The sequence below is a fragment of the Chenopodium quinoa genome, unplaced genomic scaffold (genome assembly GCF_001683475.1).
Source record: "Chenopodium quinoa cultivar QQ74 unplaced genomic scaffold, ASM168347v1, whole genome shotgun sequence".
Classification (NCBI taxonomy): Eukaryota; Viridiplantae; Streptophyta; class Magnoliopsida; order Caryophyllales; family Amaranthaceae; genus Chenopodium; species Chenopodium quinoa.
In genome coordinates this window covers 2,061,916-2,203,247 of record NW_018742541.1, presented here as the reverse complement: position 1 = coordinate 2,203,247, position 141,332 = coordinate 2,061,916, and the positions used below count along the sequence as shown (strand labels likewise).

The 141,332-nt window shown below is 36.6% G+C and overlaps 6 protein-coding genes and 3 long non-coding RNA genes across 9 annotated transcripts; 3 read left to right on the top strand and 6 right to left on the bottom strand.

Moving 5' to 3' along the window:
• The first annotated feature begins 60,412 nt into the window (after window positions 1–60,412).
• LOC110720173 lies at window positions 60,413–61,946 on the top strand. Its single transcript, XM_021899188.1, has one exon. The coding sequence runs from the start codon at window positions 61,034–61,036 to the stop codon at window positions 61,466–61,468; it is 435 nt and encodes a 144-aa protein (XP_021754880.1). The 5' UTR covers window positions 60,413–61,033; the 3' UTR covers window positions 61,469–61,946.
• A 3,894-nt stretch (window positions 61,947–65,840) lies between these two features.
• LOC110720087 lies at window positions 65,841–66,991 on the top strand. The gene is made up of 2 exons (XR_002511263.1): window positions 65,841–65,995; window positions 66,445–66,991. It is a non-coding gene; the product is annotated as an uncharacterized LOC110720087 (long non-coding RNA).
• Window positions 66,992–69,434: 2,443 nt separating this feature from the next.
• Window positions 69,435–70,118, bottom strand: LOC110720172. Its single transcript, XR_002511292.1, has 3 exons — window positions 69,981–70,118; window positions 69,846–69,887; window positions 69,435–69,760 (listed from the first exon to the last, which is right to left on the bottom strand). It is a non-coding gene; the product is annotated as an uncharacterized LOC110720172 (long non-coding RNA).
• Window positions 70,119–72,701: 2,583 nt separating this feature from the next.
• Window positions 72,702–73,824, bottom strand: LOC110720171. Its single transcript, XR_002511291.1, has 3 exons — window positions 73,670–73,824; window positions 73,244–73,291; window positions 72,702–73,011 (listed from the first exon to the last, which is right to left on the bottom strand). It is a non-coding gene; the product is annotated as an uncharacterized LOC110720171 (long non-coding RNA).
• A 7,442-nt stretch (window positions 73,825–81,266) lies between these two features.
• LOC110720232 (F-box/kelch-repeat protein At3g23880-like) lies at window positions 81,267–82,658 on the bottom strand. The gene is made up of 3 exons (XM_021899238.1): window positions 81,623–82,658; window positions 81,441–81,508; window positions 81,267–81,350 (listed from the first exon to the last, which is right to left on the bottom strand). Exons 1-3 carry the CDS (start codon window positions 82,656–82,658, stop codon window positions 81,267–81,269), a joined length of 1,188 nt encoding a protein of 395 aa, XP_021754930.1.
• Window positions 82,659–85,698: 3,040 nt separating this feature from the next.
• On the bottom strand, window positions 85,699–88,429 carry LOC110720170 (F-box/kelch-repeat protein At3g23880-like; the record flags this gene model as incomplete). Its single annotated transcript, XM_021899186.1, has 1 exon — window positions 85,699–88,429. A coding segment is annotated over one exon (1,020 nt), but the record flags the coding sequence as incomplete, so codon positions are not given.
• A 1,937-nt stretch (window positions 88,430–90,366) lies between these two features.
• LOC110720169 (vesicle-fusing ATPase-like) lies at window positions 90,367–109,318 on the bottom strand. The gene is made up of 21 exons (XM_021899185.1): window positions 109,015–109,318; window positions 108,021–108,116; window positions 107,847–107,931; window positions 107,541–107,591; window positions 105,787–105,954; window positions 105,454–105,608; window positions 105,260–105,368; window positions 103,463–103,562; window positions 103,211–103,266; window positions 98,961–99,026; window positions 98,800–98,882; window positions 98,570–98,703; window positions 97,082–97,292; window positions 96,768–96,899; window positions 96,626–96,686; window positions 96,477–96,536; window positions 95,997–96,055; window positions 95,822–95,909; window positions 92,139–92,261; window positions 91,096–91,161; window positions 90,367–90,918 (listed from the first exon to the last, which is right to left on the bottom strand). Exons 1-21 carry the CDS (start codon window positions 109,170–109,172, stop codon window positions 90,775–90,777), a joined length of 2,205 nt encoding a protein of 734 aa, XP_021754877.1. The 5' UTR covers window positions 109,173–109,318; the 3' UTR covers window positions 90,367–90,774.
• A 4,171-nt stretch (window positions 109,319–113,489) lies between these two features.
• LOC110720168 (probable ubiquitin-conjugating enzyme E2 26) lies at window positions 113,490–119,223 on the top strand. Its single transcript, XM_021899184.1, has 8 exons — window positions 113,490–113,728; window positions 113,853–113,967; window positions 115,971–116,063; window positions 116,229–116,966; window positions 117,071–117,131; window positions 117,343–117,482; window positions 117,562–117,873; window positions 118,557–119,223. The coding sequence occupies exons 1-8, from the start codon at window positions 113,685–113,687 to the stop codon at window positions 118,821–118,823; spliced, it is 1,770 nt and encodes a 589-aa protein (XP_021754876.1). The 5' UTR covers window positions 113,490–113,684; the 3' UTR covers window positions 118,824–119,223.
• A 1,466-nt stretch (window positions 119,224–120,689) lies between these two features.
• LOC110720231 (RING-H2 finger protein ATL1-like) lies at window positions 120,690–121,136 on the bottom strand. Its single transcript, XM_021899237.1, has one exon. The coding sequence runs from the start codon at window positions 121,134–121,136 to the stop codon at window positions 120,690–120,692; it is 447 nt and encodes a 148-aa protein (XP_021754929.1).
• Between the last annotated feature and the right edge of the window lie 20,196 nt (window positions 121,137–141,332).

Below are 141,332 nucleotides of genomic sequence, written 5' to 3'. Positions count from 1 at the left end.
CCTCTACAATGAAGCCGATGTCTCAATGTTCTACAAACACCATAATGTCCCTAAGTACCAAATTTTCGCTTTCTGCAATAGTCCTGCAATACATTCTTATCACCTGGGTACCTTCCACTGTTGTTTCAAATGATGGCTTGCACTGCTTTCTCTTCTATGGTTTCGGACATCAAGTGCTGCTAGCTTAACCTAACTGTCAAGCTCACGTCGGACAAAGGTTGGACTATTACTTACCCTCCATGCTCAAGGTGACGTGCAACCACATTGAGGTCCGTCGTCTTCTGGCTAGGCTTGGTGCTTCCATCCCTTGCGAAGTCAATTGGAAAGTCCTTGAATTTAAAGAGTATTTGTTTGATTCAATTTTTCTGCTTCTCTTTTTTGCCAAATTAAGCCACTTGTTTTGTGAGGATATGTGGTTAGTTTTATGGATGGATTGATGAAGTTTAAACAGGGTGCAATCTAATTGTTCAAGCAGGATCCATTTAGGTCTATTATTATTAACTAGCATAGTGTCCGTGCGATGCACGATTTATAAATCAAATTATTAAACCCGTAGGAAAAATAAAAATAAAAAAAAGGTAATTCATTTACTATTAAAGGACTTAGTTACTAATTGTCAATAAAAAAAAAGTTAAAGGAACGTTATTTGAATAGTATTTTATGTTATTTGAATTTCTTTTAATTTTTTATAATGTTATTTTATTAATTGAAAAATAATTGAATAATACTCCACATAGCTATATAAGAAGTGGACTAATTTATTTATATCTCCCGTTGAGAAAAAACTAAAATTTACTTATCATACCATTCGCATCAGTAACTACATCTAATATATACATGTTTTATTTACCCGTCGCACTCATTTAATCTATAAACACAATAATAACCTTATATTTGACCTACCAGAACATATATTTTCCTAAGTTAAGCATTGTGCCAAAAACTATATATTATGTAATAGTCATATATATAACCAACAACTGATTAAATATAGTATACAACACAAATACTTCATATATAGGTATGGATACTGATAATTTTATATAAATAAAATATACAGAGTATATATTACTAAGATTTATCCCTACCTTAATTATAAAATGGTTAAGAAAACTCTTATAATAGTACATGGACATTTATATATATCTAAAAATGTTCTTTTTACATATATTTTCCCCCATTTGATTTTAGAAGCCTTAAAATTGTCTCTTGAATTCGCTAAATTGATTTAAAAGGTTATGTTTATTTCAATATTTATAGCCATTTACTATTTTCATTTTCTTTTGTTTTAATTTTTCTATTTAGAATTTATTAGACTATTAGGTTTCAAGATCGAAGTCAATATCTTTTTACCGTACAATCACTAAATCAAAGTCACTGAACTAAAGTTTTGGACATTGCATAGCTACACAACATCCAACACATTTAATGATTACATGCAAATAATTTTAATAAAACTACGCATTCGATATAGTTATTAAACAATTTAACTATAGATACATTTTGATAGGTTTATATCTTTCATATTAACAAAAATTTACAAATGTTATTATTATATTTTGAAAAAAAAATTAGACTTTGGAGTTTTGTATAAGATAGATTTTGGATAAGTTAATTCCCGTCATATATGCTTTGAGTTTTGGGTGTTCTATCCGCTTCACCCTTTGGGCTAATCCAGATTTGAGGATCTGTTCTAGGCTATTAGGTTCCAATCCCCTTCCGATTGTTGTTGCAGGGAAGCAAACACAGATCCTCCCTACCAAGTGTAGTCACAATCACCACTACACCAACAAACAAACACTTGGTATGGAGGACACGTGTTATAAAATATTATACTATATACATATACTTTTTTATATTATAAAAAATATTATATTATATACACATACTATTATAGTTAAAAGTATTATTATGTACAAAACAACATAAATTATTGCACATGATTGTTGTATATCTGGTATAGTACATGAGCAATGCACTATTTTTAAATCAAAATGTTAGTTTTTCTAAAAAAAAAATTCATAAGTAATAGCACTGTTAATACGAATATTACAATTTAAAACACGAGTAATAGTTATAATACATTTTATATCTATCCTTTTTCTGTCAAATGTCTAATTCAATTTAACTTTTATTCTTCTTGTTTAGATTGGTTATTGGTTCAGGATTTTTTTTTTAATGCAAGAAAAACAAAAAGGTCATTGTAAAAGACATTGTATAGAAAATGAAAGGCCGATTAAAATTAAATTTTTGTTCAAGATTATGTATTTTATTCCAAGACAACATTTCGGCTCAGCATTCAGTATTTGTCAAGGTGTACAACAAACGATAAAAGTAATTTTTACACTATTTTGTATCTTTATCAAAAACTTTTGTATTCAACCGATCACTTGAATTCAATTTAGGATAACTTGTAGACTATTTTGGGTAACTTTTATCAATAAAGCATAAGTAACTTTCATTCATTACAGGGTAGCTTTTATAATAGGTGCACAATATTTTATTGTACATCTGATTTTTTTTAAATGTTTGTATTGATTTCATAATTGACGTCAAACTTAGTTCTATCGATTTTATTTAATTTTCATAAAAAAAAATATTAGCCTTTCAAAATACGAAATATTTATTTCCCTAATTATGCCACTTTAATCATATTGCTTCAAATTAGTTATTATTCTTTAACTTGACTATAAATTTAATTTTCATAAAAAAAACAATATTAGTCTTTCAAAATACGAAATATTTGGTTCCTTAATTATGCCACTTTAATCATATTGCTTCAAATTAGTTATTATTCTTTAATTTGACTATAAATAAAGATTGGAAAGACTTTATGGATTATTTGTAGTATTGGAAAGTATATATTTATTATAAAAAAATTAAATCAATATTTATGTTAAGAAATTATGAAAATCTTATACATGTATAGAAACTTGCTTTTATTGTTTGAAGTTTAACAAAAATAACTATGCTTGAACATGTAAACAGTAATTATATAGATATATTTTATGTTTAAGATAAGCCAAAGAGAGTGACATTTGTCATCCTCACATTGAGGCGCTTGTCTTTTAGTATAATATATAGATAGATTGTGAGTGAAACACTTTAAAGTTTTCAATGCATCTAATTTCAAAGCAAGTCTATTCAAGGCTGTTCATTTTCATGTAGGAGTTGGACCTTTCAAATAGGTTCATTTTGTTAAGATTATATGTAAGACTCAATTTCTTTGAGTTAATCCCTCTTTGAGTTCAAGTCCATTTAGTTAAAAAAATCTTTCTCTTCCATCTCTTTATCCCGCTATATGAGTTCACTTGGATAAACTCAATTTGGGCAATACGAGTAGTGATAGACCACTATCAGATATGGGCTCGTTGGGCCCATACTAGGAGCAAAAATATAATTTCACGTATTACTTACCCATGTTGTAAAAATGCAGTCACTCTCCTCTCAATAACAGTATATAAATTAAGAATAACAGTATAAAAATCAACAATTGGTCTTAAGATAGGTACAACAAGGGAAGGCCCAAAACGCACGACCCAAATTAATAACCCAAACAACATATCTGCGATCCGCCAAAATCAACACTACGCTCTACAAAATGAACATTTAGTAAAAAATATTAACATGAAAAAAATGAACATTTAATAATAAAAAATGAACACGTAAAAAAAATGAACATTTAATACTTATAATGCATATGTTTTTTTCTTCAATATGTTTCTTTTAGCCAGGTCACGAAATAGCGACACTTGGCATTCCAACTTTTGGCCAAGTGTTGCGCCACCTTGGATATATTTAAATAAACTTCATAAGATAAAAAAAAACGTTAGTTAAAAATTCCATTTTCAATCAAATTAGGATATAATTTTAGAATAAGATGGTTAATTTAGAGTTTTATTTTCAATAAAATACCAAATAATAAATTTATAATTAGGCCACAAGACAATATCATATAGCGTTTTAACTTTTTACTAAGTGTCGTACCACGTTGGATAAATATAGATAGACTTTGTAGCAAAAAAAAGTTAATTTAGAATTCTATTTTCAATCCAATTAAATTATAATATCACTTTATCTTAAAAGTCCATAAACAACCCGGGCATCGCACGGGGCACAAAACTAGTATGTATATGTGTGTGTGTGTTTCATAATCATATTATTTTTTATTTCTTCACATTTTTATGTTCATAATTAAATGCATTATATTCATAATAATATTTTATATGTTCATATATAATTTCAAATATTCATAATGTAAATATGTGTTTTTCATGAAATATTAATTAAATTTGTTTTTCTTCAAAAATAAAATAATATAAATAAATAAAATATGTTTATGTATATGTTGTCTTTCTTAAATGTTTATGTTCATATGTTTTTACGTATATGTTCACCTTTTAAATGCTTATATTCACTTTAAGAGAACCAATGCTTACGTTCATATTTTGAAATGTTATGTTCACATTTTGAAATGCATAAGTTCATATTTTTTATGCCTATGTTCAATTTCTGAAAAGCTAATGTTCACATTTAAGAGAACCTATACATATGTTCATATTTTGCATGATTATGTTCATTGATAAAAAAAATGCGGAAAATCAGATAAACTTCAATTCATTAGAATTAAGAAAATCATATACTACCTCCGTTATCATTTAGTTGCAACTTTGGAATATTTTATGTCTCTCAAATAAAATCTCAAAGTTGCAACTAAATGTTAACAGAGGTAGTATAACCTAATCAATCGAAGTTAATTACAAAGTCACCACATAAAAAAATCGAAAATCACATATTTTTATGCCTATATTCACTTTCTGAAAAGCTAATGTTCATATTTTTTATGCCTATATTCACTTTCTAAAAGGCTAATGTTCATATTGTGTTGTTGTTACACCTATTTGTAGGTGCATGAGTGTGCAACTAAGAATATGCGAAAAATCAAGATTAACAGTACACAAACCAATAATAACAGTATAGAAATTAATAATAACTAAGCACCGACAAAAAATTTCTGACGTCAATTTCGACCGAACTCAGCGATTTCCAGTATAGAACTCACCGTTTTTAATGGCTAGAGCCATAAGTTTGTATCTCTTGTTTTTGGGTTATATTTTTTGGGTGGTTTTCGGTGATTTATAATGGAGGTAGTTGCTTATTTTTGAATTTCGACCGAGGTAGTAGCTGGTGGGGTGGGCTTCTTTGTAACACCCCAATAATTCTCTCTTAAAAACCTTTGAGAAACCTGTATATAACCTGAACAATTTCAAGAGAATTACTGGCGTGCTACCTTCACATGTTCAAACGTTAAGGCTATCTTAGAAATTAGCAGCGAAAAACCAAAACAGTTATAAATAAACTTCAAAACAAAAGAATTAAATCAAAATAAGCGTTACAAGTTGGAACCATTAAGGCCCTTATTCAAAACCCAATAAAAGTAGTAAGTGATTAAATCCAGTGTTCGAATAAATTTCAAACCCAAAAGAAATAGTGTCAAATAAAATCGAATTAAAATAAATTCAAACTTGCAAAAGAAATAAAATGCAAACAACCAACTCTCTACTCAAGATCCCATAACCCTGATGAATGCTGCATGTGTAAGAACTTGTGGTTATTTTGCTTCCCAATATTACAAGTGTAAAAATTGGATCGTCACAGGGTCATTGAAAGGCGAAAGCCATGACCAAAGAAAGACACACACTAAAGCAAGCAGTCAGCAAAGCTGAGTACATACAAGCTGCGAAATAAATTAAGAGAATATATAACATGCTACTAATAATCAAGCACAAGCATCGTTAAATACAGACTCAATTCATGACTCGATTATAAAATATATTAAGACCTCACTAATTGATATTAATTGACTCATGTATTTATTTCATTGGATTTACAATAGACAAGGTTGTCCAACCCATGTCCCATTTGGAACATCAATAAAAGAAACGCCCCATGCCTCCTTTCGGAAACATCAATAAACATCCAACGACCACGGGCGCGACTCCGTGACCGTAGTTAGTATGAGATCTCACCTAACTCCTAGTTTTAGAAAAATAATATTTGAAATAGGAGGCTTGTAGATCAGACGACCTCGATAAAAGTACACGGCTAATACCCCATGTACCCCATTCCCTGATTGTCATTACTCCAGATGTGCACCATTCCAGAGTTTTATTGCTCATCCATCTTGCACTTTACGTGATTTACAGGTTTAGACTTGGTGATGACTCATACACATTACAATACAAACATCCCATACACAATTCAATCAAACATGGCAAATTCTCAATTTAAATTCTTGATTTATTAGTGACAAACAATATTTATTAATTATTCCTTTACTACCTCGGTGTATAAACACCTTGAGTGCGTAAGGCACCCCAAAACCTTAACCTCGTCTTACAAGACGTGAATTCCTCCTTTACTCATCCTGTTTGCATAATCATGAATGAGTAATAATTTAATCTTTACACAAATCACATACCCTTTTGCATAATCATGAATGAGTAATAATTTAATCTTTACACCAATCACATACCTTTGCCTTTAAGCGCACCTTGCATAGTTAGAGCACAAATAATACTTGCATTATAAACTAGTGCACATCATTTGAAATTCACAATGTATAACCAGACAATTTAACCCAGTCAATCCTATACATGATACTAAGTTCTCGATCCGTCCTTAAACATGCACCTACAAGCAAGGTTTCGTAACTTGTACGTACCTTGTGTAAACAATCCGGTTGGCCACTTTAAAACTAGAAGTCGCCTTCTACAAAGTCCACTCCTAAACCAAACAATTAGAAATAAATCAATACCAAAACAATTAAATTTACAGCAATACTAAACTACTTTAAAACCTCTCAAATCATCAAAATAAAGCCTTTAAATTGTCCCCAATAATCAAAGTTAATAATATAACATCCCAACTTTAAGTTTATATGTTAGAATTATGAAAATATAGTGTTTTATAACAAATTACAGCAACTTTAAAGTAAGTAAATAAATCTGGAAATTTGTTTTAAGTATATAAAATAACCCCATAAGCATAATTACTTGAAATAATCATTATATGGCAAGTTAGTGTGTTAAAAACCCAAGAATATATCAATTCAATGCAATTAGAGGCTTCAAAATAAAAAGTATGAAATCTGAAAATTATTTTTAAAGTTAGAATTTAAAGTTCAAAGCTTTTTCAATCACAAAATACTCACAATAATTATTTTATAAGACTAGAAGCATAAAAATATGAAATTAACACAACTTGTTCATAAAAATTGAAACTTTAATAAATCTGAAAATTTATATATGATTAAAATAGTTATATTTTAACGTAATTTAAACATAGTATGATTAGATAACTTGATTAACACGTTTTCAAGCCCTAAAACATGAAAAATCAATGTTTAAACCCTTATTTTCTTAATTAAACAAATTTGAAATTTTCTATAGTAATTTAAACATGTCAAAACTCATAAATTCATAATCTTTTACAACCTAAGTATAATATCAACCCATAATAACAATCATTTAGCATAAAAATTAAACAAAGATTACAACTTTAAATCAATTAAATAAAATAAAAAGAAGTAAAGAAAAGGGAAGAAGAAGGGGTGCGAACTACTGCAGGGTGGCTGGGCGGAGGTCGATGGCGAGCAGAGGTGGCCGGAGTGGTGGTGCGTCGACCTGGGGCAGCGGCAACAGCTTCAGTTTTTTTCTTTTTTTTTTTTTTTTTTTTTTTTTTTGTGTGTGCTGTTCGTGAAAGCAGGGAGAAGAAGAAGAGGAGTGAATGCTTTCTTTTTTTTCTTTTCTTTTTACGTGAGAGAGAGGAGAAGTGTGAGGGTTTTATTTGGGCCTTGGGTTTCCTAATTAGATTAGGAGTAAAATTTGAAGTTTTGGGCTATTAAGTTAAAATTGTTTGTAAGTTAGTCAAAAACATATTAGTTTACTTAAATCTTTTTCTAAAAAATAATTTATTCAATGAAATTGACATAAAAATATTTGTAAAAATAATATATAAATAAATTATAATTAAGTTGAAAATATGGGGGATTACATTCTTGCTGTCGGAGGTGAAGGTGTGGTGGGCGGAGGTTTGGCCGGCAATGGGAGCTATCCATGGAGGTGGGGAAGAGGGTTTAAGAAAGGAAGAAGATGAAGAGGAAAGGGAAAAAAATGTGGTATTGGGTAGTATTACCCATACCATGGTAGTGGGTAATACTTACTCGGCAATATCTCTACCTACAATGCCTTATTATTATTTTTTAAAGAAAAATACAGCAAATTCAATTTATTAAGTTAAGGATTGTCAAAGTTTGAAAATTTTAAGGGAACGGATTCATACAATTATGTTCTTAATTTTTATCCATATTCTACAAAAGCTTTATTTGTTTCTCTTGATAATTTTAGAAAAATTGTTATGGTGAGTTTTTCTAAATAGGTAAAATATATTGAAAGAATGCAATGAGAAGCTAAAAATAATAATGTTCGAGAAGCAATACAATATTAGATGGACCAATAATACCAAAATAGAAAATTGGTAAATCTACCCTCAACCTTGAAGACTATATCATAAATATGTGAGACAGAGGAAATGATACACATGTTTTTAAAGTTACAACTTTATCATTCCCAAAAAAGACTAATAAAATATCTACCATCATCATATATACTAATATATTTATGAAAAATTTAAAGTGAAGTCGCTTGTACCTTGTTTGGTACAGACAAAAAACACGAAAGAACATGTAGTTGTCTTGTAAAGAACATATAGATGTTTTTTAAGAACAAATAATTGTTTGGATAATTTGAAAAGAATAATTCCACATTTGGCACATCTGCTTAAATTAATTCTACATTTGCGTATTCAAGAAATAATCCTACCTTGTACCCCCATTTTTCCAAAATGGTCCTTTTTACTTTCAACCTATAAAAAATGTTAGATTATTTTTAAATTTTTTTTTTCCTTTAATCCCTCCTCTCTCACCTTACCCCTTCCATCACTGTCAACCACCTCTACACCACCACCCACATTATTCTTAATTCGACAGCACCACCACCACACACCAACTCCCACGCAGTCACTGCACAACCACTTGTCCTTGCTCCACCCTTCACGTACAACAACAAAAAAACCACAAATCACTGCTAATCCCCACCTTCTGCAGCCCCCATACGACCATACTCAACCCCAACGCAGAATTCCAACTCCAACACCCGGAGGCCTGCCTTCTCTTACCAACGTGCACTACTTGCGAGCTCAGCCACCACCAAAAGCTTACCCCCTGGGCGAGCCGTTTAAGTCCGGCGATGAAGGGTGTGGTCATACACGGGTTGGGAGTTTTTTTTAATTATTTTGTTTTTTTATTTATTTAAAAGTAGGACCAATTAAAAGGTGATAAGTATCAAGTCACTTTCTAAAATAGGTTACTAATTTCATAAACCGGTAAAAGAACCATTTTGGAAAGATGGAGGTATAAGGTGGGATTATTTCTTGAATATGCAAAGGTGGGATTATTTTGAGCAGATATGCCAAAGGTGGAATTATTATTTTCAAATTTTTCCTAATTATTTTGTAAAAAAATCTAATTTTATGTTTTTTATATTATTTTTTATATCTAAAGAACATTTGCAATATTAATAAAGAACATGATATATATATATATATATATATATATATATATATATATATATATATATCACATATTAAATAAGTAATGAACATTATAACAGAAATAAAAGTACATTACACTGACAATCAAAGAATATGGACATATGTTCTTTTCACTACATTTGTATGTTCTTTACATTTGTATAATATGTTCTTTCCACGAAGCGTCTGTACGATGCAAGGTACAGACGCCTGTAGGAACCACACACTAGAATTCCATTGCTATTGTTAGGAATTAAACATGTGACTATGCCAACAATATTTTTTACAGTTATAAATTTTCTTATGTGTTTGACTATATCGTGTGACTAGGTGTAATCCCCCGTATTTTTTAATATTTTATAAATGAAATTTTATTTTATTTATAATATTTATTTGTACTTTTCTGGAATTTAATTACAAAAATTTCAAATTATTAATATTGGTCAAAAATTATTTTAGTACAAACTATTTTATGAACCTATGTGCTACAATTCATGATCATACAAACAAAGCCTAGTTCATTTCATTTACCTAATTGGCCCAATAATTTTATGAGGCCCAATCTTCTTACTTACCCTACAACATTCTCTGCTATAAATACCCCATTAATCCCCAAAAATTTCCCACACAAAAAGCTTAGTCTTATTTTCTCTCTCCTTTGTTTTATTAATTTGTATAATTATAATTATTGATTTATGGATTTTGATTTTACTGTTTGAAAGTAATTTAATTAGTATCAAGTTGTATTTTGATGATTAAACTTTATAATTTCAGATTTTATAAGTGTCATAATCTTTAGATTTTGTAAATTTTATAACCTAGGGTTTTTAATTATTGAAAATCATGATTTTAGGGTTTTTATGAACAATTGATTTAGGGCTTTTATATTAATGATGTTTTGAAATTTTGGTGATTATAACTAATGATTAGTTTAACTTAATCCCAGATTATTTTGAACATGTAAATTCGTGTTTTAATTTTAGATTTTCGTTCGTTAATATTAATCCCGTTTAAATCCCGGTCAGGTTCTGAAATCATCCGATATTGATAAAAAAGTAGTGTTTTTCATGTGGAAACAACGTGGCCAAATTCAGCCTCTAAATATGATTTTCGGACAGTTTTTGATTTTCACGAAGTTTTTTTATACTTAAAATATTATCCTTGAGTTTGATTCATAAAATTAGTTATGTTTAAAGTTAATTAAGCATAAATATATGTTTTATTGAAGTTTTAAGTGCTGAAAATAGTTTCTAAGTACTACTTTTGATGTTTTATAAAGAGGGTTTAATCACCCATTAAAAAGGGAGATTATTAGGGGTTTTTATATAATTTTCAGATTTTTATTAGACTTTGAACTTGCTGTAATTTCATGTATAAGAGTGTATTTTAAGGTTTTTATGAAGAAAATTTAAAGAACTATATATAAGCCTTTAATTTTAACTAAAGTGAAGGTTTTAAAGTGTTGTTTGATTTGGATTTTGAAGGTTTTAAAGTAAGTTAGTATTGCTGTAAATTTGATTGATTGGGTATTGATTGAGATGTAATTGTTTGGTTTAGGAGAGGAGTTTATTGAAGGTGATTTCTAGATAGTAAAGCGGCATACCAATTCGTTTATTCAAGGTATGTATGAGTTACGAAACCTTGCCTTTAGAAGCATGTTTAGGAACGTAATGAGAACCTAGTATCATGTATAGAGAAGACTGGGAATGATTGTTTGGTTATACATTGTGAATTTCATATGATGTGCACTATTTTATTTTGCAAGTATTATTTGTGCTCTAATTATGCAAGGTGCGCTTAGAGGCAAAGGTATGTGATTGGTGAAAATATTAATTTATTACTCATTCATGATTATGCAAACAGGATGAGTAAAGGAAGAATTTAAGTCTTATAAGACGAGGTTAAGGTTTTTGGGGTGCCTTATGCACTCAAGGTGTTTATACACCGAGGTAGTTAAAGGAATATATATATATATATATATATATATATATATATATATATATATATAATGTTGCTTGTCACTAATAAATCAAGAATTGAAATTGGAAATTTTGTTTTACTTGATTGAATTAATATTGGATTGATTGTATTGTTTGCATATGAGTCATCACCAAGTCTAAACCTGTAAATCACGTAAAGAGCAAGATGGATGAGCAATAAAACTTTGGATTGGTGCACTTCTGGAGTAATGACAATCAGGGGTTGGGGTACACGGGGTATTAGCCGTGTACTTTTATCGAGGCCGTCTGATCTACGAGTCTCCTATTTCAAATATTTTTTTTAAAACTAGGATTTAGGTGAGATCTCATACTAACTACGGTCACGGAGTCGCGGCCGTGGTCGTTGGATGTTTATTGATGTTTCCGAAAGGAGGCATGGGGTTTTTCTTTTATTGATGTTCCAAATGGAGCATGGGTTGGACAACCTTATCTATTGCGTAATCCAATGAATAAAAATAATGATTTACCTATTATTAATTAATGGAGTCATAGTGATGTAAATAGTTGAGTCATGTGTCGAGTCTACAAACTAATGATGCGTGATGATTGATTATTAGTAGCATGATAGGGATTTCTTATTATGTTTTGCAGCTTGTATGTACTCAGCTTTGCTGATTGCGTGCTTTATGTGTCTTTCTTTGGTCATGGCCTTCGCCTTTCAATGACCCTGTGACGATCCAATTTTTACACTTGTAACATTGGGGAGCAGATTACCCACAGGTTCTTACATACGCAACATTCACATGTGGGATTTTGAGTAGAGAGTTGGTTATTATTCGCAGTTTATTTCTTTTCATAAGTTTGAATTTATTTAAACTATGGTTTTATTTATTTATTTCTTTTGTGGGGTTTTGAATAAGGGCCTTAAGGGTTCCAAGATGTAAGATTTAATTTGGTTTTGGTTATTGGTTTTGAAACTTATTTATAACTGAATTAGTTTTTCCGCTGCTATTTTCTGATAAAGCCTTAACGTTTGAACACGTGGTGGTAGCACGCCAGTAATTCTCTTGGAATTATTCAGGTTATTCACAGGTTTTTAAGAGAGAATTATTGGGGTGTTACCCTAGGGTTACTTATTCAGGGTTAATTTCATGACCGACTGAGCAACCCCTGACTAAATAAATACCTGACCGACCTAGTAACCCTTGAATAAGCAACTCAAGTCACAAATAAACTGAAGTAGGGATTAATTTTGACGGATGGAGCAAAGTTAGGATTAATGGTGACTATTTTTCCAATAAATAAATAGGGTTTAGGAAACCTAAAAAATCCATTTTTAGTTTAGCTCAAAAATCCGCTATTTTACAAGTTTGGGCACAATTTTCCAGCCCAGAGCCTATTTTTACTTCAGCCGACCTAGCCTGTAATCACCTCTAAATAACATAAAAAGAAATGGAATAACATCATACTAGTATTGTTTCGGGTGAAAATAATGGGACCTTGCCGAAGGTCCTAAGATGTGGCTGAAGACTGACTCGGTCCAAGTGATGCTGGGCCGAGGGTTTCCTGCACAACAAACACACGTAAACTGGCCTCGGGGGTTGTGCCTAGGAAGGCCCCTCTGATGCCAAAGTCAAACAATGTTTAGAGAGAGAAAACTATGCAAGAGTATTAATTGCTGGAGGCTATATGTGTATGAATGATAAATGGTGTAATTGAAGGCTTTTATACCTTAGCATGACAAGGAGGAGAAATGGGCTTAGAGTCATATGGGCTGACCATAATGACTTGGGCCGTTGACTGGAGCTTGACTTGGCATGATAGGAGGCTTGGGCCTTGACCTTGACTTGGATTGAATCATTTATGGACCAGGCCCAATTAGGCTTAATTGGACCCAAACAACTTGCCCCCCAGACCCGATTTAGAAGAATGACGGGTCGGGTTTGGATTTAATAAAAATGGAGGGAAGTAAATGATTTAATTAAGTCTAAAAGATTTAAATTTTAAAACAGTCATTAATGAAATAACTGTAGTTTGGATAATTAGTGGAGAAGTTGGACGGATAATAGGCGGTTAATTGGAGAGGAGTGTGTTTAACGGTTACTTAGTGAGGTATTTAAGAGAAATTAAGCGCACTGACCCTTAAACTTCCCAAATCTAGAAATATAAGGTCGATTTTGCACTCCCTCTCCTCACATCTTCGCAAATTCACACTCGAACTTCCTTAAGAACCGTTGATTTCGCTTCAAAACTCCACTTGAAACCCCGAAATTAAGGCTTGAAGTCGATATTCGTTGCTCCGACTTGATAAACCGACGAATTTCGCTTCAGATTAAGGTAATTTTCTTTGAATTTAGTTTGGTTTTCTTGAATTTTGAAATTACTCTCCCTCTTTTTTCGACTTTTCTCTCGAAAATCCGACAATGTCTAGAGGAAGAGGACGTCAACCCCGACAACTAGGTCAGGCTCGGGATCCGAGGGATCGAGCCGATACTTGGAACGGGGAAAGAGTTAGGGCTTACCCAGAAGAGGGTATCCGGGAAACCCCTCTGAGTTCGGCGGCCCCCCAAGAAGAGGCCGAGGATGGTGATGCAGAGCAGGAGGAAGTTCTGCCCGCCGCGCCTTGGAATCTGCTCCCTGGGCATGTTGAGTGGCAGATTGCTGAAGCCATTTCAGCTATGATGAGAAATGCGCCCTATTCTTGGTGGGTTAGGAACGCTGAGGCCTATCGCTTCGCCAAACAGATAGAGTTGCACTATGTCATCTTTGAGGCGGATAGGTACTGGTGCCGAATGCCTACGCCCACCGATAGGATTCATCGTCCACCCCCTGGATATGTGGGGGTGTACACTCGGCAACTAAAATATGGGATTCAGTTCCCTTTGAATCCCTTCATCAGGGACATTTTAATAAAGCACAGGATCTCCTTATGCCAGTTGACGCCCGTCAGCATCCGAAGGGTGATGACATACCTCTGGGTGTGCCGGTTCTTTGCTGTTGAGCCGAACTTGCACTGCTTCAAAAAGCTGCATAAGCTCGTGTCAAACGCCCAGACCCGATATGGTCAGCATGGCTCTGGCTGGTGGCGGATCGAAGGCCACACACAATACTTGACAATGTGGCCGAATGATTCTTCGGACAAGGACTGGATAGGCCAGTGGATCTGGGTTAGGGCACCAGCGGATCCGGATCACCCCTACTTCTTCGGGGCTCCCCGTTATCTCTCTAGACCCGACCCAAATATGACGGACTTGGTTCCTGAAGACCCTGATGCCACCAGCCATCCCAGCTACGAACATATGCATTTTTTCGGGAAGCAGGAAAATCCCGGGGGACTGGCTGAATGAAGCACATCCTGACGAGATGGCTTCCAGACACCCACTATGCCTTCCAATAGAAAATGTTGGCGGTTGTCGACCACAGCCGAAAGTTCAGAGATGGTAAGTACCTTCGGCTGGGGCCGAGGACTTGCACTTTATTTCTTTTTCGTTTCGCAACTACTTCAGAATTTTTAAATGTCTGATTCACTAAGCTAACTCCTTTATTTTTCTTTTTTCAGAGCTAAACGAGGCCAACTCAGGGATTGACTATGAATGGCTTGGAATAAATGCTGAAAGGGTCATCTTAGATCGTGCCCCAGCGATCACTGATCCGAAGGACCGTCCGTTGCATCTACATTCGACGGCCTTCAGATTGAGGTTGCTACAGATTATCTAAAGCAAAAGCCTTGGTGGGAAAAACGGTATCCCCTGAGGCGTTTACTGCCTGAGGAAGAGCAAGCTTCTCGGACAGATGAATAGATTACTATGGCAATTGAGGCCTTTGATATATTCCTTTTATATAGTGTTTTACCCCCGTCCCACGGTCATAATTAGTAGTGTTTTTGGCTCTTTAGAGCCACTTTTATTACTAATTTGTGTTTTCTAGTGTTTTCGTAGTTTTAGTTGTATTTTACAGGAAATTGCACTTTTGGAGCATTTTCCCGGGTTTTCATGGATCAACTACGGAAGCTAGAAGGACACGACCACTCTTGAAGACCAGAATCGGTGAGAGCCGGTGATTAAGGGCTCGGTATGAGATACCGGGGCTATTGGATCGATTAATCAAGACCCGATGAGGAAACTTATATTGGGCCGAGGAATTGAGCCCAATCGAAATCCAAGCCTCGAAGAAGAAGACCGGGCCCGATCGGGCGGCTGCTCGCATAAGAACTCTCAAGGAAGAGGCGCGCCCGATCGGGTGAGCGTAAGCTCGATCGGGCGCGACACACCAGCAGCGGGCAAGGCAAAAAGGCGGGCCCGATCGGGCGCGTGTTTTTCTCAGAGCTGATTAGATTAGTTTTAATTTTTGTTTTTAGGAATGGTTTAAGTACGAATTATGTACGTAATTGGGGATTACCTTCTTCTTTAGATTTTCTCTCTCTACTTAGGATATTTCTCTCTCTTAAATTCTCTCTCAACTTTTGTTCTTAATTACTTTCATTAATCCAGATTTCTTTTGGTAACAATTTCCTCTCTTTTAATTTCAGCTATTTTATTTACTTCTTTGACTATGCTTTGCTTTATTTATTTGATTAGTTTAGTTATGATGATGCTTGAGAAGTTTTATTTCTAGGGTTTATGGGGATCTAATAAATGATATGAAGGGGTAATTTTGTGATTGTTAATTATCAATGCTTGGTTAATTTCCTATTGATTGATTGAATGTTATGCAATTAGGTTTGCCCAGATTTAATTGTATGAGTTTAGCAATATTAATTCGAGATTCGACAGATGAGAATTGATGTTTAGGCTTAATTTCAATAGGCGGACTAATTTATAAATGGTTAAGTCGAGATTCGACAGATGAGATTTAATACCGGTAAATTAACTCTGTGATTATAATACGTAGCGAAAGCCCTTTATAATCTGTTTAATCAATGCTTGATGATTGCTTATTATGATTTGCCCTGGAATATTGTTTATTAGTGAACCTACGCCCTAGGTCTTTTAATATTTGATTTTCCCCTACTTTATTTCTTTCGACCTTATTCTTCGTAGTATAGAATTTATTCACAATAATATTGGTTACTTAGATAATTTAGATTATAATAGTTAATTAGGAGTAGAAAGACTTGTTTCCTTGTGGAGTTCGACCCTACTTCCCTATCTACATTAGTTAGAGGACTTAGGTAAAGACTTGTTGCCGGGGAAACAGTTTTATTTTTATTTTCTGATTATTTTTTGTAGTCTAGATTATCCCCTTTTGTCTCAGAGAACGTTAGTTCTTTAAGGCAATTCTCATATTTGTCTTTTAGTTCCTTGTTTATGCCCAGGTGTTCCAGATCAGGTTACATCCCATTCGATCCTGAGATTGAGCGCTCTTTTCATAGGCAAAGGAAAATCTATAGACAAATTCTGGCGGGTTCCGAGGAGGACAACAGTCGAAGAGATCCTCCCTCTAATTCTAGTGACACAGATATTTCTTCAGATTCCGAATCAGAGATGTCGGCCCAGAAGAAACTCAGTGACTACTCGCAGCCGAAGCTCACAGATTTCCCGCACCTTACTCCCACTTCGGCACTAGATGGAGTTCAGTTCGAAATCAAGCCCCAATTTATCATTATGATAGAGAGGAAGCAATTCAGCGGAGCTAAGGGTGAAGATCCTAATCTTCATATCGCAAATTTCTGCCAGTATTGTAACACCATTAGACAAGCCGAGGTCACACAGGACCAAATTAGGGAGATTCTTTTTCCTTTTTCATTATGTGGCAAAGCTAAATTATGGTTTAATGGTTTGAATAGAACTGCACTTGGTATTACTGACTGGTAAACTCTTGCTTTGAATTTCTATAACAAACACTATCCTGCAGAGAGAACAACGGTACTAAGGAGTGCTATTCAGAACTTCGCTCAAGAGGCCGACGAAACGCTATATGAGGCTTGGGAGAGGTTCAAGGATCTACAGAGAGAGTGCCCCCACCACAATCTAGCACAATGGCAATTGATCCAAGCATTCTACAATGGACTTGGAAATTCTTCTAGATCAGTGCTAGATTCTGCAGCCAATGGGAGGTTCATGAATTTAAATGTGGACGACGCAGGACAGATTATCGAAGACATGGCAATACACAATTCTCAATATGGGAATCCGAGAGGGTTTGTAAATAAAGGAAAACACAATGTCGATTATGTATCCTTTTTGCAAGCTCAATTAACATCTATTTGTCAAAAATTAGATAATCTTATTGTTGCTCCTAACTCTGTAGCTAATGTTTCTGCTGTTGCTAACAATGAAGTTTTTTCTGAAAATTGTGGAATTATAGGGCATTAGGAGTAAGATTGTAGGAGCTCTATGGAACAAGTTAATGCCTTCCAAACCTATAGGCAGAATAACCCATATTCCAATTCCTACAATGCCGGTTATAGGAACCATCCATATCTTTCATACCGGAGCACCAATGTACAAAACCCTCCACCTCCACAACAACAAACCCCACCACAGCAAAAATATTATCATCCTAATTCCGGCCAGAAAAGCCAAGCATCACCCTCATCATCTTCCGACCCTACCATGACAGAAATTAGAGCAATGCTTGCTAATATGCAAAATCATATGGAGAGTAGGGATGCGCAAATTGATTTCATTTTAGCCCATAATAAAATCATGGACAATCAAATTGCACAACTTTCATCTACCCTACAATCCCGTCGTCTGGGAGCTCTACCATCACAACTTATCCATCCTACAGATCATGCTAATGCAATCACTCTAAGGAGTGGTTCACATTATGATGGACCTCCTATGCCAAAGGAAGATAGACCAGTTCCTGATCTAGATTCCTCTATACCAAACGCTAATCCTGCTAGCCCTGTAGGGCTACAAATAGATACTAACTCTACTAATATTTCTGTGCAGGGTAAATTGCAGGATAAGGGAGGAGATGTGCAGAGCCCGGTTATCAAACTTCCATTCCCTAATAGACAACTGAAGAGTAAGTTTGATAAACAATTCGGTAAGTTTTTAGAGGTTGTGAAAAACCTACAGGTAACAGTTCCTTTTACTGACTTAATCACTCAAGTTCCTGCTTATGCTAAATTTATGAAAGACATTCTGACTAGGAAAAGGGCCTTTAATGAAGTAGAAACTGTAGCTTTCACAGAGGAGTGTAGCGCTTTATTGCAAAACAAATCCCCTCCTAAATTAAAAGAATCCCGGTAGTTTTTCTATCCCTTGTCATATACGGAATGTTTTTATTGATAAAGCTTTGTGTGATTTTGGCGCTAGTGTCAGTGTCATGCCATCGTCTGTCTGTGCTAAACTTAATATGGGTGAATTAAAAGTTACTAATATAACTTTGCAAATGGCAGATCGTTCAGTATAATACCCCTTAGGTATTTTAGAGGACGTCCCTGTCAGAGTTGGTAAATTTTTTATTCCTGTTGATTTTGTTGTATTAGACATGGTAGAGGATACGCAAATACCCATTATATTAGGTAGGCCTTTTCTCCATAATGCAGGAGCAATTATAGATGTTAAAAATGGTAAACTAACCCTTTCTGTAGGTGACGACAATGTTACTTTTAATTTAGGGAAAGTTTTGAAAGGGCCTATGCTAGAGGAAAATTGTTGTTATATTGATATAATGGACGATATTTGTGATGATTGCTTGCCACAGGTTCTTGCGAGGGATCCCCTAAAGGAAGTTCTCTGCGGGAATTTATCTAGAGACAATGCAAGCGTTTGGGGTAATGAGGTACAAGATATTGAAAAGGCTCTTTCCTTAAAAGAGTTAAGCCCCAAGGAAACAATGAAGGTAGTAAATTTAATTCAGGTTTCAAAACCTGCAGAGGTCAAGAAACCTGAGTTAAAACCTCTCCCTTCTCATTTAAAATATATTTTTCTTGATGAACAGGAACTATACCCCGTGATCATCAGTACTGCACTTATTGACCTACAAACTTCCCAACTTCTTGGGGTTCTCAAAACCCATAATAAAGCTATTGGGTACAGTATTGATGATCTCAAGGGTAATAGCCCTGATTTTTGTATGCACAGGATACATCTAGAGGACAACTATAAGCCCTGCATTCAACCCCAACGAAGATTAAATCCCAACATGCAGGAAGTAGTCAAGAAGGAGGTTATGAAATTACTTGATGCAGGTATTATCTATCTTATTTCTGACTCCAAATGGGTAAGTCCTGTGCAGGTAGTGCCAAAAAAGGGTGGGATGACTGTGATAACCAATGAAAAAAATGAATTAATTCCCACTAGAACTGTAACAGGGTGGTGTATGTGCATTGATTATCGTAGATTAAATATCGCCACTAAAAAGGACCACTTCCCTCTTCCCTTTATAGATCAAATGCTTGAGAGGTTAGCTAACCATAAATTATTTTGCTATTTGGATGGGTATTCGGGATTTTTCCAAATTCCAATTCACCCTGAAGATTAGGAAAAGACAACTTTTACATGCCCTTATGGCACTTTTGCATATCGTAGAATGCCCTTTGGTTTATGTAATGCACCCACAACCTTTCAACGTTGTATGATGAGCATTTTTTCTGTTTTCATATAGTCTATAATGGAAGTCTTTATGGATGATTTTAGAGTATATGGTTCTTCATTTATTCATGTTTAATTAATCTCGCCAAAATTTTGAAACGATGTGAAGAGTGCAATTTAGTTCTTAATTGGGAAAAATGTCACTTTATGGTGACAAAGGGAGTAGTTCTAGGTCACATTGTTTCTGATAAGGGCATACAAGTAGACAAAGCTAAGATATCAGTGATTGAGCAATTACCTCCCCCAGTTAATGTTAAGGGAGTTAGAAGTTTCATGGGTCATGTAGGGAATAATTTCAAGCTTTAAATCCCACTAGCTTGAACCCCACTGTGATCATACACTAAAGTACGGTGGCATCCAAAAGGGAAGATGATAGAGCAAAAGAATCGCCAACAAGTTTTAGGAACTTGTAAACCGTTCACAGGGTGAAGGTTACACCCCTTAACGATCCAAGAGATCGTCAACTCCATAAGGTCTAGAACCAAATAAGGGTTCGGGGATGAAGGTATAAATCCAACCTAAAAGAGATTGAACCTGCCCTAATAATAGGCCTCTACTTTATTCTGATCGTATTCATGTGCGCTTTCTAATTAACATGCAATCAATATATTAACCCTAAACTTGTTTATCTATGTTAGTTGAATATTAATGCACAAATAAACTATTATTGGTGACCACTTGAAATTATAATCAAATTAACCCTAAACAAGATTATTAAATATCTTATTAAGCGTGATTACAAGTACGAATTCCCTTTAAACATGCATAAAAAGGTGTGATCAAGCAATAACAATGAATAACAAGCAACATAATAAATAATAAATAAATATGATAATAAAAATATAATCATCAAAATAATAATAACAATAATAATCATAAAACCATAATCATGTTAATATTAAAGCATAATAATAGCAAGATCCTAGGCATGATACTAACAAGATTAATAACAAACCCTAGCATGTCACTAAGCAATAAAAATCAAAGCGTTAACCCTAACATGATACTAACAATCATGAATATTAGGAAGAACATAGGAAGCATCATAACAATCATATTTAATATTAAAATTACCCTAGACATGATACTAGGAATATCATAATAACAATGTAAACATGATTTCTACATCATAACATCAATTAATCAATTAAAGTACTTACTTTGATGCCTCATACCTCTTTCTAATAACAAAATACACACGTTAGTAACTTCAAGGAAAATAATAATCAAACAATTAAATCACATAATTGAAATAGAGATTTGGGACCAAACCCTCATAAATTAAACCTTTCACGTCTAGGGAGAAGGCAACTTCGAATATGGCTAGGTGTATCTAAGACTTGTGAATGCGAAATTTTGTATTTGAAAAGCAAGGTTTAGAAAAAGAGAAAGAGATTAAGAGAGAATTGATGATGAAAGATTGCAAATGAAAACTGATTGTAGATGAATATTCGTGAGAATTGGTGAATGATGAGAATTGGTGAATGGTGAATGTAGATGAATGAAAACGGAGTTTTTAATACGTTATTTATAGAGAAAATCAGCCAAAAAGATAAAATAAACAAAACAGAGTCCGACGCACAAAAAACAGAGTTGGCGCAAACCCTGGCTAACTGGCGCTAGGTCTGGTTTTAGGCGCCAAAGCCTGGGGTCAGGCGCCAAGCCTGGTTTTAACGCGTTTTCGAAATTAGATAAATTTTCCGTACTGGAGGATAAAATCATATAATTTCCTCGAAAATGCTATTTGATTTTAATTAAAACTCTGAAAAGTCAACAAAAAGTCAATTTATCAATGCTAATTGAATTAGGATTGAAAAGAACCTTCTAGAAGATTCTAGAAGACTAAAACCATTCCTAATTGCATTAGGAATGATAAATCATATTAGGCCCTCCTCTAGATCATTGGGCCGCACATAAAGCTCAAACCGGGCCCAGTTTAGTAAATTGGCCATAACTTCCTCAATATTCATCGGAATTGGGCTTATAATATATCGTTGGAAAGCTCTTTGCAAGCCCCATCCAACTACACTACTATTGGACCCATATCATGGACCAACCAACTGGATTGGCTGTTTTCTTAAAATAAGTTTTCAAAAACAGAGAGAAGAGAAAAGAAATTAAAACTATCCGCAACACTAAACTTTCCACACTTTCGCTTCATTCAATTATAATTCGACGCAAAAGGTACTCATCACTGGGTTTTGTTTTGGGGAGACACAAATGGGTGTCTACAGGTCATGCAGGGTTTTATCGCCGTTTTTCAAAGATTTTTTTAAAATTGCTAAACCACTGACTCAGCTTTTGCTCAAGGATGCTCCTTTTATTTTTACTGACGAGTGTCTTGAGGCTTTCAACAGGATTAAGAAGGCTTTGATATCGGCACCAATCATATGTGCTCCCGATTGGAATCTTCCTTTTGAGATCATGTGTGATGCAAGTGACTTTGCACTAGGAGCCGCGCTTGGACAGAGAAAGAACAAGGTTTTGAATGCTATTTATTATGCAAGCAAAACTTTGGATGAGGCCCAAGTCAACTATGCCACTGCGGAAAAGGAGTTTCTTGCTGTTATTTATGCTTTAGAAAAATTTATATCATATCTTGTTGGTTCTAAAGTCATTGTTTTTACTGACCATGCATCATTGCAGTACTTGATAGCTAAGGTGGAATCAAAGCCAAGGCTACTCCGATGGGTTCTCTTACTCCAAGACTTCAACATCAAAATCAAAGATAAAACGGGAGCAGAGAACGTAGTGGCAGACCACTTGTCACGTATCAGGTATGATGAGGGTAAGGATTCTCTACCTATAGATGATTCTTTCCCTGATGACAACCTCTATGCAGTTGTAGAGCGACACCCATGGTATGCGGATTTTGCTAATTATTTAGTGGGCGGTACTCTACCTCTTGACTTGTCCTACCAACAGAAAACGAAATTCCTTTCTGATGTTAAACATTATTTTTGGGATGATCCTTTTTTGTTTCGTGAGTGTGCAGATGGATTGTTTCGCAGGTGTGTTCCCGAATGGAAAGTCCACGGTGTGCTTAATAGTTTCCACACCTCACCATATGGAGGACATCACGACCCCACTAAAACGGTGGCCAAGATTAATGAGTCAGGTTTTTATTGGCCTACGATGTTTAAGGATGCTAACATTTTTGTGCAGGCTTGTGACTCTTGCCAGAGGACTGGCAACATCTCGCGGAGGCATGAGATGCCCCAAACAGGAATTTTAGAAGTTGAAATTTTTGACGTTTGGGGTGTTGACTACATGGGACCGTTCCCTTCTTCAAAAGAGAACCGTTATATTCTTGTCGCCGTCGACTATGTATCGAAGTGGGTTGAGGCCATCGCCACTCCTACCAATGATGCCAAGGTGGTCCACAGACTTTTCAAGAAGACCATCTTTCCAAGATTTGGCATACCTAGAGCAATAATAAGTGACGGAGGATCTCACTTTCATGAACAGAAGTTAGACACCCTCCTCAAAAAGTATGGTGTCTACCATAGGACAGGTTTAGTCTACCACCCCCAAACTAGTGGCCAAGTTGAGGTTTCTAACCGTGAGATCAAGGCCATTCTAGAGAAGGTGGTGGCAAAGTCAAGGAAAGATTGGAGCGACAAGTTGGACGACACCCTTTGGGCGTACAAAACTGCATTCAAGACCCCTATAGGTACTACTCCGTTTAGACTCGTGTATGGTAAAGCATGCCATCTCCCGGTTGAATTGGAATATAAGACATATTGGGCTATTAAGGAGCTCAATTTAGATGCCAAACTAGCGGGAGAAAAGAGGTTACTTTAACTTAACCAACTTGATGAGTTTAGGTTGACGACCTATGATAGTGCTCGAGTCTATAAGGAGAAGACAAAGAGGTGGCACGACAAGATGATCCTTCCTAAAGAATTCAAGGAGGGTGATAAAGTGTTACTATTCAACTCTCGACTTAAACTTTTCCTAGGAAAGTTAAGGTCAAGGTGGTCGGGTCCTTTTATTGTAAAAAGGGCCAATAAATTCGATTCTGTAGAGGTTTTCGACGAACAAGGTAAGGAGTTTAAGGTTAATGGCCAAAGACTCAAGCTATATCATGAGGGGGCCTACAATTGGTGCAGTTGAATTACTTCACCTAAGAGGTTCCGATTCACTCTGAGTTTCACTATGGTAAAAGGGTCGTGCGGGACCTAGATAAACCGGCGCTTTGCGGGAGGCAACCCGTATTTCTTGCTTTCTAGACTAAAATTTTCATTTATTTTTATTTCTACTTTTTCTTAGAGAGGTGAGGAGAGTGAATTTTACCTTTCATGAGTGTTTTGTACAGGTTTTAGATCACAAAGTACGGAGGTTTCAAGAGAAAAAGAATAGGCGAAGAAAGAGAAGCTCCAGGCCTGGGTACGGGCCCGATCGGGCGCGCACCTAAGGTTAGAATTGCAGAAAAATTCGCCCGATCGGGCAACGACGCCCGATCGGGCGCGCAATATTGATTTTATCGGAGCTTAATTTCGCTTGATCGGGCAAGGAGTCCCGATCGGGCGCGCAAGTTAGGGAAGAAATCAAGGGAAATTTCGCCCGATCGGGCGAATTTTGGAGAAATCGAGTGCCACAAAAAGAAATGTCGGGCGAGCAAAGGAAGAATTCCCAAGTTTGAGTTCGCGCCCGATCGGGCGGAGATCGCCGATATGGCGTGCACTTTACAAATCCCCCTGCACCACCTTCGCCCGATCGGGCGAGGCTAGCCCGATCGGGCGCGCCTTGTTAATCCGGGGTTTTAAACCCCCTTCTCCCTTTCTCTTTTCTTTTTCTTTCTAATTCTTCTTTCTCCTTCACACTTTCTCTCTCTAAAACCTCCATTTTCAAACCTTCAACTCCACCTTCAATCCAAGATCTCCTCAAATTCACCCATCAAAACCTCAAATTTCTTACATATTCTTAATCTTCACACCTTCCTCTATATTTTTCACCCATTTTCTCCCACTTTCTCTGATACTTCATTCAAACCCTTAAAGAGAGAAAGCTCCAAATACCCAATTTTCCACATACAATGGCTTCAAAGCGTTCAAGGACACAAAGGGGTGAAAGTTTGAGGGCACAACAACCAACGGTCAACCCGGAGCTTCAAGTGTCGGGATGGGAGGAGGTTGTTATCACCTCAGAGGAGCAACGGGCTAGGATGCTAAACCTCATTGTTCGACAGGTAATCTCAACCCGTTTTGTTCATTACCCACGCTAGCTAGATTAGGTCTAGATAAATATGTGGAAAAATTGTTTAAAGGTATTGGCATGAGTAGTTTCTTTCAAATGTGTCATGATACATATGACTATTTAACATTAGAATATAATTTATCTCAAGTTTTAATGTTATTAAAATGAATGCATTAATCACTCATGTGCAATTCCGATTATTGAACAACGATGTGAGATTAACTCTTAAAGAATTTGGAAAATTGTTTGATTTGAAATCGGATAAACCAATCGAACCCTCTTGTAGACACCCAAATGTGTCTCCCCAAAACCAAACCCAGTGATGAGTACCTTTCATGTCGAATCATAATCGAATGAAGCGAAAGTGTGGAAAGTTTAGTGTTGGATAATTTTAATTTCTTTTCTCTTCTCTCTGTTTTTGAAAACTTATTTTAAGAAAACAGCCAATCCAGTTTGGTTGGTCCATGATATGGGTCCAATAGTAGTGTAGTTGGATGGGGATTACCAAGAGCTTTCCAATGATATATTATAAGCCTAATTCCGATGAATATTGAGGAAGTTATGACCAATTTACTAAACTGGGCCCGGTTTGAGCCTTATATGCGGCTCAATGATCTAGGAGAGGGCCTAATATGGTTTTAGTCTTCTAGATTCTTCTAGAAGGTTCTTTTCATTCCTAATTCAATTAGCATTGATAAATTGACTTTTGTTGACTTTTCAGAGTTTTAATTAAAATCAAAGAGTATTTTTGAGGAAAATACGATTTTATCCTCCTGTACGACAATTTTTATCTGATTTTGATAAAACGCGTAATTTTCGAAATCAGCACCAAACGCCAGATGTAGCGCATGGCGCTACGCTTGGCGCTAGTGTTTTTCTCTGTTTTGATATTTTATCTTTTTGGCTGATTTTCTCTATAAATAACGTATTAAAAACTCCATTTTCGATAACCAGTTTTCACCAATTCTCTTTTTCACCAACTCTCATTAATAATCTCTCTCTCTCTCTCTCTTTTCTAAACTGGCTTTTTACATACAAAATTCCGCATTCATTAGATCTAGAAACACTTAGCTATATTCGAAGTTGCCTTCACCCTAGACGTGAAAGGTTTAATTTCTGAGGGTTTGGTCCCAAATCTCTCTTTCAATTATTTAATTTAATTGTTTGTTTATTATTTTCCTTGAAGTTACTAACGTGTGTATTTTGTTATTTGAAAGAGGTACGAGGCAACAAAGTAAGTACTCTAATGGTTTTTATTGATGTTATGATATAGAATTCATGCTTAGATTGTTATTTTGATTCCTAGTATCATGTCTAGGGTATTTTTAATATCAAGTATGATTAAAAGTATGATGCCTTTTATGTTCTTCCTAATATTGATGATTATTAGTATCATGTTAGGGCTAAAGATTTGATTTTTATTGCTTAGTAACATGCTAGGGTTTGTTATTAATCTTGTTAGTATCATGTTTAGGATCTTGCTATTTTTATTATGCTTTAACATGATTTATGATTATTTTTATAATTGTTTCGATTATGATTATAATTTTATTATTGCTATAATTAATATTATTATGATCAACATAATAATTATCATTATTAATATGATTGTTATTATGATGATTATTGTTATAATTTTATTTTGATGATCATAATTTTTATTTATTATTATTATGTTGATTGATGCTTATTTATTGTTATTGCTTGATTACACCTTTTATTGCATGTTTAAAGGGAATTGGTACTTGTAATCACGCTTAATAAGACAATTAATAATTTTGTTAGGGTTAATGTGATTATTATTCAAGTGATTGCCAATAATAGTTTTATTTGTGCATTAATATTCAACCAATATAGATAAACAGGTTTAGGGTTAATCCTATTGATTGCATGTTAGTTAGAAAACGCACATGAGTACGATCGGAATAAAGTAGAGGCCTATTATTAGGGCAGGTTCAATCTCTTTTAGGTTGGATTTGTACCTTCATCCCCGAACCCTTATTTGGTTCTAGACCTTATGGAGTTGACGATCTCTTGGATCGTTAATGGGTGTAACCTTCACCCTGTGAACGGTTTACAAGTTCCTAAAACTTGTTAGCGACTCTTTTACTCTGTCTTCTTCCCTTTTGGACGCCACCGTACTTAAGTGTATGATCACAGTGGGGTTCAAGCAAAGGGGTTAACGCTTGAAAAATATTCCCTACAGTTTTTGGCGACTCCGCTGGGGACGATTTCTATTTTAATTCCTAAATTTGTTTCGGCAATGATTTAGAATGACTGGATGAGACTCGAAATGTTCTAAGTGTTTCATGTGCGTAATTTTGATTAACATTATTGTCATATGCATAAAAAAGATCTCATTGGAAAGACCATCCGTAATGAGTTAAAAACATAGGATTTTATACGTAGGAAATTTGAGAAATTTCTTTCACAACTAGGACCGAAATAACACCGCGCGAAATTGGAAAATTTTATCGAGCACAGAAAGCTGCTGAGGCATGTGGGAAGTAGCGCCAGGGGCCAGAGCATTGGCGCCAGTATTTTAATTGTAGTGCCAAACGTCAGCATTGGCGCCAGGCACTACAGCTAAAAGCTGGCGCCAGTCTCTATTTGCTGGCGCCAACTTCCCCCAATACCGAGCCAGAAATATGCGTTCTAATTTCGACCGATTTTTCGTATTGTTTGCTCGATTCTACTTCCTGATTGAATTTTTTCTCACTTTTCTGAAACCCATATGTGTTCTACATATGGACATAACCCTCTGGGAATTCATGCTCCATCTACCTGATTGAACGCTCCGTGCAACAAAGGGTACATCCGAGAATGTTGAATTCACCAAACCATGGAAGCGAGTTTTTCCTAAAGCTCGCGGTGTCCCATCCACTCGCGCCAACCCTTCACGGTTAGGCTTCCGCGCGGTGCATTCGGACAATTAACCATGGACCCTCTATTGACTAAACCATATCCCGAACTTTAGAGAACTAGGGCCATGGTTAGGTTGCAAACTCATTGCATCATATTATGCCTACTTGACTAATTATGCATTATTTGTTGTGCATATATTCTATGTTTCTCTTAACTGTTTGTTTGACTTGTGTTAAAATTTAATAAATTAATGACTTAAAGAACTTTGCCTAATTAATTAATTAATTTGAGTCAATAAAGTCTAATATTTTAATCAGAATTGACCTAGTACGACTTTAGGCATACCCCTTTTGATTAATAACACCGAAAACAGTCCTAGATTGAAGCTCCGGTACTGACGCCAAAATTTGGACTGTAGCGCCACCCTGTGGAGTGTGGCGCCTGGCAACAGCTCTGTCGTCTGGCACCAAGCTACACAGTGCGGCGCCAGTTCTGTCGTTTGGCTGACAGCTCGGATTATTGTTCGAGTCATCACTAGGGTCTAATTAACTAGTTTGCTAATTAATTCGGTTAATTTTCGCTGTCAATAATACTTTGTCAAGTCGTTAATTAAGTCTAGTCACATAGTATAGCCACATGGTCATGACACGATTCTTAACATGTCACCTACACTCATTAGTCCTAGCACACACTTTGAGTATATGTCACCATGACCATGTCTTAGGGTCACCATGACCATGTCTTAGGTTCATGCATGAGTCGGTCTTTTCCGTCATTTGAGTTGGGGGTACATTCTATTCCTAATTCTTTATATCCCTCCATCTAAATCTTCCTTCACATTCTATTCCAATCTTTCTTCACTTCCTCCTTTCATTGCATGTTGAATAAAGTTTGAGTCAAATAATTAACAATAAGTATCCCCAAATTCCTTTTCCACAGTACTTGGTCGAGGAGAGAAGGGCGATTAATCAAGGACAACATCTTTATTCAAGTCTCACTTTTTGATAAACCAATTCGTCAAAAGAGGAAGGCTAAAAAGATAATGGCAACTCAAGAAGAAGTCAATGAGCTTAGGAACCAATTGGTTACCGTGACTGAGACACTGAAGCTAATCACACTCAAGATCGATGATCCTGTGAAGCAACAACAAATGAACCTCATGCAAGAAAGTTTGAGAAAGCTATCTAGTGACTATAAATTTCAGGGCACGAGTTCACAAGGGTTCTCGCTGGACAAAGAACTTCTTCCGCATAATTTCAACGCCACTAACATCCCTAAATTCAAGGCAACAGATAACCCTTACTTCCATCTAAAAGCTTTTGTAACTATAATGAACGTTAAGGTTATCGATAAGAAGGTTTTCCCCTCTCTGTTCCCACTATCTCTCGAAACCGTTTGTCAACAATGGTTCTTTTCCCTCGAGAAAGAGAAAACCTCTTCTTGGGAGTCGATAACGAAAGCTTTCATAGATAGATATAAGTGCAACATCCAAGACGAAACAGACCACAGACAACTTGAGATGTTAAAACAAAAAGAAAACGAAGGGTTCACGTCTTTCTTCAATAAATGGAGGGAAACTTCTGCTAATATGGTCAAGGCTCCTACCGAAAAAGAATCTGTGAGGATGTTTATCAAGAATCTCCAAGGGAAGTATTCAAGGCACTTAAAGTACCAACACAATTTAAATACTTTCAAGGCTGTCTATAATATAGGCATTGACATTGAAGATGACCTTCTGAAAGATAATGGTGGAAGAGGGCAGAAGAACGACCATCCTTCTTCTTCCTCTCCCATTAATGAGGTACATGCCACAAACGCCTCTAAATCACGAATCCAAAGATAAAAAAGGGTGTTCACTCCACTTGGTATGAGTTATGAAACAGCTTTCGAGAAGCTACATCACAAAGGACTAGTCATGCACATAGGGCCTATCAAAGATCATGTTCCAAAAGTCAGGCCACCTAAGTGGGACCCTAATAAGCATTGCAAATATCACCAAGGAAAGGGTCACGACACTGAGGAGTGTTGGAAACTCAAAGAAGCTATTCAAGATCTGATTGATAACAATGAAACTTCCGAAATTCTAGCCATCAAAGAAGATCAAACACCCTTCGATCCATCACTTCTTATCACACCTGTAGGAGAGCCCATAATCGAGACAGCTTATATGACCTCTCTCGATGAAGTGGCCATAATTGAGGAGGATGAAAGTCTTTTCTTAGATAATACCAAGGAAGACTCGTCAAGTCTAAAAGAGGACGTTCGAAAACTGCAAGATGTCATTGCCATGCTCTTAAATGTGGTAGAAGGATTAGCAAATCGGGTGATGACCATTGAACAAAATTCTCGCCAAGAGTTTAATGAAGAACTCAATTCTCCTAAGCCACAGGCAAAACGGACCATTGAAGAATACACACCAATAAGAATGACCTGCAATGAAGCTTTCGACTGTCTTCACGATCATGGTCTTATTCACCCCATTGGTCCCAGTCAAGACCCTCCGCCTGAAAAAACGGTTTCCCAATTGGGATCCAAATTCTTATTGTCGATACCATAGAGGTTGTGGTCACACCACCGAAGTATGTCTCACCCTCAAAGATCGTGTTCAAGACTTCATTGATTCAAATCTCCTTCATGTTCCTCCGCGCGACAAGAAGGCCAAGATTGGTGACAAAAGTAACAGTGGTTGTAAAGGGAAAAAGAACGACTATCCTTCTTCTTTTGGAAACACCTACTCTAGTAATAGTGTTGGTAATTTTGACCTTAGTGAGATCCTAGCCATGGGTAATCGAAAGCAATCAAAAAGGGAATTCACCCCTATTGGAATTAGCTACGATGATGCTTTCGATCAACTCCATGCCAAGGGAATCATTACTCCTATTGGACTTCTTCAAGATCCGCCGCCTAGGAAGAGAGTGCCTAGTTGAAATCCAAACGAACACTGCAAGTACCATCAAGGTAGGGGTCATGCTACTGAGAGCTGTTGGAAGCTAAAGGAGGATATCCAACATTTGATTGATAATAACAAGCTTCCCATACCTCCAGTTAACAAGAAGAGCGAGTGATGATAAGGCAAACAATACAAGACAAGAGGCGAGCTTCAACGACAAGATTTCGTGACCTTTTTTTTTCTATTTCTTTCTTATTTACCCTTTCCCCAATAAGTCTAGCATAGGCACCTTTTGATTCTCCTTAGATTTATTTTGTAGGATCATTATTTATTTTCCTTTAATAAAATGAGCATTTATTTTCTTACATATGATCATTTCATTATATTGCATTAAAAAAAAAAAAAAAACCATGTCGAATTTAGCACAAGGTATACCAATGATTTGAGGCACCCCTTGTAGCCACATCATATCTCCTTTTACCTTTCAAATTTACAATCCTTTCTTCATAAACCACTTTGAGCCTCGTCTAACGATAGACCTTTCTTTTTTCAACCTACATCTACCTAACCTTGGGATGGGATGGTGTGCAACTTATGCAATTCTAAAAAGGCTTGAGTGATTTCAAAAGATCAAAATAAAAATAAAAGCAAAAAAATAATCATAAAAGTGTACAAAAGGGCAAGTGTTCCAATGTCTTTGATATGAAAATATCTTTGATAAGAACACGTCTCAGATTGCGTCTCTTATCGAGTGCTCAGTACCGTGCCGGAGAAACATGAATGCCAAGTGAGTGATAGATCGCATGATCGGGATTGCCCACACTTATAAAAATAAAATAGGTGCTAAACCAAAAGATAAAGTGAGCTAAAAAAGAGTAAAAACTCAAGCATAAAAATATAAAGATTCAAAAGCAAGGTTGCACACCTTGGGGGCTTATCTAGGGTCTTGAGCCTTTATCCCCTTCTTCTTCAATCCTTTAGCCTAACCACGTTACAACCCTTAAAAAGACCTTTTTGAGGTATACACATACTTGTGCGAGGTTCGGCTAGAGCTACGTTCGGCCTAATTCCTAACGGATACGTAGGCAACCTCACATCGAGGTGCAGCCGTAATAAAAATACATTCATATTCAAATTCACACACTTACACCATGATCATATCAAGGGATCTCCTATGCTCATCCCTATTTACTTAGAGCTAGACTTGGGGGCTTGATCCCTATATCATTAGCTTACCTAGCCTAAGAGTCACCACCAATTGACTCTTTTCAATATATTTTTCCATACACTTAGCTCTTGCGGCCTAACTTTAGTATCACTTTCACACACCGCACAGATACATGACCAAATATACTTCCCTTAGGAACCCTTTGTCATGAAATCTTAACATAACGATGAAGCATGCCTTGTCATATCAAAATCACTCATCAATCATAATTTTCATTGCATCACGAAGTATGAAGTACTTAGCCTCCATGCCTAAGTTACCCAAATACTTTCATTATGGAGTCAACAGTTGAGATAGCCTAGGATGAATTAATCCTTGCACCTTGACAGATGGTATCAAACGACATTTTACTAAGCTCATTCAACATGTATCTTCAAACCTTCAATTCTTTTTTCGCGTCTTTATTTCTCGGGAGAAAGTCGGTAACCTCCACAAAAATGACGGAAAATTTTTGCTTTTTTGCATTTTTCGAGTCGCACGATCACATTACAATGCACACACGAGTCATGTACACATTGAGTCATGTCGTGTCATATCACTTTGATTTGAGTCTAACACATGTGTCATTTCACTTCGAGTCGAGTCAACCTCGAGTCATTCAATCATATCGAGTCAAGTTTATACCTTGAGTCGTGTCAAGTTAATGAGTCAAGCGACGTTAAACCTTAGGTCAACCCTAAGATATTTAAAGAGATTGGCAAAGTTCTATAGTCAAATATAAATACAGGTGCAGCAGAATAGGGAAGATCCTACTCCAATTCCTGACGCCGGAGATATCTCAGCAATGACAGAGCTCGAAGCCTCTCAGAAAGGTGATTTCGACCTTATACGACAATTTCGGGTTCCTTGGTACGCCAGTTAGCCCCTATAAGCACTTTGACATGATTAAGTAGTCAGTTTGATTATAATCACTATAAGTGGTCGACCTGATGAAAGATCGTCTCACTTAGCTTAAAGCGCCTAATCACGGAGACACCGACATACTGGTTTTAGCGGAAGCAAAGTTCAGGCGAGCTTTAGAGATCGACAAACTTTGGTCTTCGGAAATTTTTCTTCAGAATATTATCGCAACAAACGTTCAAGTACCGAAGCTCTATTGTCCAGAGACGTGTGGGCATATCATCAAAGCTCTTTTGTTCAGAGACGCGTGGACATTTCTTTCAAGCTCTTTGCTCCAGAGACGCGTGGGCATATTATTCAAGCTATTTTGTTCAGAGACGCGTGAACATTTCCATCAAGCTCTTTTGCTCCAGAGACGTGTGGGCATATCATTCAAAAGCTCTTTTGTTCGGAGACGCGTAGACATATCATCAAAGATCTCCTATCTACAAGCTCTTTTGCTCAGAGACGCGTGGGCATCCTATTATCAAGCCTTTAAAAATCCCACTAGCTTGAACCCCACTGTGATCATACACTAAAGTACGGTGGCGTCCAAAAGGGAAGAAGATAGAGCAAAAGAGTCGCCAACAAGTTTTTAAGGAACTTGTAAACCGTTCACGAGGTGAAGGTTACACCCCTTAACGATCCAAGAATCGTCAACTCCATAAGGTCATGAACCAAATAAGGGTTCGGGGATGAAGGTACAAATCCAACCTAAAAGAGATTGAACCTTCCCTAATAATAGGCCTCTACTTTATTCTGCTCGTATTCATGTGCGCTTTCTGATTAACATACAATCAATAGGATTAACCCTAAACCTGTTTAATCTATGTTGGTTGAATTTAATGCACAAATAAATTACTATTGGCGATCACTTGAATTATAATCACAATTAACCTAACAAGATTATTAATTATCTTATTAAGCGTGATTGCAAATACCAATTCCCTTTAACCTGCAATAAAAGGTGATCAAGCAATAACAATATAAAATATATATGCATATCAAGCAACATAATAAATAATCATAATAATAAATCATGATCATAATCATAAATATTAGAAAGAACATAGGAAGCATCATACTTTATCATACTTAAAATTAAAGATACCCTAGACATGATACTAGGAATCATAAATAACAATCTAAGCATGATTTCTACATCATGAAATCACTTAAACCATTAAAGTACTTACTTGGATGCCTCGTACCTCTTTCTAATTACAAATTACACGCGTTAGTAACTTCAAGGAAAATAATAATCAAAACAATTAAATTAAATAATTGAAAGAGAGATTTGGGACCAAATCCTCAGAAATTAAAACCTTTCACGTTTAGGGCGAAGGCAACTTCTAATATGGCTAGGTGTTTCTAGATCTTGTGAATGCGGAATTTTGTGTTAAAAACAAAGTTTAGAAAAGAAAGAAGAGAATGTTAAAAGATTAATGTTATTGAAAATTGATGAATGAATGATGAAGATGAAGAGAGTTGATGAATAATTTTGTAAAGAGATTGTTGATGAATGATGATTGTAGATGGTGAAGATAGATGGTGAATTCGTGAATGAAAACGGAGTTTTGATACGATATTTATAGAGAAAAACATCCAAAAAAAGATAATTTATCAAAACAGTCTGAAGATCGCAAAACCACCTTGGCGCCAGCCTTGGCTCATTGGCGCCAGGACCAGTGGCTAGCGCCAGGCGCCAATGGCTGGTGTCTGGCGCCAATCCTGGTTCCACGAGCCAAGGCCTGGGGTTGGACGCCAAACCGGATTTTAACGCGTTTTTGAAATTCTGATAAAATTCCCGTACTAGAAGATAAAATAATATAATTTCAGTCGAAAATGCTATTTGATCTTGATTAAAACTCTAAAGAATCCTAATTGAATTAAGAATGATAAAACCTTCTAGAATGTTCTAGAAGACCAAAACCATTCCTAATTACATTAGGAATGATAAATCATATTAGGCCCTCCCCTAGATCATTAGGCCGTACTTAAAACTCAAACCGGGCCCAGTTTAGTAAATTGGCCATAACTTCCTCAATATTCATCAGAATTGGGCTTATAATATATCGTTGGAAAGGTCTTTGCAAGCCCCATCCAACTACACCACTATTGGACCCATATCATGGACCAACCAAACTGGATTGGCTGTTTCCTTAAAATAAAGTTTTCAAAAACAGAGAGAAGAGAAAAGAAAAGAAACTTTCCGCAACACTAGACCTTTCCGCACTTTCGTTTCATTCGATTATGATTCGACGTGAAAGGTACTCATCACTGGGTTTGGTTTTGGGGAGACACAAATGGGCGTCTACACCTATCTACAAGCTCTTTTGCTCAGAGACGCGTGGGCATCCTATTATCAAGCTCTTCGTTCAGAGACACGTGGACACATCATTCAGAAGATCATATCAAAAAGAAGATATTTGTTCAGAAGCGCTTGAACATATCCAAAAAAAAAAGAAAAGAGGCTCTTTTTTTAGAGACACGTGAACATATCAAAAGGAAGCTCTTTGTTGAGAGACGAGTGAACATCGAAACAGCAAGGTGGCGTTCCCTAGATTGTGGAGAGTTTTCACAAACAACTGAGGATTGTTTCAAGCGAAATAATCTTCGATAGTATTTTCTTGGACGTGGAATATTATCAATGCGGAGGAGGATCGTTTCAGGCGAAGCAGTCTTCTATATTGGAAGCAGTTACAGGCGTTGCAGTTTTCAAGCGGGATGACATTCTCTAGATTGCAGGAGGTCATCAAAACAAGGATACGGCAACAAATCGGTTACTTTCAGAGACGTGTGCTCGACGGTGCAAGATACGCGTTTCTTAACTCTCTTATCTGTTTAACTAACTCTAGTTTTGCAGGTATCGGCGTTACAAGAGTGATTTAGGATCGCAGAACGTTTTGAATCATTCTCCGTACCTATCGATACTTTGACTTTTGTTTTCAAAACTTACGTTTCTCCAAACTCAGTCAAAGTGGGGGCTTCTGTAGACACCCAAATGTGTCTCCCCAAAACAAAACCCAGTGATGAGTACCTTTCATGTCGAATCATAATCGAATGAAGCGAAAGTGTGGAAAGTTTAGTGTTGCAGATAGTTTTAATTTCTTTTCTCTTCTCTCTGTTTTTGAAAACTTATTTTAAGAAAACATCCAATCCAGTTTGGTTGGTCCATGATATGGGTCCAATAGTATTGTAGTTGGATGGGGCTTGACAAGAGCTTTCCAATGATATATTATAAGCCTAATTCCGATAAATATTGAGGAAGTTATGGCCAATTTACTAAACTGGGCACGGTTTGAGCCTTATATGCGGCCCAATGATCTAGGGGAGGGCCTAATATGATTTATCATTCCTAATGCAATTAAGAATGGTTTTAGTCTTCTAGATTCTTCTAGAAGGTTCTTTTTATTCCTAATTTAATTAGCATTGATAAATTGACTTTTGTTGACTTTTTAGAGTTTTTAATTAAAATCAAACAACATTTTTGAGGAAAATATGATTTTATCCTCATGTACGGTAATTTTAGAAATCAGCGCCAAACGCCAGCTGTAGCGCCTGGCGCTACGCTTGGCGCCTGGCGCCAGCATTGGCGCTTGGCGCTAGTGTTGGCGCCTGGCGCCAACAGCCAGCGTTGGCGCTGGTTCGGTTTGATGTGCGCCAATACTCTGTTTTGATATTTTATCTTTTTGGCTGATTTTCTCTATAAATAACGTATTAAAAACTCCGTTTTCGATAACCAGTTTTCACCAATTCTCTTTTTCACCAACTCTCATTAATATTCTCTCCCTCTCTCTCTCTCTCTTTTCTAAACTAGATTTTTAACTACAAAATTCCGCATTCATTAGACCTAGAAACACCTAGCCATATTCGAAGTTGCCTTCGCCCTAGACGTGAAAGGTTTAATTTCTAAGGGTTTGGTCCCAAATCACTCTTTCAATTATTTAATTTAATTGTTTGTTTATTATTTTCCTTGAAGTTACTAACGTGTGTATTTTGTTTTTAGAAAGAGGTACGAGGCATCAAAGTAAGTACTCTAATGGTTTTTATTGATGTTATGATATAGAGTTCATGCTTAGATTGTTATTTTGATTCCTAGTATCATGTCTAGGGTATTTTTTAATATCAAGTATGATTAAAAGTATGATGTCTTTTATGTTCTTCCTAATATTGATGATTATTAGTATCATGTTAGGGCTAAAGATTAAATTTTTATTGCTTAGTGACATGCTAGATTTTGTTATTAATCTTGTTAGTATCATGCTTATTATCTTGCTATTTTTATTATGCTTTAACATGATTTATGATTATTTTTATAATTGTTTCGATTATGATTATAATTTTATTATTGCTATAATTAATATTATTATGATCAACATAATAATTATCATTATTAATATGATTGTTATTATGATGATTATTGTTATAATTTTATTTTGATGATCATAATTTTTATTTATTATTATTATGTTGATTGATGCTTATTTATTGTTATTGCTTGATTACACCTTTTATTGCATGTTTAAAGGGAATTGGTACTTGTAATCACGCTTAATAAGATAATTAATAATTTTGTTAGGGTTAATGTGATTTTAATTCAAGTGATCGCCAATAATAGTTTTATTTGTGCATTAATATTCAACCAACATAGATAAACAGGTTTAGGGTTAATCCTATTGATTGCATGTTAGTCAGAAAGCGCACATGAGTACGATCAGAATAAAGTAGAGGCCTATTATTAGGGCAGATTCAATATCTTTTAGGTTGGATTTGTACTTTCATCCCCGAACCCTTATTTGGTTCTAGACCTTATGGAGTTGACGATCTCTTGGATCGTTAATGGGTGTAACTTTCACCCTGTGAAATGTTTACAAGTTCCTAAAACTTTTATTGGCGATTCTTTTGCTCTATCTTCTTCCCTTTTGGACGCCACCGTACTTAAGTGTATGATTACAGTGGGGTTCAAGCAAAGGGGTTAACGCTTGAAAAATATTCCCTACACCTCTCAAGACCACATTGCCGTGGTCTACAAGAGGCTAACTGGGGAGGATTTGGCTAACCTCCAACACGCCAAAGGGACGTGGATTCAACATCCCGTCCCAAAGTTCTGGCAAAGATTTGCCGGCCTCACTATTTTTTGGAGGCATGAATATGTGAGGAGGGATGAATTGGAACTATTGGCATCCTATGTAATTTCTAACGCTGAAAAATTGAACATACCCCATAGGATAGCCAATCACTTCCAAAGGGCGCCCAATGGGCCAAAGCGAGTAGGTCTAGGGCACCTATTTATTTTGGGGGGGTTAGTGACCCATATTGCCAAAAAACACCTAGGTTGGAACCCGGATGGGCATAGGAAAGTTGTAGGCTCAAACCTCATGGACCTAGCCTATTTAGGGAGTCTAAACTGGGTGCAACCCGTGGGGGTGACACTTGGTGGATAGTCCACCGACAATCGGGTAGGAGGGACCAAGCCTTCACCTTACCCAACTCCGCCTTGACCAAATTTGAGAAGGGGAAGCCTTCCTATACATTTGAGATTAACAGTCAAGGTGAGGTTCAAGCACCTCACCCTTCACCACAACCCCACCAATCTCCCCAACACCATTCACCAAACTACCCACCACCTCCACCCTTCACCTATGGCGTACCTACTTCCTCAGTTGACTATAATGTCGACCCCAATGCTCCTTATGACTTTTTGGCTTTTAGGAGCCAATTGGACCGTATAGAGATGGGGAAAGGGAGAGTCGAGGGTATGATGCAAAACCTAGATTCTAGGTTAAGCACCTTGGATAGTCGGGTAGGACACATAGAGAGGAACCTCGGGAGGGGTCTATACCCCATGTACGATGACTATGCACGCCGAGGGGCTATCCCCCCCGAGGAATTAGTTCTCGACTGGTTCCAATACCCCCAAGGAGGGTATTCTCACCCCGGTGCATTTGGTACTTATGTGGACTACTCTTCAGTCCATGGATATGGGGGTGACGCTCCTTTTGGGGGTATGGGGGGGAATGTGAACCCTAACTACTTTGCAGGTGGTTCGGGTTATGATGGTTTTGGAACGAGCCAGGGTGGTGCCGACTCGAGCTATGGAGGAGGATATGAGAGGATGGATGACGATGAGGAGTAGCTTCTCCTAGCTACCCTCCCAAGTCAATGAGGGCATTGCTTGATTTGGCTTGGGGGGAGATTTCTTGTATATATGGTAACTTTCTTTCTTTCTTTTCTATTTATTGCTTTCCTGGTATAGTTTTTATTGCTTTTCCTTATGAAAAAAAATAATACAAAAAAAAATTAGAAAAATAAAAAAAAAATCAAAAATACGTTCCAATGAATTGTAATTCATGTTTCCTTGTGTCCCATACTTAGAAAATATTGTTTTGATTCTTGGTATATGATAATGAGCTTTGTGAATTTGTTAATCATGTTTTGAAGTTTAATTGTTTGGATTCCTAAACATGCGTCAATTTTGCCAACTACTTGTGAATATAGTGCTTGACTAGTTGATTTGATTAGAAATGTGTGTTAGTTCCTGGTATGTCAATGAATTTGAGTATTGGTTTGCAACTATTAGTAATGTTTATATAGCTCAATATTATGCACATTGAGGAGGACGAAGGCTCTTAGGAAGCCTTCAGACGATATTAGATACATTTGTTCCCTTCTTGTTACCCATGTTGTTGCTTGTGCCTTTTATTGTTTATTTAGCCACATTACAAGCCTATATGAGCCCCATTGGTTACTAGTCCCAAGCTTGGCTTGGGGGAGCTATTAGTTGGTGAGGTGAGGGAGTTTTGGTGTGTACATTATTTTCACAATGTGGGAATAAAAGAAGAGTGATTGTTCTTTGATTTTATGATTGGAAAAAATTGATATGTTGTGTTACAGAGTTGAAATTTCCAATATGAGTTAAAAAGAAAAAAAAAGAAGAGCAAAGAAAAAAAAAAGTTGTTTCATATGTTCAAATGTTCTATTTAAAGGTTGTTCAAGAAAAAAAAAAGAAAAAAAAAAAAGAGTTCAAGTTTGAAAAAAAAAGAAAAGAAAAGGAATAAGTGGTTCAAAGTTTGTTTTAATTCACTTTATTCTGTATTATCATATTTTGTGAGTGAATATGTAAGTGTTGGGATTGTGTTGTATATATGATTGTTTGGTGAACTTTTGTGGGGTTGAGTTGTGATTGGAGATGTTTTGGTCATCACTTGTTGTGACCTTGGGTTTTATTAGGATATGGCTCCCTTAAGCATGGCTTTACTCTCACATTTTCCCAACTTTTTCCTACCCTTTACCCTAGCCTTACATTACAAGCTTTAAAGACCTTCCGACCTTTGTGCATAGAGTTGTATGAATGTGAAAGTGTTGTTTATCAATGCAAATTATGACTTGACATATTTCGAGTCGACTAGTAGGTTGAGCGTTCATTGTTTTAAACACACGAGAGTGTGAGATGGGTGGGCATTGTTCACAAATAAAGGGGTTGGTTGGAGAGCGATCGAGTACATCTTTTACTCGCCACATAAATGAGAGTTGAGTGTGTGAGCACTAGTCTTGAATTCTATATGCTCATGTGGTTTGCTTTACTTGACAGTTGTTGGGGATGAATGATAATTAGATGTATGAGATTGATTGACATTGAAGCATGTTCATTTTATTTATCTTAAATCGTTTGTGCTTGATTTTGTTTATTGGGATAAGGAATGTTTTATATGTTCATTGATGAGCTCTTTGCTTAGGGATAAACAAAGGTTTGGCTTGGGGGATTTTGATATATTCCATTTATATAGTGTTTTACCCCCGTCCCACGGTCATAATTAGTAGTGTTTTTGGATCTTTAGAGCCACTTTTATTACTAATTTGTGTTTTCTAGTGTTTTCGTAGTTTTAGTTGTATTTTACAGGAAATTGCACTTTTGGAGCATTTTCCCAGGTTTTCATGGATCAACTACGGAAGCTAGAAGGACACGACCACTCTTGAAGACCAGGATCGGTGAGAGCCGGTGATTAAGGGATCGGTATGAGATACCGGGGCTATTAGATCGATTAATCAAGACCCAATGAGGAAACTTAGATTGGGCCGAGGAATTAAGCCCAATCGAAATCCAAGCCTCGAAGAAGAAGACCGGGCCCGATCGGGCGGCTGCGCGCATAAGAACTCTCAAGGAAGAGGCGCGCCCGATCGGGTGAGCGTAAGCTCGATCGGGCGCGGCACAACAGCAGCGGGCAAGGCAAAAAGGCGGGCCCGATCTGGCGCGTGTTTTTCTCAGAGCTGATTAGATTAGTTTTAATTTTTGTTTTGAGGAATGGTTTAAGTACGAATTATGTACGTAATTGGGGATTACCTTCTTCTTTAGATTTTCTCTCTCTTAAATTCTCTCTCAACTTTTGTTCTTAATTACTTTCATTAATCCAGATTTCTTTTGGTAACAATTTCCTCTCTTTTAATTTCAGCTATTTTATTTACTTCTTTAACTATGCTTTGCTTTATTTATTTGATTAGTTTAGTTATGATGATGCTTGAGTAGTTTTATTTCTAGGGTTTATGGGGATCTAATAAATGATATGAAGGGGTAATTTTGTGATTGTTAATTATCAATGCTTGGTTAATTTCCTATTGATTGATTGAATGCTATGCAATTAGGTTTGGCCAGATTTAATTGTATGAGTTTAGCAATATTAACTCGAGATTCGACATATGAGAATTGATGTTTAGGCTTAATTTCAATAGGCGGACTAATTTATAAATGGTTAAGTCGAGATTCGACATATGAGATTTAATACCGATAAATTAATTCTGTGATTATAATACGTAGCGAAAGCCCTTTATAATCTGATTAATCAATGCTTGATGATTTCTTATTATGATTTGCCCTGGAATATTGTTTATTAGTGAAGTGAACCTACGCCCTAGGTCTTTTAATATTTGATTTTCCCCTACTTTATTTCTTTCGACATTATTCTTCGTAGTATAGAATTTATTCACAATAATATTGGTTACTTAGATAATTTAGATTATAATAATTAATTAGGAGTAGAAAGACTTGTTTCCCTGTGGAGTTCGACCCTACTTCCCTATCTACATTAGTTAGAGGACTTAGGTAATTACTTTTGATTAGGGGATACGACTTTACCCTGTCAGCCTTAAAGGGAGGTGAAGGAACCTCTAGTGCTGCCGAGCAGAGAACATCCGCAAACGAGGCTCAGCCGAGGACTTTGGTAAGCCCTTCATCACTTTGCAAATTCTCCTTGTTGTTTTGTTTTTGTTGTTTTGTTTTTTTTTTTTTTACTCAAACCCTTCTTGGCCCCCACTTCTGCAGTCCGAGGAAGAGAGCAGAAGGAGAGAGGGAAAAACTCCTACACAATCAGACGATCTTTCGGAATCCGAGTCTTTGGATTCTGAAGATATGGACGAGCAACCTCTGGTCCGAAGGAAGAGAAGAAGGATGGGCCCAGCAGTAATGGGTCTCGAAGAGTTCACGCTGAGTCTAATGCCCGGCGTTGTAATAAGGGAACCTGCCGCTGGCAGGGGCAGGGTTCCTAGAGGTACAAGGGGTCCTCCACCCCCAACTCAGCCGCCACCACCAATCCCTTCACCGCCGAAGACCCCTCCACCACCTCCCAACACTGAAGAGATAGAGGTGGATCAGCGAACTCCTGACCCCAAGGGGGGTTCTAGAAGAGGTGTCAAACCAGGGGAGGAGCGCTGCTAAGCTCCCTGGTGACGAAGCTGCTGGTGGAAGGGCAGCTGAAGATGTGGCTGCTGCCGAAAATGCAACCAATGGGGGCTTCGCTATTGAGATTTAGCAAGAGGTCGATGCCTTAATTAACTAGCCCGTTAAGGAAGCTGAAGTGGTCCATGCTGATGGGGACCGAACTAGAGAAGGGGGGGAACTAATTGACCCCAACAAAGCTTAAGAAGCTCCATCTTCATCGTTCCCCTCCTTCAAAACTTTTCAATCTGGGGATATGGGCTTCTCAGTACGCCGGATCCCCATCCCTGACAGCGCTCGGGCTGAGATCTGGGGGAAGTATGGAGAGAGTGCTGAGGCTTATTTCGGCGGCTGCTCCCACTTGTCCGAGATGGAACATGCCAGAGAGTGGTCTCTTCGAGCAACCGCTGGGATAGCCAAGCCTGGCCTTGAGATCTCAGACCCCGCAAGAGACAACCAAAGGCTGCTGATGCAAGTACTTGTTGTTTCATACTTTACTTCAGCACTTCAGTTCATTCAATTTTTTTTGCTGAACTGGACTCCGACTCTGCAGGTTTTCCACAATCATACTCTGACCTGTGAGATGATTGACACTCTTCAAAATAGAGTGGACATAGCTGAGACGGAGGCAAAGCTTGCTAAGCTGAAACAGGAAGGCTGAAGAGAGAGCCAAGCAAGTAGTGGATTCCATCAATGTCTTCTGCGAGGACATGGAGAAGGAGGTCCTGCCTATGATGGACGAGGTTGTGGCTCTCATTAACTCCTTCGGCGCTGTTGATGTCAAAAGCCTCAAGGCCAAGATCGAGCTGAAGATCGTGAACGAGGTGATTCCCGGGTGTTGGCTCGGGAAGCTTTGTTCCAGCAGAGGGTCAAGATCTTGGAGGATGATGCCAATCGTCACCAAAAGGCCTATGATGATAGGGAGACCAAGCTGATTGAGGCCAACACCCAACTCGAGGCTCAAGGGCAGAGGTTGACCAGCTTGGAGACTCAGCTGAATGACAAAGAAGTTGAGTTATCCCAGGCTCAGGACGAGGCCAAGCAAAAGAAGAAGTAGCTCGCTGATGCTGAGGCCAAGCTGAAGGAGCAGTAGGAGTCCTCCCAGAAGGCCTTGGAGGAGGTTCAAAAGAGGCTGGACGATGCTAAGGCTCAGCTAGCTATCAAAGTTTACTCCAAGGCTGAGTACTCAACTACTTATAGAGATAGGTACAGGGTGGCCCGAAGACTGGCCCTCCAAGCAGCTCCTAAGCTGGACTGGAACTGTAGACACCCATTTGTGTCTCCCCAAAACCAAACCCGGTGACGAGTACCTTTCACGTCGAATCATAATCGAATGAAGCGAAAGTGTGGAAAGTCTAGTGTTGCGGATGGTTTTAATTTCTTTTCTCTTCTCTCTGTTTTTGAAAACTTATTTTAAGAAAACAGTCAATCCAGTTTGGTTGGTCCATGATATGGGTCCAATAATAATGTAGTTGGATGGGGTTTGAAAAGACCTTTCCAACGATATATTATAAGCCCAATTCCGATGAATATCGAGGAAGTTATGGCCAAAATACTAAACTGGGCCCGATTTTGTTTTTATATGCGGCCCAATGATCTAGAGGAGGACCTATTATTAATTATCATTCCTAAAGCTATTAGGATTGATTATAGTATTTTAGAATACTCTAGAAGGTTCTTTTAAATCCTAATGGATTTAGGATTGATAATTATGTTTTAAAGAGTTTGAAATTGAATAAAACTACTCCTTTTAAGAATCCTTGTTTTGTACGAAGTGGAATATATTCATATTTTATTTTCTTGCCTCATAATATTTATCCAAAATTTATATGGTTGGATAGATCTTGATATTATCTTTCCAATGATATATTATAATATTAAATCCGAGTTATAACGAAAAAGATATGAATGAGACATGAAACTCTATCCAAAACTGACACCCTTCCACTATTTTGTCCATATATTTTTATCTACAAAATATTTTAATGTTATTATAATTGGGATGGAAAGTAGAATTTAAGAGATTTCCAACGACATATTATATGCCTTATTTGGACTTCCGGATCAAAAGATATGATAAAAACAAAAACGCGTGAATTTCTGAAATCAGCGCCTGGTGCTAGCCATTGGCGCCTAGCGCCAATAAGCTGGTGCTGGCGCCAGCTCTGTTTTGCGTGCACAAATCTCGTTTTGCGTGCGCCAAGTGCTCTGTTTTGATATTTTATCTTTTTGGCTGATTTCTCTATAAATAACGTATTAAAAACTCCATTTTGATTCATCTGCATTCACCAACTCTCATCAAGATTTTCTTGATTATTCTCTCTCTCTCTCTCTTTTTCTAAACTAGCCTTTTTTCAAATACAAAATTCCGCATTCACAAGACTTAGATAAACCTAGCCATATTCGAATTTGCCTTCGCCCTAGACGTGAAAGGTTTAATTTCTGAGGGTTTGGTCCCAAATCTCTCTTTCAATTATTTAATTTAATTGATTGATTTATTATTTTCCTTGAAGTTACTAATGTGTGTATTTTGTTATTAGAAAGAGGTACGAAGCATCAAAGTAAGTGCTTTAATGGTTTTAATCGATGTTATGATGTAGAAATCATGTTTATATTGTTATTATGATGTTCCTAGTATCATGTCTAGGGTAATTTTAATATCAAATATGCTTATTATGATTCATGCGATGCTTCCTATGTTCTTCCTAATATTTATGATTGTTAGTGTCATGTTAGGGTTAAAGATTTTATTTTTATTGCTTGGTGACATGCTAGGATTTGTTATTAATCTCATTAGTATCATGCCTAGGATCTTGTTATTATTATGCTTTAACATGAATATTATTATAATTATTATTATGATTATTATAATTATTATTAATTATGATTGCTATGATTATGATTTTATGATTATAATATTTATTATAATTATTATTGTGATGATCATTATTATTATTGATATTATGATTGTTTTAATTATAATTTATTTTTATGATTATAATTTTATAATGATGATATTTATTTTGATGATTTATTATTGTTGCTTGATTATATATTGTTCACACCTTTTATGCATGTTTAAAGGGAATTGGTACTTGTAATCACGCTTAATAAGGCAATTCATAATCTTATTTAGGGTTAATTTGATTATAATTTCAAGTGATCGCCAATAATAGTTTGTTTGTGCATTATATTCAACTAACATAGATAAACAAGTTTAGGGTTAAACCTATTGATTGCATGTTAATTAAAAAGCGCACATGAATACGATCAGAATGAAGTAGAGGCCTATTATTAGGGCAGGTTCTATCTCTTTTAGGTTGGATTTGTATCTTCATTCCCGAACCCTTATTTGGTTCTAGACCTTATGGAGTTGACGATCTCTTGGATCGTTAAGGGGTGTAACCTTCACCTCGTGAACGGTTTACAAGTTCCTAAAAAAACTTGTTGGCGACTCTTTTGCTCTATCTTCTTCCCTTTTGGACGCCACCGTACTTTAGTGTATGATCACAGTGGGGTTCAAGCTAGTGGGATTGAAGCTTGAAATTATTCCCTACAGGTACCAATGTGAAATTTGGGCTGAAGATCCTAAATATCCTCACATGGAATACGCTAGTCAGGCTGAGGTAGATCTGGAGATCCATCTCCAAGCTGAGGAAATGGAGGATGCTAAGGCTGAGGAAGCTGAGAACAAGGAGAATGAGGCACAAACTCAAGTTCATCCTGCCTCTTCAGCAGTCAAAACTGATGACACCTTGGATCCCAGCGTTGCTGGAAGGCCTGACCCTTCAGCTGAAGCCTAGGGACTCGGGCAGTCGTCTTCAGAATCTTGCAGATCAACATGTGCTTAACTTCTGAATTGCCACTTCTGAATTTTTTTCCTTTGTTTTTGCTTCAGCTTGCCTTAGTGTACAAACTTTTTATTTTTGCCTTTGTACGCATTTCGACAGCTGTAATTTTCCGCTTGTGGGCGGCTGCCGATATTTATTTTTATGTTTTGAAACACTTAGCTTTGTAGCTCGGACTCCGAGCCTTTTATTCTTATTTATGAATCTGATGCTTTTTCTTCTATTGCCTTTATTTAAACTTGCATGCTTGCTTTTCTAAATTTTTGAAATTCTTCGCAAAATTTGCTAAGTAAAAATCTTTCGGCTCTGAAGATTTCAGCTGAGAGATAATTTGCCCTTGTAGTGTCTCTTGCCCCCACAGAGATCTAAAGACTTTATCTTCGGATTTTTGAGGTGACTGCCTGTCTCTTTTGTTTTACATGAAGCTTATTTTAAGAAAATCTTTAACAGTTATGCGGTTATTCTTGGTTTTCTGTCTATCTGAAAGAATGGATATCTGAAACACAAGGCCAACTGAAGGGAATGTTTCAGACAATGGTCCTCTGGGATACAGGGCACCGTTAAGGAAGTATCCCAGATTTGTTCATAGACTCATTGCCTTAGAGAAAAAGTCTTACTGAAGTTTTCACTTCAGCTGAAAGACCAGTGTTCTTTGAAAGGCGAGTTTTTCAGCAATCTGAAACCCGGTACCTTAAAGGCGAAGGCTTCAGATAGGGCTGAAGAAAACCCTCAAAGAGTAGATAGAATAAAGAAAAATGAAAGAATAAAATTTGCAAATATTTGTAGAAATGGTGGCTCTGAGGCCTTTCATTAATAATTGAAAATGCACTTACAAAGATTGTTCCGCCCCGAAGGGTTTACACATGATACTTCTTAAGTACAACAACATTCCAGTGATTTTTCAGCTCAGTTCCATCCAACTGCCGAAGTTGGTATGTTCCTGGCTGAAGCTCATCATAAATTTCGTAGTGTTCCTCCCAAGTAGCTGAGAGTGTCCCTCCCAAGGACGAGGTCTCCAATTCTGAGAGGCCTCGCATGAACTCTTCAGTTGTAGAATTTGCTGATTCTTTGCTTGTAAGCATCCATTCTATTTCGGGCTGAGTCTCTTACTTCATCAAGGAAATCAAGGGAATCCTTCATAAGTTGCTCGTTCTCAGCCGAGAAGTGATGCACTCGCAGAATTTTAGAAACGATTTCCACTGGAAGAACGGCTTCGGCACCATACACCAGCTCAAAAGGTGAGTGGCCAGTAGCCTCTTTTTTAGTTGTCCGAAGTGACCAGAGGGTTCCTGGGAGTTTCTCTATCCACTTGGACTTCTGATCTTCAACCCTTTTCATCAAAGCATTGAGGATCTATTTGTTTGCAGCTTCGGCTTAACCATTACTTTGTGGATGACACACTGCTGAGTATGCCAACTTGATGCCGAACTGATCAGTATACCGCCTCAGCGGAAAATTATCGAATTGCCTCCCATGATCGAAGACAAAAATCTTCAGAATACCAAAGCAAGTGATGATGTTCTGCTAGATAAATTTTCTGACAGTTTACTCTGTGATATTTGAGGCTGCTTTAGCCTCAATCCATTTGCTGAAATAGTCGATACCGACTATTAACCATCTTTTTTGGTATGGAGCATCCAGAAAAGGACCCAAAATATCTAGCCCGCATTGGGCAAATGGAAGCGGATTAAGGATCGGCTGAAGATCTCTGGTTGGCTGGTGGATGACTGGTGTGAATTTTTGACATCATTCACACTTTCTGACCAGCTCCTTAGCGTCTAAGACCATGGTGGGTCAATAATATCCGGCCCTCAATGCCTTGTGGGCTAAGGTCCTTCCCCCCAATGTGGTTCCCATAGATGCCGAGGTGAATTTCCCAAAGGATGTCATCTGCGTCTGTTGGGCCCACGCACTTCAGCAATGGGGCTGAGAAGGATTTTTTCAGAAGCTCTCCTCTGAAGACGATGAACCTTGAGCTGGTTCGCTTCAGTTTAGAGGCTAAGATTTTCTCCCCGAATCTTGGAAGCTAGGATGGGATCCATCCAGCTCAGTTCTTGGTCAACGCAGCACACTTCAGGTGCTTCGTCGACACTTCTTTCTCGGCGCACTTCCACATAGATAGATCAGTTCAGCTCAGTAAGAGTTGAACTAGCAAGTTTGGAGAGTGCGTCGACTTGAGCATTCTGACCCCTTGGGATCAGCTGAACTTCAAAAGTTCTCAGCTTTGCAATAACTGATTTGATCTTGGCAAGATAAGCTATCATTGAGGCCTCTTTGGCCTCGTAGCTGCCCCCGATCTGATATGCAACTAGCTGAGAGTCCGTCTTCAGATAGACATGCTCGGCTTCTAAAGAGATGCACAGTTCTAGGACAACTATTGCTCCCTCATATTCGGCTTCGTTGTTCGAAGCTTTGAAAAAAATTACTCAAAGGATTTACCTTCGGGAGAGGTTATCACCACCCCTGCCCCCAAACCATTTACGGTGGAGGATCCATCCGTAAAAACGGTCCAGATTTTCTTTTCATCATCCAGCTTCCCCAGGTACGAGCATTCGGCCAGGAAATCCGCTAGAGCTTGAGCCTTGATGGTTGTTCTCGGCTGGTAGCTGATGCTGAACTGAGTGAGCTCGAAAGCCCACTTGGCCAACCTACCAGATTTTTCAACTTTGCCGAGGACTTTTCCAGCGGCTGATCAGTTAAGACCACTATTTGATGGCAATCAAAATTGGGCCTCAGATTCCGAGCAGCCACTACTACTGCAAATGCAACTTTCTCAAGTAGAGGGTAGCGAGTCTCGGCATCCGTCAGAGTGTGGCTGACGAAGTAGATCGACTACTGGATTTTATTTTCTTCCCTCTGCAGCACTACACTAATGGTGGCTGGTCTAACTACCACATATAAGTACAGAGATTCTCCCTCTACTGGGCTAGCCAGTGTCGGGAGTTGAGCCAGATGCTCTCGAAGCTGCTTAAAGGCATCTCTTTGCTCGTCTTCCCAAATGAACTCTTTTGTTTTTGGGAGTTTCAGAGCTTTGAAGAAAGGTAACCCCTTATCTGAGGCTCTAGAAATGAACCTCGAGAGGGCTGCCATTCTTCCGGTGAGCCGCTAAACATCTCTTTTTATTTTTGACTCTGGGAGATCGAGCGCTGCTTGCACCTTTGCGGAATTGGCATCAATCCCTCTTTTGCAAACCATAAAGCAGAGAAATTTTCCAGACTTCACGCCGAAGACACACTTCTTCAGATTCAGCTTCATTTGGTGCTTTCTTAAGGTGGCGAAGGTTTCAGCCAGGTCTTTAACATGGTCTTTATCCTCTTTACTTTTGACGATAGAATCGTCAACATAGACTTCCATGTTTCGGCCTTTTTGGTCGGCAAAAACTTGATCCACCAACCTTTGATATGTTGCCCCTGTATTTTTCAATCCGAAGGGCATCATTTTGTAATTGTACACCCCGGAATTTGTAACGAATGTCGTCTTTGCTCGATCGTCGGGGTGCATGAAGATCTGATGGTATCCAAAATATGCGTCCATGAAACTAAGCAAGGCATGGCCACTTGTTGAGTCGACTAGCTGATCAATCCTCGGCAGGGGATAAAATTCCTTCGGACAAACCTTATTTAGGTCCGTGAAGTCAATGCACATTCTCCAGGTGCCATTTGCCTTTTGAACCATCACCACATTAGCCAGCCATTCTGGATACTAACAGGGTTCAATGAAGCCTGCATCCAACAACTTTTTGACTTCGGCTGCGATGCCTCGGTTCTTATTAGGGAAATAATTCCGCTTCTTTTTCTTAACTGGCTGACACGTTGGGTCGACATTAAGCTTGTGAGAGATGAGGTCTGGGCTTATCTCAGGCATGTCAGCTGCCGAGAAAGCAAACACATCCCGGTTGTCCCGAAGGAGTTGGATGAGCTCAATGCGGACTTGTGGATCAAGATCCGGCCTGATTGTAACACATTTTTCAGCGTCTCCTTCGGTCAACTCGACCATTTCAGTCTGCTAGTCTAGCTCCATTGATGTGGGGCCGGACTTTTCATTATCTGGCCTGCTGTCAATATTAGCAGACGTCCCAGAATTTTTCTTCTTCGGCTGGCTCTCTGAGTCTTTCGGCTCAGATGAAGAACTAGCCTTTTATTTCTCTGGCCAGAGAACCTTGGGCCGAAGCACTTAAGCCTTTCGTCTTATTCGCACTTAGCTCCCTTTATTTCTCCTCCTCATCCTCATCGCCATCTTCTGAACGATTAGTGGATGGCTTGAGGTAGTTGCATCTTCGGGCTTCCTTTTGGCTGCCCTCGATTCTTTCGGGGTAGCTAGCATCCGAGACATATATCATGAGCTGATGGTATGTCGAGACTACCCCTTGAATCTCGTGAATTATGGGCCTCCCCTTGATCACGTTGTATACTGAAGGAGCGTCAATGACCAAGAATTCAGTCATGACGTTCCTAGATGCTTCATTGAAGCCGATGGTGACAGGGAGGGTGATAGGACGTCGTCAACCTATCAAGAAATAAGACCTAACTCGATCCTACTAAACTAGTAGCAAGGGCAAGAAACAGGTCGAACCCATGAGAGGCGTTGAATCAACCACCAAATGTTATTGTTTAAACAAGCTAGATTAAGTCGGGGGTTTTAAGTTGGTATTACGTACCACTATTCTAATTCAAATCAACTAATTCTAAGAGGTGATTAACAATATTAAGAAGGCCTGGGGCATGGGTTACACCACTCAACTTCATCACGGACCACAAGTAGCATGCATAGAAATGGTGATTTAGGGGATAAATTAGGGGAAGTTATCAAATGCACCCAACTACTCTCTCAAGCTAGAGAGATTACTTGACATCAAAACCATAACCTACTCTCGTGATTATGGGCAAGAAACAAGTGTTAAAACATCCTCACGATAACATGCAAATTCCCTTGACTAGAAATTCCTATTCTCATGGCAAATCAAGTCAATCAAGCATAAGGGAGCTTCCTCAAGTTCATCTCTCGATCCTTCGTTGAGGAAGCTAGATAAATATTTAAAGCAATGGCCAATTACAATAATTAACAATGAAACCTCTTAAACTCAACTAATTAACACCCCACAATTAACAAATTAGTACATGCAACAAGTGTTGGTGATTACATTGAGGGTTCACCCAAACCCTAGAAATTAGACTACTCACAATCCATGGAAGTTAAAGCAATTAAAGATTTCAAGGAATTCATGAACAAATTAAAACTAAGAATTAAGTAGAATCTAACAATTAAACATGCAAAGAACAACCAAACAATTAATAAAAAGCAAGAATTAAAGATAGAAGAGAGAAAGAAAGAGTAAGAAAAATTACTAGAAGCTTCAATAATTGACTAACAATGGTGGAACTTGTCTTCTACAATGATTGGATTGAAAACCTTCAAAACAAGAACTAAAATCTATGCTAATTTGAGGATTTTTGTGTTTCAAACTAAGAGGAGTATGAAAATCTGAAAAAATTGGGAACCCCTCTAAAATGGTCCAAAGGGGCTATTTATATTACCCCCTAAAATAAGAGGACGGTGAAAACAAGAAACGGGTAAACTGTAGGTCTGCACGGACGTGCTGAAGTTGGCACGTCCGTGCAGACCAAGGCAGAAACTCAGTTTAAGACGACCTGCTGCAGCACGGGCGTGCACCTTCGGCACGTCCGTGCTGCATCATCTGCACGGACGTGCAATATTTGGCACGTCTGTGCTGCCTCATAATCACGGAAGCACGTCCGTGCTGCATCATCTGCACGGACGTGCAATATTTGGCACGTCCGTGCAGGCCTTGGCAGAAAGATGGGTTCAGGTCTGCACTCCTGCACGGACGTGCAACATCTTGCACGGCCGTGAAGGGTCTTCTGGGCCCTTTTCTTCGTGTTTTCTTCTACGATGCTCTTGTACTTGGATTCTTTCCATCATTTCCTTGCTTCTAACCTCGGTTTGGTAACCATGGGCTTCATTTGGTCGTCTTTGGACCTAAAATCTCGACAAAAACACTAACAACCCGTGAAGCATAGGATACACAAAAATTGCATAATAATAGGGTAAAAGTGAACCAAAACACAAATTTGTTCAGGTAAACTAGGTTCAAATACGCCCTAAAATCGCATAAAATAGCAAGTTATCAGAGGGTCACCTTCCCGTCAGGATAAGTTGAAGACCCGTTTAATCCGGGTACCGGGTAGGGTACCGGCATGAGGTGCTTGGGCTTCAGCTTGATTTGATTGTAGGACTTTCGGAAAAAAATATTTGCTCCGCTACCACCGTCAACAAGGACTTTGCTGACGTCGTGGTTGGCACCGTGGCGATGATCACCAGCGGGTCCTCGTGAGGGTACGTCACCCCCCGGCAGTCAGCGGCTGTGAACGTCATGTTCGGCACCGGTGACTGGGGCGGCTGAATACTAACATTGTTCACCTGGTGGGTCAAAGCCCTAAGGTGACGCTTGTGCTCCCTCCGAGAGCTTGTTCCTCCCGAAATAACGTGAATTGGAGGAAATTTTCCCTCTGCAGTTTTGCTGTTCTTTCGAGGGAAATCAATTTCTTACTGAGAGTCCTTCTCGGACTTCTCAACTTCTTTTTTCTCGCGGTGATCCGCGATATACTTTTTCAAGTATCCCTTCCGGAACATATCCTCGATTTTGTCCTTCAGCTGGATACACTCTTCGGTGTTGTGTCTCGGGGACTTGTGGAACTCACACCAAAGGTCCTTGTTTTTTCGCTGATACCACTCGGGGAGTGGTCTCGGATTTCGGTAACTCTGCTCTCCCTTCGTCATGCTGTAAATCTTAGCGCGCGAGAGGGCGAGCGGAGTATAGGATTCGTATCTGCCCAAGTGAGGTGCAGATTTTTCCTTCTTCGACTCGTTGGCCGAAGATTGTTCCGAGGCTTTCGTCTTTCCTTTCGTTTGGCCTTGGCCTTCAGACGATTGTTGTTTCTGTTTCCCGCCCCCGAATTGAGGTTGGGTTTTTGTTTTGTTCCACTCTTCGGCTCGGATGAACTTTTCCGAAGCATTCAGAGCTTCCTCCAAGGTCCGAGGTGAGTTCATGACCATGAAGTCAGAGAACAGTTGAGTTCTGAGATCGTGCTGAAGAGCGAAAACGGCAAGCCCTTGATCCAGCTGAGAAATACTGGATGACTCGTTGCTGAAGCGAGTCAGGTAGTCGCGGAGACTTTCGGCCTCCCCTTGCTGCAGGCTCATGAGCTCTGCAGTAGTCTTCTCTCGGCAATTCGCCGTGGAAAACTTGCTCTTAAACTTGGCGGACAAATCGTCCCACCCAGTTATATATGGAGCCTTCCTTTACCCCCTTGGAGATCCAAGCTTGCGCGATCCCTTTAGAGTGGTGGGAAAATATTTGCACCAGGTCACTTCGGACCTGGGGCACAGATGTATGTGTGCCTCGTAGGAGGCAATGTGGTCCTTCGGATCCGAAGTCCCATCATAAGTAAGGTGCGACGGGATCTTAACCGTTGGCACATGATCTTCCAGAATCCACTGCTCGAATGGGGAACTTGAAGGAAGCATCACGGTCTTACCCTTGTTCTCAACCGAAGGGACCGCGCTTTGCCCTCTCAAAGAGGTAGAAGTGATTTTCGTCCCTGGCTGGGAAGGTTGGGCCTCGGCTACAGGGAAGGAGAGGCGGCTATGCACACTCCGCTCCCTGTTGCCCAGTCGGTCGAGAGCGCTTCGGCGGACAGTCTCTAGCCGGGAGGCAGAGCTGCTGCTTTTGTGAGTTTTGCTCTGGGTAAGCTGCGTAGAGGGTTCCTTGAAGAAATGAGAGTTTCTTTGCCTTTCTCGTTCGATTCTCCAAGTGTCCTCTTCCTACTCTACCAACTCCCTAAAAGAGGGGGGGTTTCTCCCCCTCCTGGCCGAGCCTTCTCCGCTGGTGCCTAGTTTGCGGAGGAGTTCGGTCGCGTGGAGGTGGCATGTGCTGGGCCCTCGTGGCGTCCATGAGTACCGCCAAAGCTCTCGCTACCTCTTCCGAATTGGGCCCCGTTAAAGGTGTCCTCGGCTGAGTGTGAGAGCAAGAATGGATGCTCAAAGGCTGGCTCCGAGCATTAGATTGAGTCCTGTGGTTGGACTGATTTTCAGCGTTGGACCGAGGAGGACTCGGCCTGTACTGAGATTGAATTATGGGAGAAAGAGACCTCTTCCGAGACGCCCCTCCCAAACTGGCACCCTCAGAGGAGTTCCGTTTCGATGAAGGTGATGGTGTTGGAGTAGGAAGGTCTAAGGGCCTCTTCCCCTACACCATTCGGCGCTTCCGTGATGGGGAAGCACCGCTGTTCTTGTTCTTGCGATTCTTAGCCATTGGTACTAAGATTTTGGTAGAACGATTGAGATTGGCTTAAAGGTTTTTTGAAAGTCTTTCCCACAGACGGCGCCAAATTGTTTAGGGTGAAAACAATGGGACCTTGCCGAAGGTCCTAAGATGTGGCTGAAGACTGACTCGGTCCAAGTGATGCTGGGTCGAGGGTTTCCTGCACAGCAAACACACGTAAACTGGCCTTGGGGGTTGTGCCTAGGAAGGCCCCTCCGATGCCGAAGTCAAACAGTGTTTAAAGAGAGAAAGCTATGCAAGAGTATTAATTGCTTGAGGCTATATGTGTATGAATGATAAATGGTGTAATTGAAGGCTTTTATACCTTAGCATGACAAGGAGGAAAAATGGGCTTAGAGTCATATGGCTGACCATAATGACTTGGGCCATTGACTGGAGCTTGACTTGGCATGATAAGAGGCTTGGGCCTTGACCTTGACTTGGATTGAATCATTTATGGACCAGGCCCAATTAGGCTTAATTGGACCCAAACAAGTATTAACAATCAAGGATGATATAGAACTAATTCAATCTTTATAGGGTAGTAAAACTGTGGATTTAATTATTGGTTAATCAATCCATGGTTGGTAGTAAAAATAGAGATCCATCAACTTTTGTCCAAAGAAAAGACAATTATTGTCTCATTGCAATTTATTCTTAATGTAGGGTGAAATAACGAATTTATGGATCTAATGCCGACATACCAAATATACAAAAATCTTCTACGAGTAGGGGTGTACACCGGTCCAAAACCGGACCGGACCTGGACCAGACCTGTTTGGACCGGGGACCTGAATTGGGTAATTATGAGGACCGGGGACCGGACCTGAATTAACAGGTCCGGTTCCGGGCCAGACCTGAAAAATCAGGTCCGGTCCGGGTTTGGACCTGAATGGACCTGTTTTGTGTCTTTTTCGTTTTTTTTTTTAATACAAAACCTGTTGGACCTGCATATGGACCTGTTTTGTGATTTTTAGACCTGTTGCATAATTTAATAATTACATACAAACCAAAATTATCAATTACAAAACTACATAAAGTCTATAAAGTCCCGATTCTCAAACACCAAAAATACAAATGAGTCCACCGAAAATACAAATAAGTCCACGAAAACTCATAAAATTACATAAATTCTCTTAAGTCTCAACTCTCAAGTACTAGAAATACATAAATTCTCCAACGAGTTGTTTTCCCTTTGATCGCGTGATTCACACTAATGAGTCCATGAAAACAACTTCATCGTCTACATCGTTAGATTCACCACGTTGCACCTCTAAATAAAATACAATATAGAATATATTAATGATTGATAACAATGAAATAATAAATTTGGTGTAACAAAATTTCAAATACATAAAATTATTACTACCTTTCTCTATTTCCTCTAACTCTTTAAAATTTTCTTCCACATCAACAATTGGCACTTCCTTAGCTCTAAGCCAATCTTGTGTGCAAAGTAACGCTTGAACCATCTTCAATACAAAAATATTACACAAATATGTATAAACAAAGTCATATTAAGATATAAACAAACTTGATTTTATAAAATAAAAAGATAACGATGCATTACCTTAGGAGTTAAAGAACTCCGAAATGGATCTAGAGTACGACCTCCCGTACTAAAAGCATATTCCGATGCAACGGTCGACAATGGGATGGCTAGCATGTCACGTGCCATGCGATTAAGAATCACATAACGCTGACCATTCTTACCCCACCATGTCAATGCATCTTGTTCTTCCTCCTCCGGCCCTAATTGATCATTTAAGTACCTATCCAACTCACTTATCGCATACCCACTTGTCCCCTTCAATCGTTTTGCTCTTTCTTTTAGTTTCCTCACATAATCGGAACCCACTCCTTTACTATTATCAATATCCATTGACATATTATCTCCACAATCTGGAATATTAGAAGTAGCATACATTTTTCTATATTCCTCAAATAAAGAGTAAGCGAACTCATTCACATCATTAGCAAGTTTTGTACCCTTTTCCGGTCCATGCATATCCGTTAGTGTCAATTCAACAATGACCATCTTAGAGTGAGGGTCGAGAAGAAGAGCAACATAAATGAACTTATTCATCTTATCCACATCCCCCCAATACTTATCAAACTTTTTTTTCATTGCAATGGCCATAGCTTGAAAATTCAAGTCCTCACTTTGTTCCCAATTATTCAACATATCATACATAGAAGCAATTTCTCCTAAACCTTTATTAGCTGTCACATAATGGGAACCAGAAATTCGTTTAGTTAACAGATAAAACCCCTCTAGAAACAAAACCAACCTCTCCACTTTTTCCCAATCTTCGGGTTCGGGAGGCCTTTCATTGTCATTCAAATCCTCTCCATCAGGAAGAGATAACCCACTAAAAACACGTTGAAACTTCAAAGCCGTTTCCAACATTATGTATGTGGAGTTCCAACGAGTGGGGACATCAAAGGATAAAGAAGATTTTGAATCTATGTTTGCTTTTTGCACAAGATCTTTGAATCTAAGTATTCTTGCAGGGGAATTCTTAACATATTTCACAGCATTTCTAACTCTATCAATGCACACACCATGTTCTCTAATACCATCCCACACAATTAAATTAATGATATGAGCAATGCATCTAACATGAAGATTTTTTCCATCATTTATACATCCTGTTCTTCTAACCATTCTACTCAAGTGTGCACAAGCAACATCATTTGAAGAAGCATTATCAACAGTGACAGTAAAAAGTTTATCATCAATACCCCGATACTCTAAACATGCCTCAACTGCTTTTCCAATAGCCTCTCCTTTATGACTAGAAATTGGACAAAAATTTATGATCTTTTTATTCAATTTCCAGTCATTATCAATGAAATGAGCTGTAAGACACATATAATTAATTCTTTGTATTGAAGTCCAAGTATCAGTGGTCACAGAAATTCTTTGACATGTCTTAAACATTTCTCTCAATTTCTCTTTTTCACTATAATACAACTTTAAACAATCACGAGCAATGGTAACACGAGATGGAATGTGAAATTGTGGACATGCAACTTGCACAAAGTGCCTAAAACCGGGTTTTTCCACATGCTTAAATGGTAACTCATCAACAATAATCATGTGAATCAATGCCTCTCTAACATCATTCAAGTTAATAATCCTACTCCCACATTTTAATTCACTACTCTCATGTTCTTGATCAAAATACAATTTAGTTTGCTTTTCTTTGCCCTTTTCTTTTTCTATATTAATAGGATTACCGAGACATGATTCTGCATGGTTTTTAACATTTTTTGAACCATTAAGATTACCATCAGCAGCAAAAGTTTTAGGACAGAACTTACATTCAGCTCGTAGTTTTCCATTCTCGACGTACTCTAAGTAATATTTCCAATACTCAGCTTTCCTCTTACTTTTTCTGTTCCATATATATTCCCGCCCCGCTTTTAGCTTCTTATCAGGAGGCAAAGTAGATTGCAATTCTTCCATATCCTTTTCAGAAAGTGGCTGTGACGTTTGTTCAGAAAAAGAAGCAGACCGTTTGATTGAGAGCTCTCCATCTACAATATAATTATATACAATATAAGTAATTTTAAAGTAACAATTATATACACATACCATTTTATAAAAAAATTTAAGAGCAACTTACATTGTAAGAATAAGAATCCGTGGTTCCTTGACTTCCTTCACTCCCTGCAAGAATAAAAACAAAAATAAGAACCCCTGAACTACACACAGGTTAGCCAACTTATTTAATCTTAATAATCTAAGTCCATACTTTTAGCAGCCTAGCAGGAATAAACACAAATTTTAAAGTATAAGTTAGCTTAAAAAGTGTCCATATATACACATTAGAAATATCAATACCAGGTAATAAGCGTATATGATACGGAGTATGAGTTAGTTTAATAAGAGCAAGTCCATTCATTATTCATTAGAAAACCAAACAATGATTAAATATAATGAATCACTAGTTCACTACTCATCCAAAAAATTTCTCAACGATCAAAATTTATTACGAAGTAGTAAGTTACTAAGTTGTGCCGCATTATGTTGGATCAATTTGCAGGTTGGTATGATGGTATATATTCAACTATTCATAATACAATGTGAAATTGAATTGCCACATATAACATTCAAACACAGAGACTAATAATGCATACAAATATACAATAGAGTACATACTTAGCAGTTTTCTGTATTATACAGAAATATTGATTGAGATAATGATTGATTTTTTTTTGTATTTCTCATCATCAAGACAAATTCAAGTGGAGACATATATTACCTTGAATAACTTATACTTTAGGAATAAACACAAATTTTCGCACTAAATTAATCTTAATAATCATAATAAACACAAAATTTCGAACTAAATTTCGCACTTGAACCCTAAACCCCAAACTTCTTAATTCTTATGAACCCTAAACTCAAAAAAACCAAAAAAAAAAAAAAACAGAAATTCGAAAGAGATGAACTAAAAATAAGAAATTCAACATGCAAACATCAAACAATCATTAAAAGCAATTGAAAATTTGAAACAAGAATAAACATATAAATTCTCACACTTAAATTTATTATTTCGAATTAAAAATACCAAAATTATAAGCAAATACTTACCAGATATTATCGGTGTGCATCGCCTGAGAGAATGAGGGAGGTGTCGGCAGTGGGCGGTGGCCGGAGCGAGTTGGGACAGCCGCGTTGAGAAGTTGTGATTGAGGGAGGCTGAGAGAATCAGTTAGGGCTTAGGGAGTTAGGGTTAGAACTTAAAAATATGAAAGAGAAGTTTTAACGTCAGTTTCAATTTTTCAGAGTTTGGTTTTTTTTTTTTTTTTTTTTTTTAATTACGATTTTCCCGGGTTTCAGGTCCGGACCTGAAAACCCCGGGTTTGGACCGGGTCCGGACCGGGACCGGGAACCTGGATTTTTAAGAACCGGGACCGGACCTGAATCAACAGGTCCGGGTCAGGTCCGGTTCAGGTCGGTTCAGGTCCGGTTTCAGGTCCGGGCCAGTTTTTGTACACCCCTATCTACGAGTACATTGTACATTTAATTATTTATATTTATTAAATTATTGTTACTACTTGTATAAAATTAATCAATAGCACTGTCTTCTAAGATCCAAAAGGCAATCGTTTTCTAAAAGAGGGAACCAAATAGCCAGTGCCAACAAATCAAATTAATATCAAAATCAAAGAGATGGCCCCTCAATCAATCTTCCATCCTCATCCCTATATTTTAATGTTATATCATGTTTTATGTCATATAAATCTTTATCTTTGACCCTAACTTAATAACTTATAACACCCCAACATTAATTAATTATTAAATTAATACTTAATTATAGTAAATCTCTTTAATTAGAAGTTTAGAACAAACACCATTAACCTTGATACCTAATCCAAATTCATTAAATCCCCAATTTCTTTCCTGATTTCTTCTCCAACCCATTTAACTTCTAACGTGCAAAAACTCTTTCATGCTCCCTTCAATTTTCTTAAATGCAGAAAATTTATTTGTGGGTCCAAGATCAAAGGTTTCAGTCTTTTCTTCTTCTCTCTTCTAGTATTATACGTTGAATTAATGGTTGATTAAACTTGTTGATTTCATATTTCTTGATCAAGTTGTAATCTTTAGGTGCTTAATTTTTCTGGGTTTTGATCAATTGTTTTTGAATTGCTCTTATTTGTGCATATAATTGTAGAAATGTGAAATTGAATTTAGGGTTTATAGGGTTTTGTGATTATAATAATTAATCTTTGTTGGGATTGTTAATTGGAAAATTTGCAGTGAAATGGGTATATATTAGGAATTCAGCAGATTAATCTTGGGGTTTGAGAAAGAGGGATTGAGTAATTTGTTTAGAGGTTGAAGATTAAGTTTTGGTGTTGTTGAATTAATTTGGTGGAAAGTTGGATAATTCAAAACTTCAGGGTTTTTAGGAAATGGGTTCTTCTGGTTTTCCTGTAATATGTCTTCTACACTCAGTAATTGCTCTTGCTTGTGGAGCTATGATGATGTTTTATACTAAAGAAATCGCGGTATTTGGTCATGGTAAAGAAATTGGTAGTAAACTTCAAGGATCAACCCCTCATGATGAGCTATTAATCCAAACATCTGAATCATTTTCTGGGTTGCTTCTGTTTGTGATTGGATTTCTTCTGTTTATGGTTGCATTTGTTAAGGACAATAAGTTTCAGAGCTTTTTTGCCAAGGGATGTGTGATCCTACACCTTTTGATGGCTGTTTGGAGGGTATACTTTGAGACGAATGTCGAGCATCTTGCCCATGATTTGCCTAGGCAGGTTGTTGGTGATGTTGCATTAGCACTTTCATGGGTTTTCTTTCTCCTCTATTCGTGGCGAGAGAAGTATGATTGAGTGTAATGGTACTGGCCTAATGGGGGTTGTGCAAAGTATTTTTTAAAGCTTTTACAATGGAAATTGCTGATCACTACAACTATTTCACATTCTTTGGTTGCATTCGTGTACTCTTTAGTGATCCAAAGAATTTGATTTGAAGATCAACTTCGACAAACGAATTCTTCAAAGGTTTTTAATGCTTTCTGTGCTGCTGATTCAGTTATGAATTAGGGTCAAATTATTGTAAAAGCAGAGCTCATATGCCAGTTTCATGTGCTACCCTGGTACCACATCCTGAATAAAATTGGCCTGTGTGTTATTGAGTGTCCTCTTCCCTGTAAAAAAAAATGATAAAGCTTGTCTATAACTGCTAGCTTGTTATCTTCAAAATCTATCCAATCTGTACAGCACACAATGTAAATTTCGTAAATTAATGTCACTTGTCATTGTAAGTATTGTTTGGTTGATATATGATATGATCTTACACGCATGACCATCTGCACTCTTCTGTTAGTTCTGCTTCTGCACTTAAAGGTTGTTATTATAGAATCTTTCGATGTCTTATTACCAGTATAATTTGATTCCTCTGTTGATATTGGAAGACCTATGACCATATCAAAACTAACAGGTGAAATCTTGCTCTTTTAGCGAGCAGAATGAGCTCGTTATAGGCAGTATACAAAAATTATAATCTCCATCTACTGCGAAAATAGTCTTTACTTGTTAAAGTGAAGTTTTTCTGATGCTGAAGTATGTGTCTTTGAATGACTACTATTAGAGCTCAACAATCTTCGATGTTACAATTTGATACATCCTAATGTGGGTGAGATAAATCACCAGTTTGGCAATTTGTGGTGCTAGTACTCCTTTGGAAAATCGGATTTGTTCAGTGCTTTGTCCAGGTAGTTTACTTATCTTCATGCTTCAGATTGTCTTATGGTGTTCAAATCAAGGTTTGCACCCTGCAATTTGGTTTGTAAGTACGTTAGACATGTCCACAAGTCGCACATGCCATTTTTATCTTACACTACTAGTTTTGGGGCTTCAGGCCACTGGCCATTTCATGGGTGACACAGCGAATGTGGAATACCCTCTTCTACTGATTATGCGATAGGATAACAACCATAATTATTGAGTGTTGGGTTGGATAAAATTCTGTCAAGGCTAAATATTATATAGGTTGAGAAATTATGGGATTTTGTCATTTTGATATTATATAATCATATTGTGCACATAATTAAACATGGACAAATTTAACCTAGTTTGAGCGGAACAATTAAAATTAGGTTTTGATTACATTATTACTAGTATAATACGAAGTAGTATATTATTTGAACTCCGTCTTTTATAAATTAAAAAATTAATAGGAAAAAATAAGGTCCTCAAGCAACCTATACAATCCAACCAAGTCGATTTAGCAAACAATACTCTTGGATGTAGGATGGAAGGGGAATTAAAGAGCCCAACACTAACCAAATACTATTTGGTATATACTATATACATTGTGTATTGTATAGTAGTTAAAATTAGTCAATACGGTATCTTTAAATATGATTGTAAATTTGTACCTTTTTTTTTTTTTTTTTGAGGGGTTGTAAATTTGTACTTTGTAATACATATGTAAGTAAATTTTACAATTAGTCAATTAGTTATTCGTTGTGCTTATCCTTGATACCTTGAATCCAAATATAAAAAAAATACCTAATTTTGTCACAAGTAGTGAATAATTAAATCAAATGCATAGTAAGTTGCAGTAAACAAAGGGAATATTTTGCTTGCATATCTTTACTAAACCGTTTAATGTTGTTTTGTGTTTCACATGTGCTTAATTGACTTTGTGAAGGATGGTATAAACTATAGAATATAGATCCTCCAAGCTATACATTAAAATGTTGAATGTTAGTAGTATTTGTATTTCAATTATCAAATCCATTGTCTAAAACAGTATACATAAAAAAAATATTTTAAAAAATTGATCGATTTAGGTATACCAAAGTGCATTATTATCCTTATCAAAGGGGGGAAAAGTTGCATGATTAAGCACATTATAACAATTATATATTTATAATAATTCATTTGACAAATTGTACAACAACATCCACATATATATAAACAAAATAAAATACGGAGTAAAAATAAATAAAATAAAATAAAAAGTCATGATGAACAACCTACTCACTTAAGCATACTATATATTAACAAACAACAATTCCTTCAATATAAATCTCAAGGTTAATGGCAAAATCTCAAGTAAAAAATAAGAGAGTTTAATTAATGGTTGTTAATACATCCAGGACTTCAAGGTTACATCTTGATCCCGAGTCACGTTCTCAAAAAAAGTAAGAACTAGGATTAGCTATGTATATAGCCAATATTAAAATATGATGAACAAAGTAATAATTATGATATTTATACGAGGTTTGGGGATGAGGCAATGAGTATATACACTTTTAAGATGAGATGCTAGTTATAAAATTTTCATTCTACACATATAAAATGGACACTATTTAAATTGACTAAATTACCCTCCATAAAGGTAAAAAGTGATATTTAGTGATACCCAAATGCCAAAAATTCTATCCAAAATTGTTAGAGTGGTAGTGCTACTTAAATTTTTTCCAACTTTGTGGTAGTTCTTTTAAAAAAACTTTTTAATAGGTATTTGTTTTCAAAACACGTGCTTTAATTGGTAGTTGTTGACAAAATTTCTTTATCTCATGGATGTTTTATACAAGTAGAAGTTTGGAATTCTTTTGTAACCGTGTGTTTTGGTTCCTCTGTGATTGAATTGTATTAAAACCGAGAGCTAGGCTTATAGCAAGCAGAAAGATAATTTTAATTTTCAACACTAATACTTTACCGTATAAATAAGAGTAGAGTGAAGTCAGTGAACCACTGAACCATATTGAGTGCACACAATATAAGTGTGTTCAATATGCATGAATTAAGGATAAAAAGCCAATAGCAGAATAGCAGAGCAATCTTCCTCAATATTATTGGAAAAAAAATAATAAATAAAATAAATAAAAATTCTATCATGCACTGGTTTAAAATAAATTCTTAAAGTACCATCCATGTAGGATTGGTCTTTGGTTCAATCTAAAACCACTAATGTCAGCACTAAATTCTAGTCTCTTTGAACTTATCACTCTAAATGTAGACGATCTTTCCTTAAGACTCTAATAAATGGATATGATTCATATGAATATCAAAAATCGTACTTGTCCTGGGTATTGGGTAGTTAATGAGTTGATGCACCAGTTTTGACCCGAACTGTTAAATCCAACTATTTTGAACTCATCCGATAGGAACCGAATCATTAAAAATCCATTTTTTTCCAACCTGAAATCGAATTGAATCGAATTTGTGCCATCGTTAATGACCCGACCCGTTATCAAGTCAAATCATAACAACCGAAAATTGAAAGCAACCTGAACCGATTATGCTCGAACCTAATAGTAACCCAATCCATATTAAACTGATAATCATTTAAACGCGACAAAAATCTAATTAACTTGAACTGTTTCAACTCATAACCCGCTGTGACCGAATCATTTATAACCTGTAACTCGTAAGGACCAAACCATTTACAACCCATAACCTGTTGAGATCGAACTGTTTACAAATTGTAATCCATTATGACTGAGTCGTTTGCAACTCGTAATGTAATATGTTTATGATCTAATCCGTTTCAACCCACTATATATTCGATAAACCCCAACGTATTGACTTAACTCGGTTATAACCTAACCTGTTCCTACCCATTATCTGATTAACTAGACTCGATAATGATCCGACTCGATTTTAACCTGATATGATTTGAACTGAAACACGTTTCATATTGGTTAAAATTGTTTCCAAAGAGACCCAATTCAATCCAAATAGATTATGACCTTAACGAATAATGACTCGATCCGATTTCACCTGAAACCCGTTTTCAAATCGAACCAGTTTAACCCAAACTGATTATGATCCGATTACAACCCGAATTGTTTTGAACCATAACCCGCTTTAAACTGGCTTAACATTTTTTCTAACTGAGCTGGTTTAATCCAACTAATTATGACCCGAACTGAATACAACATGATTTGATTAGGACTCGACCCGAATATAAACCGCCATTTAAAAAACCAAATCAAATTGACCCAATAATTTTCAAAACCGACCCAAATTGACCCGCTAGGCCGCTAATCATTTCAACCCGTTATAACCCGAAATTGAATTGTTTACCCGAATTGACACTCCTAACCGTGTGTCTATATGGGCTGGACTAGATAATATCATGAATTGATCAATATTGGGCTTTAAGGCTGTAAGTACATTTTGAATTATTGTGTCAAACCTTATTACGTAATTACCCACAAAACAGTACGGAGTAGTACATACGGTATTACGGAGTACACCAGTACAATTTGTACAAACGCCCGAAAATAAAACACGTCGTTTCTGTATTTTCTTTCTCCTCTCAACAATTCAACCTTTTCTTTGCGTTCCTCCACTATTCTGCTATTCAGCTTCATCCTCATTCTTTTGCTGAATTCTAAGGTATCATCTTTTTCAATTCTTAATCCACTGTTTTATTTAGATTTTGATATTTGAACAATAAAAAGCAGTTAATTTATCTAATTTAATTGCTGCAACAATTGGGTGTTTCTTGAATAAGAAGAAAAAGGGTGTTTTTCAAACATAAATCCAATTTATTTTATGAATATGGTCATATTTATGATTTATGTTACTGAATCAAAGTTATATGTTCAACCCTTATGTTAGTTTTTTACTTTATTGTTGTGTTGCTAGTGTTACATTAGATTGAAGTAGTTTAAGTTTTGCTATTTTGATTTTTAGATTATTAGAGGAATTTAAATTGTACCCATTTCTTGTTTATTTCTGATTGCAGTTGGGAATTTTCAGAATTTTTGGGGGGAATGACTGAATTATTATACAAATTTGTGAGAAATGTGGATTGAATGTTTTGTATGTGTTTTTCTGTTCAGGGTTTTGATCATGGGAGGAGTTGCATCCTCTAGTAATGGTGTGCCAGTAGAACAAAAGAACCCGGAAACGGTTTCGAAAGCTTCCGAGCAGGATCAAAAGCCGAAAAAGAAGATATGTTGTGCTTGCCCTGAAACTAAGAAGCTGAGAGATGAATGTATAGTACAGAATGGTGAAGATGCGTGTACTAAGTGGATCGAGGCGCATAAGCAATGCCTTCGTGCTGAGGGATTTAATGTTTGATGAAGAATTGGAATTGGATGTTTTGAGTTCTTGAAATTTTGCCAAATAGGTAGTTCTTTTTCGGGTTATATACACTTGTTGATCACACTTATGTGAATAAAAGGTATCAAAACTATCTGAGATGAGTATGTTGTCTTGCAGTTAGATATCGTATTTTTGTGATAGAATCATTGAAATTGATCATATAGACATGTCATGATATTGTATGCTACAATTTGCATTCTTGTTGATAAATTTAACTGGATGGTCTGACTCTTCTATCTGATGATTGCTGACTTTGATATGAAGCCAAGCCCATCTTTTGCAGTTATTGTGCTATCGTAATATATCTTATGATTTCATTGTCCATGATTTATCCAACTAGGATTGCAGACAAGTGTGTTTTGTCTGCGTTCAGCCGAGCTTCCAAAGGGATTAATTGGTTATCGCTTACCAGTCCTTATAGAAAGGGCGCTTCTTACGGTCACAGGATACTGTTGTCAAATGTATTTGCTGTTTGTATGATGTTGTATAATGTGCCAAGTAGAACTGTAGATGTGTTATTATGGTTCACTGTAAGGAATTTGGGGGTTTGCTAGCTTATGAGAAAAAGCTCTTTTTTCAAGAGCCAAGACCTCTCAAGAATAGAGTTTATAACAGTTTATTAGTGACTCAATTCAATGAGCAAATTGATGATGACATGAGCTATTAGAGAGAACAATCAATAGATCTGAGAACTAGTTATGGTTAGAGACTTAAATTGGTGTTTTGTTGGTGTCCAGAAGTTGGTTGCTTGATGAGGAACTATCTTATATAACCATAGAAGTTAGGATCTGAACAACAGCTCCGTTGAAAATGTGGTCACATCAATTGGGCCTTCTCGCCCAATCATACTTGTTGAGTTGGTGGCACCTTAAATATGAGAGACCAAGCATCCATATTAAGTTGCAAACAACTATTCTTCAGTGGACACAGAGGAAGTTTTAGGCATTTAATCATTTGGCAATTGGCATCAATATGAGTGTAATTTTGGCTTGTGAGATTTTGCATGATTGATAGTTCTTTTTTGGTTGATTCATTTCCTGAGATCACAATTATGTGAATATTAGGTATCTGACAGTTTTAGATGAACATGTTGGTCTGGAAGCAAGATGCCAGACCGGTAGACTCTTGCCATCTTTGTTATGGATTTTCAGAAGTTGATGGTATAGACATTTCAAGATGTGGTATGCTACATTACATGTTGCTCTTCCTTATTATGATCCATGATTTAAACTATATGGTCTAAATCTTCTGTTTGACATTTGGCAATTGCCATGAGGTCTCGAAGTAGTTATTTAGTAATTATGGTCTCATTTCTTTTTAGTGGATAATCATTGCTTTGGATTTTCTTAACCTTAGCTTCTAGCTAGGGTAGTGAATAATTATTGCTTTGGATTTTCTTAACTATAGCTACTAGCTAGGGTGTATTGCTGTTAGATAATATTTTTTAGCATCTTAAGTAGCTTAGCTGTCTAAGATGAGTGAAGTCAGATTATCGAGAATAAAAGCTTATACAGAAGTAGTATGCAGAATGGGAGGTAAACACATAGCCACATTGGCTGTTATGTAAACTCTCCCTTTTTATGGTCTTCCCTGATGAGAAGCTTACGCCATAAACAAAATTAAGGAAAAGCTTTGTTGCAGTCTTGGTTATGTCAAGGAAAAATACAATGATCTGAAAGCTTGTGAATTCTTCCATGAACACTTTAGTTGGGTTAGGACTTAGGACAAAGAAGTGATTTGGGATCTTTCTACCAGACCCGGATAAGATTTCATTTGTTGGACCACCATATATGTGCTGCTTGATATTGTAAATCATCTTTTCTTCAAATGCAACTCAGATTATATTGTTAGGTGAAAATTCTTGGTTATTTTTGAAGAGCATCACTACTTTGCTAGTAGATGGAGCTTTGTGAAATAGATTAGATGGTTTATAAAACATACTATTAGCCATAAGATGTATGATATGAGTTGGAAAGGTTGTGTTTGCTGCATCAGTTTAACAAGGCATGGAAGGAAAGTAATACTTGAGTTTTGCATGGTAGCTTGCCAATGAACTAAACATAATCAAATAATCTTTGGTTGAGTTTCCTAATTTAAATTGTACAATGTGCAATGATGAGGGTTTTGTTTTCTTATTTTATCTATCTTTCTCGATTTACCCCTAGTAATGGGCCAGTTCATTTTGGGCAAGAATTGTGGTAGCCAAGTCAGACACTTAGATGCGTGTTCATATCAGATTTGAGTACCGGGTGTGAGTAATATGAGTCCTTGGCAGTTCTTTCCCCTGGATTTTGATCTTTTTTTCTTTTTTTTTTCTTGCTCCTGTAATTTTTCTTCTTGATATTTGTGGGTGGCTTCTTACCATATTCAGGAAGATGTTACTGACAAAATACAGAGCAAAGAAGAAAGAAAAGACTACATGACCATTTACAACTGTCGTAGATCCATCGTTAAATTCATTATGTGACCATCTCTCCCAATTCTTTTGGGGCCTTGGGAGCATTTCAAAATTTCCAGTCTTTTAATGCTAAGCTGCAGATAAATTATGTCATGTAACATTGAGTAGATCTTAACTCTCTATAATTTTAGGTTTTGATATACTCATCTAGTCATCTACAGTTGTGACACAGAGTTTGTTCATGGTGACTAAAAGGAGATTGATTGTTTGGCATCATGTTAAGCGCGTATAATATCCTTCTGTGTTTAGTTGAATAAGAGAGGGAAAAAAAGCTGAAAATAGTTGTGTATTAGAGAATAATTATAAACAGCAAATTATACTATAATGATATTAGAAGCTCATATGAGTACAGAGCACAAACGTGATCCTCAGGTGTCGAAAGCAAAGTTAAACATATCTCTGTGCAGAAATATGTCTCTTATTGAAGTACTATATCATCTATAGATAGCTTATATATATCCTAAGATCATATGAGCTACTATAGGTAAGTAATAGGTGCTCAGTGAGGACCGCACTTGCAGTCAATGCATCGGCAGTTGCTGCCGCACTTGCAACCATGCTCGGGACCCTCTGTCATCATGAACTCCGAGTACCTGCAATGTGATGACCATATTGTTTGTTAATCGATGGGGGGTTCGTTGTACATGGGAAAAAACCGAATTAAGCCATTGAACTTACTCAGTCTCGGTGACCACAAAACCATATTGGCTTCCCTTCTTCCTGCAAGGACAGTGAAAGAGTTGTCAATCTTAATCTGATAGGAACTTAGTAAAACAGAACTAAAGTCTATGAACTCCATAAAACAAAACTTACACACACTGGCTCCTGTCAGCACAGTCACAGTTTCCGCACTTGTCTGCCATTGTTGATTGAGAGTGAAAGACTACAAGTTTTGGGATTCAGCGGCGTATGTCTGTGAGTTGCTTAAACCTGAGTTTGTGCAATGTAGGTCGGTATTTATAGAGGAAGAGCTAGCTAAGGTTTAGGTTCGATACAAGGGGTTGCTCTAAGAGGATCAACACGACACGCAAGAGAGGCACCATTCAAAGGGAATCTGATGAATTGATGGATTTAAGAAGATGGTGGTGCCCTCCCAATGTGGGGGATTTTGGCATTGGCATTCTATTCTTCTCTCGAGTCTTATGTTATCTTTTCTTTTATGGGATCGATCAATCGTTTTCTTATCATCTCTTTTGTGAGTTCTAAAGCTTACACTTGGAGCTTGAGACGAACTAAACCTTGTCGAGTAATAATAAATCAATCTCTAATAATTACGAACCTTAATAATGTTAATTTGTTATTTTGGGGGTGTATGCACGATTTGCCTAAGCCTTAATTTACCAAAATTACTGCTCTGTTTTCAATTTTTCTTGAAATCCACCTATAATTGTCTATTGAAGAAAAAAAATCATTTGGCTAAATATTCTAATTTGAAATGCATGATTTCTTCCTTACAAATGGGGTTTGCATTTTTAAATGTAGTTGATAATTATATCTATCACCCGAAATTGAATCGTCTATTTTGTTGCTATTGAAGCAGCTTTAAGAATCGATAGTGGTATTTCTGTTTTATTGAGAGAAGGCAAATAATTTTGTCCTTCCAAAGTTCCAACTTAAAATTGGGAACAACTCTTGATTATGTATGTAATCGCCAATTACCCTCCATTGCATTTTTTTTAAAAACCAAGGATCATATAAGAATTGATCAAAGCCGATAAGACTTAACCAAAGAGGGAACTAGGGCATAGAGACAGAGATGAGAGCATTTACGCGTCATGTCATGAGCCATTGGCTAAACACCAATTCATCCTTACCCGTACTTATGTATGTTTGAGAGCTAACACCTCATAAAAACTAAAAAAACTTGTACATAACCTTAATCAACAAATACTCTTTGAAAAAGCCGTGCGCCCATTGCATCTATGAGAGATCAAATTGCTGTAAAAGGAAAATTAGAAATGGACAATAGAATCAGAATAATTTGCTTTTTTTAACTAATGAAAGGATGAAATTTAAGATTGAAAGGAGATAACAAAAAGCCCCTTTAATTAATTTTGGATGACTAGCATTACAATTGCTTGTAGCCATGAACCATGACCGAGAATCTTTGATGTGGAAAGTTTAGTCTAGTCTACACTTTTATGGTCTTATTAGTTATTATCATGGTGCAACCTTTTTTATCCATGCAAAAACAAATAAAAAACAAAGTAGTACACAAATTAGGGATTATTGTCACATCTATTTTATAAAGTGCTCAATCTATAATATTCTTCCTATCAAGTCTATGTCATATTAAAGCCATTTGGATGTATGCTTCTTCATAAGAATCTAAGCTTTAGCAATTGTGGCTCGGCCAACTTGTTATCAAAGTGAGTCTAGATGTTGATGTCTTGTACTTCCTCGTTGCGTAATGCATTTGTTTGATTGTCGGTTCATTGGGTGGTTCGTTTAATCTGTTTAATTTGACTAGTTGACCGTATAGTTTAGTTTAGTATAGTTTCGTTTAATCTGTTCGTTTTTATTTATTTTTTTTTTAACAAAGCAAACAGAGTAATAATATCAATTAATAGACAAAGAGTCTGACAATACATACAGATTAATCTCAGAAGGGCGGTCATAAGAAAAAATTCACTGAAACTTTTTCATTTTGGCTATGAAGTAATGAAAGCTAACTTTGTAACTAGAATGTTATAAACCTTTATACCAAACTTCATTTTTTGACTGTTTAATGAATTAAAATTAGTGCAAAAGTCAACTAAGTTTTTTTTTTTAATTATTTTTTTATAATTTTTTTTTTATTTTTTTAAGGCCTCGCATTCCTAAACTAATTAAAATATACTCTATATAACATGTAAAGTTTGTATTTTATAAATTACAGTCATTTTAAAAAAAAATATGCAAATTATAACCCAAATGTACTAATAATTATAAATTGTCACCCAATTTAATTTTTTCACCGATTTGCATGCTGAAAAATGTCCCGTCAAGGTTTTAGGGGTTATTTTAGTTCTTATGGACCGAATTGAGCTCAGAATTGACAAAAAAAAAAAACTAAGCGTCTAGTTTTACGCATTAAAAAATATTTAACTTTTTTTTTGCCTTGAAAACGAGGCACTTACGTTAACTATTTGCTGCTAAGTAGCTTGAACTCTTTGCTCCTCTTGCATCTAGTTTTCACTTTCTCCCAATTTTTTTCTAACGACAAACTTTCCTCTTCAATCAATCATGCAAATTACTTGCATTGCATCTATTAAATCCAAAATATTCCCCATTCACTTTAGTTGTAACTGTTTATAAGGTCGATTATGGTAACTTGTAAAGTTGGCTGATTTATATACAATACTTTCATCGCTATTGTACAAGATTAAACACGTCGGTAAGGTATTATGTACAAGATTGAGGGATAGCTTAAGTGGTTAGAGCTTGCCTTTCATTTTCAAGAGATCTTGGGATCGTCTAGTTTTAATTTAATTGGGGTTTCTTTTGGTTACAGACAACATAATCATAAAATATGAACAAAATGAGACTGATCAATAGCTAATAATAAATTCGATGCAATAATATTGATAGCAAATATAATTAGGCACAGGGCCATATTACAAAGCATACAAAGTAACAAATTATTCCAATAATAAATAAGTCTTCTTATACATAATGTATAAGGTACATAATTAAGTAGATTAGAAGCTCATATTAAACAACATTAGATAATATGATAAGGCCTTCCATCTAATGAGGTTGCTTTGCTTAGTGAGAGCAGCATGAGCAGCTGGTGCAGGCGCAGCTAGCGCCGCACTTGCAGCTGTCGCAGTTACCGCCTTCCATCACCATACCATCGTAGAAGCTGCATGATCGAAGGCAAAGAAGAAGCAAGTTAAACACCATTAATGATCTATTTGCTTTATAATATAACAGATTAGATGTTAATTAGCGTTATTACTACTCCCACCGTCTCTAATAGTTCAACTAGTTAAAACTTTTAGAGATAATAGGAGTAGTAAATATTTTGTTATGTTTAGACTTTATATACCGTGATCCCAATAAGAAGAAATAAACGTGACAATTTTGGAACTTACATGACTTCTTGAGCTACGGTGTCAATTCCATACTGGTTTCCCTTGTTCCTGCAAGAGTACAAAATTGGTCAATAATATTAACAACCAAGATAAAACAAATTGCTCATTTCAAGACAAATAAATTTAGGTTCAATTTTTTACTAAATTATTATTGTCTTCTTTGTTGAGAGTTATTTCTTCACGTCATTTTATAATACAGAACAAAAATCATGTTCAAGACCTTAACTTTTCAAGTCGAGTAATGTACTGAATGATATCACACGGAATTTTGTAGCTGCCATTCGTTTAACACTTTAACCCCTTAGATTATCTCAATTTGTAACATATCAATTTGTAACGAATTATTAACATGTACTAATTTGATATGTACAAAGTTTGATTATGCATAATTAAGCATGAATAATTAGCTAAATAAAATGCACTTACACACACTGGGTGCTGTCAGCACAGTTGCAGTTTCCACATTTGCCAGACATGTTGATAAGTTGATGAATATGAAGAAAACTCTTAAGAGGTTTTGAGCTTAATAAGATATTTGTAGATATGAGTTTGTTGTGAATTTATTTGATGTAATATTGCTTGCTATTTATAGATGAAGAAGAGTTGAACAATTGCTGTATTTTTTTTTAACTTTAGGAGATATTTATGCAATGTGTGGGTCCAATGGAATACATGCACATTTAGGGGATCCTCTTAATGTAGCGTTTTTACAAGTGAACCATCCAAAACGAATATGTTGATTAATTTTTCAATTGGTAAAAGGGGTCTTCAACTCATATCCTCCTCCCATTTTTTATGCCTTTTTCTTCTTTTTTTTCTTTTTTCCTTTTTTTTTTCTTTTTTTTTTGGGATTTTTCTAAGCTATACCCCCAAATTTTTCGGTTTCTAAGTTGTACCCATGTTTTTTCAAAGTTATAAGATGTACCTTTCACCTCATGATATTTTATCAATAATATCATTTAACATCCATATCTGATAGCGAAAGTTAAGTTATTTTATCAACAATGGTATCGTGGCGTTATTAATTTGACATGTGTCCCATTCTAATTGGTTTAACACCAAAAAAATAAAAATCAGAAAATAAAATAATAATAATAATAATAATAATAATAATAATAATAATAATAATAATAATAATAATAATAATAATAATAATAATAATAATAAAGTTATTGTTAACGTTAAAGGTTATTGTTAATAAAAATTAGTGAAGTTGAGGGCACAACTTAGACGTTTGAAAAAGCATGAGCACAACTTAGAAATCGAAGAAGTTTGGGGGCATAACTTAGAAACCCCTTTTTTGTCTATGATATTCGAATGTAATGTAATAATTAATCAGGTTTTGATTGACATTTGATACCTTCTTGGATAATTCAGTGTAAGACAAAAATGTTTTTTAAAACTCATCTAATAAAATTAAGATCATATTAAATCAAACCGGACGCGATTCTAATGAAATCATATCAAAACATCTAATTACAAACAAACAAAATATGTCACTTGTGACCTTTACTAAAAATTTAAGTCGTTACAAGAAAGTAGAGGATTGATTAGTATGCGAAAATATTAAGTTACATCCAAAAGTTGTATTTATGTTTGCAACTCTAGATTATCTATATGTATGTAGTTCATAGTTTATACATATATGGAAGTTTTTTTTTTTAGGGAGCCACAAGGGCGGGGTGAGAATCGATCCCAGGACCTTCTAGGATTAGGAGGGAAGCTCTAACCACTTGAGCTATCCCTCACTATCACATATATGGAAGTTTGTGCTAGGTGTAGTGGGTTGTGTCATTAGTTTGTTAGCTTATAATCACCATGTATTCCAGGGCCGTGGGCCGTCTCGGAGATTATGGGGTCCCTGTTCTAAAATATAATTTGGGGCCCTATATATTTAAAAATCTATGCTAAATTAAAAAAAAAAAAATTGATTACAATTGAAGATTTTAGTAAACAAATGTTGTTACAGCAAGATAAGTAAACGTTAGAAAATGCAGTACTGGGTTATTGGTTAGTAAAAAAAAATCACTTTGTCAAAAAATAAAATTTTAAAAAAATATACGCTCTTCAGGCACTTCACTACTCGTAGTTCACTTCAAATTGCAATTTTGCATAGTAGTAGATTGAGATGAAACCAATTATAAAAGTAGTATTGTTGTAGTTAGGGGTGTGCATTTAAAGACTTGGACCGTAAAACCGACCGGGACCGGACCGGACCGTAGGATTTCGGGTCGGTCCTCGGTCCTTAAAAATCAGTCTTTCCGGGTTTCCGGTCCGGTCCGGGTAAACCCCGGTATATTCCAGGCTGGAGCGGAAACCCGGGAAAAGTGTATATTTTTAATTTTTTTTTTAATTTCCTAAAAACCCTAACTTCTATCAGAGTCTCAGTCAGACAGTCACGCCTCTTCACTCTCTTCTTTCCCGTTCTCACTCTCTATCCCCCTCTGCTCGACGCCTCCGCCCCCGTTCTCAACCACGGCACCGCCCTCATCTCCGCAGCGCCGCCCTCATCTCCGCAGCACCGCCCTCCTCTTCGACTTTCAGCCTCCATGTATGTTCTAGTTCGAAAGTCAGCCTCCTCTTCGTTTTTTGTTTTTGTTTTTTTGTTTAATTAAATTCAATTTGTTAAAATCAGCCTCCTCCTCCGATCACTCCAGCCGTCGATGCCTAACAGCCCTCACCGGAAATCTGTCCTGTTCTAGTTCGAAAGTCAGGTTTGTGTTTTTTTTTTTTTTTTTCCTATTTTTGTTACTTGATAAATTGATAGGCAATTTTGGATGTAATTGTGTGTATTTAATTTGTTTTCAGAGTATTACCATTCAATTGTTCAACAACGGATTCATATTCATGCAATCTAAGTTGCTTGCATCAGTTGCATGTTCAATTCTTTTAAAAAAAACGTTTTTGATTTTAATCTGTTTTTATTCATATGATTCTGCCATATTTTTGGGATTTATGGGTCTAAATTCAAGCTTTATTTTTCTGGAATTTCAATTTGTTATCTATTTCATTCTATTCTTAACATATAATTAAATATAATGTTGTAGATGGCGAGCTCCCAATCCAAAAGGGCACCTATATACTCTTCTGATCAAACGACACATACACTTTCGGATGCTGCTAACAACACTGATATTGATTTATTGCGGCAATCCTTGCCTCCGGACAAGACATTTACGGAGGGACGGAAGTATTTGGTTAGAACAAAAACCAAGAGGAAGGCTGAATATTGGAAGAACTACATTGAGTACTTAGATGATGATGGCAAACTACGTGCTGAATATAAGTTTTGTATGGAGGTTACTTGTCCTGGGTTTACCATTCCTAGTCGTACTACTATTGCTGGAAAACTGAATTGTGGGGTTGTAAATTTTAAAGAGGTTAGAGAAGAATTGATTCGTATGGTCATTACTGATGAACTGCCATTCAAACATGTTGAAAAACCTGTTTTTAAGTATTTTGTGGAGGTTACTTGTCCTGGGTTTACCATTCCTAGTCGTACTACTATTGCTCGTGATTATTTACGCCTTTATTATCGTGAAAAAGAAATACTTAAAAATCATTTGAGGGATGTCAAAAAATTTGTGTCACAACTGATACTTGGACCTCAATTTAAAGAATTAACTATGTGTCTCACAGCTCATTACATAGATAGTGATTGGAAATTGAATAAAAAAATTATAAATTTTTGTCCTATTTCTAGTCATAAGGGTGAGGCCATTGGTAAAGCAGTTGAGGCATGTTTAGACTATTGGGGTATTGAGGATAAGTTGTACATTGTTACAGTTGATAATGCTAGCTCTAATGATCTTGCTTGTGCACATTTGAAAAAAAAATGGTTCAACGAACTGGATGAAAAAAATGTTCGATGCATAGCTCATATTATTAATCTTATTGTTTGGGATGGTATTAGGGAGCATGGTGTGTGCATTGATAGGGTTAGACATGCTGTAAAATATATCAAGAATTCTCCTGCTAGAATTGCTAGGTTCAAAGATCTTGCTCAAAAGGCTAATATACAAAGCAAATCTTTTTTATGCTTTGATGTCCCTACTCGATGGAATTCAACTTACATGATGTTGGAAACAACTTTGAAATTTCAAAAAGTTATTGGTGGGGTGTCACTTCCCGATAGAGAAGGTGTGAAGGATAATGAAAAACCTCTTGACCATGATGATTGGGTCAAAGTGGGAAGGTTAGTTTTGTTTTTGGAGGAGTTTTATCATTTGACTCGTAATATCTCTGGTTCTCTTTATGTGACAAGTAATAAAGGTTTGTTTGACATTGCATATGTTTATGATTTGCTAAATGAATGGGAAAAAAGTGATGATTTGGATTTTCAAGCTATGGCCATTTCAATGAAGAAAAAATTTGATAAGTATTGGGGAAAAGTGGCCAATATGAATATGTTTATATATGTTGCTGCCATCCTTGATCATCAATCCAAATTTCGTATTGTTGAGGAAATACTTAGGGATATGTATGGAGAGGAAGAAGGGACAAGACTTGGTGTTAAAGTACAGCAATTTACTTACTCTTTATTTGAAGAGTATAAAAATTTGTATTCTTCCTTCACTCCTCAAAGTGGCCACAGTGAAGATCATGTGCCTATTAATGTAGATGTTGATGTGGCGGATAAGAGTAAATAAGGCGTATTTTGCAAAAGTTAAGGGTAGAGTTAATAAAAAGATGAGAGGGATAATGCATATGCAAATAGTGAGTTTGATAGATACATCAATGAACAATTAGGGCCGGAGGAAGAACAAATGGATGCTTTATCTTGGTGGGCACAAAATGGACATCGTTATCCTATTGTTTCACGTTGGCACGTGACATATTAGTCATTCCATTGTCTACCGTTGCATCGGAATCCGCCTTTAGTACGGGAGGTCGCCATCTCGATCCTTTTCGGAGTTCTTTGACACCTAAGGTAAATTTTTTTGCTTTAAGTTATTTTATTTTTACATATTTATAATCTCATATTCTATGTTGGATTTGTTATTTAATTTTTATTTTTTTTTATATGAAAGATGGTTCAAGCTTTGATTTGCTCTCAAGATTGGCTTAAACCAAAGGGAATGATGGAAGTTGATGTTGAAGAAAAAGTAAAAGATTTAGAGGAGATTGAGAAAGGTATTTCTTACACTATTACTTGCATTTTTAATTTTTTTGAAATTTTAAATATTTATTTTTTCATTTGATTAGAGGTGGAAGTTGATGATGGTGATCATGAGGTCATTTTTGTGGACTATTTTGCATGATTTAAGATTTGGAGGTAATGTTTCCAGCTTTTATTTTCATTTAAAGTATCTTTAAAGTTCTAATCTCTAACGTTGATGATTTTTTTTTTTTTTTGTTTTGTTTTTGCTAGAGCGGTGATGGAGAATTGATAGAAAAATAGAGAGGAGAAATTATCAAAGATTGAAGAACTTAGCTCTTTTTCATTAAACTTGTATTAATTTGGTAATGTATTTAACTTGGGACTTGTTTTGGTTTATATTCGGATAAATCGGATGTATTGAGTGTGTATGTTGTTTGGCTTTTTTATTTTATTTTTTTTTTATTTTGTGATTTATATATTTTTGGGGAAAAAGTACACAGGTTAAAAAAACAGGTTAAAAAAATAGCAGGGAAGATTAGCAGTCTGCAATTCTGCATGCTGTTAAAATGCAGGGAAAAAAAAAAGGTCAAGTCGGTCCCAGCCAGTCCAAAACCGGAATGGACCGTATTAAACAGGTCCAGACCGGGACCGGACCGGCAGATTACGGTCCGGTTTCCGGTCCTTAAAAATAGCTTGTTCCGGTCCCGGTCCGGTCCAGTTTTGGACTGGTGCACAGCCCTAGTTGTAGTTTACCACAAATTCTCAATATTGAATAATGATTTTTTTTTTAAATATACGTGTTAGGAATTTCTAAATCTAATTGGACATTCTTGTATGGAAAAGAGGGGACATATTTGGTTTTTTTGGAAAAGAAATAAAATTTAATGGAAGCTAAAGGAAGAAGATGGAATATAGAAATTAAATACAGTAATAATTGTAATTCAGATTTGATGATTTGAATAAGCGTGACTTTTTCTTTAAAAAAACATAAAATAAGCGTGACATGATAGAAGAGAGAGAGTACAAAAAACTGATTTCCAAGCCATAAAAAACGGGAATTGAATACAACATTGTTGGGCCCTCTAATTTTTTGGGGCCCTTAGCAGTAGCATACTTTGCATACCCTCATCTACTGGCCTGATGTATTCCTCCATCCCACTTGTCATGTATTCGGTATTCCTATTTTAGGCCCCGTTCTTTAGCGCTGCTCTGATATGCTCTATTCAGAAGCTCAAAAAACAAGGTCTTAATTGTCTCATCGAGTTTGTCTCATTTTCTTTATGGTATATTTTCTCCATTTAACAACTTATATTATTCTCTTTTGAAAACACTTCATTTGCAAATGAACTAACTCTTAAAATGTGAAATTAAGAATATGGAGCAATCTAGGCCCTGTTCTTTTGAGCTTCTGGACAGAGCAGAGCAGATTTCAGCAGAGCCGAGTAGAGCAGATTTCAATATTATTATTATTATTGTTATTATTATTATTATTATTATTATTATTATTATTATTATAAAACCTACAAATTCAATCAGTTTACAAGAAATATTATTATTATTATTATTATTATTATTATTATTATTATTATTATTATTATAATAAAAACCTACAAATTCAATCAATTTACAAGAAATGTTATTATTATTATTATTAAATATTAATTATTAATATTAATATTAAAAATTATTAAATATAAATTATTATAATTATTAAATATTAATTTATTATTATTAAATATTAATAATTTATTATTGTTATTATTGAATATTAATTTTTCATATTATTATTATTATTATTATTATTATTATTATTATTATTTAATATTAAGTATTATTATAATAATTTAATATTAAATATTAATTATAAAGCATAACATTATGCTCTTCTATAATGTCCTGATCCAATATCCAATTTCATGCCTTTCTTTTCGCATAGATTGTTGCTGGTGTAACACCATGCTCTTAGGCTTTCGGCACTAAAGCCACTAATTATTAATTATTACAATGATTCCATGAAATAATATATGCACTGTGGAGGAAGCCCGATGAGTTAAAGACCCTTATTAGAGTCCTCCCTATTCACCCAAGTGATCTCATAGACCTAGAAAGCGAAATCCATGGATCGTTGAGCACCAAGGAAATTAAACATCTTACTCATTTATAACTTTTGATCATTGTCATAGCAGTCTGGACTCTATACATAACCATGTACTCTTTCCCCTAGCATCGAGGATCAATGGTAGGGGTGGAAAATTCATTAGCAACGGTAATTTTTACCTTGGCAAATTATATATAACCAAGGAGAGTAAAGTTGGGTTTCTGCCTACAAATTGCTTCTTCAACATTTTGTACATATATATAATGGTTTATGTAGTTGCTCTTAATGCACCTGTTGAAGGAATTACAAGATACAGTATACCGATTGGTAAGATATGAATGCATAAACATTAACTACTACGAGTCTACAAGTTATTTCAGCTATTGCCAAGTTGCAGAACCAATTTTAACCAATTCAAAATGTTATAATCAAACTGTTGATATTTTTCCAATATAAACAAGTTCTAGCTGTTAATATTCAAGAATTAAGGAGCAGCAGGCCAGTTACATCAGAAATTAGCATACAATTGCAAGACTGATGCAGCCAAAGACAATTACAGCAACCATACAAGGATTTTACCTCTAGTTGGCTGAACTTCACATCAAACATAAGAGGAACAAGTAGACGTTAGATGCTACACTGCCTACATACAATTCAGAAACTTGTTTCTCCCATATTGTGTTGTTCACTAGTTCAAATCCCTGTCGTATAATGAATAGACTCCCATATTGTGTTGAACACTAGTTCACATCCCTGTTGTTGTATAATGAATAGAAAAATGAAGACGGGTGGTGGATAGGATAGGATGAAGTGCTGATCTATTTTCAGGCAATCCAACCAAGCACAAAGGGTGAGATGGGCATGTTCAAGTCTTCTATAACTCGATCAACCAACTTGAGGTGCCGTTTCTGTCCCAATTAGATCCAAGTATGCCAATAAATTTGTACAATTCTAAAAGGAAAGATAAGTGAGATTAGACTCTTAACATGTTGATGCACCAAGTATACACCATCATCAAAATACATTACAGTGGCATGCTCAATCAGCTTGAGCTGCCGCTTTTGTCCTACTTAGATCCAAGAATGCCAATATAGTTGCACAGTTTTAAAGGGAGAAATGGGTGAGATGAGACTCTCAACATGACAATATACTGAGCACACACCCACATCAAAATCAATACCTTGGGAATCTTCGAGCTCTTCTAAAGTCGGATCAACCAACTTGAGCTGCTGCAAATGTTTAACCAAACACAAACCAGCCGGAGAAAAAGCAAGAAGGTCTTTACCAACTGTGAAAGGCATTGAGAATAATTTCTCCCAAGAATCATTACCATCTTGTTGCTTCAGAATCCAAACACCATAGGACTGATCATGTGCACGACAAAGCAACGATAAACACCATTTCATCTCATAGCAATCAAAATCAATATACTCACTAGGTGAAACCGTCACTAAGATTTCTCTACACTTTTCGTCTACTAAATTAAAACAAACAACACGTTGCTGAAACGAACCCCCCGATTTGAAAACATACCAATACAGAGAATCACCAGCAAACACTCCCTTCACAATACCCTCAGACTTAATCAAATCATCCTCACCACTCGAAAACTCTATCTGTTTCCACTTTCCTACTCTCAACGAGAAAACCCAAAACTGGGTACGCGATTTATCAAGACTATCATCCTCCTCATAAGGGCAAAATGCCGCGAATATCCTGTAATCGTCAAGAGCTAATGCATAACCAAAACCACATTTACACAACCATTTACCAGAAGGAGTGCTAATTTTACGATATTTACGAATACAAGGGTTCCACAAAGCAAAACTATTGACATTATACCTATTCTCAGAAAAATACAGACATATCAAACCATTAGAACAACCTATTTCTGTTGGTTTTCGCATAGTATAGCTCAATTGAGCATCCAATTGAACTAAATCTTCAAGATTTTTATTGTGTTCATCGTAGGATAACAAATAAAAATCACGCCAATTACCAGTATTGTTGGCAATAAACTTAGATATCAAAAAATGAGGAGAAATTGAAGAAAATTGAAGGTGGTGTTTAGCGAATTCACAAGTAGAAATAAGATTATACCAATTCTTACAAACAGATTTGAATCGAATTAGGGATTTTACCGGGAGTCTGGGCAGAATGTGGTCGAAGATCAAGTCATCTGGAATGATTAGGGTTTGGAGAAGCTCGTGATTCATCTTCAAATTAGGGTTTTAGAATTGGAGTTTGCCCAATTTTGGTTGAAGTTGAAGTTAAGGTAAGAGGGAAGATTCTATACAGTCGTTTTTATTTACTTCGAGAAAAATTCATATTTTAAGAGCTGTAGAGCGTTTTGACTTTTGATTTATTGAGCCGAGATGAATTGAACTGAAGTTAGCTTAACTGAGTTGGAGTGACTTGTTGAGATAAAGAAATTAGGAATTGAACTTATTTGAACAGAACTTAACTAAACTGAAATTAAGCTGAAAAGAACATACCATAACTAGCTAAGGCATAGTGGTAAGATAGTTGGTCAACTCACAATTTTTAATTAATACTCCGTAAGGATTAAAAGAAAAGCCAAATACTCTAATAAATAAAATATCTTATATAAGTCTCTTAATTGGTATGAATTAAGAAGTTAATAGAGTCCGTCTTTAAAGTTATGGCGTTTTTTTAAATAATCCTCAAATATTCCATACCTAAAAACAATGTGGAACTGTGGAAGACATGAACTATCTCTCTCTCTCTGAAAGTGTAGAATGGAAGAGGAATACATGAGTTCTCTCTACAAGTGGAAAAGTGAATAAATTGACAACAGCCTCCCAAACTTCAAAAGGAATCATAGATCGTTGATTTTAGGTTGACAATATTATTGTACCGGAAAGAAAACCCTACAATTACATAATTGATTGGCCCGCAAAATATTGGGTAATTGTGAATCAAGTGTTAGTTCCTTTGTTACAGAGAGTCCAATCATGATGTGGATTGGCTCGTGAACTATGGGGTAATAGCGAATCAAGCGTTAGTTCTCTTTGAATTCAAAGAGGTCCCTCGGGATCTTAATGTCGTTTTATTAAAAAGACTTGAATGGAGTAGCTTGGCCAAGGATGGTTCCTAAGTAAGTTAGCTTCGTAAAGTTGTAAATTTGCAGGTTTGCAATAAGCCACTGGCATTAGTTGTTTTCTTATTTTCCTCTGTTTTTCTTTTCGTTTGTAAAGAACATAATTGATGATTGTAGTTGATAATTGCCAATCAACTATTGAATTGTTATTTCTATACATTGTAGTATAACATACATTTTCAAGTTATAATTAATACCTTTGATTAATAAGAGCTTGTTTGGGATCATTTTTGGTTTTTAGTTTGTTGTTTTTTTGAAAACCAAAACTAAAAACAGGAAACAAGAAAATAGTGTTTTTACTTTTCTGTTGTCAGTTTTCAAAATTATCATGATTTTAATAAGTTTAAATAATTTTTGATTCATTATGGGATATATATCATATATTTTTAAGAAACAGAAAACTAAAAAATAGAAAAATATAACAATGTCAAACGAACCCTTATTTAATGTTTTGCTTACACAATTTTACTCAATTTGGGTATAATTTCATAGCCAATTTATGCACAACCTATGTTTACTCCTACCAACATACTTCTTTTGCCATACCGGGATTGTGGCAAGCTTGTGCCGGGCTAACAATTATTAAAATAGATTCACTGGCTCTCTTCTATGATAATGTAAATTAGAGCTGTCAATTTGGATAAACGGATCGAGTTAGTGTGAGTCGGGTCGGGTTCGAGTTGGGTCATGCTTGAGTCGGGTCATACATCTTATCGGGTTTGGGTCGGGTTTAGGTCGGGTATCACTCGGATCGGGTGAAAAATAGGTCGGGTTATATTCGGGTCTTTAAGGGTTTAAATGAGTTAGGGTCGTTCTCGGGTTCGAGTCGACTTTGGTTCCAGTCAATTATATACGGGTTATAATCAGGTCAGGTCTTTCTCGGGTTAGAGTCGGGTTCGGTTCAAGTCAATAATTTGCGGGTTATAATCAAGTCGAGTCATTTCCAAGTCAATAATAGCAAGCTTTTTTTTAGTTATTTCATATGGCACAATGCCCATCTTGAATTTTAATTTCCTAGAAAACCATATGTCACATTTCTCAATTGTTTCATCCTTGAAATTTGTCCCTAAAAACATATTGTGAAACTAACCTCTTAAAATTCAAAGTGAAATATTGAAGGATTAGAGTTAGGATCGGATTCAATTTTCATTCCAATACCAATATGAGATAACGACCTATACATATTGATTCAATAACAAGTCGGGTTGAATTTGGGCCGGGTTAATAACAAGTCGGGTTGATTCGGGCCGGGTTTGTAACAGGTCGGGTTGAAATTCGAGTCGGGTTTGTAGCAGGTCGGGTGAAATTCGGGTCGGGTTAGGAAAAAATCGGGTTAAATTTGGGTCGGGTTAGGAAAAGATCGGGTTGAATTTTTGGGTCGAGTTAGGAATAGGTCGTGTTAAATTCGGGTTTTAACGGGTTAAAACAGGTTTGGGTCAATTTCGGTTAAGGCCGGGTTCAGTTCAGGTCAATAATTTACAGGTTACATTCGGGTCGAGTCGTCTCTAGGTCAGTTAATGTTCGAGTTCGGGTCTCAAATACTCGGGTCAACTCGGGTCTAGGATTGGTTTCAGTTCGGATCACCATTTTTTTCAGGTTCGAATAGGTCGGGTAGGGTCGGTATTTCGGGTCGGGTCAGCTTTTGACAGCTCTAATGTAAATCAGATTAGTTATCTTTTAAAAGCAAATGAATTACAAATCTTGGTATACCGTTAGATAAGATGTACTATATGATGCTACACAATAAGATCCTTAATTTCTTTATTTATTGTGAAAAAATCATAAAAGTTGTTGATAATTTTCCAATATAATAGTGTCAATATTCAAGAATTGAATATGAAGGTGTTTACATTACAAAATCATACATAAAATTCCACGATTGACATTATAATATTTCATAAATGATCCTTGCAACCCACAACCAACATGACAATAGTTATAAATAAAGTTAGGATTTGACCTCTGGTTAAAACTTACAGTAAATTCAACACATCAAAAACAAACCGCAAGCAGAAACTAGAAAGACTGATAATAGTCCAGCTACAATGCCGACATAAGACGCACATACTTTGCTTCTCAGATGTGTCATTCGCATCACTACCTAGTACCTACATCATTTACCGTGGTAGTATATGTGATGAGACAATAAACCATTTCCATGCTACAAAGATCCAAACAAGCAAATATACTCCCTAGTTTTAGAGTTCCAAAAGGCAAAATCAGACTCTCAACATGCTGATGTGCTACTAAATTTGCAAACCCACCAAAATCAATACCTTGAGGAGATAATCCATTTTCATACTACTTTGGTTTTTTTTTTTTTTTTTTTGACACAAAACACCAAAAAGCTTCATTAAGAAGAAGGAAAATCAGGGTACATCAAGAGTAACAGCACACTCGACAAAAGGTGGAACAACATCAGTCCACACTTGCAAAACAGTAAAATTTCTACTAGAATTAGCAAGAGTATGAGCGACCTCATTCCCATTTCTACCCACAAGACAAAGGGAGAAAGACGAGCAATAAGAAGCAAGCTTTCGAATGTCTTCGATGATAGCACCCGCAGCAGATTTCACCTTCAGGTTCTTCCTCAGTTTATGGTAAAGATTCGCACAATCAAGTTCCAAAACCGAGTGACTGAAGCTAGCATCCAAAGCCATACACAAAGCATTTCTAGCAGCCATAGCCTCCGCCACTTCAATTTCATAAGTGCCTACCTTCAAGCAGCATGTAGCCATCAAAACTTTCCCCATACAGTCCCTCACCACAGCACCAAACCCCACTACATTATCAGCAAAGCAGGAAGCATCAGAATTAACTTTGACAAGCCCAAGGCTCGGAGGAGACCACGAAGAAACAGCTCCAGCAGAGCAGCTCACACTTGGGGCAGAGGCCTCGTTGGCTTTAGCATATTCACCCACCAGGCTCGAAGCTTTCACAAGGTCCTCTTCAATTGGGGTGATTCTATTCTCGAAAACAAAAGCATTACGCTTCAGCCAAATTCCCCAAAGAAAAGCCCAAAAATAATCCCACCAGAGCTTCTCTTTATAAATAAGCAGTTAGAGAACATATCCATCCAAAAAACAGAGAAAGAAAAGTGCGAGGGAAAATCCAAACGAAGAGGAGAAAGATAACATAAAAGTTTGGCTTCAGGACAGAGGAAAGTTGAGTGGGCCAAAGTCTCAACATCGGAGCCACAGCACTGACAGGTGGTATGCACAACCATACCACATTAGGAGAGGGAACCCCTAACAGCCACACTGTCATGGAGCACACGCCAGCCAGACAATTTTATCTTCGGGGGAATATTTGCACCCCAAAGCCTCTTCCACACACAACATTCACAGTCACAGAGGGGGAAGCACGCGTCACAGCCATAGCCTTCAACTCAACATAATAAGCACTCCGAACAGAAAAATCACCATTTTTGGTGAAGTGCCATGCCCACTCATCATCCCCACCAAATCTGGCTAAGGGAATTTTCATAATTTCATCAACCTCCCACGCAATAAAATGAGTGTTCAAAATCTCATGGGACCAGTCACCATCACTCAGTAGTTCACAAACCATAACAGGTTTACAGCCAGGTTAACATAGTTCCAAAGGGCGAGATAAGACTCTCAACATCCTAATGTGCTACTAATTTCTCAAACCCGCCAAAATCAATACCTTGGGCATGTTTCACATGTCCTAGAACTGGGTCAATCAACTTGAGCTGTCTCTCCAAAGGGCGAAACAAGACTCTCAACATGCTGATATGCTATTAATTTCACAAACCCACCAATATCAATACCTTGGGCATGTTTCACATCTCCTAGAACTGGGTCAATAAACTTGAGCTGCCTCTCATGCTCTATCAAACTCCTGCCAGTTGAGGAGAAAGCCAAATGTGAAGGCATAATAAAAAGGAAATGAGAACAATTTTTCCCAAGAATTAATATCATCCTGTTTCTTTAGAATCCAAACTTCACACAACGAAGGATCATACCCATTCTCATAGCAACGCAACAATAAACACCCTTTAAAAACCTCAATCTCAACACAATCATAAAAACACTCAATTGTCACCGGGAATTCTCGTAACTGTTCATTGACTAAATTATAACAAATAATGCGTAACAAACCTCCCGATTTGTTGACATACCAATACAGAGAAGTATCAACAAAAACACCCTTCATACCACACGCAGAGTAAAAAATTTCGACATCATCCTTCGATAGACAAATCTGCTTCCACTCTCCTAGTGTCAACGAGAAAACCCGAACCCGGGTACATGTATCAGCATATGAATAAAATGCACCAAAAATCTTATAGTCTTCGAGAGTTGATGCATAACCAAAACCACAATTCAACAAGGTTTCTCTAAAATCAGTGCTAATTATACGACATTTACGAGTAGCAGGGTTCCACAAAATGAATTTAACAGTTCGTAAAGCTTCATAAAAATAAAAACAGATCAAGCCATTACAACAACCTACAACATAATATTCACGATTGAATTCGGGCAATTGATAATCTAATTGAGCTAATCTCATATTTTCATCGTGTTCATCGTAGGACAACAAATTGAATTCACGGAAAATACCCTGAATTCCAAACAAATCCTTAAGAAGTAGAAAATGTGGTGATGCTGATGAGAATTTTAGATGAGATTTGGCGAATTGAGATGAAGAGATAAAATTATACCAACTCTTACAAACAGAATTGAATTGAATTAGGGATTTTACCGGAAGTCTGGGTAGAATATGCTCGAAAATCAAGTCGTCTGGGATGGCTAGGGTTTGTGAATTCGAGAATGGAGGTTGAATTCCGCCCAAATTTGGTAAATTTGCAGATTCCAATTTGTACCCTCCATAATTTCTTGCTCAAAATTGGGAGAAGATAGTGAAATTAACAAGTTTTGGAGTATGAAAAATCTCAATTTAGGGTTTGTATGCCCCAAATACTTCACTAGATTTCTACCTCTACGCCAAATGGCTGGAGTGTTATTATTGTAAGGGGTTGTTTACTTGTTTGGTTCAAAACTACAATATTTCTCTAAAAAAATTTAATAGGAGTATGAGTACTCCATTTTTTTACAACGAAAAAAATTTGACTTTTACACTCTCTTAAGTCTTAAGTATGTTTAAGTATGAGAAAGCAAACCATACAATAACTTGTAATTGTTGTAAATATATGTAAGAAACTAAGAATTACTCCGTAGAAAGTGACATAAAAAAATTGAAAAATGTTATACATAGCCCTTAGGGCTACATATAAGCATTGAAAACATTCTTGAAAATTGTTTAAATTTAAAAAATCATGACAATAACACACTAATTACACTGATTTACGCGTGTTTTTATCATGAATTCCTATTTTTATACAATTTCCAAGAGTGTTTTTAATGCTTATATATAGCCCTAAAAGCTATATATAACATTACCCAAAAAAATTACTCAACTAGAACTAGAAAGTGACAAAAAAGTAGTACAATTTTTATTAAGAGCACCCACAATGGTGGGGAGCACCCTCCCCCCCAAGTCCCCAACTCTCTCTCTTTCCTCCATTTGAGCTACCTCAACATTGTAGGAGGTGACTCATTGGTAACCCATAGGTTGGGGATGCCCTCTCTGGCGGGTCACCTGACGCCTTGGCCCACGTGAAGCTCAGCTCATCTTTTCATTTTTTTTGTTTTTTGCCATATTGTGAATTAAAACAGTACTAATAAATCATGGTGAGGTATTGATAAAAGTACGAGAAAGAGTAGTGGGGTTACTCACCATTGTAGGAAAAATAAAGGAGTGACTTAAGAGAGTGACTCAAGAGAGTGGAATATGATGTGGAGGGAGAAAAGTAGGGAAGAGAAAGTAGCGAGCCACTCCACCATTGTGGGTGCTCTAAGAGCGGGACTAACTATCCATAAGTATTAAGACTTGGATTTTACTGACATGGCACATGTCATATCATGTTTTTTTTTTTTTTTTTTTTTTTTTTTTTTTTTTTTTTTTTGCATATCAAGTTTAAAGACCTAACTACAAAATTTATAGAATTGAAATAGATAGGTCTTCGTGTACATATATAAAGCACAAATGAAAGTCAAAGTGGTGTTTATGAATAGTGGACAAATCAAGATATGACATTTAATTTTAAAACGATGGTTGTGCAAAATACAGTAAAACATATAGGGGTGTTTGGCAATTGACTTTTTGCCTAGCTTTGGGCTTTTTCGTTTGGTCAAACAGTAAAAAAATATGTTTGGTAGTTGACTTTTTTTATTGGCTTTTAAGCTAGCTTTTCCGCCAAAAGCTAATAAGAGTAGTTTTTTCTATTGGCTTTTGGCTTTTGGCTTGTTGGCTACTTTATCACTAATAAACAACTAACAACCATTGATAATTTTACCAAACACTTTTGTAAATAGGCGGCTTAAACAATAACTTAAAAGGCCAATTCATACAGTTAATACTTCCAGCTAGTCAAACAAACCAACAGCCAACCGCTGATTGCCAAACAACCCCATAGTCATATGGGATATATTTAAATTCCCTCGATTTATGTACACCTTGATATTTGAAGACTTGATCAGGGAACACCTTCATTATAGTAGCTAGAATCTTGTAATACAAGAAAATTTTATATATGGCATGTAGGTTACTAGGTAAATGGTGATGTGTGGATTCAGTACTGCTTTACTTTTGAGCGAAGTGGGTGTGAAAATATGAACACGATTTTCGTAGATAGTTCAATACCATTAATAAATAATATGCATATCAATTACCTAACATAAAAATTAAATAAATAATCCCGGAAATGGGTAGAATATAAAAAACCAAGGTCTGATTCAACATATGCATATCAACTACCAGGTGAAATAAAAAGGAACAGCCATGAGTTGGAAACAATGGATTGAATACTGAATCATTAACACTGATTTGACAAACTCAATATCTGCTCGAACTATAGATATATATGTGATACTATATCGATTAAATAATAAATTTGCAAGGCACGATACACTCCAGCTAAATCTCTACAACACCATAATTAGATTGCTGGGGCTCCAAAAAAAGCTTGAACCCAAGAAATCATAAACAGAGGATAAAAGATTGTATAATCCCATGTATAATTACCATCTGTTCAGAACTTTTGCTGAATGACTAACGAGGAAAAAATCACAGAACTAGCCACAAAGTAAGCAACAGTTACAGAACTCGACATTGGTATACTCAAATCAATACCGGACAAGGTCCTGAAGACAGTCATAGAAGTGAGATATATCAATCTTTTCTGTTCCAGAGTAAATGGCTTCTGCTTTGCCGCCATACTCTCCTTGAGCAGCCATTTCTATTAGCATATACACTTTCTTGATTGGCATCTGCAAAGCAATATGATTAATTAAGGACAGCTATAACGTTTAGGAAAACTTAACTCTCCCTTTTAATTGTGCCCTACACCTAAAGCTTTCCTTGAAACACATCATAAGCCTTCAATGTATAGTGAAGTTTAAACTTTAATCAATACGGGGAAGGGAATTGAAAGAAGATCAACTTACATCGTTAAGGGCCTCAGCAGCAGAATCTATGTCATCTTCTGAGAATACATTGAGTTGTTGCAACACCTGAGGATAACAAACAAAGGAACAAAACTTAAAACCTGAGCAAAAGAAAAAAAATAAAGAAAGAAAAAAAAGCATAAAAAGAAAACTCCAACCACCCTTTTATTGATCAGATGTCAGTGGCACAAGTTTTAGCCCTTTTAGGTTTAAGAAGTGACCTGCCCTAATAACCTGCCCTGATTTCATAAGGTGGGAATAGGTAAAACTGCAAAAGTTTGGTTGGGGAGGTGTGGGGGTGGGGATCAAAACCATACCCATGGGTGGTGGGGCGGGGGTGTATTTTTTAGGGCATACCCGCCCACTCCGAATTTCACTAGTTATAAATATATCTCCAATTTAATATGTTGAAAAGTATTTATCAAAAAATTTAAATAAGTAAAAAATATAAAGCATAAATATTCAACTATACTAGAGTATTGTATTTTTACTTTTATTTAATTATATATTTTGAAATTAAAATTTAATCTGGTATTCAAGGTGAATCTGGGCAATGCAGGTGGTGGAGTGGGTTAAGTACTTAAGTGGGTGTGGATACTCAGTTGAAGGGTGGGGTAAAAATGGTTTAAATTTTGTGCACGTTGGGACAGAGATGAAGATAAAATTTATACCAGCGTGGGTAAAGGAGAAGAGATGGGGATATATATTCTAAATCTACCACAAAGATAACCTAAATTTCATTCATCCAAAACACAAAAGACATCTACAAACAACATTTTGCACCACAATTGTTAGTCTCACACATCAGCCTGGGGAGGTGGATGACTAACTAAACATAATCAAAGAATAATCCATTTAGTTGTGACACTATTATAAGCCCTAAGACCCTAGGGCAGACCTAGGCAATAAAAGATTACTTCAATAATAGCATGCTGAACTCTGAAGACTGTAGATATACACAATCACATTACTACTTGAGCATATAGATCTAGATCTCTTTATAGTAATCATTTGAACATGGAGATGGAGACTGATTAGGTTACCTTTCGGGAATCTTCAGTTTTCAATGTTGGAACATTGTACGTGACTGAGAATGCATCACGAATGCCAATCGAATCCAAGAAACCAACTTCACTGGTAGTCCCAATCACAAGAAGTTTCTTCCCCTGGAGAAAGACAGATATTAAGACTAGATATGGAGCAACTATGATTGTTTCAGAAGAGTCTACACATTCCACTAAGTGGTTTTATTTTAAAACATTAATTAATGCCTACTAAATATGAATTTCATGAGTAATGCCAAACTGTAAACATCCTTTGAAACGCACACATACCAAACTACTAACCCAAACCATTACCAAACTGACAAGTATTTAGTACACAGGACCAATAAATCTAAGATAAAAGAAGGCATGAGTAACAAGGGCTTCCATCCCAAGTGAAAGTGTCAAATTAAAATTTACAGTTACCCCCATGGTACAGGAATGTTAGCAATTGCCTCTCACAAAATGTGGAAGCAAAGAGATCAACCCCCCCCCCCCCAACAACCTTCCTTATTCTTATTTCTCCAGCAAAAACCCCAACAACACCAAATTTGATCATTTATTAAACTCTTTCAGCACAAGTTCCACAAAATATTCAACATCAATCAGCAACGCAAAACAAAATAAATGGAATTTTGATCTAAGGTTTGAAACTCCATTATGCTGCTTATCATTACTAGAACAAAAGGATCAGTTACAAAGATAACAGGCTAGCAACTTGAGGGAAATCACAATACAAGGAAGATAACACGGTTAGGAAGGATAAACGAGAGGTTAAACGAGGGAGAGGGAGACCAAAAATGACTTGGTTGGAAGGAGTTAGGAAGTATATGGATGTGCATGAGGATGAGGCGTTAGATCGTAAGGGATGGAGGAGGAGGATCTTTGTCTATGATTACACGGAATAATCAAATTAGGTTCATGTAGCCGACCCCACCTATGGGATTAAGGCTTTGTTTGTTTGATTGATTGATTGATTGACAATACAAGGAAGATAGTATTAGAAGAAAGAACCCGATGGTGCTGAAATGCTGTTCAAGTAAATCGAGAAAAAAATGAAAATTTCATGGGATAAGATCAAATGTAATACCAATGGAATTGGATCACAGTACAATGCTGGAAGAAACAATATTGACAAGAGCTTATCCAGAGATAGGAGGAAATCAAAGAAACTCTTTCAGCTACCAAACCCCTCCTCAGAAGGGCAATAAAGGGGTAAAATAGCAATTACCGCACTGATAATCATTGTTCACATTATAAGATAACCTCAAAATGAAATGCTGATGAGTTTGTTTACCAAAACAAGTCCATGTTCACACAGCATATTCATTACTGTACATTTGAGCATCTAGTATACGAATATTGACTGGATGAAAGAACAAGTCATTTTTCATATCAAGCTTCAATTCCTCAACAAATCAAGAAGCACAATCATCAAGGCCCAGTTCTATCTAGCTCATAAAAAACCACACTAGTAAAACAACTTTGAGCGGAATCAATGTGTCATTTTACCAGATGCAGTCTATGATGCAGAGCAAATGGATCATGTAACCAAACTAAAGTCATCTAATACAGTTTGTCTATTCAGTGTCTCTTAAAGGGTGTTCAATTACAACCACTACAATAAAAATGCATACCCCTGTGGAAGCTATTCTGATTCACAAGATAACATTATTAGAGTTTAGCCATGGATGGGCATTTAGATGCTCCACCCTTGCAACTCTCAAGGACAAGTAGAGCTCAAAGGACTAAAAGAGGCTGAGTTGAGTGATCAACCATTAAAATGTTTTATTTATTTTGCTTGTTTGTCCAGATGTTAAGAGGTTCATTATATAGCGCGGCTCATTCTGTGCTGGAGACTAACATCTGAGAACAGGAAAAAGAAAATGCTGCAGAAGCCATCACTTTCTTAAGAAAGCTCCCGAAGCCATGACCACCAATAAGGTATAAATCTCGCAGGACTTACTTACTGATTTGGTGACTCAAGCAAGTGCATACATTGTGAGACTGATATTCTCGTTTTATATAATGTTCTCCCCTATCAGTTTAAGCACTTTATGAGCTTATTTGCACTCTTCAGAACAATTTTATCCAACATTTTCTCCAGTTGTGGTTTTTGGTTTCTTCCTCTATATGTAGGTTTTGACAGTCCGTTATTCTACCCATTTGAATCAACCACGGAAGATTTTTGTGATTAGGGAGCTTGTGACTCCAAATAATTCATGCATTATTTGTGTATGAAGGGCTTTTTGAAGAGAAGAGTTCAGCTTAGGTCAAGTGAAAGCGAAAACTGTCTTAAAGCACAGTTGCTCGGTCCACCAGGCAAGGTGGCCTGACACGAACTTCAGAGTGCATCAAGGTTGTGATAATGAAGTACAATTAAACTTAAAATTCACCCCACCCCCCCCCATATATATATATATATGAGAATAAGTTCATATGTGAGAATTCATACTTATATGAGAACTGATTTTAAATTTAGAATATATAAGTAAAAGTTTAGAACATACGAGTAAAAATTTAAAACATGTGTCTGAAATTATAATTTAGAACATCTATGTGAGTAATATGTTTAGAACATTTGATTTAAGAATTAGAACAAGTGATTAAAAATTTATTAAATCTGTTTTATAAAATTTTAAACATATGAGTAAAAATTTTAACATCTGATTTAAAATTATGAACGTGTGAATAAAAATTTAGAACAAACTGATATAGAATATAGAAAGTGTGAGTAAAAAATTTAGAACACACAAGTTAAAAAATAGAACATACGCTTTAAAATCTGGAACATATAATTAAAAATCTTAGAACACACATTTTAAAATTTAGAACATATAAGTTAAAATTTTGGAACAAGTTATTTAAAATTTATGATATTAAACTTAACTAATTTATGGTTTAGAACATGTGAGTACTAAATTAGAACATTTGATTTAATTTAGAACACCCAAGGAAAAGTTTAGAACATCATATTTAAAATTTAGAACATACGAGTAAAAATTTAGAACATAAAGAGTGTTCTCACATAAGAAAAATTCTCACGAGAACCTCCCCCTATATATATATATATATATATATATATATATATATTAACGGACCTAGACTTCTTAGTCGGAGATGAAAGTCTCCAAAGTTGGGTGTACATAGCCTCATCCTCATTACCTATACATCTTTATTCATTCAACACACAAAACAACAAGGTTATCCTTAGATTAATTGCAAGATAGGCAATAATCATAACAACCTTTGTTTGTGGAAGACAAGCTACAGACCTTCCAATGGAAGACAAGATACAAACCTTTCAATCAGTACAGAGAAACTTGTACTTCCTAAGTTTTTCTTTTTAATTGCACCATTTTCTTTTTTGAGAAGTTGCATATTGATTGCACTATTTCTTTATTTGATATGTTTTATTCACTTTTTTCTTGTGTTCACACACAAAATACCCCAATTACCCTTGTTCACATGTTATAACAACAATTATTACCCCACCTTTTCTCTCTCTTATTTGTTTTTTCACATGGGCACAGATTACATTCTCTAGTTTTTACACTTTTCCTTAAATCTTGTGCCCATTCAAAATGGTGCAATTAAATAAAAAACGGAGGAAGCATATATTAGAAGTAATCAGAGAGTTGTACGAAGAATTATTTTCAAGGCATGGGAATACAAGCACAAACCAGTGGAGGAAGTCGTTTCAAGAGGACCATCAGTGTTTGTGAGATAATATTTGAAAACCGTGGGCCGATTGCCACATACTCAACAAGCCTGCAGGAAAACAGTTGAGCTATATAGATCCACTATAGAGAGAAAATAAAAGAAAAATACAAAAGAATAACATTTTGTCAGTGTCACCTCTCAATATCATCAAGTATTATTATGCTCAAGGGTGACCTGTAAGCATCCTCAAAGACCTACAAATAAAAATTAAAAATTAAAAACAAAACAAGGGTTAAACTCAAGATAGCCCAGATTGCAGTAATTGTGCACCTCAAACATATAACCACATGGATAAATAAAGGGAGAAAGAAGCACGTATGCAATAATGCCACATGTCTAATGTGGCAATTGTATGCTTGTCCATAAATAACAGTATAGCAAGTATAGAATGATATGTGGTAATGAAAGAAACATATTATTAAAACATGATAAACAAGACGCTATAGTCCTCACCTTATACTCACTACGTTTGGGAAAAGGAAAAAAAAAAATTGATCAATAAAGTTCAAAAATAAAATCAAATTGAGATGAGTACAAATCAGGTTAAGAGAATACACACTAAGCTTACTTTTCACAAAAAGTTATAGCTACAAAAGAAGAGTAGTAGTAATAAACCTTGACAATATGTGCACATTTTGTACTCTCACTGAGACCAATCATGGATTCCGCTGAAACCTATTCATTAATTACAGAAACATAAATATGATATGTTCCAGTTATGGATCTTGAAAATTGCATGATCAGATCGTCAAGTTGGAACTTACAATCTTCACATAAGGAAAATCACTACAGATACCAACTGTAGCAGCCATTGCAGTCTTCCCACTACGGAGGTGAAAATTAGGAACAATTAGTTATCCAAAAAAAGCAAAATAAGGTACAAATGTAAGAAGATATATTTATTACCTGCCACTTTCACCTTCCAAAAGACATGTCAAAATTGGGCTACCTTTGCTAATTTTTACTTGTTCAGCAAGTAGCATAGTCCGTTGCTGGATATGCTCATGACGAACACCACAATCCACCATGCCATTTAACCTACAAGTTTTAGCAAAGATGTGATATAAAACTCAGACAAGGTAGATGAATAGGAAGCATGCGATTACAACAAAAGGATCATCTCATAAACCTCCAGATGGAAGCGCAGTATAAGCCAAAGCTAATTAATACTTTTATATCAATATTACATGTTATAGCACAGTAAACCCTTAATGCCCTACCTGCAACGTTCAAGATCACTAGTAGATGCTCCAAATGCTGGTTTAACTTCATCAACTGCTTCTAAAAAGTCCTTCATGGTAACTTTTATGTTCTCCTCATCCACTGGCTTATTAAGATCATCCATGTTTAATTGTCGGTTCAAAGCATATGATACAGCACTCTTTACAACACCTTCAAGCTCTGCTCCACTGTAATTCTTTGTTCTAGCAGCTGCATTAATGTGGACAAGTGTTAACGCCCTTAAATTATTTTAGAAAACTTTCATCAAGGTCTTTTCCAGTATATCTCATACACCACAGCACTGGACTCATTACATCATGAAAAAAAAAACCAAGTTAACAAGATTTAATTTCTTATAGTGTGTGTGTGTGTGTGTTTTTTTTTTTTTTTTTTTGGTGCCACAACACATCAAAGGTTTGAAATATACTAGGTACAAAAGCAATATAAAATCATAATACCATTTCAATATTTATAAATAATTTGCAAGAAAAAAAAAACCCCTTAAGTGGGGCATCAATTTTCAGTGATACTTCACACTAAAGGGGGGCTAAGAAATCCAAATCAAAAGGGAATGAAATCAAGAATGGCATAGAAACAGAAAAGGAAAGAAAAACCCTATTATGTAAGTCGTTTGGGTACTCTCACCACCTTTCCTTCTCCCACTATGCTCCACCATTCATCACTCTTTCACCACCATATTCTCCCCCTCTCTACATGTCTGTTCTATTGCCCCCCTCCTCGGCACCTAATCAAATCACCCATTCATGGAATCATGGTGATGTAAGTAGAGGTGGGTGGGATTTCGTGAATGTTTGAATGGGTTTTTTTTTTCCTCCATCCCTTATATCCAATTATTGTGGGTGTTTGGGGGTTGATTTTTGGGGTAGATGGTGCTGGGGGAGTTATTGGGGTATGTTGTTTTATTAATCTAAACAACACTGAAATCAAGTTATTAATGTTTATTAATCTTTAATGAATATAATCAACCTTAAATAAATGTTTTGGATGGAAAGTATAGATGGGTCTACTAAGAGTACAAACTGGAGATAGTGCAATACCTTCCATATATATGCAACAGGTTGAATACACACTGCTTAGATAAAAACTTTATACTCCCTTCCTTGTATAATACTTATACTCCATTTTGTAACATTGGATGTTTAATGCTGTAATTTGAAGCAGATGAGGGGGGGGGGGGTAAGGCCTTGAAACAATTAGTTAAACAATCATTCGTCAACGTTGCAATTACTCTGGGCATAAGCCATACGGGAACAGCAGTCAGGTGAAATTCAAAATTTTGCATTTCATCTCTATTGTTTTTTCCAAATGCTCATTTAAAATGCAAAATAATAATTGTTACATGCATCAATGCCTCATAATATGACAAAGACAGTAATTTCCTAGTGGAATGCCCAACACCAAAATTCAACATACGTCAACAAGAAGGGCACATGTGACTTCAAAACATTCACAACTAAACCACATACCCAGTTCAGCCAAATTAACATCTGGTGCAAGAAAGGAATTTTCTTTCATCTTGGTTGTATGAATTTCAAGAATTTGAAAACGACCAGCTTCATCAGGGAGGCTTATTTCCACCTGAACCTCTAAACGTCCAGGCCTGCCAGAAGTAACTATGAACATGAGTATTCAACAAATCCTATATTAGACTCCCAATGAGGTACCACTTATTTATAAATGAATATTAACAGCTCACCTTAAAAGTGCTTCATCAAGCAAATCTTTTCTGTTAGTCATACCAATCAACAAAACATTATTGAGGGCCTCCACACCATCAATCTAAAGAACAAAAAGCTTTTAGTAAAAGATTTTCTGAACATCTATTATACACAATGAAACAGCCAATTTGTAAGATACCTTTGTTAGGAGCTGGTTGACAATACTATCATGAACACCTGTACCATCCCTAGTTGAGCCTCTTGACTACAAATTCCATCAAAAGAGCATATTATATGCTTGAATAAACAGACACACAAACATACGAAGTAAGAAGTCCCACAAGGACAATAAAAGATCATAGTGTAAACATAGAGTTGCAAAAGGGCCTATGCCAATATGGTGTTTTAACAACAACAAAGCCTTAGTCCCAAAATGATTTGGGGTTGGCTATCATGAAATGTAATATGGAACCATCGCGAAAAATGAAACAAGGAAATTACATAGATAAGTTAAAAAGAAGTAATAAAGAAAAGTGAGGAAGTTAAAATAAAATAAAACAAGAGAAAACGTAGGGAGCAAGAAAACAAGGGATGTATTACGTGGAAACCCGGAATTAAGGAAAAGGCATATCACAAATGAAATTTAAATTTTTTTGGAAGTCTTACAAAAAAGTGTGCTAAGAGGAGATGTAAGGGGAGGGGGGGGGGGATAATGATGTGATGGAGAAGTTAGATAGAATCTTAAGGTAGGAAGAAAAAAAAACACTCCCTATGTTTCTGAAAGTTCGACTCACTTACTGTAGACCCTTGTTTCTAGGACAATTTGTAACAAGTGAGTGGTTATTATAAGAAAAGGGTGGAAAGGTGAGTGGCGTAATGTAATCCCCCGTATTTTTAAATATTTTATAAATGAAAATTTATTTTATTTATAATATTTATTTGTTATTTTTCATAATTTAATTTCAAAATTTTCAAATTATTAATCTGGGTCGAAAATTATTTGAACAAATTATTTTATGCACTTTTATTTTACAATTTATGTCCAATCACACAAGCCTAACCCATTTGTTTACTTAATCGATCCATTATTTTTATGAGACCCAATCTTCCTATTTACCCTACAATTCTTTCCTATAAATACCCCATGAATCCCCAAAAATTTCCCACACAAAAACGTTAGTCTTATTTTCTTTCTCCTTGTTTTATTAATTTGTGTAATTATAATTATTGATTTATGGGTTTTGATTTTATTGTTTGAAATTAATTTAATTAGTATCAAATTGTATTTTGATGATTAAACTTTATAATTTCATATTTTATAAGTGTCATAATTTTCAGATTTTGTAAATTTTATAACCTAGGGTTTTTAATTATTGAAAATCATGATTTTACGGGTTTTATGAACAATTGATTTAGGGATTTTATAGTAATGATGTTTTGAAATTTTGGTGATTATAACTAATGATTATTTTAACTTAATTCCATATTATTTTGAACACTTAAATTCGGGTTTTAATTTTTAGATTTCCGTTCGTTAATATTAATCCCGTTTTAATCCCGATCAGGTTCTGAACTCATCCGAGTTTGATGAAAAAGTAGTGTTTTTCATGTGGAAACAACGTTTTAAAAAAGACTCACTACCTTTGGTAGTGGTAGTGATCACCACCGTATCGTGGCCAAATTTAGCCTCTAAATATGATTTTCGGGCAGTTTTTAATTTTAACAAAGTTTTTTTATACTTAAAATATTATCCTTGAGTTTGATTGATAAAATTAATTATGTTTAAAGTTAATTAAGCATAAATATATGTTTTTATTGAAGTTTTAAGTGCTGGAAATAGTTTTTAAGTACTACTTTTGATGTTTTATAAAGAGGGTTTAATCACCCATTAAAAAGGGAGATTATTAGGGGTTTTTAAATAATTTTCAGATTTTTATTAAACTTTAAACTTGCTGTAATTTCATGTATAAGAGTGTATTTTAAGGTTTTTATGAAGAAAATTCAAAAAACTATATATAAGCCTTTAATTTTAACTAAAGGGAAGGTTTTAAAGTGTTGTTTGATTTGGATTTTGAAGGTTTTTAAGTAAGTTAGTATTGCTGTAAATTTGATTGATTGGGTCTTGATTGAGATGTTATTGTTTGGTTTAGGAGAGGAGTTTATTGAAGGTGATTTCTAGTTTTAAAGTGGTCAACCGAATTGTTTACACAAGGTACGTACAAGTTACGAAACCTTGCTTGTAGGTGCATGTTTAAGGACGGATCGAGAACTTAGTATCATGTATAGGATTGATTGGGTTAAATTGTCTGGTTATACATTGTGAATTTCAAATGATGTGCACTAGTTTATAATGCAAGTATTATTTGTGCTCTAATTATGCAAGGTGCGCTTAAAGGCAAAAGTATGTGATTTGTGTAAAGATTAAATTATTACTCATTCATGATTATGCAAAAGGGTATGTGATTTGTGTAAAGATTAAATTATTACTCATTCATGATTATGCAAACAGGATGAGTAAAGGAGGAATTCACGTCTTGTAAGACGAGGTTAAGGTTTTGGGGTGCCTTATGCACTCAAGGTGTTTATACACCGAGGTAGTAAAGGAATAATTAATAAATGTTGTTTGTCACTAATAAATCAAGATTTAAATTGAGAATTTGCCATGTTTGATTGAATTGTGTTGGGATGTTTGTATTGTAATGTATATGAGTCATCACCAAGTCTAAACCTATTAATCACGTAAAGTGCAAGATGGATGAGCAATAAAACTCTGGATTAATGCACTTCTGGAGTAATGACAATCAGGGGTTGGAGTACATGGGGTATTAGCCGTGTACTTTTATCGAGGCTGTCTGATTTACGAGTCTCCTATTTCAAATATTATTTTTCTAAAACTAGGAGTTAGGTGAGATCTCATACTAACTACGGTCACGGAGTCGCGCCCGTGGTCGTTGGATGTTTATTGATGTTTCCGAAAGGAGGCATGGGGTTTTTCTTTTATTGAGGTTCCAAATGGGACATGGGTTGGACAACCTTGTCTATTGCTAAATCCAATGAACTAAATAAATGAGTCAGTTAATATCAATTAGTGAGGTCTTAATAAATTTGATAATTGAGTCATGAATTGAGTCTGTATTTAATGATGCTTGTGCTTGATTGTTAGTAGCATGTTAGGTATTTTCTTAATTTATTTCGCAGCTTGTATGTACTCACCTTTGCTGACTGCGTGCTTTTGTGTGTGTCTTTCTTTGGTCATGGCCTTCGCCTTTCAATGACCCTGTGACGATCCAATTTTTACACTTGTAATATTGGGGAGCAGATTAACCACAAGTTCTTACATACGCAGCATTCGCATCAGGGTTGTGGGTTGTGGGATTATGAGTAGAGAGTTGGTTATTATTCGCATTTTATTTCTTTTCATAAGTTTAAATTTATTTAAACTATGGTTTTATTTATTTATTACTTTTGTGGCGTTTTGAATAAAGGCCTTAAGGGTTCCAAGATGTAAGATTTAATTTGGTTTTTAACCAATTGTTTTGAAACTTATATATACTTGATTTAGTTTTCCGCTGCTATTTTCTGAAAAAGTCTTAACGTTTGAACACGTGGCGGTAGCACGCCAGTAGTTCTCTTGGATTTTGTTCAGGGTATTTACAGGTTTCAAGAGAGAATTATTGGGGTGTTACACGTAAGAAAAAAATGGATTAAGAGAAAGTGAGTGGAAAGGTGTAAAGAGTGTGGGGTAAGACCGGTAGTTAGTAAAAGTGAGTTGAACATTCTGACACACCCTAAATAAAAAGTGAGTCAAACTTCAAAAACAGAGGGAGTATGATGTTTCTCAACAACAACAACAAAGCCTTAGTCCCAAAATGATTTGGGGTCGGCTAACATGAATTGTCAAAAGGAATCGTACAATATAAAGAAACGAACATAACAAAACCATCATTTAAAATAGTTTGAAAAAAGGTGAGTAAAGTGAGTAAACGAAAGAGCATTTAAGAAAAATAAAGGGAGTTTTAAAGGAAAATCAAGAATAAAATTCAAGAAAGTGTTAAAAGAATGGTTTAAACATTTAAGTTGAAAATATAAAGGTTTGAGAAAACTTTAGCAAAGGAAAACAAAACATTTCATAAAACATCGGTGGGCTAAAAATAAAATTTAAAACGAAAATAAATTTAAAAGTATATATATAATCATGACACGTCATTGACGTAAATTTTCTCCCTCCACGCTAACCTGTGTGCTCGCGTGCGCGCGTGGATGTGCGTGTGCTCGTGCTCGTGCGCGTGCATGTGCGTGTGTGTGTGTGTGCGTGCAAACAAGTGCACAAATATGTTTTGCCAGGAACAAAGCAGTCAAAATCTGAAACACTCCTGACTTCCTGAGGTGATGACCTGTCTATAACAGAAACAAAGAACTATGAAGCTGTCATTGCACTCGCTGTTTTACCTTACAGATAGCATCTATTTCGTCAAAGATTATAACATGCAAATCACTTTGATCCCCTGAAAAAGCACAAATTAAAAACTTAGCAATAAAATTTTTTTAAAAAATAATAAATAATAAAAAAAATAAAGAAAAGAAAAGAAAAATGCTCAGCTAATTACATCCATTACTTCATTTGTGATCAAAGTCAATAAAACCAGCACAGGCAGCTCTAAGTATAAACGCGCCACATGCAGAGTATATATCCCACATTACCTCGAGTTCTTTGGTCTTGCTCAGCATCAGCAAATAGATCCCTGATGTTCTTCTCAGTCTCACCAACAAACTTGCTCAATACTTCCGGCCCATTGACAATCTGAAAAATAACCAAAAAAACATAACTCAATAGTCAAAATGTACTGCAGCAGAAAAATTATATGGTATCTCAAATGAAAGAGAAAACTCGAGAAATAGTTGCAAGAACATAAACTAAACATAATCTATTTGATATAGAGAGATAAAGCAAAGACAATATGTTTTTTAGGCATTTGACTGTGGCTCAATGTCCATGAAACAAACACTCAATAAATCACAATCACAAGTTGAAGTAGCAATCTCTATCACTTCATTTTGACTTTTCATTTCAAAAGAACAGAGATTCCACAATCTCAAGTTAGACAAATATAAAGTAGTTTGTCACAATTAGTTTCCAGATTGGTAATTCCAAAATTCAAACTCAAACCAATATTACTCATTCATTCAACGTCTCAACAATCACAAAGGATTGCATATTCAGATTCTCGGAACTCATAAGTCATAACAGTTAATACCAATAAGGGTCACTTAAATTAGTTAACCCTTCCTTCAAGAAAAGAAAAGAGCGTCCCAGCCTTCATATGCAACAGATCAATTTTCAAAAAGACGGTTGACTGCCTGAATATTAACACCTCAAGTCTGGGGTTTGGATTTTGGATTTTTTTTTTTTTTTTTTTTTTAAGGGAGTCTGGGGTTTGGATGTGAAACTCCTCAATTCACCAATTGCAGGGTGAGAATCCCAAAATTTGAATATTTAGAAAAACAATTAAAAAAAAAAAAAAAAGGAACTAAGACCTAGGTGCTTTAGTCCAAGAATAAAAGTCACGTAAATTCTATTATTTCCTGTAATTGGGGTAGTGACAGAGCTTGCCGGAACATGAATTAGCACAATTTCAATTAAGCCTAGGCCTAAATATGATGTAAAACACACAGTTTTCATTCATTGCACACCTCAAACAAGCCATGAAAATTCATTGGTATTCTGCTACTCTCTTTATTTCACTGTGGATACATCTCTGCCCACTATTTTCCTTTTTGTTTTGCTTTTTTGTACCTTTTTTACTTTTAAATTTTAAGGGTATGTTAGAATAGCCTCAAATTATGAGATTCTGAATGGTCAAGATCAAAGGTAACATGTATATTTTAAAAATATACTCAGTATATAGGTTACAAAAAAAAAAAAAAAAAAAAAATTAGTTACGCCTTCTCTCAAACTTCCCAAATTATGAGTACCAAGTTGCTCATGAGCCAAAAAAAAAATGCAAGTTCGAGCATTTGGCTAAACTACATGTCAGGGTTCCAGCTCTTCCATGGTTCCATCTACCCTCTCTCATGTTATCTTCAGGCAGCATGTTATCAGCCAACAAGCTCTAATCCCCAAGCAAAATGAAAGTTCTTCTTCCTAAGTCAACCAACAGTTAGGCACTTCTAAAGAACAGAATAGCAAGTTCATGAGAAGTATAATTTCCTTTCCTATGTCCGATGGAGCTACTTTAACATCACATAAAAGACAAGTCAGCAAATGCGCTTCAAGTTCTTTCAATCACATAACTCCAATACTCCGTCCAACATCAACAGATAATGCAAAACATGTAATATGCCCACTAGCCAATTTTGCAAATCTCATTTCCTCTCAACCTATACAAACTCCAAATATATATATATATATGTTTCAAAGGTATAAGGCAAAGAATAAACTGAATCAAAATCATCACGTGTGCATTGAAGCTACAAAACCCCTCCTAACATTAGACATACCTTTGGATCCTTTCCATTTAACATTTTTCCAATCTGGCGAGCCATCAGAGTCTTGCCAGTACCAGGAGGACCAAAAAGAAGCATTCCTTTAACATGCTTGATACCCAATCTACAGTAGCCAATATGGAATACAAATCAATGATACATATATTCATCATTCCAACATCATAGTAAATAAGGTTAGAAAAAATTACTTGCTAGTAACATGGGAAGGGAAAACCCTGGAGGCAAAAGCTCTTCTAAATATATCTGCAAACTCTGTACTCAATCCACCTATACCAAGTTCCTTCAAATTGAATTCTTTTTGTTTAAACAGGTTGCTGCTAGCAGATTCACGTTGATTGATAATCTGAAGAGCAAAATAAAATAGAGTCAGTTCTACAACAATTTCAATAATCATATATACTTCCAGATCTTCCACAATTTCAAAATATAGTAAATTGAAGAAGAAGAACAATCACATAATTAGAAATTGAATTCTAGAAATGTCCAGTATACATACTCAAGCTCTGGAATGGAGACCTTACCTTTATTCCACTGCCACCGGCTGCCTCAAAAATTGTGTATGTGTCATCTGACAGCATCCCTCTTTCACTATCTGACTTTTCCTGTCCTTCAACAACAGCCTGATTGACTGTGAAAAGAAAATTATTGCCTAGGTACTCAAAGACTACCTTTTGGCCTATCGTCATAACCTGCAGAAATTAAGTCATTGAGCAAGTTGTTAAGAGGTACAACAGAACAAAATACATCACTTCACTTATTCATTCTTCAACACCCATTAAGGAAAAACAGCATTTCTTGAAAACAGACCATTAACAATAAAAATATAATACCTGAGTCTCAATTTGTAGGCATTACTTCACAAAAACACAATTGTTAGAAACTTAGCCAATTAAAGTGTAAGTCATTTCATTTAGAGTCACATAATAACTATTTTTTTGTCCCCGACTAAGAGTACTTGTTCCACTAGAAGGTTATTGACTAACATCATATGCTATGGTACCCTTTAACTCTTGATATGAATGCAAAATTAATTTGGGGCATACGTGGGATGGTTTGATTCATTAACTACCAGCTAAGACTCTTGACACACACACACACACACACACACAGGTTTACCTTGACAAGAACCGTCCGTCAGACGAAGAGTTTGATCTCAAACACACAAAACTAGTTTACCTTGAGTCTCAACTCTTAGGTGTGCCTCATACAATGGTCCAAGTAATATAGCTAAAGTGATGTGATGGACTGTGCCACCAAGCCATGATTCAAGGTGTACGCAAGAAGAAAGAAAGACAGAGAAGGGAATGTCCAGGTGGAAAGGGGACAGAAGCAATAGCCAATAAGAGAGCAGCACACCAAAGCACAAGAAGACAAATACGTTGAATGATCCACTATGTTGTTTGCAACAATGCTGATACTCTATTAGAGTGAGGACAAAATCCATTAATGTCAGGTTAATGAAATGGCTTGTAATGCTTGAGTATAAAAGAAACTAGGGAGTAGTTGTAGTAGTAATTTTTCATCCAGAAATTGAGTGACATTTGAATGAGAGATTAGTATCCTCAAGCAACCATTGAGAGTTATAGCCTAAAGCTATACTTACCCTTGTAACTTCCGCTTATTTTCAATCAAAGACTCAAGCTTTCAGCCTTTATCCTACCTTGTTCGTGTTTACTGTTACATTGACATGCTTGTGAAACTAGTCTGTAACAAGTGAACCTTAGATTGGCAGCAAGACCAAAGCTTTTATGATATATTTGTTTGACAAAAAGGTCCAAGTAATATAGCTAAAGTGAACCTTAAATTAGCAGCAAGACCAAAGCTTTTACAATATTTTTGTTTGACAAAAATTTGTCAATTAGATGAAGAGGGTGGATCAGTGGAATGCCTGCATGCTTTCTTGGAAAGTAGGAATGTGGGCACTTTGTTTGATAACACTGACTAAAAAATCCTTGATGTTCAGTTATAAAGGCCCATGAAACCGCAGTTACTGAGAGAAGTGGGCTTCTGTGTTTAGTCCTTTAATAGATTTGCATAGTAGCCATAAAAAATTTATAAAAAGAAAAAAAACATGAGTAATAAAGAAAAGAAAGGGCTAATTCCTATTTTTTCAGTGTGCAGATCCAGCACCACAGATTCGAAGCATGCAATAATTTGTCTGGTCAACAAGTCTCCTCTTTATATTCATAGATCCAGCACCACTTGTATATTCACACATAAACTAAAGCAAACAGAACAAAAAGGGGAAAAAAAATAATAAAAAAAAAAACCTTGCCTGGTCAACAAGTCTCCTCTTTATAAGTTGAGCTACAACAACAGCATCAACCTGATAACAAAGAGATTTCAGCAAAAGCTTCATGGAAACAAACTGTATGGCACCAGAATTAATATGCCCATGAGGCTACAAAACAAGAAGGGTTATTAGATTCTTACTGCAACGACATTAAAGAAAGTGGAAGCATGGGGTTGCCAATTAGGAAACACCCTTTTTCAAGAAGTAAAAACGTGTAACATTGGAACATAACCCAGATATATAAACCCAAAATGAATACAGTTTCAATGGAAGTTAAGGCGAACAAACCTGTTCATCTCTAGCTTTTGCTCTTGATAAATAGTCCAATTCAAGGGTAACCACTGCAAGTTTAAATTCCTGAGGAGGAACGAATCTTCAAACAAGAGAAAAGTTAAAGTGTCAAACATGAACTTTGAAAATTATCAATTGTATGGCAAGTATCATAAGATTAAACTACCAAACCTTTTGACAGATATTGGATCCCCAGTAGAAACCCTCAAATACTTCCGTTGGACAGAATTAAGACCTATGCTCCCATTGGGTATGTCATTATGCGCTGTGTCAACAATTAAGGAGACAACAAAATTCAACTACAAGGACCATCATAACCAGCACAAAATAACCCACATTAGAAAACCAGGGACATGATTGTGGATTCACTGTGTTTTGCGACTTTAAAGTCGAATGATCCCAATTGGTGGCAAGTCTACTCACATTTGACCTATGCAATTCAACAACACAAACCCCAATCCCACCCCGTCCTAAGCAACTTGAAAGACATAACTCACAAGCACAAAATGCCCCACTCCACCCACCTCGTTAACATCGTCCAGACAGATGCCCCGCCCCGCCCTATTCCATTTCATTAACAACTTGTCCGGTGCAAAACCCGGCTCATTGAACAAGTCTAGCCATAACTACTCACCATTGAATTATGCAATTTAACTACACAAGTCACAAACTCAAAATTACTCAACCCAAACCCAATCAAAGTAACATACGTGACAGAACTACTCACAATCAACTATTGCAAATGTAATTTCATTAATGCCTGAAGCACTTTCACTTTGTTTACTTGCCCCACTTTCCCTTTGGCACTCTACTGTGTATACATGCTTAAACGATTTCTACTCCACTTTCCATGGATGGTTTCGGTTCATGTTAGCCGACCCAAAACTCTTTTGGGATTAAGGCCTTTATTGATATTGTAATGCCTAGAACATTTTGAAACAACATTTAAGCAACTAACTAAGAACAACATGATCTACACTTCATACATCTCACTTGCACTAATTCACACCCAGATTCAATCATCACAATGCGATTAATTCGCACATAAATTCAAAATAATCTTAGCATAATCCAATCACATAAACTAATTTCACAGCAAAATTATCATCAATAAACAAAAATAATCATTCAAAAATCAAAATGCAAGAAAAAAAAAAAAGGATATCCAAGAGAAAGAACCCATGAATCGCCGACTAAAGCGAAGACGAGGCGCGAGCCAGGGGAGGAAAAGCGGCGAAGATCGGCGAGAGAGCAGTAGACGAAATTGGTGTTGACGAGTTCTTTGGCCGGTGTATTGGTGACGATCATAGTATCATTCGCCATTTCTGGAAATCACAGAGCTTGAGAAAGGGAGTAAAAATGGCGGATTTGATGAAATTTTAGAGCACTGGATTTTGTTATTACATAAAATTTTGGATGATAGAGGAAGGAGGAAGAGCTTTCAATTGATCACGGTGATTTTTTTGTTAACTTTGGCCGGAGGGAACAAATCATATCCTGCAAGGGCAAAATCGTATTTTGATACACTTAGATCAAAGTGTCTATTTTACTTCAACTTAATTTCAGTTCGGTTCGGTGCAATTTAACTCCAATCAGTTTGGTTTAGTTCTTAATTTTCTTCTCTCATAAAATATTCATTTTAGCTCTATTCAGTTCAGTTCAGCTCCAATCAATTCAATTCAATTCAATTCAGTTTAGTTTAGCTCCAATCAGTTCAGCTCAGTAAATGTGAAAGGCCCTAAAGCTCTATTCACTTGACTTTAAAAAAAAATATTCAATGAAAATAATTTTAGTTAAGTAAAAATAATTTCAGTTTAACAAAAATGAGTTCAGTTCTAGTAAAAAGAATTTCAATTTAGTTAAAAATCAGTATTTTCAAAGAAGAAATATAACAGAGTATCAGTAAAAATAGTTTTCGTTTAGTTAAAATAATTTCAGTTCAGCAAGAATAAGGTGAAGTGAACGGGGCCTAAGGTTTCATTTTCTTCAATTCTTCACCGAACTAAAAAATAAGGAGTAACGGTTAAGTGCACAATTGGAGACTTTACTATGATGAAAATTGTATCATACACCCGGATATACTATGCGCATGATACACCTGGTCAAAATACAAGGACTTAAAAAACGAGGAAAGAACATTGTGTACAAACAAAAATTCAGCTTTTATCACAACAACAAATTCATCAATTACATCTTTCGATTAAAATATTATTCGAAACTATAAATCAACTCTGTAATATAATGAATCACTTTGAAATTCAAACTAGCCTTTTGTCCCATTAATGCACAGGTTATTACTTAGATTATTTTTCTTGTAATGTGTTGCTTATTTTGTGTTATATGCATTGGTGTTGTTTTGTACTCCCTCGGTTTTTTTTTAAATGATATCATGCTAATAAAGAGAATATAAAATTAAAATATTAAGTTAATTGATAAAACTTAAAAGAAAAAAATAGTGAGGCTGGAACTACAAAAAAAAATGAAGGAATAATGAAATACTATGTATTGTTTAAGTTATATTGTAAATTTAGGAGATGAAATGAGTTATGTAATGTGCATTTTTTTTTTAAAAAGCAATGTAATGGCATTATATAGTTTTTTTTTTAATAACTTTATTTTATTCTAGTGGAAATGGAACACTTCATTTTCTTACATTAAAAAAAATTAAAATACTTAAACATTAAATTTTTTGTTTTAAAAAAATTATACAAAGGGAATACAAAAAATAAATATTAAGGGAGGTGACATGTGACATGTGCCATGTAAACTAAGTGATTTGTGGTGACATGTGGTATGTGAGTGATTGTAGTTTGTGTTTTTAAGTAGAGAAAGTATCGGTAGATAGATAGATAGATTTAGATTAAGGTATAGATTTGAATGGTTTTACTCTCTATATAAACTCAATTTGTCTCTCTCTTAACAAAAAAAAAAGTGAAATGTTCTTTTGCCAAAGTAATATGGAATCTAAATAATAAAATTAAGGAGTGTAAATAACAAATATATGTCCTTAAATCAAGGAGTAAATTGAAAGGTCTTTACAATTATTATTTTTTTTACTTTTTTTTTTTTTTTTTGTGTGTGTTGTTTTCAGAAGTTGAAGATAATGTCCTTCATATATGATGAATGTTTTTTTTTTGAAACATTTTTTGGATCCATATTCGTATTTTAATTGGAATGGAATAAGTTCTTTGAGTCGGATCAATATGTTCTATAGGATTGAAGTATATGTTCCTTACCTAATACTCGTATTACACATAATGTTCTTTAAAGTATATAGATTATATTGTTTCAAAAAAGTATATAGATTAAATATGTTCTTTGAGTATTGACGATTGATTTATTTTTTTTATTTTTTTATTCTTAAGAAAATTGTAGATTTCTTTTTTCATTTGTTGAAATGATATCTTTCATTATGTGGCATCCTAAAAACTAGGAGGACACAGAGTCTTAGGAAAACTATAGGGTAGAGACCAAAAGAAATATAGTTAGTAAGGAACTAAGGATACATGCATTTAATTGTTACCTAGGTTAGGTCTCGTGCCATGCACGATAATTTTTAATAAGTGTTTTTCTTTTTTAAAATTAATACTATATTAAATATTTCAAATAATTTATGTTGTATTCATATCTAGAGCTATCAAAAGCTAACCCGACCCAAAAATTTTACTCGAACCCGTTCATGTCCTTACCTGTTTGAAGCTGAGAAGTTGGTGACCTGAACCCAATATGACCCGACCTGAGACCAACCCGAGACCCAAGTTAACCTTAGGATCGTGACCCAAACTAGAATGTGACCCAACCTAAGATGACCTAATCCAAACATAACACTAAAGAACAACAAAAAATGGCAGTAAAAAATCACACTAAAAATAATCAACATGTATCATCCTTGGTAGTATTGTTGAAGTATCTATAGTTGATTATAGATTGTTGATTGATTAAAATTCCAATCATAAATTATTCAAGGAAATAACAAAAGTATCATTTGTTGATTTGATATTCGCACCATTGCTTTGGTATAAGCCGATTTGCTTTGAATTTATAAAACCCTAACATTTCTTCCAAAAAAAAATGCATTTTATTGTTTACATATTAAAACAAAAAAAATCAAGAAAAAATATATATAATCTTGTGTCTTTCTTAAATAAAAAAATATTTGTATGTTACAAATTATGTTAAGAATATTTGGGAAAGATACATCATCAAATCTTTTCGGAATTTGATTTGGGCACACCCTTAATTGATTTTGGCACACCCTTATGTGAGAAGAGCATAGAAAAACGTGCTCTCACATAGGGGTGTGCCAAAATCATTTCCCAATCATCTCTTATACTCTATGTACTACCTCCGTTAAATGTTATGTGCAACTTTTGCCAAAAACGAATGATCAAGGTTATGTGCAACTTTCCATTGTCTTTCATATTTTAGTAAACAAAAAGCTTACAAAAACTTATATACTCTTATTTAAAAAATCAGATTTGAGTAATTAAGTGGAGTGATCTCATTTTCTCTCTCCCTTTTCTAAGTGGGATGGTCCCATTTTCTCTCTTCCTCTTAATAAAATTAGGTTTCCTACCCTTTTTTAAGTGAGGTGGTCCCATTTTCTCTCTTCCCTTTCTTTAATTACTTTCCATTACACTAGCTAATCTTTGCCCTTCAAATTTTGCATTGGTAACCATTACCTCCTCCAAATTTGCATATAACATTTAACAGAGGCAGTATAAGTAATCATTATCATTTATAAGGAATATGTATATTTGTTGCTTTATTTTTCAAATAAATAAATAAAAATAAATAAAAACCTAAGAACACACCGCTGGTGTGTCTTTAGTATATAGTTATTGATTGATAGAAGAGAGAAATAATAAAATAAATATAAGTGGGATTGGTAGGAGAGAAATAATAAACTAGTTGTAGATCCTTAACAAAAGTAAAATTGTGGAAAACTGAAATTCCTCGAGAAATTGGAATTCCTACAAAACATGAAAATTAATTTACCCCTTACCTTGGCCACACAAACTTGCCACATAAATTTTTTATTTTTTTTATATTTTTTTTTACATTATTGCCTTAAAAAAATTACATAATAGTTAAAATTACTGTAATACATGAGAATTATGTTTAGTTAGGGCCTGTTCTCATACGTTGAAATTCAGTTCAATTCAGTTCAGTTCAGCTCAGTTCAGTTCAACTCTTAATTTCCTTCTCTTATAAAATATTCATTTCAATTCAGTTTAGTTTAGTTCAGTTGAGTTCAGTCAATGAGAATATGCCCTTAACCAAACAAAACACCATAACTTAATTCATGGGAAATACAATTTCCTTTATGTCAACCAAACATGATTTATATTTCCTAGGAATTGCAACTTCCCAAGCATTGCAACTTCTAGACTAAATTAAGTTAACAGTTCAATTAAAATAAGTATTAGTTCATCATAAATAAGGCAAAAAATAATACTTCCTCCATTTTATAAGATGGTAAAAACTAATACTTCCTCCATTTTATAGGATTTGTAATTTTGAAATATTTCAAATATATATATTTCACAAATAATATCCAAAATTACAAATAATATGAAACATACTTAGCATAAGTGTAATCTTTGCCGCGCCCCCACACTCGAGTATTTATTAACAGACTAAACACATCATCTAATCAATCCGGTTAACCTGTTTTCAAATAAAGGTGGACCATGAGAGTGACTAAACAACTCCGTACCAATTACTACGTATAAACCTATTTAAAGATTTCCAAACCAAACAACACAAACTTCCTCCTTCTGATCACACAATTTTATTCTCATTTTTCTCTCTTTTCTCTGCATTTCGCCGGCTATGGAGGATCCTACGATTCCAATTCAACCTCCTCGAAAATCCAAGTAATCATCTCTTATTTTAAAATTTCTGGGTTTTGATTATTTTTCATAAATTTTGTATCTTTTTTCTTGAATTGTCATTTTTCTTTAATTAATTTGATTTTTTTTTTCTTCTGGGGTTTTGAAGGAAGAGAATGTTTGCTGGGAGTAGTAGTAGCAGTAGTTTGTCGTTTAAAGACCCTGATGTGATTGAAATTCCGCGTCCTTCTACTTGGAAATCGAAGCCTAGAAAGCAAAATTTGGTGAAATTCTTGAACTTTTTTGTTGTAAAATTTTGTTAAATTGAATTGAATTATGTGGGTTGATCACTTATTCATCTGATTTTTCTGGGTTTGAGTTGATTGGGCTTGTTTAATTGTATTAGTGTAGAAATTGATACTGTGGTTCGAGTAGGTTTTATAGTAATCATACATTTAGTTCATAGAATTTGATTTATTTTATGGCTTAAGTATTAAGTTAACTTAAGTAACATTAATTGACACATGATTTTGTCATGAATACTATAATTTATACAAGTATCACATTAGGAAATGCATTAACTCTTATATTTGAATCCTTAAGGATTTTGCATAGAAAAATTATTTATTTATGCAATTTTGTTTTGATAATTTTAAGAAGAAATGAGTAGTCTTGAGCTTTAAAATTCAGAAGTTGGAGTTTTAGAATTTTGAGTTGTTGATTATGTTATTGAAATTCCTAATTTTTGGGTACTTGATAGATTTATATATGCACTTGATTAAAGGTTTTGAAATGGTTAAGGTTGAGACATTGGAAAATTAAAGTTAAGTGTATCTCTCTTGGCTTCATTTTGATTATGTCAAGGCACAAGATAACGTTACACTCCGTAGTTTTGTGCAAACAATAGGTTGATGTATCATATATGGAGGTGAGGACTGGATAGTACATGTGTGCATGGTTGGTTGATTTGAAGTAAAAAAAATTTGGCAATCATTCCTGTGTCTTGTGCTGATGTGATTTGGGTTATATTAATTTTAGGAGCTTACTGCATTGAATCTCTTTGAGCTTTTGGTTTGGGGAATTAGACATTTAAACCCTATTTATTCTTAATGCAAGTTAATGTCTCATAACCACAGCAAAAATTAATTTCCTCTTTCTCTCTCATTTCCTTAGTGCTAGTGAACCATTCATGGCCATTTAGAGTTCACAAGAGGCAATTATGAGTCCATATCACAACTTTTTTGTCTATTTTTTTTGGTTTATCAAAGCAATCCAAATACAATTTTGTTATGTCTACACACTAGAAAAAAACATAGAAAACTTTCAAAAAATATTGTGATGTCACCGACCTTGTTATGACAGTTTGTATACATTCGTCAATTTTAAGAGTTTAAGTAACTGGGAGATTGATTTTTGGAATTCTGAAATTCACATATGGTAGTTTGAAAGTTTTCCTTGTTTTTGTTTAGAAACATTATTTGTTCCAGGAAAAATATGGTCTTTCAGCTGTGATACTAAACTAAATCAATCAAAGCCTTAATCCCATAAGTGAGGTTGGCTACAAGAACCAAAAGTGATTATTCCGTATTTTCACTCACAAAAATATTTTTCCTCCATCCCTTACGATCAAAACCTCAATCTCATGCAAATCCATGTGCTTTATATCCTTCCTAACTTTTTCTAACCACGTCTTCTTTGGTCTCCCTCTTCCTCGTTTAACTGCTCAATGATCCCACTCTTCCACTTCAACATGATAAGACTGCTGGTTTTTTGTACTGCTGCATTTTATTGCTAACAAGCTGTTGTCTTTGTTATTCAGGTCATATTACTCTAAAGTAATAGTGACTCTTGAACACCCCTGAAATGGATAGTGCTTTAAGTTATTAAGAATATCTGTAATCAAAGGTTGCTTATAATGAGCTAATTTTGCAGTTGGCACTCTTGGCAGGAAAATTAAAGCCATTTTATCGTTCCTTGGGTGCATGTTGAAGCTACTATTTATTTATTTATTTATTTATTTATTTGTCATATTATTTTGGGCTCTCTTTTTTATTTTCCTTGTACCTATTGTTTGTATAAAAAGGAATTGCTCTCTATGCCTTATGCAAAAGCAATGTGATTTTTCTAGAATATGAATCAGTCACATCTCTGTTTTCTGTATACATCTAGGATATGTGCTGTAGGTTTTTTTAGTTTCCACGTCAATACATTTATACATTTTTCTTGCTTTTATGAGTTTTTGGAAGTGTTGGTGCTATGAGTTGATTTGTTTATTCTTTGCATGAAGATTGTTGGCCATGAGATCATTGTTGTTGATGATGAAGATCCTGCTGATGCTGTAATCATTGGTGAGAAAGCTGCCTCTAATGGTAAAGGAAAGGTAAAATTATTTCTAGGCTAGTAATTCACATAGTCAATCTTTTCTTCATTAGGGTTTGTTATTTTTTTTTCCTTTTATTTTATTATAATCTATATTTATTTTTGGTTCAAGGTGGAATTTTGAATTTATTCATTTATTTATTTTTTTTCATTGTACAATCTACAGAAACCTATGCTTACTGGACATGAAGTGATCACCCTCGAGGATGAGTTTGATGGATTTGATTTTGGAGATGTATCCTATGATGATCAGTATGCTATGCTGCAATCTCATGTTGATAGTGTAGACATTCCATCTAGAACAGAGGCATTTGCCCATTTGAAGCCAGCTTCAGCCGCAATTGAGAAACATGCAAAACCTGCGAGCAATTCTTCTTTATATGGCTCACACCCTTACTCTAAATTTAAATATAGTGGTTCCAAGGTGGATCACTTCAGTTCAACAAGCTCCAATAAATATCACCAAATTAATGACTATTTGTCTGTGTATCCTCGTCATAAATCAAAGCATTCTTTCTCCACTCTTCCAACTTCTCAGAAGCATGCCCAAACTAGTGGCAATGTTCTACCAGTGCCTCCATATTTGTTACCTGTGAATTCAGCTACTTTGAATTTTCCGCATATGCCCTACTCTTATGGAAGTGCATATGCCCAACCGTCACAACATTCCATCCATGGAATTCAAGATCCTATTTTAACTAGTAGTAGCTTTACTAGTGCATTTACTAACAACAATTCAGGGCTCGAGGGAATATGCGCAGACATATCACCACCCTCTTCTGATGGGCAAGGCAATTCTAGTGAAAATTCTATTTTGAAGAAGCTGGAACAGTTTAAGAAATTTGACACGCTAGAGGATCACGTAGGTCATTTTTATGAAAATAAAAATGTTTCTTTGAAACCGGTGAGGTTATGGATACTTGTGCTTATATTTCTGTCCTTAGCAATAACCTTATAGAGCAGCTAATGATTTATATTGTTGTTGTTTTTTTTCCTAATTCTGAATAGTCCAAAAGCTGGGTAAATAAAATTGCGGATGAGTGGAGGATGCTGGAAAAGGATTTGCCAGGTTCATTTTGACTTTGCACTTGTGTTAAATTATGTCAGTTATCAATATATTAGGCATTTCGATCATGTTTGAAATTGCCACCAAATCCTGAAAAAAAGTTCAGACCAATTCTATTAATACCATGCAGGGGCAACTTATTAATAGTTTAATACCTTTGTCTTGTCTTGAATTTACATTATTTGCTGATCGCCTATTTTCTTATCTTCTGCAGATACAATATTTGTTAGGGTTTATGAGGCTAGGATGGATCTATTAAGGGCTGTCATTGTGGGAGCAGATGGTACACCCTATCATGATGGTCTCTTCTTCTTTGATGTTAATTTCTCTGCCACCTATCCAAACAAGCCACCAGTATGTACCTGATTATGGATATATTGTCAGTTCCTTATTTTGCTGAATGTATCTAACAATGTGGAATTTTATTGTCCAGCATGTAAATTATCATGCACATGGTCTTCGAATGAACCCTAATCTATATAATTGTGGCAAAGTATGCTTAAGTCTTCTGGGAACTTGGAGTGGTTCAAGAGATGAGAATTGGCGACCTAACAAATCAAATATGCTACAAGTCCTTGTCTCAATACAAGGGCTTATCTTAAATGAAGAACCGTATTATAATGAGCCTGGTTATGCACATTCCAAAAGTACCTCTTATGGCATCAAAAGTTCCAAGAATTACAGTGAAAATGTATTCCTTCTATCGCTGAAGACGATGCTTTACACATTAAGGAACCCACCAAAGGTAAAGTTGTGGCTATAGTATAGCTTACGTTCTTTTTTCAGGGAAGAAATTCTAGTGATGTTGGTAGGTGAGGTTGGGGTCATGGGTAGAAACAGGTGATATTTTAGTAGGTAAATTAACGCGAATACGAATCTTTTTTTGTTTTTCTCCGCAACCAATCCTCTTATTTACGTTAGATTAGTTATCCCTTTCTTTATAATTTTTGTAAAGTTTAGGGTATGAACTAGTGTTATGCTGTTATCTTCCTATTATTTCAGGCTTATAAGTAATCTCGATGTAGTTGATCTTTTGTAGCATTGCACATTGCAAGGCACTTATCAAGATGGCATCTCGTGGAAATGTTTCATTAATGCTTACTTTGAATTATGAAATGGCTTTGATATTAGTTGATAGTGTATTACTGTCCATAATATGAGCAAGTTTGTTATTTTAAACCGGTGGATTTTCTGATATGAGATTGAAAAATAAGGTATATGTATGTGGATTTACATAGTTGTTTCATTTACTTGGAACAGATTGAACTTTACCATAAATTTCACCTTCAATGTTAATTATAATGGTAGATTCTATAATTCAGCTGAGATTGTGATTGAACTCCATGATGGTTATTGTGGACTTTGTATATTTTGTAACAAGGCTTTAGTTTTCAAAAATTTAATACAGCCCCTTTGTTTTGGCTGCAGTATTTTGAGGACTTAGTTTATGGGCATTTCTACCAGCGTGCTCATGATATACTGGCAGCTTGTAGAGCGTACCTGGATGGTGTTGAAGTTGGGAGTTTTGTCAAAGGTAAAACCCAAACTACCCAGGGGAAGAAAAAGACTTGCTCTCAATCGATCAAGATGAGTTTGCCAGGCTACATCAAATCACTCGTGGAGGCTTTTACCAAGATTGGTGTCAAGGGATGCGAGAAATATTTAGTACCTATGGACAAATGCACTAAGAGATAACCGACCAGATGTAGCCAGTTGACTCCCCTCTGGATGTGCAAAAGTTGACACTCGGAACATTTCTATGGGAGCAGAGCTGCAATTCTGGCAACCCTTATATTTGGAAATTGGAAGGCGGGATCAGGGAAGCTCGGTATATATTCTCACTAATGCTGATTGGTTTTACCTTTTTGTCACTGTATATAGGCGTAGTTGATGTTGGGAATAGCTTTAGATCAGAATATGGCTTTTAGAGTACAGCTTATTAATTAACATGCTTCTTTTGGCCAGAACTTAGTTATCAACTATTTTAGTCAGTTAGCTGCTCTCTAACACTGAAAAGATTAAGCAGAGGAATTAGAGAATCAGAGATGTTATTTTGTGTAGAATTTCCTTTTCTATGCTATTGGTTTGGTGTTCAGTGACATCTAGTTTCTTGCAGTATAAGAGATTAAGAGTCCTAGGGATCTTTGGAGCTGGAAAGTAAGTTATTCTGCGTCTTTGAGAGTCTAAATCTGAAACAAGCTGATTTCAATTGCTGAATTGTCAATATTTCTAGTGATAAAATCTGATTTTAATCTGATCTGTATTTCATGCTTGTGTCTCTTCTCTAGAATATGAATGTAGCTAATCTTAGGAAGATTGGCGGTGAATATAATCCCAATTTTTTCTCAATGTGCAAATAATGCTCCAAATTTAATCCCAGTTTGTTAATTTCAAAATTTTCGACTTCTTTATAATAATTTTGGATAAACTTGATTTTTTTGACTCATGAACTTGATATCATCCATACTTCAGGAATCACATTCTCATAATCATCTCAAGCGGTCATTGTATTACCACTTTAGCGGAGATTGATTTATTATACGAGTAATAAAAACCCGTTCAAAACTTGGAAAAGGGAAATGTACTTATCTATTGTATGTACACATCTGATAGCAAAAGTATAGCTCTATTGTTTTTCCTAATACTGTTAAAACCGAAAAATATGCCTTGAATGTGGATGAGGAGAGGAGAGGCAGCTGCCAAGAACACAGCTGGTGGAGTGGTCGTGGAGCGTTCGGAATGAGAATTGGCTATTCGACCATCTGGAGGGTGCCTGCTGCTTGGTGGGGCAAGATGAATTTCGGTGCTAAAGTGGTGGTAGAAGTTAGCTCGGGTGTGGGTACAACAGTGGCAGTGGGGTGGTGTCTTGTGCTACTGTCCAATTTCAGGAGCTGTGAGGGCCAAGAGTGATGGAAGCCAAGGCGGGTTTTTGAGGTTGAAGATGGCACTGGAGCTGGACTTGATCAGTTAGTGGTTAAGACTTATGAGTATAGATACATTGCCCTTTGCCATATGAACACTTCTAGTCTTATCTGGCTTATTCCTTTCTCTTCTTGCACACAATTGAGATATGAACTCATTAATAGCACATTTCCCCTTTTGACTATTATAGCTTATCTCAAGTTGATTAAGATTTTACATGAAGATCACATTTTCTTTTATACAAAATTGGGATAAACATAGAAAATGACCCATTTGTGGATTTCTTTTATACGAAACTTTCTTTTTTTTTTTTTTTTTTAACCCCATCCATATCAATTCATCTTTTACACCTTTTGTTTTTTTAAATGTGTTTCGGATTTTGACTTTTTAATTTTGTGATGAGATTATTACTCTATAAATAAGAAGAGCTTATAAAAACGGAAGGAATAATATCTCTTTAATTCGTACTATTTGACTAAAGTTAATCCCAAAATTAAAGTTTATCCCAATATTGAAATCATATTCTCCGTATTAAATAGAGAAAAAAAAAAAAACCTATGCCAAAAAAAAATAAAAATAAATTGTATTCACAAAATTTATGCTTGTATTGTATTTGGAAGAACAACTTGAAAAATATTCCTACAAACAGGGCAACTCTGCCTTTTCTTGAACCAATTCATCTATACAATCAGAATGAAATACATGACAACATCCAGGAAGAACCTTACACATCTCATCATCTTCATAACCTTCTTTTAAACAAATCGAACACCCGCTTCCTCGATTCGACACGCGATCCTTAGCCACTTCTATGAACTTCATAGCCGGTATGAGATCAATTAGTCTCACACCCTTCGTTTCTTGTTGGTTTTTGTTGCTGTCAGTATCGTGTTCATGTAACAAGGCCACGTTCAAATTATGATCGTTTTCGAATCGATATTGAAGATGATCTAATGCTTCAATATCCGTGTTTTCTATAGGAGGCTTGCAAAGATGGATCAACAATGTGGTAGCAAATAAGAAGATGTTTAGAAGCAAGCCAATTCCTGCAACATAATAGAACTCACTATTATCTGAACTACCCATTTTTTATAAATTTGTATTTTTTTTTTGGATGATGAAATTTAAATCTTTTTCTAGCAAATGAGTTGGAGTTAATTTGTACAACTAATATTGATGATGAAGAGGATAAAGTTAAACATACATTATATTAAAGTGGAAGTGTAACAATAATTGCTCTAATTCTAATAATATAAAAACAAAATTAATTTAAACAATCATGCATTTAGATGACGAGGATGGGAAGTTTTGAGAGTGTCAACTGTCAAGTCTATTATTGTGGCCATTGTGGGATTTGTTTCTTCTTCAAGATAGATTTAACTTTATTAAGATTAATTACTAGTATAAATGAAATAATCATACTTGTATTGTAATCCCTCCGTTTTTATATATATATATATATATATATATATATATATATATATATATATATATATATATATATATATATATATTTATTGTGAGTATAAATGCGTTAAAAAAAAGGGGAAAAAAAAGTACTTATGTGTGTTTCAAACCTATTGAAATACTTCTTTCGTCTTCCCATTTTAATAGCATAATCAAGCTTTATTAATTTCCGTTTTAAAGAAAAAAAACCCTCTTCCATCACAGTTTATATTTTTACGTTATTTACATATCGTAATTTGACCATTTTTTTTTCTTACTATCTGTTTCGGGTGAAAACAATGGGACCTTGCCGAAGGTCCGATGAAGTGGATGAAGACTAGTCCGGTCCATATGATGCTGGGCCGAAGGTTTCCTGCACAGCAAACACACGTAAAACTGGCCTCGGGGGTGGATCCGAGGAAGACCCCTCCGATGCTGAAGTCAAACAGTGTTTAGAGAGAGGAAGCTATGCAAGAGAATTAATGCTTGAGGCTTTAAATGTGAATGAATGATAAATGATGTAATTGAAGGCTTTTATACCTTAGCATACAGGGAAAATGGATGGGCTAGACTTGATCATGGGCTTACCATGATAATTCGGCCCACTTGACTTTATGTTGACTTGGCAGGATGGAGGAATGGGCCTTGACCTTGGCATATTGAATCATTTATTGATTAGGTCCAATTGGCATAATTGGACCCAAACAACTTGCCCCCAGACCCGATTTGGAAGGATGACGGGTCGGGTTTGAATCCAATAAAAATGGAGGGAAGTAAATGATTTAATTAAATCAAAATATTTAAATTTTAAACACTCATTAACGAAATAACTGTAATTAGGATAATTAGTGAGAAGTTGAACGGATAATGGGCAGTTAAGTAGAAGGAAGTGTGTTTAACGGTCGAATTACACTATGGCTCGAGGAAGAGGGCGTCAAACTAGACGGCGGGGTCAGGCTAGGGACCCCCGGGACCGTGCCGAATGGGAACGAGTCGAGGAAGACCCAGAAAGGAGGATTCCGGCCGTTCCTCTGAACGCCGCGTCACCCCAGCAAGACGCCGGGGCCGATGATGTAGAGCAGGTAGAGGATTTGCCTGCTGTGCTATGGAAATTGCTCCCAGGGCATGCTGAGTGGCAAAATGCCAAAGCCCAGCGAGCTATGGTAAAAAATGCCCCTTACTCCTAGTGGGTTAGGCATGCCGAAGCCTATCGGTTTGCCGAACAAATAGAACTGCACTACGACATTTTCAAGGAGGATGGGTACTGGTGCTGAATGCCTTCGCCGACTGACAGAATTCATCGTCCCCCTCCTGGGTACATAGGGGTATATACTCGGCAGCTGTAGTATGGGCTTCGGTTCCCTCTAGATCCCTTCGTCAGGGACATTCTAATCAAGTACAGGATCTCCCTGTGCCAGTTGACACCTATCAGTATTCGGCGGGTGATGACCTATCTCTGGGTATGTCGGTTTTTCGCCGTTGAACCGAACTTGCACTGTTTCCGAAGGATGCACAAGCTGGTGTAGAACACCCAGAGCGTATACGGTCACCATGGGCCTGGCTGGTGGCGAATCGAGAGCCATCCACAATATTTGACTATGTGGCCGAACGATTCCTCGGATAAGGATTGGAGAGGCCAGTGGATCTGGGTAAGGGTTCCCGTTGATCTGGAGCACCCCCATTTTTTCGGGGCTCCCCGTTATCTCTCTAGTCCCGATCCGAACATGCAAGATTTGGGCCCCGAAGACCCGGATGTTGCTCGTCACCCTAGCTATGAGAAGATGAGCTTCTTCGGGAAGTAGGAAAATCCTGGGGGAACTGGCCGAATGAAGTTCATCCCAACAAGATGGCTTCCAGATAACCATTACGTCTTCCAAGAAAAGATGTTGGCGGTTGTCGACCTCAGCCGAAAGCATAGAGGCGGTAAGTATCTTCGGCTGGGGCCGAGGACTTGTTTTATTTATTTTTTTCTTATTTTTGGTGTCCATTCCCTCAGTCTAACCCTCGTTTTTCCCTTTCAGAGCTGAGCGAGGCTACCTCGGGTATCGACTACAATCGGCTGGGGGTGATCGCTGAACGAATCATCTTAGACCGAGCTCCAGCGATCACAGCTCCGAAGGACCGTCCGTTGCATTTGCATTCAACGGGCCTTCAGATCGAGGCTGCTGCGGATTATACTAAGCAGAAGCCTTGGTAGGAGAAGCGAGATCCCCTGAGGCCCCTGTTACCCGAGGAAGCACAGGCTGCTCAGATAGCCGAAGAGATGTCCAGGGCGATTAACTCCTTGAAAGGAGGTGTAGGAACGTCTTGTGCTGCCGAGTAGGGTACTTCTGCAGCCGAAGCTCAGCCGAGGGTTTCGGTAAGCTCCTTAGCTTTTTGTTTTGTTTTTGTTGTTGTTTTTTTTTTTGTTTTTTTTTTTACTCAAGCCTTTACTGCCCCTCATTTCTGTAGTCTGAGGAAGGAAGCGTAAGGAGAGAAGGGAAAGCTCCTGCTCGTCCTCAATATTCACCTTCGTCTGAATCTGAAGAAATGGAAGAACAACCCCTGGCCAAGAGGAGGAGGAGGATAGCAGTGCTGGGACCTCGTCAGTTTCAGACGGAGCTGATGCCTACTGGAGGCATACATATCAGGGAGCTTGATGAAGGCAGAGGCTCGCCGAGGGCTCCCCTTTGCCAGAAAACCCGCCTCCTCGAACCCCTCCTCCACCTCCCGAAACTCAAGAGATAGAGGTGGAATAAAGAACTCCCGATCCGAATGGGGGGGGGGGGGTTCAAGGAGAGGGTCCGAATCAAGGGAGTGCCATAGGTTACTCTATTGAAGCCGCTGAGAAACCAATTGCTGAAGGTTTCTCAAGCAATATTGATAGGGAGGTTGACGCCCTGATTCGTGAACCCGAGCTAGGGGAGGAAGAGGAGGTCATTGTTGTTGACCCTGGTAGAGACCAGCTGGGCTCCGCCGAAGGGGAAAAGAGTGCTGAGTCGGATAAGGCTCAGGAGGTTCCCTCGTCTTCCTTTCGCTCTTTCCAGACGCTGAACTCTGGAGACTTGGGCTTCTCGGCCCCCCGCATCATAATCCCTAAAACTGTTTGGGAACGTATTTGGGGCCAGAATCGAGAAGGAGCTGCGGGCTACTTCGGCGACCTTACTGGTATGTCCGAGGTAGATCGAGCTAGGGTGTGGTCGCTGAAGGCCACTGCTCGAATGGGTGAGTCCAGCCGAAGGGTCCCTGACCCTGCCAGAGACAGCCAATGCTTGCTGATGCAGGTACTTAACCGTTTATTTTTCTCCTCTCTTAATTCAGCTCTTCAGCTCAGAGTTGCTGTTTTTGTTTGTGCTTTTTCTCTTCTTTCTTTCTTCTCTTTTTTTTTTTACTGATGTGCTCCTGTAACCAGGTTGTGCACAATCAGACTCTCATTGTAGAGCTGATAGACACCCTTCTGGACAAGCTGGAGCGTGCCTGGGAGGAAACCAAAATCGCTTAGGAAGAGGCAAATTTGGCATTGTTGAAGTAGCAGGCTGCTGAGGAGAAGCAGACGGTAGCCGAAAAATATGAGAAGCAGGCTGCCCAGGCCCTTCAAACTTTCTGCCATGCCATGGAGACTGAAGTCTTCCCCACTCTAATGGCCGGGGAGAGAGTCATCAACGAGCTTGGGGCTTTCAACATCCCCAGTTTCAGGGCGGCCATCTCATGCCGAGTGGCTACTGAAGCTGCTGGGCAGGTCCAGGAGGTGGAGCAGAGGCTAGAAGCCCTTGAATCCAGCAGGATGGCTGCTGAAGAAGCTCATCAGGCCAGGGATACTCAACTCTCTACTGCCCAAGCTGCTGCTGAAGACCAGGTCCAGAAGCTGAAAGGTCTGGAGGATCAGCTGAAGGCTAAAGGGGATGATCTGACCCAAGCCAAGGCCGAAACTTCAAAGGTCCAGCAGGAAATTGACGAGCAAAAGACTTCTTCCTCCAAACTCTCTAAAGAATTAGAAAAATCTAAACAAGATTTGGAGGAGAGTCAGAAGAAGCTGGCTGATGCTGAAGCCCTGCTCGGATTTGCCTCTATACCCAAGAAGAGTATGAGATGGGCTACAAGAATGGGTTTAGGGTGGCCCGGAGGCTGGATCTCCATGCTGAGCCCTCGCTTGATTGGGCTAAGTGCGCGCTCTGGGTTCAGGTTCCCGAAGATCCACACATGAAGTATCCCACTCCTGCTGAGCACGAGATCCTACATGCTGAAGCAGCCGAGGAAGAAGCTGAACGAAGGGAGCTGGAGGCTGAACATAGAGCCGCTGATGCCTAGACTAGAGCCCAACCTGCCTCCTCTGCTGCTGGAACTGAGACTGCCCAGGGACCAGGAACTGCTGACCTGCCTGACCCTCCGGCTGAAGCATAGGAAATCGGGCAGTCGTCTTCATAGTCTTGCGGATCGACATGTGCTTAACTTCAAACTTGCCGCTTTCTGAATCTCTTTTTGCCTTGTTTTTTGCTTCAGCTTGCCTTGATGTACAAACAATTTACTTTTGTCTTTGTACGTATTTCGGCAGCTGTTATTTTTCGCTTATGGGCGGCTGCCGATATTATCTTTCTCTTTGTTTAAAAACTTATGCTTGTGGCTCGTTATCCGAGCATAACTTTCATCTATGCATTCGATGTTTTTCCTCTTATTGCCTTGCTTTGGACTTGCATGCTTGAATGTTTGGATTGCTTTTTTTTTTTTTTTTTTTTTTTTTTGCTAAGTACAAAGCTTTGACTTAGAGGTCTCAGCTGAGGCAGCCTGCACTTACTCTGCTTCTTGCCCCCCCAGAGATTTGAAGACTTGATCTTTAGATTTCTGAGATCATTTTTCTTTTCCTTGTTTATTTTCTATCAGTTATGCTATTGCTCTTAAATTTCTGTCTATCTGAAAAACAAATGGATATTTCAAACACAGGACCAGCTGAAGGCAGTGTTTCAAATAATGGCTTTCTGGGATACAGGGTTCAGTTAAGGCAATATCCCATATTTGTCCATGGACTCATTGCCTTGTAGAACAAGCCTTACTGAGGTTTTCGCCTCAGCTGAAAGACCAGTGTTCTTTAAAAAGGCGGGTTTATCGGCAATCCAAAACCTGATGCCTTGTGGGCGAAGGTTTCAGATAGGGCCGAAGGAAACCCTTAAAGAGTAGATAGAATTAAGAAAAGACGAAAGAGTAAAGATAGATGGCAAATGTTTATAGAAAATAGTGGCTCGGAGGCCTTTCATTAATAATCTAAAATGTACTTACAAAGATTATTCTGCCCCGAAGGGTTTACACATGATATTTTTTAAGTACATCAGCATTCTAGTGATTTTTCAACTCAGTTCCATCCAACTGCCGAAGTTGGTATGTTCCCGGCTGAAGCTCATCATAGATTTCATAGGGTCCCTCCCAAGCAGCTGAGAGCTTCCCATGAATTCGGCTTTTTTGGACTGCAGCAGCATTTCGAAGGACGAGGTCTCCAATTTTGAGAGGCCTTGCCTGAACTCTTCGGTTGTAAAATTTGCTGATTCTCTGCTCGTATGGAGCCATTCTGACTCGGGCCGAGTCTCTTACTTCGTCAAGGAAATCGAGAGATTCCTTCATAAGTTGCTCATTCTCGGCCGAGAAGTGGTGCACTCACAGGCTTTCAATGCCAATTTCCACTGGGAGAACGGCTTCGGCGCCATACACCAATTCGAAGGGTGAATGGCCCGTTGCTTCTTTTTCGGTTGTCCGAAGGGACCAGAGAGTTCCTGGGAGCTTCTCCAGCCACTTAGACTTTTGATCTTCCATCCTCTTTTTGAGGGCATTCAGAATCTGTTTATTTACAGCTTCGTCTTGTCCGTTACTTTGCGGGTGGCATACCGCTGAATATGCCAGTTTGATGCCGAACTAATCCGTATACCGCTTCAACGACATATTATCAAATTGCCTTCCATGATCAAAGACAAATACTTTCGGGATGTCGAAATGAGTGATGATATTCTGCCAGATAAATTTCCTGACAGTTTGCTCCTTAATGTTTGAGGCTGCTTCGGCCTTAATCCATTTACTGAAATAGTCGACACTGACTATTAGCCACTTTTTCTGGTATGCGGCATCCGGAAATGGGCCCAGGATATCCAACCCCCATTGGGCAAATGGAAGTGGATTCAGCATGGGCTGAAGCTCCTGGGCTGGCTGATGGATGACTGGTGCGAATTTTTGACATTTTTCGCATTTTCTGACCAGCTCCTTAGCGTCAAAGATCATGGTAGGCCAATAGTACCCTGCCTTTAATGCTTTGTGGGCTAAGGTCCTTCCCCCAATGTGATTCCTACAGATGCCGAGGTGGATTTCCCAAAGGATATAGTTTGCATCTGTCGGCCCCACGAATTTCAGCAACGGGGCTGAGAAGGATTTCTTCAGCAGTTCCCCCTTGAAGACAATGAACCTTGAATCGGTTTGCTTCAACTTGGAGGCCAAAATTTTGTCTTCAGAAATTTCTCCCCGAAGCTTGTAAGCTAGGATGGGATCCATCCAACTTGGTTCCCGATCAACGCAGCCCACTTCAGGTGCTTCGTCGACACTTCTTTCTCGGTGCACCTCCACATAAACAGATCGGTTCACCTCAGTGAGAGTTGAACTAGCGAGTTTGGAGAGTGCATCGGTGTAGGAACCCATTTGTGTCTCCCAAAAACCAAACCCGGTGATGAGTGCCTTTCACGTCGAATCAAAATCGAATGAAACGAAGTGTGGAAAGGTCTAGTGTTGCGGAAAGTTTTATTTCTTTTCTCTTCTCCCTGATTTTGAAAACTTTATTTTTAAGAAAACAGCCAATCCAGTTTGGTTGGTCCATGATATGGGTCCAATAGTGGTGTAGTTGGATGGGGCTTGCAAAGACCTTTCCAACGATATATTATAAGCCCAATTCTGATGAATATTGAGGATGTTATGACCAATTTACTAAACTGGGTCCGGTTTGAGCTTTATGTACGGCCCAATGACCTAGGGGAGGGCCTAATATGATTTATCATTCCTAATGCAATTAGGAATGGTTTTAGTCTTCTAGAACATTCTAGAAGGTTCTTTTCATTCCTAATTCAATTAGGACTTTTCAGAGTTTTAATCAAGATCAAATAGCATTTTCGATGAAATTATATTATTTTATCTTCCATTACGACAAATTTATCAGATTTCGAAAACGCGTTGAAAACCAGTTTGGCGTCCCACCCCAGGCCTTGGCGCCTGGAACCAGGCTTGGCGCCAGGCGCTAGCCACCGGTGCTGGCGCTAACTAGCCAGGGCTGGCGCCAATTCTGTTTTGCGATCTTCAGACTCTGTTTTGTTAAATTATCTTTTTTGGATGATTTTCTCTATAAATATCGTATCAAAAACTCCGTTTTCATTCATCAACTCTCATCAAGATTTTCTTGATTATTCTCTCTCTCTTTTTCTAAACTAGCCTTTTCTCAAATACAAAATTCCGCATTCATTAGATCTAGAAACACTTAGCCATATTCGAAGTTGCCTTCGCCCTAGACGTGAAAGGTTTAATTTCTGAGGGTTTGGTCCCAAATCTCTCTTTCAATTATTTAATTTAATTGTTTTGTTTATTATTTTCCTTGAAGTTACTAACGTATGTATTTTGTTATTAGAAAGAGGTACGAGGCATCCAAGTAAGTACTTTAATGGTTTAATTGATATTATGATGTAGAAATCATACTTAAATTGTTATTTTGATTCCTAGTATCATGTTAGGATGTTTTCCTTAATTTGATGTTTAGGGTGACAATAATAAATTCCTATATCATGTCTAGGGTAACTTTAATATTAAGTATGATTAAAAGTATGATACCTTTTATTCTCTTCCTAATATTTGTGATTGTTAGTATCATGTTAGGGCTAAAGATTTGATTTTTATTGCTTAGTGACATGCTAGGGTTTGTTATTAATCTTGTTAGTATCATGCCTAGGATCTTGCTATTTTTATGCTTTAATATTAACATGAATATGATTATGATTTTAATTATTATAATGATTATGAATATTATTATTTTGATGATTATTTTATTTATGATAATTATTTTAATTATTATTAATATGATGATTATTTTCTTTTATGATTATTATCATCATTATTTCAATTATAATTAATTTTTATGATGATGATATTCATTATTATGTTGCTTGATGCTTATTATTTATTGCTTAATCACACCTTTTATGCATGTTAAAGGGAATTTGTACTTGTAATCACGCTTAATAAGATAATTAATAATCTTGTTAGGTTAACTTTGATTATAATTCAAGTGATCGCCAATAATAGTATATTTGTGCATTAAATTCAACCAACATAGATTAAACAGGTTTAGGGTTAACCTATTGATTGCATGTTAGTCAGAAAGCGCACATGAATACGATCAGAATAAAGTAGAGGCCTATTATTAGGGCAGGTTCAATCTCTTTTAGGTTGGATTTGTACTATCATCCCCGAACCCTTATTTGGTTCATGACCTTATGGAGTTGATAATCTCTTGGATCGTTAAGGGGTGTAACCTTCACCTCGTGAACGGTTTACAAGTTCCTTAAAAACTTGTTGGCGACTCTTTTGCTCTATCTTCTTCCCTTTTGGACGCCACCGTACTTTAGTGTATGATCACAGTAGGGTTCAAGCTAGTGGGATTTTAAGGCTTGAAATTATTCCCTACATTTTTTGGCGACTCCACCAGGGAGGATTTCTATTTTAATTTCTGAATTTGTTTCGGCAATGATTTAGAATGAGTGGATGAGACTCGAAAAGTTCTAAGTATTTCATGTGCGTAATTTTGATTAACATTATTGTCATATGCATAAAAAGGTTCTCATTGGAAAGACCATCCGTAATGAGTCAAAAACATAGGATTTTACACGTAGGAAATTTGAGAAATGTCTCTCACAACTAGGACTGAAATAACACCACGCAAAACTGGATGATTTTATTGAGCATAGAAAGCTGCTGAGGCATGTGGGAAGTAGCGTCAGGGGCCAGAGCTTGGCGCCATACTTTTAGCCGTAGCGCTAGATTCCAGTATTGGCGCCAGACGCTGTAATTAAAAGTTGGCGCCAATCTCGTTTTGCTGGCGCCAATTTCCCCCAATACCGAGCCAGAAATATGCGTTCTAATTTCGACCGGTTTTTCGTATTGTTTGCTCGATCCTACTTCTTGATTGAATTTTTTCTCACTTTTCTGAAACCCATATGTGTTCTACATATGGACATAACCCTCTGGGAATTCATGCTCTATCTACCTGATTAAACGCTCCTGGCAACAAAGGGTACATCTGAGATGTTGAATTCACCAAACCATGGAAGTGAGTTTTTTCTAAAAACTCGCGGTGTCCCATCCACACGCGCTAACCCTTCACGGTTAGGCTTCTGCGCGGTGCATCCGGACAATTAACCATGGACCCTATTTGGCTAATCCATATCCTGAACTTTAGAGGACTAGAGCCATGGTTAGGTTGCGAACTCATTGCATCATATTGTGCCTACTTGACTAATTGTGCATTATTGGTTGTGCATATATGTTCTATGTTTCTCCTAACCGTTGTTGATTTGTGTTGAGACTAAAATTAATGACTTAAAGAACTTTGCCTAATTAATTAATTAATTTGAGTCAATAAAGTTTTTTTTTTAATCGGAATTGACCTAGTACGACTTTAGGCATACCCCAGTTGACTAATAATACCGAAAACAGTCCCAGACCAAAGCTCCAATATTGGCGCCAAAGTATGAGCTGTAGCGCCACAGTATAGTGTATAGCGCCAGACATTAACTAAATTGTCTGGCGCCAACCACCATATTGTGACGCCAGTCTTGTCGCTTGGCCGACAGTTCGGATTATTTGTCAAGTCATCACCTAATGTCTAATTGATCAGTTTTATGTTTAATTCGGTTAATCTTGCTAACTATAATGCTTAATTGAATTAATATTCGAGTTTAGGCATTAAGTCCCATGGTCTTACACAAGAGTCCAAGCATGTCACTTACACTCAATACACACACCAATACACATGTCTTGACCATGATTAAGAGAGTCTTGTGTGCGCGCTCTTTTTTCGTCATTTTTTAAGGGGGTAAGTCGGATATTAATCCTCCCATAAATAATAATACTTAGTTCCCTAAAAATATGTACATTATTGTTGCCAAAAATATGCATACTTTTTTTTATATAAAAACCATAAAGTCAAGTTGATCGGAGTCAAGTAATTAAAACGCAAATTGGCTTAATTTACAGCGCGTGGTCAAGAAAGGAAGGACGATTAATCAAAGATAACCTCTTCGTACAAGTCTAACTTTTCGACAAACCTATAGCCCGCAAGAGGAAGCAAGAGTCATAATGGCAACTCAAGAAGAAGTCAATGATCTCAAGAACCAACTGGCTACCGTAAATGAGACACTGAAGCTTCTCGCACTTAAGATCGATGATCCCGTGAAACAACAACAAATGGACCTCATGCAAGAGAGCCTAAGCAAGTTGTCCAGTGACTACAAGTTTCAAGAACTCACATCCCAAGGGGTCTCGGTGGATAAAGATCTTCTTCCGCAGAAGTTCAGTGCCAACGACATCCCAAAATTTAGGGAAATTGACAACCCTTACTTCCACTTAAGAGCATTCGAAACAATAATGAGTATCAAGGGTATGGATAAGAAAGCATTCCCTTCTCCGTTCTCACTATCTCTCGAGACCGTTTGCCAACAATGGTTCTTTTCTCTCGAAAAGGAAAAGACCTCTACCTGGGAATCCATAGCAAACGCTTTCGTTGATAGGTACAAATGCAACATTCAAGTCGAAACTGACCATAGAGAACTTGAAATCCTCAAACAGAAGGAGAATGAAGGCTTCACTACTTTCTTTAACAAGTGGAGAGAAACCTCAGCTAAAATGATCGAGGTACCAAGGGAAAAAGAGTCCGTGAGACTGTTCATTAAAAATCTCCAAGAAAAATATTCCAAACATCTTAAATATCAAAATAACCTTCATACCTTTAAGGCCGTTTATGATATTGGGATCAATATTGAAGATGATTTGGCTAAATCTAAAGCTGCCAACAATAGCTCCAACAGTGGCTGGAAAGGAAAGAAGAACGACAATCCTTCTTCTTCCAAAACCGCCCACTCAAATAATGTTAACACCTTTAATCTAGGAGAAGTCCTCGCCATGAACAACCAAGGACAAAAGAAACCATTTAGGAGGAATTTCACTCCTATTGGCATGAGTTATGACACCGCATTTGATCGATTAAATGCAAAAGGTCTTATAACTCCCATTGGACCATTTGGAGATCCACCAGTTGAGAAGAGGTCGCCTAACTGGAACCCCAACGCACATTGCAAATATCACCAAGGTAGGGGCCATTCTACTGAAAGCTTTTGGAAGCTTAAGGAAGCTGTCCAAGACCTAATTGACAATAACAAGCTGTCGTTGCCCCCTGCCAGTAAGAAGCCAAGTATTGACAATGCACCTCTAGCTCATACCTTGGCTATCTTCGATGAAGAAAGCGAAGTTGACCCCTCATCTCTCATTAAGCCTGTCAAAGCAACCAATGTCGAAGAAGGAGGAGAAGAGATCTTTTTCGATGTCAGAGATAACCTTTCAGAACCAGCTAACAAGGAAGACATACGATTGCTCACACTGTTTATGAGGGAGACATCGCAACTACTACGTGAAACTCTCAAAATTGTGAACGAACTTCACAAGAAATATGATGAACTTCCATGTCCAAAGGAAGAACCTAAAAGAGAATTCACACCAGTGAAAATGACTTATGAAGCAAAGTATTTTCTCTTACAAGTCACCGAAAGACCCAAGAAGAGCAATAGAGTTTACACTCCAATTGGGATCCCATATGCACAAATGTTCGAAATGCTCTCCGAGAGTGGCAAGGTCAAACCTCTCGAACCGAGACCATTTGAATCATTAAAAAGGACAGATAGATATTAATGTCAGTACCATCAGTCAGGAGGGCACACCCTAGAAAACTGTTTCAAAATCAAGGATTTGGTGCAGAAAATGATTGATAAAAAGGAATTAATCCAAGTTCAACAAGAAGAGGACATAACTGTTAATGGAGTATGGGACAGTGATGAAGAAGATGTCTACCTAAAGGACATAGTAGGACCTTCACCTTCTGTATCATACACCACAGACGACATTTGGGCTGAAGAAGATTCATCAATAGACGTCCTCACAAGATCCGGGAGAATGCAACCTCCCGTTTCAACACAACCTATGCCTACTGTACAACAAGTTCCCATACCTATCATCGAAGACAATGACATCGTTAAACAATTTAAGAAGACAAAAGTTGAGATGAATGTATGGAAGCTCCTGGCAACATCTCGAGAACATAGGTTGGCTGTGATGAATGCCTTGGATAAAATCGGGATAGATTCTGACACCACTCCCGAGGGACTAGCTAACTTCCTCACAAGTGACCTCCCTAGTCCGATTAATCTAATCACCTTCTCTGATAAAGATTTACCCCCAGAAGGTGACAAACACTACAAGGCGTTAAACCTCACGGTAGTCTGCAAAAGGATGAATGTTCCCATGACTCTTGTAGACAATGGATCAGCTATCAATGTTTTTCCACTTAAGACTGCGAGGATGCTCGGCATAAGGGATGAAGATTTAACTCCGTCCACACAAGGAATAAGAGCTTACGATGATACTCGCCGTCAAGCTCTTGGCAAAATAACCCTAAATGTGACGGCAGGAGCAATAGAACATGCTACTACTTTTCAAGTGGTAGACATAAAAGCCTCATTCAATCTGTTGTTAGGACGCCCTTGGCTCCATGATCTAAAGGCCGTCCCTTCATCTCTCCACCAACAAGTGAAAGCCATAGTTGGAGGAATTCCAATCACTATTGACGCTTCGCCGATGAGGATCAAATCAATAGAAAATCCAATCATCAACGTGGAGCACGACGAAGATGACGAAGACTTATGGGGCTTTAACGAAGAAGTATCCTTAATCCAAGAGGATGAAAGGACATCTCTTTGCCACAACCCCCATTCCAACATGATTATCAACACCATGCTGAAGAAACAAGGACACTTCCCTAGGATGACCTTAGGAAAGAAGAAGGGGATAGCAAAATCGATAGAGTCACCTGGCCTCCCTAAACTAGATACTTTCGGACTTGGTTTCGAACCGACTCGGAAAGATCTCAAGCGAGCCCAGGACAAGTTGAAAGCACGTAGGGACGCTCGCATTCAAAAGAAAGCAATTCCAATGGATCAGTACCCTCTTACGCTTAATGGTCAGTTTATAAAAGAAGGAGAGGATTATCCATGCTATGAATTTCCCGAACCATTTGTTGTAAATGTCATACGACAACCAGGATTCGAGATTTTCTTGGATTGCTACTTCACTGACGAAATCCCAACTCCCGTTCGTAAGGAGAAAGCACCCCCACGCTTTGACTTCAACGTCATGAGATTACTGTTTGGGCGAGAAAAGAATGAGTCAGCTTATGAGGAAGATAACTCCTCACTCATTCAAACGGTCCTACAAAGCGAAAACTTCGACCCCTCAAAGCTAATTACTCCAGCTGAAGGATCACTGCAAGGGTGGCGCAAGACTATCAAGGTGACTACTCCGAGTGGAAGGAAGATATCAATCATGACAGGGCAAGGGCCGATGTTCGAAGAGTCGTCGGAGTCAGAGTCTGAGTCAAAGTCTTTCCCTTTAGAATCTTCTAAGTCTTTAGCAATAATGCCTCCCCTTCCTATTTCTTCTCCTAGGATAGTTAGTGATCCAGTCCCTGAGGACATATCACTCTTTGATGTAATGATCTCAGAGTATAATAATATTTCTCATTCTCCTTACTTGTCGTGTTCTTCCCTAACCCAAGATGACGAACATTGCTTAGATAACAATGAAAAAGATAAAGAAATTATTAAAGCAATGGAAACACTTGAAAATAAAACACCAGTAATTGAAAAGACTGAAATAGTTGACATCTCGAATGATTAAACTCGTAAAAGAGAAGTTAAAATTGGACTAACGTTGAATACACAAGAAAGAACCGATTTAATTAACTTACTTAAAGAATTTATCGATGTATTCGCTTGGTCATATGAAGATATGCCAGACATTAACAGAGAAATAGCTCAACACACTATACCATTAATCCCAGGAATGAAACCCGTAAAACAAAAGTTGCGTCGAATGAAACCCGACGTAACACTTAAAATAAAAGAAGAAGTTCAAAAACAAATAACTGCGGGTTTCATCAAGGTATCCAAATACCCCGAATGGGTCGCCAACGTCATCCCAGTTCCAAAGAAAGACGGAAGGGTAAGGATGTGTGTCGACTATCGAGATCTAAATAAGGAAAGTCCAAAGGACGACTTCCCTTTGCCACACATCGATATTCTGGTAGACAACACGGCAAATCACGCACTTCTCTCATTCATGGACGGATATGCAGGGTACAATCAGATTCTCATGGAAGAAGAAGACATGGAGAAAACGACCTTTATCACACCGTGTGGCACTTACTGTTACACGGTAATTCCATTTGGGTTGAAAAACGCAGGTGCTACTTACCAACGTGCAACAACTGCTTTACTCCATGACATGATGCACAAAGTAGTCGAAGTATATGTCGACGACATGATTGTGAAATCAAAAGATCGTCCAGGCCATCAAGTAGCCTTAAGAAAATTTTTCGAAAGGCTAAGAAAATATAACATGAGGTTGAATCCATCAAAATGAGCTTTTGGAGTCACCTCGGGCAAGCTCTTGGGATACGTCATAAGAGGAATAGAGATAGATCCAACCACGATTAAAGCAATCATGTCGATGCCACCGCCCAAGACTGAGAAACAGATTCGAGGATTTATTGGCCGGTTGCAATACATAAGTAGGTTCATATCAAAACTGACAACGATATGTGAACCAATCTTCAAAAAGCTCAAAAAGAATGTACCAGTAATATGGGATGATGAGTGTCAAAAAGCCTTTGACAGGATCAAAGCCTATCTCGCAAATCCTCCCGTATTAGCGCCAGCACTTCCCGGAATACCTCTAAGGTTATATTTGACGGTCACCAAAGAGACAATGGGAGCCATGCTAGCACAAGAGGTAGAAAACAAAGAGAATGCAATCTATTACCTAAGTAAGAAGATGCTCGAATACGAAACACGCTATACACCACTCGAAAAATTGTGCCTCGCTTTGGTGTGGGCCACAACTAAGTTGAGACATTACATGTTGGTGCATACCGTTTTTGTAGTATCCCGATTAGATCCACTCAAATATTTGTTCGAAAAATCAACACTCAATGGACGCATTTCAAGATGGATAGTCAACTTACCCTAGTTTGATGTACGGTTTATGCCACAAAAAGCTATTAAAGGATCTGTGGTGTCAGACTTTCTGGCAAACTTTCCAATAGAAGACTCGACACTAATACATGACAATGAATTTCCAGATGAAGATTTGATGGTCACCGAAGATGATACCTGGACCTTGTATTTTGACGGAGCCTCAAACCAAAAGGGATGTGGCGTCGGAGTGCTACTAGTATCACCTAAAGAAGAACACGTCCCAATCTTAATAAAGCTTGATTTCGACGTTACCAACAACGCTGCTGAATATGAAGCATGTGTGGTAGGCCTTGAAACAGCCTTGGCATTGGGAGTAAAGAAGTTAAGGATATTCGGAGATTCCTCTCTGATTATCAATCAAATATCTAAAAGGTGGAAAGTAAGGAGCGAAAGCCTAGCCCCTTACCAAACTTATCTGGAAACTCTTACCGATCAGTTAGAGAAGGTAGAATACACATATCTACCTAGAGAAGAAAACCAGTTATCTGATGCCTTGGCAAGATTAGCCTCAATGGTTAGGATTCCCACGGAAATCGAGCAAATGCCTCTAACTATCGAAAAAAGGCACAAACCAGCATATATACAGGCTATAGAAGACGACGACCCAGTCCAAGACGAAGAAGAAGAACAAGAAGAAGAACCATGGTATACAGACATACTCAACTATGTCACCAATGGAGAATACCCTCCTCATGCTGACAAAAGAGCAAAACGAGCATTGAGACTTTTGGCTTCTCAATATGTACTCATAGACAACGAGCTACATAAAAGGGTACCTAAAGGTCGAGCTCTCCTATGCGTAGGAAGGTGGATGCACAAAGAATAATGAGAATGGTCCACGAAGGAATCTGTGGAACGCATGTAAATGGCAAAATGTTAGTCCAGAAAATAATGCGAGAAGGGTATTATTGGACTACCATGAATAGGGACTGCCATCAATACGTGAAAAGATGCCCTAAGTGTCAAATTTATGCCAATTTACAACACGTTCCTCCATCTTTGCTCTACACCTACACATCACCATGGCCATTCTCTACATGGGGAATTGACATAATTGGCAAAATCACTCCTCCAGGGACAGGAGGCCACGAATTTATTCTAGTAGCAATTGATTACTTTACAAAGTGGGTTGAAGCGCAATCATACGCTAAACTCACTGCAAAACATGTAGCACTCTTTATCGAGAGAAATATCATTTGTCGATATGGAGTCCCACATGAAATGATAAGTGACAATGGAACTCACTTTCAAGCCGAATGTGAAGAATTGCTACATAAATATGGTATCCAACATCATTTTTCGTCCCCTTATAGACCTCAAGCAAACGGAGCAGTTGAGGCAGCTAATAAGAATTTAAAGACTATCATCGAGAAAATGATAGAAAATTATAAGGATTGGCCTGACAAGCTCCACTTCGCAGTGTGGGGTTATCGTACGTCAATCCGTACGTCAACAGGAAATACACCATTTTCTTTGGTATATGGAATGGATGCCGTACAACCTGTCGTACTAGAAATACCATCTCTACGCATTGCGCTAGAGAGTAAACTTGATGATGTTGAATGGACTAGGGCACGATATGAAGAATTGATCCTACTCGACGAAAAACGACTAGAAGCTCTACATCACACTCAGTGCTATCAAACTCGTATGGCTAGACATTTTAATAAGAAGGTCAAGATAAGAAATATCAAAGTAGGAGATTTGGTACTAAAAACACTAAGGAAAAATGTTTTAGATCCAAGTGGAAAGTTTAGACCTAATTGGTCTGGCCCCTACATTGTCAAAACAATCCTGTTAGGTGGTGCCGCAAAATTAACTGACATGGATGGCAATGAATTCTCAAACATGACCAATCTTGACCAACTTAAAAAGTACTACCCATAATTACTTGAGTAGGACACTCAAGAGAGCTACGTTCGGCCTGATTCCTTAGAAAAGGATACGTAGGCAACCCTTTACGGGTGCGGCCACTTTATTATTCGACATCTCCGCGTTCCAGAATCAACTAAAAGACAACAAAATATTCGGCAAGCTATTGGCGTCGCAGAACAGAGTCTAGCGCCAGCAATAAGCCATTAGCGCCAACCGATGGTATTGGCGCCTGGCGCCAGACCTCAATAGCTGGCGCCAAACTGTAATTACTGACGCCAATTCAGTAATAAAATCTTGGCGAATTTCGGTGTTTTTCGGAAAATTTTCGACTTCCGTACTCGTAAAATTTCTGGAAAATTAATTTTTTTCGATTTTCATTGCTTTAATAATATAAATTTAAAGTAACAATTTAATTGAAAGCTGAAATTTCATTAATAAAATAAAATTACATTGTTAATGGAATTTAAATAAGGCTGAAATAAATTAACTTTAAATAAAAATTAACAATCTAATAAATCTAAAGCTAAGCAATGTTGTAATATTTCTTCTCCTTTTTAGCTCTCTTCCAATTCTTTTCTTTTTCCTCCTCTTCATCCATTACTTTAGCTAGTAGGCATCCTTTAGAGGACCTACATTCAATTTTGGAATAGATTGTTTCCCCTTCAGCTAGTACCCCATGCTTCTTTTCCACCCAAACCTTTTTGTCTGTGGTGTTAGCTTTCCTTTTCCCTTTGTCTTTAGTAGTATTCTTCTTCCTAGGCATTGTATGAGTTTTGAATTCAATTCTTGCACCTAAGCGTTCTTTGGCCGGTGTCACCCTGTCACCTAGACGATTCTTCACATCGGTTCTACCCTGATCAATTGAAGACTTCTTCAACAACCACTTCTTTACATCATTAGGTAAAGAAGGGGGAACCTTTTGGGTAGTCACTTCCCATAAAGAGGTAGCGCTCCAGTAAGTGTCAAATCTATCAACTTCTTGAGATACGGGGTACTCATAGGGAGGACGAAGATCCCCGGAAGGAATATTTTGAAGCAAGCCATATTGTCTTTTTACCCTGCAGGGATAATAATATGTTACACGAGACAAGCTTGGGAGACGGCAGAAAGGTTGCTTGTTAACACCAACCATCCTTTTTATTTTCCACCATGGGATGACCCACTTGATAGCAAAATCACGTGATTCAAAGACTTTTCTCCACCCATGGCGCCCAATTTTAGGGATGCGCTTCTTCCTTCTCACGAAGCAAGTGGGAGTATAATTTTCATTGTCGTCCGGAGGGCTAATTAATCCTAGCCTCTCCATTAGCCACATCTGTAAAAAATTGCAATGCAAATAAATTATTATTACAACACAAAAATATATTTTTTGATTTCTGTAATTAAAAATATTATTTTTCTACCTGTAATAAAATTGGAGAGCTGCGAAGAGGCGCTTTTGGGTCCCTTTTCAATTCATCTAGACTAATCATGGTCTCTCCAACTATCAATGGCATTGGATTTCTCCCTGATTCAATTTGTTCTAGTACAGTGGTTATAATTGATTGACCCTCGTTATTTTTACCACTACTAAGACAATATTGATTGGGCATGCAAAATAAGAACGCCCTTCTTCTATATATATGAAAAGATTCAGAAAGCGGTTTATCAAAATAATAGCGTGCGAATTCTTTCAAGTTAACTACATTGCCATCTACTATTTTTGATAAATCCTTTTCCTTCAAATTAAAGAAGCGCTCAAAATCCTTATAGTAATATGCATCTACCCTAGGGATTACTACCAGGTCTATTGCAGGGAAGCCTAAGATAGCACCAAATTCCTCTGGCAAAGGGCTAATTTCATCATACCCTATTCTGAAACAATGTGTATCGGTGTTCCAAAATTCTAAAGCGGTATGTATGAAGTCTATGTCTAAATCTACCCCTTTGATGCCATAAATTCCCCCCAAGTGAAATAAATCCAATTCTTTTCTTTCTCTAGCATTAAGAGATCGACACCATTCATGAGAGTATTGGGTGAAGGTTTTGGTGGCTAAAGACACGATTATTTTTTTTTTCTAAAGAAGAGAATAATTTTTTTGCTGGAATTGTGAGAAGAATCGGCTGAGCAGGGGGCTATTTATGTACAAATTGCGAAGAATTTCAATCTGAATGAAATACGGAGTCAGCGTCACTTGGCGTCACAGCCCCGACATTGGCGCCACCCATCAGTGCTTGGCGCGACACGCTAAGTGTAGCGCCTGGCGCTACGCGCCATAATGTGGCGCTAGCTGGCGCCAAGTCAGCAGGGAAGCCGCGCGTGCTCAGTTTGCGTTTTGATATTAAACTTGAGTCGGTTAATGACTTTATGGCCCCGTTTTAATTTTTTCTAAATATCTTTTCTATCTTTTTCCATAATTAATTAAATATAGAAATTATTTTCAATTAATTTTATTTCTTTTTTGGATTTTATATTAATTTTCAAAAAACCAGCATTTTTCCGTTTTATTTTTCCTCTTTATTTTTCTTTTTGGGGGAGAGAGTCGGATAATATCCTCCATCAATAATAAAAATGATGGAATTTTTGCGCAAAATTGTTATCACACTTCTTTTGCACACACTAACATACACTAAT

Coding starts and splice junctions, on each gene's coding strand:
- LOC110720231 (XM_021899237.1), bottom strand. CDS start 121,136: ATGGGTAGTTCAGATAATAGTGAGTTCTATTATGTTGCAGGAATTGGC.
- LOC110720232 (XM_021899238.1), bottom strand. CDS start 82,658: ATGAATCACGAGCTTCTCCAAACCCTAATCATTCCAGATGACTTGATC. Junction 81,509..81,622: donor AGAGCTCGAAGATTCCCAAG/GTATTGATTTTG, acceptor GGATCTAAGTAG/GACAAAAGCGGCAGCTCAAG. Junction 81,351..81,440: donor TTGATGATGGTGTATACTTG/GTGCATCAACAT, acceptor TAATTGGGACAG/AAACGGCACCTCAAGTTGGT.
- LOC110720169 (XM_021899185.1), bottom strand. CDS start 109,172: ATGGCGAATGATACTATGATCGTCACCAATACACCGGCCAAAGAACTC. Junction 105,369..105,453: donor CCTTCCCATGTTACTAGCAA/GTAATTTTTTCT, acceptor TGGCTACTGTAG/ATTGGGTATCAAGCATGTTA. Junction 91,162..92,138: donor AAACTGAAGATTCCCGAAAG/GTAACCTAATCA, acceptor TGTTATCCTCAG/GTGTTGCAACAACTCAATGT.
- LOC110720168 (XM_021899184.1), top strand. CDS start 113,685: ATGGAGGATCCTACGATTCCAATTCAACCTCCTCGAAAATCCAA. Junction 113,968..115,970: donor AGCCTAGAAAGCAAAATTTG/GTGAAATTCTTG, acceptor CTTTGCATGAAG/ATTGTTGGCCATGAGATCAT. Junction 117,874..118,556: donor CATTAAGGAACCCACCAAAG/GTAAAGTTGTGG, acceptor TTTTGGCTGCAG/TATTTTGAGGACTTAGTTTA.
- LOC110720173 (XM_021899188.1), top strand. CDS start 61,034: ATGGGTTCTTCTGGTTTTCCTGTAATATGTCTTCTACACTCAGTAATT.